Genomic DNA, 137,878 nt, shown 5'->3' on the forward strand with positions numbered 1-137,878 from the left:
AAAAGATAATAGGGATTAAAGAGATACGGTCTTCTGTTTTTTTTATTTTAGGTTCAAAAAGGTCAATAATGAGAGATGAAGATTTTCTAGAACCCCAGGCCTCCAGGAACTTTTTAGTCCAGAGCACTTCTTAATTAAAGTGATAAATCCTTCCTTGGCCTGTCAAGTCAGAGAAAGGAGGGGGAAAACCAGGTCCTGGGAGGGGCTCAGTCCATCTCTCCATCTCTTTTGTAGCTGGGATGGAGTGTCTGGTGTCCCCCAAAGACATGGTCACGTCCTAAGCCCTAGAACCTGCGGAGATGGGACCTTATTTGCAAATAGAGCCTTTGCAGTGTCATCAAGGTAAGATGCGATCCTACAGGAGTAGGGAGGCCCTCGTACAATATGCCTGGTGTCCTTTATAAGAAGAGAGAGAGACAGACACATACCAGGTGGAGACACAAGCTCATAGGGACAAGGCCCCATGATGAAGCAGGCAGAAACTAGACTTACTTGTCTATAAGCCAAGGACTGCCAGTGATGCCAGAAATTGGGGAAAACTAGAATCTGCCTTCTGGCCTCCAGAAACAGGAGGGAAGAAAGGCCTGCTGCTTAGGTCCCCCGAGTTCATGGCACCCACCCGTGTTCCCAGGCTGCCGGCTAATAAGAATGGCTCTCAACTTTGTGAAGGGATGGGTGTTGTAGTACTTTCCCTGCCTCAAGGCATTGGTGAGTGACCAGTTTTTTTTTTTTTTGGTTTTGTCTTGCCTCTTGGCAACCTGAGTCCTATTTGCTCATGGAAGTCCACAGAAAAGAGAACTCAGATATAGATGAGTAATGTCTCCCCAGAAGGCACAGCTATCTTGATACAGTGTTTGTCCCTACCTCCACTGACTTTGCCTTCTTATTTGAGAGAACCTTGTGTATCAGTGAAGCCAGAACTTCTTGCTATTTTCTCTGCTGTTTGCTGCCATTTGCCTTTGGCCTTTTCTGGAAGTATAGCCTCAGGTGGTTGGGAGGGAGCTTAGGAGCCATTTTGCTTGTTTCTTGGCAGTTTCCCTGGCACTGCCAAGTCTACCAAGGTGATGTGCACAGTGGAGGAATAGAAATATGAGGAAATAGGATGCAGGGACTTTGGGCCTGTTTCCACGGGAGTCATTTGTAAATCATGAGTCAGGGTTGCCCTCGTGGCTCTGCTGGTGGGGCAGAGGGGCTGGGCCATGCAGCCTGGCTGTCCCCAGGACAGATGTTCACACAGCTGGCCCCAGCACAGATGTTCAAAGATGCCTTATGTGTGAAGGCATGAATGGTGCAGTGACCCTCGGAGCCAGTGAATGAGGGCAATAATGGGCTTTCTTCTCATGGCTTTGGTTTAAAGAGGAAATCTGTGACGGCAACCCTTGTACACTGCTGGGGGCAATGGAAAAGGGTGCCATGGAGAATGGTCTGGCTGTTCCTCCAAAAAGTAAATAGAAGATTACCATAGGTGGAGAACAGTGTGGAGATTCCTTAAAAAACTGGAAATAGAACTGCCATATGACCCAGCAATCCCACTGCTGGGCATACACACCGAGGAAACCAGAATTGAAAGAGACATGTGTTCATCATGTTCATCACAGCACTGTTTGCAATAGCTAGGACATGGAAGCAACCTAGATATCCATTGGCAGATGAGTGGATAAGAAAGCTGTGGTACATATACACAATGGAATATTACTCAGCTATCAAAAAGAATGCATTTGAATCAGTTCTAATGAGGTGGATGAAACTGGAGCCTATTATACAGAGTGAATGAAGTAAGTCAGAAAGAAAAACACCAATACAGTATATTAACACATATATATGGAATTTAGAAAGATGGTAACAATGACCCTATATGCGAGACAGCAAAAGAGACACAGATGTAAAGAACAGACTTTTGAACTCTGTGGGAGAAGGTGAGGGTGGGATGATTTGAGAGAATAGCACTGAAACATGTGTATTACCATATGTGAAATAGATTGCCAGTCCGGGTTCAATGCATGAGACAGGGCGCTAAGGGCCAGTGCACTGGGATGACCCTGAGAGATGGGATGGGGAGGGAGCTGGGAGGGGGGTTTAGGATGGGGGATACATGTATACCCATGGCTGATTCATGTCAATGTATGGCAAAAACCAGTACAGTATTGTAAAGTAATTAGCCTCCAATTAAATAAATTAACTAAAAAAAAGATTACCATAGGATCCAGCAATTCCACTTCCAGGTATCTACTGAAAAGCAGTGAACACAGGGGCTAAAACACATATGTGTACACCCGTGTTTACAGGTACACGCGGTTCACAGAAATCAAAAGGTAGAAGGAACCCATGTCCATCGATGCATGCCTGGATGAAGAGAACATGGTCCAGCCCCACAATGGAGTGTGATTCAGCCTTAAAAAGACAGCCACTACAACACGGCTGGACCTACAAGGCGTGATGGTCAGTGAGAGAAGCCAGACATAAGGACAGACCCCATATGACTCCATTTGTATGAGATGCCTAGAGTCGTCAGACCCTAGACAAAGAGTAGGATGGGAGGGCACGGGCTGGGGGAGTAGATGTCGGTGTCTAATGGGGACAGAGTTTCCACTGGGGAAGATGGGCAGTTCTGGGGATGGCCGCACACCCACGTGAACGTACTTAATGCCACCAACCTGGACACTTAAAAATGGTCAAGATGCTAAATTTATGTTATTTGTACTTTGCAGCAGTGAAAATAAAAAGACACCATCTACATGTGTACCAGGGTTCTGGCATTTGGGTAGTGTTCCCTACCCCACCCACCTCTGAGGATGCTAGTCTGGACATTCAGGTGAGGCCCTTCCAGGTCAAGACCATTCAAGCCTGACCACACAGAGCAGGTGAGCCGAGCACTCTCCTCCTTCCATTAGGATCAGCAAGGTGGCTGCACCCCCAGGAACCCTGCTGTTCCTGGGGCTCACCCCAGCTTGATGAAGGGGAGAATGTCACCTCTCTAGCTTCAGAGGAGAATTCACCAAATAATAAATCACACACATTACCCAGAGAGAGACTGTAGGAGCCTTGCATTTTTTTTTAATATACAGAAATTTTGGTCTAGTCTTAAAATTAGGATATTCAACTACAGACTTTAAATTATGATGCATCTGTGGTCTTCCTCATTAAGTTATTTTTGTTCATCTTTTTTAACAGGCAGATAAAAATGTAAAACAGATTTAATAACTGAACACAGTTGACCAAGCCATTCCGTATAAGATAATGCTTTAGAGAGAGGGGCTTCCCGGTGAGACAGGGCCCCCTGGTCTGAAGATGCACAGAAACGAGAGCAGCGGTCTGCACCCCACACCCCGTGGAAAGGCACCCGGGGACTAAACGGTCGCCGAGCACAGGAGGCGACTGGATAGCAGCAGTGAGGCTTGCGCTATATGTCAACCATGTGTCCTACCAGTGTGTCTACAACAGAGGATGAAAAGAAGCCCGTGAGCAAAGTGTTCTGCGTGCATCGTCTTCCATTTCAACATTTCCAGTTTGAGTTCTTGTTTAAGAACACACAGACCTGCGACAAATTGAGTTGCCCTGTTTGTTGTTGTTTAAACAAGGACATTGGGGAACAATTTACAAATGGGTAACATTCTCAATGTGCCCTTTGGAAAAAAGGGATGGCTTTAAGTTATCTGTAGCTGGCATTGTGAGTGGGATTTGCCTTTCTAACTGAAATTCCTTGGCCCAAGATATGACTACTCCTGCTCAGGGGTGACATGGTATTATGTTAACAGTGGGGACTTGAGCGTGCTTGGGATGCCACCCATCCAGACATGCACAGACACAGGTGGAGATCAGGCCAGCCCTGGCCAGGGGCTGTGGGATGGGCCCGGGATGGGCGAACCAGCCTTGCCAGCGGTCTAGCTAATGCCTCTCTGCCCCTCAGCTCCCAACTGTTCCCCAGAGGCTCAGCTCCTAGGCCCCAGCTGCAGGCTGTGGCTGGACCCCAACCTCCTCCATGCAAAACGGGAGACAGAAGAAGATTCTGAAGGTAAAAGAACTGCTGCTTTTTTCTGCATTTCCCTCCTGGGATATCATAAATTTGAGAAAATTGAGGGCACGCTGGGTGCTCACACTGCCAGGAGAGATCCCCAAGGGAACTTTCCGGGGAACCCAGGCCCAGCCATCCATGTGGGCTCAGTCAACCACGTGGCAGAGCTGACCTCCTCAGCTTCCCACCTTCGCAATTACAGCCACAGAGATGAGGTACAATTGCCCCCAGGGGCTTGGCATCCCTGAGGTCACCATAGGTGGCTGCAGACCCAAATCCATGCCCTCATGCGTCATAGTTATCCTTGAGCGAGAAGACCAGGGTCAGGAGAGTGCTTTGGTGAGGGGTGACTGAGAATTGATCCCAGTCTCTTTAGGGGCACCTCAGCGACTTCTTGGCATTCTCCAAACCAGAGTGGGAGTCCAGCTGGAGGTGCCAATGGGGGCTGAGGTCTGTGCTGTGGCCGAGTCAGCTCCTCCTGGGTTTGGTCCCTCTCTGCTTTCTTTCTGACTCTGCATTCTGCCCCACCTGCACCTGCAGACCTGGCTCTCCTGGATTGTCCCCAGGAGGTCGGGCACATCCAGGGCCAGGCTTCGTGCTCTTCAAGTTGGAGATGCAGACAAAGAAAACCCACCCACTGGCCAGAATTCAGGACTTAGAGAATCGGAGTTGGAGCCAAAGGAAACCGAAATCAAAACTTCCCCTTCTACCTACTGGAGGGGATCATTCTCAACAATACTTTGGTATTTTCCTTTGAAAGAAAAATTTTGATTTTTTTTTTTTTCTCTATAGGCAGGGGTCTCAAAGTGCAAATGTTCCCAGTGTTCTGATTTTGCCTGCCTTCCTTGACCTTCCTTACTGCTCCCAGGAACTGTGCTGGGAGGATGGGGGATGGAGGGGACTTGTGGGGGAAGAGCAGTGAACGGGGGTCCCAAGCAACCAAAAGGAGATTCTTGTAGTCTAGTTCCCTGAAAAAAAAAAACAAACAAAAAAAACCGACCCTGGCACAATAAATAATGAAATTTCAAAATGAAAATACCGGATAAGAGGAATGGAAATATCATGCCAATAAGCAGTTCCTTATTCTTGAGATATTCATCTGGTCCTCTGTGTGCACACACATGTATATATGCACACACACGGGGCTACGCACACATGCACACACAGACCAACTGCACCCATCCTGGAGAGGGGGTGCTGGGCTGGTGGGCCGCCTGGGTGAGAGCATCCTTCCTGCAGAGTGGCGTTCCCTTGTTGAAACTGTTGATCCAATTGCTCTGCAGTGAGTGCTTCCCCCCACAAAACGACAAGGAGACCTCTGTCCCACCGCACCGCCAGAACAGTGAACATCTGGTGGAATGACAGTGTTCATTTAAAAAAGCTTCCATAGAAAAAAGGGGGGGAGGACACACAACTCTTCTCACTCTCTGATCTCTCCTTCCTCCTCCTTCCCCTCCCAGAATGGATTGGCTTCAGGCAAGGGTGGTCAGGCATCTTCAACAGTCCTCGCGGCCCGTGACCCCACCCATCCGAGTGCGCGTGTGTGCATGGTGCGCGTGCCCAGAGCAGTCCTGCTTAGAGGGACGTCTCCACGCTGTGGAGCGGGCTCCCGGGTCTGGAAGAAAACAGTGACGAGGTAGCTGACTTGGTGCCGCGCGTGGTCAGGTAGACGCCGCTGTCTATGGCATTGTTATTCTGGTTGGGAGAGGGCGGAGGGGGGGCTCGCAGGCGTTCCTCGTTCTCATCCACGTCCGTGTCGTCAATCAGCGGGATGTTGTGGGTGTAGTCATTGATTAGAAACTCGGGCGTCGCCATGAAGTTATGGATGGAGGTCTTGGATTCTGGTTTCTCCAGGCCTTCATAGAGGGAGCTACGGAACGCTTTCACCACCCGAATCTGGAGGGGGACAGGGGGAGGGAAGGGAGGAGAGAGGAAAGAAGGAAGAAGGAAGGAGACCATGAGCGGCGGGCTGGCGCTGCCAGTTGTGCCCACATCCATGGCAGGGGTCACTGCATGACAAACATTTGTCTTTTGGAAGAGAATGGTCGGATTGCTCTGGGTGCGGTTACCTCCCATCACCTGACATGCATGCAGGACAAATGGTAGATATTCTGGAACTCAAGAGCAACGAATGCAGTGGACTGCTGGCTACACGGGAGAGGGGGGGGAGGCAGGGGATTCCAACATGGGAGATGAGAAAGTTGACTGGGAAAAGGGAATGTGATGGGCCCTGGGCTCTCTACTTTCTCCTCCCGAAGAATCTGGAACTTTCTGGCATGAGAAAAGTCTCCAGCCTCTGGGCAAACGGCAAGCCTTTCTTGAGTGGGTCCCCCTCTGGCTTCTCCAGGTCCTCTCCTCTGTCCCCCAGCTCCGATGCCTCAGCGACTGCCCCTCTTTCTGGAAATTTCCATGACACCGCCCCTTTCTGGCCCTCCTACCTCACGTTTCTGTCTCCCTCTCCTCCACTCTTTCTTACTCTGTCCCAGGGTGCCTAGAGTGCTGGCCTGTCCTTGTCCCTCCTCCTCCCTGACCACACTGCCAGGCCGACCTCTTGGCCCTGGCCACAGCCCAGGGCTCATCTGGCTGAAACCAGGGATTGGGGCTCAGGCCCCTGCCAGTCCCCCATCTGGAGGCACCCAAGAAGGAAAATGGCTCCACTTTTGATTTCTACCCACCAAGTCTGTCCTGCTCGGATGCCCAGCATTTGACCAGGTCATCACTTCCTTTCACATTCCCTTTGCAGTGTGCTCCTAACCTGCCCCTCTTGCCTTTCTCACCCTCCTCCTTTTCAGTCTCCAAGACACACAACTTCTTTCAGTCCCTGGAATCTGCCATATTTGCCCCGTTCTCAGGTTCTCTGGCCACCTCACTGGCATCTGCAGGCCTCAGATCAGCACAAGGGTCCCCAGGAAAGAGCTTCCCACAATGCCTTGCTCCCTAGCTACCGCAGCTCCAGCTGCACTCAGGCAGCCTTGAGCCCCACACCCCCTGCAGGCCTAGCCCCTTGACTTCTGCTGGCGGCCCTGCCTTCACGTGCATGCGTGCTGAAATCTCATCGGGTCTACAAAGCCATAGAGCTGCTGCTTCTCTCTGCTCCTTCCTTGGGCCCCCAGCCTGGCTGCCCTCATGCTTCTAGAAGGCAGAATGGATGGGAAACCCTCAGCTGGGCCCCATGCTAACCAACTGGCCCTGTGCTGAGATTCAGAGGCCTGACCCTCCCTATGTGAGTGAATGGACACATGTCAATTCTAAAGCTACTTCCAAGTCCAAGGTGCTAGGGTTGGATTTTCTTGGTTTAGACAAGATATTGGCAACTGTGGCCCAAGAGCTAACTCTGGCCCCCAGCATGGTTTTGTTAACAAAGTCTTAGTGGGGCCACAGCCACACCCATCCCTGTGAGCATTTTGTCTGGCTGTGTTGGAGGGCGGAGACGTGTAGTTTCCACAGTGACTTGGACCACAAGCTAAAAGTACTTGCTCCCTGGTCCTTTATAAGACAACTTCACTGTCCCCTGGTTTTGATCATGAATCCCACTGTTAACAATGAGTCCTTTGCTACCCTCTAGTGTCTGGACACCAGGGTTGGCATTGCTCAGCCAAGCTCAGTGCTCCATGATCAGTTTAAACCAGGAGAACCTCACTGTCAAGTGCCAAAAATTGAGCCACACTGCACCATCAAATTGGAATTTTCTAATTGCATGTCTTAAATCCCGTGAGGATTTTCTTGGAATTTGGCGAAGACCCATCTTCTGGCTGCTAGATGGCCATCATTTGTTGTCGGCTCCTTCATTCCCTAGACTGGTTTCTGAGACAGGGCTGACACCAAAATTGAGTGTCATTCTGACCTTTTTAATGAAAAGGAACAGTTCACTTTTTGTAGCCATGGTAGATGTGGCCTCATCATTTGGAGCTTTTCTGGTGCCAGGACTGTGGGGGAACCACGGGCAGCTTTCAGGCTGCATGGTCGTGCTGGAGGACTTGGTTTGGCTCTCAGCCACACCCCCCAAGCCACAGAAGCTGAAGCAAGTGGCATCCTGCCACCCTCAACCCTGGTGGCCTTCGTGGTAAGTTTACCAGCAGTCATCTGGTGCCCTGGCCACCTCCTTTGCCCTCCCTTGGACCTGGGTTGTGTGATCAGGCCAGGCCTCTGCTCAAACTCACCCACAGCTCTCCCAGTCCACCCTCGCCAGGGCCGTCGTCCTGGCTGTACTCAAAGACTCACCTGAATGCCTGTCACTAGCCTTCTTTGCTGCCTGGTGCCAAAGCCTGGCACAGAGCAGCTGCTCAGTCACCAACACGAGGTGCCAGGACTGCCTGCTCAAACATGTGCCTCTGGCTCAAGTCAACCTGAGTGTGTTTACAGCTGACCATGAGTCAGCTTCCCTCCAGCTTCCGTTTCCCTGTATCCCAATCTTGGGCTCTTAACAAATGGCTTGAGATGGGTCTTACGATGGGATGTTTTCAGGCCACCTGCCACCAAAGGGCACAGCCAACCTCTGGGGCATGGGTTTGGTGGGAACTGGGAAGACAGGACCACCCTGGAGGCCTGGGCTCACACCCGGGGGCCTGAGAATGTCCCCATGGTGGAGTTGGTGCCTCCCTGTGAAAGCCCGGTCACAGCCAAGTGGGTCCAGCACCCTTCCCTAGCTCCTCTCCTGGCCTGGGACTGTCCCAGAGGCTGGGGCAAGGCCCTCAGGTCACCTCTCCATCTCGAGAACCCCAAAAGGATGTCACTGTGCTCAAGGCTGCCAGTGTCACCCACAGCTCACAGACTAAGTTGATGCCATCAACACCCGCTGTACCACAACCACCTGCAGCCAGGACCCACCCTTCCTGGCACCTGCTGCCCCTGCACTTCCTGTGGATGGCTAATAGGCCTCTCGAACTGAAGGAGGTCCTGGAGGGACCCCCCAGCCTTGCCTCTGCCGACCCTGCCCCTTGCCTCGTCTTCCCATCCAGGGGGCAGGGCTCCGGCTGAACCTTGGAGGCACCCAGCACTGCGACCCCAGGACTGAACATCAGCGTGTCTTGCAGCCCCTAGTTCTCAAACCTCTCCCCAGTGGAGCCTTTCCCACCTCCATGGCTGCAGCTGTGTTCCCCGGGGACCACAACCCCCAAGCACAGAGACGCCGGGAGCCAGGCCCTTGGATCTTCCCTGGGTCCCCAGGGGTCTTCCTTGTCCCCATCCCTTTTGTCTGACACTGAGTCGGGCCCTGCCCTCGTGTCTAGCAGGTGAGGACTCCAAACATCCCAGCAGCTGCTGAGGTAGCTCTGGGTCCTACTGTGGTGGCACTCACACCAGTCTGTGCAGTATGGGACACCCCCCACCCCTGAGTCCAGATGACTGTAAGATAATTTAAAGGTGAAAGAAAGACATGAAAAGCACTAGCCAGTGAAGAGGACTCCTAGGTTAGGGCAGGTCTGGCTGGAGCTGGACGCCTTTTTGCAGTTTCTTGCCCCATCTCTCATGAGACCCGTCGCAACCCCCACCTCCTGGCATCTGAGAACTGCCATGTTTTCTCCTTCACTGCCTGGGCGTGCCACCTGGCCATCTCCCTGTCCCTCATCTAGGTTACTCTTTGCCCCTCTCTTGGTGCAGTGGTCCCTCCAGCTGTGGCCACGCAGGGCCCCAGCTTCATTTGGCTCTGTTCTCTTCTGTCCCTTGCTCTCCATGCCAACCCCTGTTTCCAGGCTGGACACCGGGTCATCCAGGCCTTTTCTTCACCCATGTCCATGCATCTCCTGGGTGCTTCTAGCTGTCTGTCTGGTAAGGAGGCCCCATCTCTATGTCCATACTCAGGGCTCTGCCTGCTTCCTTAACTTTACCTCCCACTCCCACGCCTCCTCCCTTGTCTGGCTGTTGCCGCTCTTGACCTCCGCCCTCTCTTGGCATGGAAGCCTGAGCCATGTTTACAAACAAACACAAGTCAGACTGCGTCTTACCCTCCAGTGCTCCAAACCCTTCAGTAGCCCTGTCTCCCTCAAAGGAAAAGTACTGCCAAAGCCTGCCTCGGGCCATTGTCTTCCTCTTCCTCCTTTACTCTCTGCAGCCCCCTGGCTCTTCCTCAAGCGGGACACTCCTGCCTCAGGGCTTTTGCACTGGCTGTTCCCTGTGTCAGGAAGGCTCTTCCCCAGTGAGCCTTGTGGCTCCCCTTCACCTCTTTCTGTGTGTAGCTGCAATCCACCCATCTTCCTCAGCAACCCGGCACCTCTTCTGCCTCCTTTTCTCCCCAGCACGGTTCGCCTTCAAACAACTCACACATCCTATTTATTCTCTGTTTCCTGTCACTGGAACATAAGACCCCTGAGGGCAGGGGGCCCACACATACTGGCACATGTCTCCCATCATAGCTCCCCCAACCAGCACTCTCCACTCGCGTTGCTCAGAACAGTTAGTCTGTGTCCCACAGGGCTATCACACCTGCCCCCTTCCCCCACCCAGACTTTTCTTCCACCAGGTCATCCCGTCAGCCTTGTCTCCTCATTTGGAACTCAGCTCACAATCCACCCTCTAAGAGGCTGTCTCAGACAACCTTTATCCCAAACAGTGCCCCTAAAGTTTCTCTTGTTCTCCTTCCTTTTGTTCTGAGGCTGGTGAGCATCTGCACTGAGCGAAAGCTTACTTCTATATTGTCTGCTGCCTGGGGCCTGCCTTCTCCTCACCCTGAGCTCCTTGAGCAGGGACCAGCTCCTGACCCACAGGACCACTGGAGCCACACGGAGGAGGGGTGCTTGTGTCAGACTCTGCCATGGGGCCATGCTACTGATGAAGAGTTGGGGTCTGAGGAGGCGGGGTTGTGAAGGTCACGGCTGAAAGTAGATGGACTGTGCTTTGGTTTTGAATTTTAATCGCTGGAGTTTGCAATGGAGGTGCTGGTGGTGGCAGGGAAGGGCCATGAAAGCAGACAGGAGGTGAAGGACTGAGGGAACACCTACCCTATTAAAGGAAAAGAAAAGGAGAGAAGAGAAAACTAAAAGGAATGACAACAGTCACAACAGAAACTGGGCCTGATGCCTTCTGTCCTGTGGGATGAACAGGCCCTGGGGGGTTGACATCCTCTCTACCCTCTGCTCCTGTCTCAGCACGAGGCTCACAGAACTCAGAATTTTTCTGGCCAACTCCTGCCCTGTCTTGCTTTACTCCCTGAAAGCCTGTACATGATTGATGGACATGCTTGGCTCTGGACCAACCACTAATCCAGAACTTTCTGTAGGAGGAAGGAAGCTGGCAGCTTCCCTGGCACTGGGGCTTTGGATTTAGAGCAAATTCTGAACACAGCAGCCGGGGAGAGCCATGAGGCCTCCATGAACTTCAGGTTCTCAATTCCCAAACCCTCCCCATAGGCATGAAGGTGAATCATGACTTGAAAGCAACACAAAGACATTTAAGGTGATGGAACCACAGTTGAGGGGACAGAAAGGGGAAGGTTCCCTTTCCTCAACCATGGAATTAGGAGATGTGAAAATGCAAACTCCGGAGTTGGCCCTTTCACTGAGGTACTGAATCCCAAACAAAAGATGGATTTGTGGGTGTTGGCCAATCGAAAATGCTGGTGACTGGTGAGGTTGTGAAGATAACCCCCCATTCTGTGGGCATGTGTGTGTGCCCAGGACTGGGACAGTCCACCCTCAGTGGCTGGCATCAGTACAACATTGCACTCAATTGACCCAGGCATGGAGAGTCTTGGGCTTTTGGGGAGCTTGGCCTTGCCTCTCACCCCAGCCATCTTCAGCTTCAGGATCTCAACTAAGTCTCTTGAGCTGTCTCAGCCCTGGCTTCCAGCCCCTGGAGTTGGCCTGGAAGTGCCTACTGGGAAGGGCTCCAGAGCAGGGCTTCCAGGGTCAGCCTTAGGCTTTCAGCTGGTGTGTGCTTTTGGAATTGCCTGCAAGGTCCTTCCACATGGTAGGGCCCCTGGCTGCATGAAGGCTTGGGCAGGGTTGATACTGCTCCTAGTGTGGAGACAGTGTGCACACTGTCGAAGAGCCAGCTGCAAATGCCAATACACTATTCCCAGAAACCCACAAGGGCAGAGTTGGCTCGAAACCAAGGAATTCCTGAGAAGGAAGCAAACTCCAGCAAATGAGACAGCTTTCACTTGCAAGACTCCTTCCTCCATCTTCCACAGGGCTGCCTTAACTACTGTTCTGTGAGCATGTGAGGACCATGTCTCCCTGCTCTCCAGAAGGGCATGTCCACGGAAGACCCAAGGCCCCACCTAGTGGGGCTTTGCCAAGTTGGATGGAATGTTTTCACATTGCAAAAGCCAATTAAAATAAAACAACTGCCATGATATGTTTCTGGCATGGTTGATCAGAACAAAACCGCCCTGAGGGAGTCCTTCTGGCCACATCTGACCAAACTCACAAGCTGCCCCTGCTACAGTAAACACTGGAGTATGGATGGCTGGACTGATGTGGAACAGGCTTTGGATGTGTGGCTGGGGAGGGCCTGGAGTGTGTCTGTGTGTCCCCCCTCACACCTGGGAGCAGCCACCTGGTACCCTGGGCTTGCTGCTCGTAAGTAAACCTGAGTAAATAGACACTCCCTGTCTGGTTCTACCTTGGGCATCCTGACAGCCAGCATTATTGTGTGAGAGTGTAATCAGGGCAGGAATGGGGGTGACTGACACACTAACAGAGGATAGGATTTCACACCCCTTTCATTTCCAAAAGACTGAAGGTGGTTAGTAAAGGATGGCATTTCCCTAAGCCACTCAGATGGGTGGCCTCAAGGCCAAGCATGGCTGAGGTCCTGTGAAATGAAGTGGCAGGCCAAGAATGAAATGGCTGTGGTGGGGCAGCCACTGAGCCAGGCGGGAGAAATGGCTGAGTGAGCAAGGAGGAGGCAGCCAAGGCCATTGTGGAGCTGGGAGGTCATTCCCTGTGACCAGGAGTGTGGGGACCGAGTTAGGACTCCCGAATCCAGGAGCAGCAAAGACCCGCATGCACATATGGGCATGGGGAGCCCGGTTGGGGAGGGGTCAAAGGTTGACTAGGAAGCGTGGGTGGCTATGAATGTGGGCACGTTCAGCCCCAAGGATCACTGCATCTCTAGCCTCCCCCCAAAATACCCTTTGGAAGGATTCTCCTCCCCTTCAGATTCTGAGGACATTCTCTGGCCACTTCTTCCATTGATATTACATGCTGGGACCTGCATTGGGTGATCTGTGTCATGTTTCATTCTGGCCTTCAGGCTCCTTGTCCATACCCTGAACCGGGCCTTCCACCTAGAGAGCCCGAGGTTCTCCGTAGAAGTGACACTGGGCTGGGACTGGCTGTGGTGCTTAGGACGAGGCGTGGGCTGGCCAGGTGGTGGGCAAGGCGGACAGGAGACTTCCTGAAAGAGCCAGGTTTTCCCGAGGAAACCTTGTGCCCCATGACCACTGGTAAGTTCTGAGAGGGAGAGTGAAGGCCTGGGGCTGTCCTCTGCTCCACCAGGCCTTCCCCTGATTTGCATGATGCGAGTGCCAGGCTTGGTGATTTCTCAGGGTCTTTGAAGCTCAGACTGGGAACCAGTTCAGAGTTCCAAGCCAACCTGCCACGTGGTGATGGTGGGAGGGAAGCAGTTTTGGTGGGCAGTATCTGGAATCTGGGAATGTCACCTGGTCCTCCATCCAGCATCTTCCTTCGCAGAGGGGTCCTTTCCGAGGTGCTGTGCCTTTGAGGCCACCCCTTGTGAATCAGAACATCAGAACCCTCCGCAGGCCGAAGGCACTCATCTCCCAGTGGCACAAGGTGTGGAAGGGACAGCGAACCTTCTTCTGGCCAGGAGCTACTTGGGTCCCTGTCGAGTGGCTCCTACTCTGCACTGCTGGACTCCCAGCAGTGGGAAGGGAGGTGCGGCACGTGGCCGCAGAAAGAAGGCAGGCACTAGGAGCCAACGAAGACACAGGAGAGACACTGCCCCAAGGGAGGAAGCTGGAGGCACCCAGACAGACAGGCAGATGGACAGACAGACAGAAAGCACAGAGAGAGATGGCAAAGGAACACATGGAAGAAGTGGGGCAGGGGGAGGGCAGCAGCTGCCCAGTGGGCCCTGGCCAAGCCTCCTGTCTGTCTTCCTGGGTGGAGTGGTGGCAACTCCCCTGTGGGATGAGGCTGGAGCTTTCCAGCTCACCCATGAGGGCCATCAGCCAGTATTTGTGGCTCAGGTGGGTGTCTCAGTGAGCATTCTAGGTAGCCGGATGTATGTGTGGCCTGTGGGATGGAGAATGCATTTGTGTGTGTGTGCGTTCACGTGTGTGACATTTTCAAAGGGGACAAGGTGACCCCAGTGGGGATCAGTGCAACCCACATCCCTTCCTTAAAGGGCAGAGTGGCCTGAAACGACATCTTAAGCAAGAGGAGGGACACTCTCCACTGGGGACCTCTCACCAGTTCCTAAAAAAAAAAAAGAAGAAAAAGAAGAAGAAAACAAACAAACAAACCAAAAACCAAAAAGAAACTACAAGACAACAGAAAAAAAGGAAAAGAGAAGAAATCAAGGTAAAAGAAAATCCGAGTCTGGTGGGAAAAGCATAGTTAACGACTCTTGTCTGTGGGGAGTGGTGTGTTCTCAGAGTGAGAGCTGCCAGGTCCCACTGGAAGGAAAGGAAAGAGGCTCATACCTGGAGGTTTACTGTTTTGTTTTTGAAAATGTCAAGTTTGTTATGAGAAGTAGGTGACCCTGGGTTGGGGGGCACACATGGTTCCTTGCACTGTCGTTTGGGGGACCATGGGGTAGTGGATTCAATGGTCCAATGGTTTTTCCTTTGCCTTTGTGAAGAAATGTGAGCAAATGTGGAAGTTTCTACCTCTTCAGGTCCGCCCCTGGGTTCCTTTCTAAATGTGATGACATGGCGGGAAGTTTTCAGTGGAACGTATAGCAAGGAATCAATGTCTCCCAACTTCTTGAAGGAAGGAGGACAGAGAGTACGGACCAGATCAGGTTAAGACCTTCCAATCCTGAAGCCTGCTTGGAAAGAGCAAAGATGCATTGGGGACAAATGGAAATGTGGCCGAGGGTGGATCTGGGGCATGAGGAGGGCTCCTGGGGACACCTCTAATGCCTGGTGGCTCAGGTCTACTGCCTTTGGAAACCACCTCAAGGAGAGTTCTGGAAGCTGTTTCTTTAGTCCCCAGTGGGTGGGCTGGGTTCTTCCACTGTGAAAGATGCTGCAAAGGCTTCTCCTTCGAGTCCCGGAGACGGCCCTGAGCCCGCGTGCCAACATCATGCTGCCCCGCAGAACACTGACCAAGTCCCCACCGAGTCCCAACGCCACCAGAATACGGCCCAAGTGAAGAACCATCAGCAAAGGCAGACCAGTTCAAGAAAAGAAAACCAATGACAGAAGGAGCACCAAATGAAAATTAGAAACATAAAATAAAATAAACCAAACAAAGAAAAGAACGAAGGTCCAGCAGTGCCATGGATTCAATACATTTCATAAGAGGCTATGGCTTTGGAGCAACACACCGTCTGGTGGGAAGGACTGAACGGGGCAATAAAGAAAGAACGGAAAAGCCACGGTGCGCGGAGGATGCAAGACTGGAAAAAAAAGAGAAGGAAGAGTTGGAGGCTTTTTCCTCCCTAGAGATGCCATTTATGAGAGAAAAGGGGACTCAAGACTCACTCCCAGCGGCACTGGTGGGATTGGCAGCAGAGAGAATTACGTGAGTAGGGGTAGAAAGATTGGTTACGTCATGGAGCTGGCTGAGGACCGAGGACCGCCGGCGCACAGCACCCTGAAATGAACCGCTTCTCTTGAAGGTACTCACTACCTCCATCTGTGGGAGAGAAAATGAGATAAAGGTTGGCTTGCACTGTGGTCCTGGGGATTGCACGGGGGTGGGGCTAGGTGGGGACAGGGACCACGCTGGGCACATATCGTGACAGCAAAGCCTCATGGGGGTCGCTGTGGTGCTTCCGACGGGACCATGGCTGAGGCCCTTGGCCTCTGCATCATCCATCAAGAGACGATTTGCTGAGTGAATGATTTGGGCTCAGAAGACTTGGGGCACTCGGGGATTAGTGATGGATCGGGTGCACCACAAACGATTTTAGGGAGAGCCATTTGCATTCACGATATGCTCATTGCAAGCCACTCATCAATAAATACCTGTGTCTGGCAATACTTTGTTATCCTAGGTCAGTAGTGCTCAACTTTTTTGCTGCCCCAACACACCTGAAGGATGTGACATGCTCCCATTAGGAACGAGGTCATGGATGGTGGTGACAGCTGCCCTTCCCTGCCCATCCTTACTTACATGGCTCTAACCTGGCATCACTCTGCTTCTGTGGCTCATCCAAGTGACTGAGGGGTACTTAGAGGGAAATCTCAATGGAAGAATGGATTTTACAAGAGGGGGAGGGGTTTCCCCAAAGCCCCCGCTTTATCTTATCAGAACGCCTACCCGCAGAGCCACAGGCAGGGTGGGAGGAAAATGGAGAGCTAGGTCTGGGGAGCAAAGATGGCTTTGGCTTTGGCCCTCACCCTTTAAGCTTCCAGGGAGCCTTTGGGAAAGAAGAGCCATGGGGGTGAACTTGTCAGAGACACAGTGTCTTCAGATTTCCCGACCCTGCCTTTGGCTGGCAGGGGGACTGGGGGTGGAGCAAAGCCAGGTTTGGGTTTCCAGGTAACTGTGGGTGGGTGGGCACTATGAATGTCCTGCTATCAGAAATCTATCTGTCTAGATTCTGGGATGCCAGCCTGCTGTGACGCACTTGGGGTACTTCTTAGGGAATGACCTCTTGGGCGGGCTGTGTGTGTGTGTGTGTGTGTGTGTTTATGGAATTTTTTGGCGTTAGAAAGTGGATCCGATTTCTAGAAAGTGCCTATCTAGAACTATTTCTAGAGAGTTCACTAGATGATGTGATCAGTATGCATTTCTGGAGCCCAGAGCACACTGGCTGCCTGCTCTGGGCACAAGGTCATGGCCCCTGCTCGCAAGCCCCCAGGTGGCTACATGGTAGCCACCAGGGTCAGTGGTGTATCTGACATAGGGCCAGGCTCTAGGAAGAAGGCAGCTTGAGTGCTCGGACTCCCTCCATCCCAACCACAATGAAGATGTCCATCATTTCAACCCTTGGATGCACTGTGAGACAGATGCTTATTGTTGTGTGCCCACTGCTGAGTGCCCATGGGGCTGGCACAGTGCTGAGCGCCCTAGTGCACTGAAGGAAGATGACCCATGTCATGATGTTGCCGTCTCTTTCTATTTCTTCCCTAGGTTGAGATGTTTCTAAGGCTACAGAGATAAATCTGTCTCAAGAGGGGACTCTTACTGTGGAAAAGGCAACAAAGGAAGGAAAAAATGCCTTTCCTGTTTCTGATTGGGCCTCTCTGGGTGGTGTACTGATGGGATGATGGTATCAGTCAAAATACCACATCATTTTCCCCTCACCCCCACCCCATCCCAGAAGCCCCCACACTGGGCCAGGAACAAGGCCCAGTCACTGCTGAAGCTTCTCTTTGGTTTATAATGGAATGCAAAATAGACCATGTCATGAATGCTTTGAAAAGCCCCAAGTCCTTAGTTTTGAGGACTCATTCTGGAATGAGGGTTCCCTGATAGCTCAGCTGGTAAAGAATCCACCAGCAATGTAGGAGACTCCAGTTCAATTCCTGGGTCAGGAAGATGCCCTCGAGAAGGGGTAGGCTATCCACTCCCGTATTCTTGGGCTTCCCTGGTGGCTCAGACAGTAAAGAATCCGCCTGCAATTTGGGAGACCTGGGTTTGATCCCTGGATCAGGAAGATCCCCTGGAGAAGGGAATGGCTACCCACTCCAGTATTCTTGCCTAGAGGATTCCATGGACAGAGGAGCCTGGTGGGCTACAGTCCACAGGGTCGCAAAGAGTCAGACACGACTGAGTGACTAAGCACAGCACTACACGTTCTCAAATGATGTCCTGCCTGGCTGGTGCGCTGCCATGATGGGTGGGCAGCAGGTTAGGAAAGGCCTCCATTTAACAATGTAAAAAGTTGTGGTGGCCTCTGAAATCTTGGGAGCAATTCTGTATTTTGCAAAAGTCAGAAATAGGCTGGCTGCCTAGACAATGGCTCTCTTGGCTAGGGGTATATACAACCTGAGGGACTTTAATTTTCCTGGGCTTTATTTTCTCATTTCAGGTAGGTATTTTGAATAAAAAAGAACTTTTAAAAAGTGAGCTACAGTAACGTTGGTTCAGCATTCTTGAGAAGCGTGGCGGGTTCGATGTGACCAAGTCAAGGGGAGGGAGGCTTGGGTGACCTTAGGTAGGTCCCTTCTCTCTGGGCCCAATTTCCCTGTGTGGAAAGCAGGGGTCAGAAGTGTCAGACTCTGTCTGAGGGGACACAGCTAGCTGGGGCACCAGGGAACTCCACCCAGACACCTTGGATGGGGGCAGGGCGGCTGCCTTCAGCTCATTGATGGGATTGAATAAGCTCTGCCACACAACCTGCCTGGCATGACACCCCAGAGCCGGTCGGGGCCGGGACAGGGTGGGTAGGGGCTCACAGATGAGCAGCAGGAGGCCACAGGGTAGAGCTGGGCAGCTGGTATCAGAGGCTCCTCCCATTCTGGGTACTCGCTGTTATGGCTGGGCCGAAGACATCCTTCTCTGGCCATGCTGGTGCTTGGGATGCCAGGAGGCATGAGCCAGAGGCCGGGAGAAGCCCCTTGGGACCCCAGGGAGCTCCTTCACATGGTGCTCTTTGATGCCCCCTCATCCAGCCCTATAGGATCCCAGGCTCTGGGTGACCCAGGACCCTGCAGCTTTGGAAAGTCCCCCAGGGCATCCTGCCCGCCTCTGATGCCAAGTGGAGGCACAGATGCCCTGAGTGTGTGTGCCCTGGTGGCAGCAGGGTGGACTCTGAGAAGGCTTCACAGGATGAGGAGCTAAGGAGGCCTGGGGCCCAGAGAGCAGCCAGCTTGGAGGCACAGCAGCAGCATGGAGAAGCAGAGAGGAAAGTCTGGAAAGGCAGCAGGGATTCTCGGGGCACAGGGCGCATGGGTTAGGAGAGAGGCTGAGAGCTTCTGGCCGGGGCTGGGGGAGGAGAGAGGGGCGCCTGGAGGCTAGGACCCCAAGGTCTGTGCAGGAGCAGCTGGTGAGCCATGCACACCAGGAGGGAACTGTGGGATGAACCCATGGTGATGGGTGAGTTGCTGCAGGCAGATGCCGGGGAGAGCCGTGGGCTGAGGTCCCCGTCAAGGCCAAGGGGCCCATGGCGGGAAGTTGTCTAAACAGGGGTTGGGCAGTGTTCTTCTCTTCCATGGGTCTCCAGTGGAAGAAGCAGTTGGAGCTGGCTCAGGGCAGTGGGGCTGGGGGTCCGGTACAGAGTGTGGAGAAATGCACAGGAGAAGCAGGGAGTGGTAAGTGTCACAGACTGGCTAGGTTGACAAAGAGCTGCAGGGGTCCAGGGTGGACACAGGAAACCTCAATCCAGGCAGAGACGCAGGTGGTTAGGCCCAGAGGAGGCCGGCGGTGGCTGGACTGCAGATGCATATTCGAAGGGCCATGGCCATGCACCCAAGTGTTCAGGGACACAGGAAGGGGGCCGGGGGCAGCTCCAGGTTCTTGGCTTGTGCAGAAGTGATGGAGCCATCCATCAGCGGTTGGGGGTCTGGGAGGTGGTGGGCTTGGGGTGGTGGGGCCTGTGGTCTGGGCTGAGCAGAGCCCCGGCCCAGGGCTGCTGGGTATCTGGCCAGGAAGAGGAGGAGGTGGTCGCCATCTGGAGGCTGTGCAAGGAGGGCCAGGCCACAGGGAGTGGGAGCCCCCACTCCCCCGCACCCCAGGGCCTATGGGATTTCCAGCAGCTGGCGTCACAGCCAAGAGGCGGGGGCAGACCAAGATCTCAGCAGGGGGCGGGAGTGACAGGCAAGGAAGAGGGAGAGGGGACAGGAAGTTGCCAGGAGAGCAGGGCAGACTGCACTTCCGGAAAGGCGCTGGGAGGCAGCAGGAGGAATGGAGGGACGGCCCAGCTTGGAAGCCAGGAGGACGTCTCGCAGACCTTGGTGAGGACTGATGTCAGGCCATGATGAAATCACCAGGGAGTGCCAGGGAAGGACCCGGAGAAACAGCAAGTATGGAACATTCTGGCAAGAAGGCTGGCCGGGAAGAGGTGGGGGCAGGAAGTGAGGGTGGCTCTGTCAGGCAGGCTCTCATGAAGCCTTCGCAAGTGCCTCCAGGGGTTACCCATCACGACTGTCTGACTTTCTAGAGGACAGCTGCTGATGGCCTGGACCTTGACTGGCACTGACATTTGGAGATTGGGATGAACAGAATGCACTACCTTGGTGGCCAGAGTGTGCTTCCCAATGAAGTCTTTCCCTAGAATTCACAATATAACCCAATAAATGGTGAGCTCATCAAAGGCTACTTGGAGTGGGCATCTGCCTCAGCCTGAGAAGGTCCCTTTCCCGTGACCTGGGACCACCCCCAGGAAATAAAACAAGTCTCAGTAGCTATTTGAATAGCAGGTGGCCTGTGCCCTCGCCTCCCCAAGACACAGCTCTTGGTCACAGCAAACACTCTTAGCTGCCACCTGCACCCACTCTAGGGAGGGCCACTTGGGCTCTGAGGGGGTGTCAGGGAGAGGCCTTCTCGGTGACATTCTGTCCCTGGGCACTGCCAGAAACTGCCCTTGCACTCATGGCGACCAGACCCCAGGGCCACCCTGTGGTCTTGGGCTCACCTCACCCATTCTCTACCTCTGGCTTGCTGGCCCCCATCTCAAGGCAGGAGAGCCGGAGTGGCCGAGACCCCCGGTGGCTTACCTGTGTCTGGATCCGGTTGAGGCCCCGGAACCAGAGGATCTGGCCCCTGCGGAGCTCCCGCTCGGCATGGTCAATCTCTTCTTCTCCTTCAGCCAGCTCCTCGTCAGTCATCTCATCCTTCCCGGGACCATGTCCTGCTTCCTTCAGGCACTTGAGCTGGCTGGTGGGGATGGTGGCGATGACCTGGATTGCCGGAGGTGAGGGACAGCAGGCAGAAGTGACTGTCAGAAGTGGGAGGGCCGCTGGGGCCAGGAAGGGACACACACTGCCCACCTCCTTTGGACCCAGGCCAAGGCCGCTCCCCTCGCCTGCCCTGCACCATGCTCGGCTACTTTCTCAAGGCTTCCTCCCAGTGAGTGGGCAGTGTGCGTGCCCAGAGGAGCAATGCATGTCACCTTTCCACACAGCATGTGACATAAGGGACTCGCCTTACCAGACCAAGGTCTGGCTCTGGCCTGGCTCCTGGGAGGAGACCTCTAGGGCCCTACCTGATGAGTGGGTCTTGGTTTGCCCGGGGCTGAGGGCCAGTGGTCTGTGCCACTGGAAATCATGGCAGCGTGATTTCCGGCAGGGCCCTGGACCTCATATACCAGCTTGACTTCTGGGGCCCAGAGATCAAGAAACTGAGGTGAGCCACATGGGTGCTCCAGGCCTCCAAGAGTGACTCCCCCTCAAGTCCCCAGATGGCACTGCTCAGGGGAACTTCCCTGGTGGTGGTACCTGTGCATGTTGTTACATGTCACTTTTGGGAGAAATCATGCTGCTGGCGGCTCCTGTGGTGGGGACCTGGAAGCCTGTGCCTGCCCCCCTCCTGGATCTGCCCTAAGTAAGCTTGATCTTGGATGTCCAGCCTCTAGACAGTAACATCTGACATTGAAGCTGCTTGGTCTATGATACTTTGATGTGGTGGGCTGAGACACAGGGTAAAGCACATGCTGGTTTCAGCCTCCTACACCAATGTTCTAGAACTCTGGAGAAATGCCCTTAGGGGCCTCTTGTGTTCCCAGGGCCTGATCTGGCCCCTCCTGGCCTCTGCCCAGTCCCATTACCCAGGCCCCTTCTTCCTAATGTAACCTTTGGCACTAGGAACTAGCTTTAGCTGCAGCCACAGAGCCAGAAGTATAAGACTTGCCCTCTGTCAGCTCAGAGGATTTCCTCATTTCCCTTGAGATAGTCTCTTGTCCTCTTGAAGGTTCAGAGAGGTGTTGTGGAGCTTCAAATATATGAGCATCTTCCAAGTTACCCAATTCTAAAGCACGATTTTCAACTCCTACTGTATAAAAGGGAGTGGCAGGTGGTTTTACCAGGGCCTGTCACATCCCAGCCATGGTCGTTTGCATGCTCTCCACTGATGCTTTCACTTGTGGCTTTGCACCTAGGTCATGGCCTGTCCCAGAGGCAAGACAGGAGCCCCTGGGCTGTCTGCACTTACCCAGACAATTGGGAAGGAAGCACAGGGCTGGAAAAGTGGCCGAGGCAGATGCTTACCTGTCCCCAAACCAGTTCCCCAACACCGACAAACAGGCACCAGAGCCACTGCTCCGTGGACAGCGGGGAACAGCTGAAGGGCTTTCCACCGAACTGGACGATGACAATCTGTGGGAGAGGGGTGGGCAGGAGGTGGGTCCAGCCAGCACCTCTAGCCCTCAGGGTACCCCCTGCCTGTGGGCCCAGCTCAGGGAGTCAGAGGGGCTCCTGATTCACCCAGATAGACAGGCCATTCATGGGAGAATTCCTTTCTCCAGGCTCCTTCTTTTCATCTCCCTCTCAGTCAGTGCTGAAAGAAGCTTCCCAGACCAGCTGACCATAGGCCGTGGGTGCCATGCCAGATGGGTTCAGGGCCTTGCTTGTTGCCAGGAGCCTGCTGACCCTGGTGCCCCGGACCATCCTCTTTCCAGCATGCAGGTGTGTCTTGGCCATGCTAGCCAAGTCCCCAGCATCTGTGGACATGGTGTTTGAATGTGCTAGGTGCTGGACACTCCAATGGGCCTCCTGCAGCCTCATCACTGCTCCACGGAAGGTAGCCTCTTCCCAAGGGTGAGCTTTCCAACTCCAGACAAACTGGTCCTGAGCTTGCACTCCAACTCCCTCTGTTCTGGACTCTCACCCTCCAGGTCAGTGTCCTCCTGCCTTAACCACCCAGGGCCAGGTCTTAGACCATGAAGTAGACAGCCCTATACCCCAGAGCCCAGAAATTGTTCTTACCATCAGACCCTCAGCCTGCTCCCCCAACCTCACAGGTCCTGCCTCCATTCCCCACTCTCCCTCTGCCTCCCGAGAAGCCCAGGTGCTTCCCCGGGTGTTCCCGTGGGGTGGCAGGCCTTCCTCTGAAAACTGCAAGAAAAAAACTGTCCTGGCCTATTGGCCTCACTCTGCCTCACATTTTCTATCAGCATGTCCTGGTTTTGAATGCTCAGCACCTCCTGGAGAGCTGCATGACCAGCCTGACACAGGGAGAATTGCCACAGGAAACTTCTGGAGCTAGGGTGGCCTCTTGCCAAGGAATCGAGTGCTAGACATGGGAGTGGCAGATGTGGAGTAACCTGTGAGAAGGTCAGCTCTGGGGAAGATCCACTGAAACCCTCTGGAACTGAACAGGTGAGCCTGGGGCCACGCCAGGGCTTTTGAAGATGAAGATGCTCAGAGGGCTGGGCATCGGGGAATGTGGGTAGGAGGGGCAGAGAAGCCAAGGCTGGTGTGGAGAGTCGGGTGATGGTCCCCTCTCTCCCACCTTTTCCAACAGTGGAGCCGCCCATCCTACCTGGATGGCAAATGTGCCTAGCACGATGGTGCAGAAGATGGGGTTGCTGAAGATGCCGTGGAACACATTGCGCTCGCCGTGGATCTTGCGGGCGTTGATCTCATTGAAGAGCTGCATCATGACGAAGGTGTTGAAGATGATGGTGTAGTGCTCGGAGGGCGGTGAGTGCAGGGGAGCATTCCGTCCACTGTCAATGTCAAAGAAGAGCTCCCCTGCAAGTCCAGGGCCACATGAGGAGAGCCGGACCCAGGTGGGTGATACCTCACATCGGGTGATACAGGGGGAAGTCATGAGTCCCCCAGCCCCCCAGGCTAACCCACATTAGGTCACAGCAAAGGCCGGATCCTGACCAGGGGAGCTGTCACCCAGGACAGGAGTGTCCCCAGGACATGAGTGAAGACATTGAAACCCATTTGCACATCGGCTTGAGCTAGGGAAGGAATGGGAACTGAAGTCTCAGGGCAGGCCTGACCCTCCTCTGCCCTGCCTGTCCTGCCACAAGGACCAACCTTGGCTCAGCCATGAACAGCTTCTGCTCCCAAGATGGCACAGAAAGGTCCCATGAGAATACCCCCAGGGGCTGTCTTTTGGTGCCCCCAAAAGATGTTTTGCGTGACTATTACCCTTGGCCAGCACCATCCCTGCCCTGAGCTTCAAGTCTGCTCCCAGGAATGTGTGCTGAAAGCTGAGCCACTAAGGGTCACCTGACCCATGGAGAGCCCCCTGATGTCAGGCAGAGAAGCCACAAACAGAAGTGACGATCCCACTCCATGTAAATAAAAGAATCACCTAAAAGTTGCTGATGCCAGACACAGAAGAAAACTCCCAGGACAGCAGTGAGGTGAGGGCTGAGGGGTCCTCACTGGAAATCAGATTCCCAAGTGCCTGTCCCTTCCACTGCTACACAGGGCCACCAGAGCCTTTGTGGCCCTGGATTAACCTACCGACGAAAAGTAGGGTGAAGATGATGGTGAGCTGGTAGACGGCATGGCCCAGGATGTTTTTCATCATGGTCCGTGAGATCAGGGGCTTGTCCCGGCCGTATGGCTTCCGTAGCAGCAGCGACTCAGTGGGTGGCTCTGTTGCCAGGGCCAGAGAGGCAAATGTGTCCATGATCAAGTTCACCCACAACATCTGCACGGCTTTGAGAGGAGAGTCCTGTAGAGAGCAGCCAGTCACCCCAACATGGGCCTGGAACCCTCACTGGCACCCCCCACCCCCTGGGAAGAAACTCAGCTAGGGGTCAATGTTACTGGAATTTAATTCAAGTGAAATTGCAACAAATCCAGCTTTCCTGTAACATTCTGACATTTCTATCCCTATGTTTCCTTAAGGTGAGCAGAAAGTTTTCACTGGCTCTCAGATTGCTGCTCTTAAAATGTTGCTAGTCTCCCTTCTTCTCTCACCTGCTGGCATTGATGTAGAAGATGTGGTCCCAATTGTTAGCAGGAGGTTGCCACCCCCTTGTCAGTTGCCCCAGACCATAAAAGAGCATGATGGATGGGTGCTCTCCTGTGCTCCCATGCCCATGGGCCGGGAAGAGGCAGAAACTGCACCGGGCCTTCCTCCTCATCACTTCTGACTTGTTGGTTAAAAATGAGCCTCACAGAAGATAGACACCAAGGACATTCCTATGAAACTTCCAGAACTGACAGATCCATGGAAACAGAAAGCAAATGGGTGGGTGCCAGGGGCAGGGGGAGAGGAGAGTGACGTGTGGCTGCTTAGTGGGTACAGGTATAGGTAACAGTTGCACAAGATGGAGACAGCATCAAAAACCACTGAATTGTACACTTTGGTTCAAACGGCTATTATGGTACAGAAGATGTTATGAAGATTTTATCTCAATTAAAAAATACCTTTGAGAAAAAAATACCTTTGAAAGAGAGACAAATTCTGAATACTCACTAATGGGGAGAATCGGATGACAGAAAAAGGGAAAGAGGCTCCTGCAGAGGTTAACCACAGAGTTCCCAGCAGACCCAGGACAAGACTTGCACACACAAGTCCACAGTGGCCACAGGTGGAAACAACCCAAATGCCCACTGAAGAAAGGATGCAGAAAAGCTAGGTGCTCCATCCATACAATGGAACATCAGTCCACCATCCATAGGAATAAAGTACCTGCTACAACATGAATGGATCTTAAGAATATTGTGCTAAGTGAAGGAGCCAGACACAAATGACCACCTATGATTTGCTTCCATGGAGTTGAAACGTCCAGAACTGGTGGGAGGTGAGTGGGGAATGACTGCTGATGAGGATGGCGCTTCCTTTGAGGTGATGAAAACACAATGGAACTAGACAGAGGGGACGATGGCACAGTGCTGTGAATGTACTTAAAAGTCACTGAATGGTGAATTTTTTGTTAGGTGAATTCTATCTAAATGGAAAAAAAGTCAGCAGCAAAGAAAAACCTGGCATCCTCCACTGAGCCCTGAGGCCAAGGCACACCAGGTGGGAGGGCTGTGGTCACGGAAGGGAGAGCCCTATCACCCACCTGAGTGATGCAGGCGCCCGTGAAGGCCACGATCACGGCCACCACGTTGACCGTCAGTTGGAACTGCAGGAACTTGGAGATGCTGTCGTAGACGTTGCGGCCCCACATGACAGCCTTGACAATGCTGGTGAAGTTGTCGTCCGTCAGGATGATGTCCGAGGCCTCCTTGGCCACGTCCGTCCCTGCAATGCCCTGGGGGGCACACACATACCGTGTCCATAGGCCCCTTCCCCAGTCCTCCTTGCCCACTCCAATCGTGTCCTTGTACTAGAGAAGTTTGGCTCACAAATGAAGGAGACACCACCCCTGCAGTGGCCGCCCCCTGGTTTCCTATCGGGTCCCTGCATAAGGGGCCCCTGGGAGTCCCAGAGTGAGAACATGGCTTCCTAGCCCACACAGGTCAGCACGGTGCTGCCCAGCTGGGTTCCCTCAGTGCCGGGAGCTGGGGCTGGGCCCCCTCTGGATATGGCCCTGGGAAGGACTGCTCTGTGCCCCTGGTGCCTGCACTCTGAGGGCTGCGCCCCTCCTTCGAGGTGGGCTGGGAGAGGCCTTGCTTGGTTTCTGCCTTAGGCAGCTGAGCACAACCTGTTTCATGCCAAGGCCTCCCTGCTCAGCTGTTTTTACAGAAAGAACCAGCTCTATTTCAGCCATGAGAGAGATACACAGAGGAAAAGCTCATGTGGGGACTCGGCTCATCACACTTGGGGCTGAGGTTCACTTGAACTGGACCTGGAGATGGTGAGGCAAGTGCTCAGCAGACAAGTCCCCGTGACCCCCTAGCAATGCAGCCAGTCCCTTGTCACCTTGGGTACCATCACACCAAATACCTTGGCACAAATCACCGGCAGAGGACTGGGTGGTCAGGACATGAGAGAAAGAAATGTCTAGCACTTGGAAACTTGCTTCAATGCTAGCTCTTGGAAACTTGCTTCAATGCTAGCTCCCACATTCCTGCCCAAAGCTTACACATCCTATGTCATGGGGCCCCATCTGGCAAGGTCACCCAGACTGGCACAGCAGGCGGCTTACCATGGCGAAGCCCACATCCGCCTTCTTGAGGGCTGGCCCGTCATTGGTGCCATCTCCTGTCACGGCCACCACCTGCCGTTGCTCACCCGTGTTGCTGTCGATGATCCCTGGAACATAGATTGGGGCAGGGCATGGCTCCTGCCATCTGTGGCCCTGGGTGACCAGCCCAGGGGCCGTGGGAGGCCAGTTGGCTCTGGAAAGCCTTTGAGATTGCCACCAAGCCTACTGCCTCCAACTCTCCATGCACTCCATCACCTTTGGGACCAAGTCTTGCATCTTGATTGGCAGCTGCATCCTGCTTCTCCCACCCTGGTCCCTCACCCAGTGAGATGATACAGGGCAGTGGGATTGGTACAAGGCAGGGGCCTGGCACTGAGTGACTTGGAAAAATGTCTCCTTCTCCTGGGCCCCCATTTGCCCATCTGCTTTGATGAGAGGCTGGCCCCTACTGGCATCTTCCATTGATACTGTGAGTGCAAGAGAGTGGAGGGTTGAGCTCTGGCCACTCAGCCCTTGGAGGGAGTCTCCATTATTATCCCCATTTTCCCAATGAAGAAACTGAGGTTCAGGGAAGACCAGTGACTTCCCCTGAGACAAAATCTCCAGGAGCCATGCGTCCAGAGCTGAGTAGCCCGCTTCGTAGGCAGGGCCCAGAAACCCGATTGGAAGCTCAGTGTTGGGCATCTGGGAACAGACGACCCACAATCGAGGTGACAGCCACACCCCTCCCCTGCATCATGCCACCTGGGCCGGGGGAAAGAGGGGCAATGAGCAAGCCCACTCCATTACCTTTAACCAGAGTATGTTTGTCGGTGGGAGATGATCGTGCCAGGACCCTCAGCTTAGGCCACACCTTGTCCAGACGCTCCTGCTCTATCTGGGAGGGGAAAGCATGTAGATGCTGCAGAGTCTTGGAGGGGCTGAACCGAGGGGCAGGGTGAAGAAAGTGTCAGAACCCTGGACCCGCCGGGGTGCTGATGGGCGGAGAACTACCTCGCCTTTCTCGTTTCGGATCCGACGGTTGAACTCTTTCCCCTCCAGGCACAGGAAGTCCTCCCCAGGCTGGATGATGCCACACTTGGCTGCAATGGCGCGGGCTGTGTTAATGTTGTCCCCCGTCACCATGCGGACTGTGATGCCGGCCCGCTGACATTTGCGGATAGCTTCAGGGACCTGCAAGGGATAAGATGGCTGTCCAGGACAGACGCAGCAGTGTCTGAACTCTACCCTTTCCTCTGTCCAGATCTGCGGTGCCCCTTGTCTCAGCACGGGGCCTGGAGGTGGTGGGGGAAGTGTCCTGACCCACAGGGAGCAGGGTCCCCCCATCCCCTGCCAGGTGCCTCCTTCCTTGTGCCAGTCCTAGGGAGCAGCAACAACTCAGACCCAGGCCCTAACCCCACGAGTAAGGCCGAGAGAAGCCACGGGAACGCTGTTGAGCAGCACCACTGGGGCCATGTCCAGCAAGGTGACTGTAGAAATCACTCAGTTTCCACCAGGGAAATGGAGACCCACAGCAGCTGAGCCAGGTCCAGCCCCATTAGCAGGCTAGCTGGTGGGGTACCGTGTCTGTGAGTTCCAGAAGGACGAGAAAAGAACTTCTGGTCCCAGTTGCCCCATCAGATGGCAGGAGCCATCATGGGCCTCCCCTCTCAGACCTTGATTCACTTGTCTCTGCATCTCTTCTTAGTTTTTTTTTTTTTTTAATAATATAAAACCTAAGACTTTAACAGCTTCCCTGGTGGCTCAGATGGTAAAGAATCTGCCTGAAATGTAGGAGACCCAGGTTTGATCCCTGGGTTGGGAAGATCCCCTAGAGAAGGGAAAAGCTACCCACTCCAGTATTCTGGCCTGGAGAATTCCATGGACTGTATGGTCCAAGGGGTCGCAAAGAGTTGGACATGACTGAGTGACTTTCACTTTCACACCTATATATTCACACACACACATACACACACAGATGGGCTTCCAGGTGGCTCAGTGATAAAGAATCTGCCTGCCAATGCAGGAGATGCAAGAGATGCAGGTTTGATCCCTGAGTCAGGAAGATCCCCTGGAGGAGGAAATGGCAACCCACTCCAGTATTCTTGCCTGGAGAATCCCATGGGCAGAGGAGCCTGGGGGGGGTACAGTTCATGGGGTCACAGAGTCAGCCACAACTGAGTGACTAACACAGGACTAACTTTGGTAAAGAATCTTTCTGTAAGGCGGGAGATGCAGCTTCGATCCCTGGGTGGGGAAGATACCCTGGAGAAGGAAATGGCCACCCACTCCAGTATGCTTGCCTGGAGAATCCCATTGACAGAGGAGCCTGGTGGGCTAGTCTAGAGGGTTGCAAAGAGTCGGAGACAGCTGAGCAATGAATGCTTTCACTTTCAAGACTTTTAGAGCCAAAGGGTTGACATGATTAGGTGTTCTCAGGGGGAAATGGGCCATCGCTGTGGTTCCTCATATCTCCATTTTCCTAACATAAGAGAAGATTCCAGAAAAGACAGAACAAGATATCCCTCTGGTGCTGAGGGGAAAATGGGTTGTAGGGAGAGGAGACCAACTGGGAGGTGGTGCCCTTGTTCCAGAGAGTGGAGACACTCCTGTTTTTTCAATGAGGACGGGCTGGTGAGCCCTGAGATGGCAATGTGGAGGGGAGCCAGGGTGACAGTGCCTGAGGGCCGGGAGGGGACAGGAGTCTCAGAGCTCAGGGAAGTGGATTAGGAGGTGAGACCTAGGCCTGTGACATGTCCAGATGGGGCTCTGGTGCGGGGTGCAGCCTGGGGAGACCCAGCTCCCTGCTGTGTCCACTGGCCCCAGCACAACCCTCTGTGAGCTCCTAGTGGGCACCGCCAGAAGCCTGGGGACAATGTGAGCCTGTGGACAGAGAGTGAGAAAGTGCGCCATGCCCTGGGTGTGGCCTGGAAGCTGGGCCTGGGCACCGGGGACAGAGGGGTGATTGGGGACACACATGTGCGGTGGCTGGGGAAGCATGGGCCAGGGGTGGGGGGCAGGGCATCCATGAGACCCCAGGGCAGGTGGGTGGTAGGTAGGGCCAGGCGGGCTGTGGGGGAGCCCTGGCCTGGGAGGTCGGGGCACTTGCGAGGCTGGGGGCTCCCCCAAGACAGGGGGTGGTGGCTGTGATTTCTGCCATGGAGAGAGTGGGGAAAGGATGGGTACCCAGGGCTATGACAGAGTGACCTTATACATCCTGCCAAGTGGCCTAGAAGCCCAGCCCTGGGGGCGTTGCATCCTGCCCCCTCTGTAATGTGTCTGTCTCCTCGCTCAGCCTCAATTGAGGACCCTTTCTGCTCTTGGGAGCTGCCAGGAGACACCGTCCCTTCCAGCAAGTTCCCTTCTGACTCTGAAGCATCTGGTAGCTGGCTCTCTGCTGCCACCCCGTGGTCATGATGCGCCTGAGCATGCGGAGCTTCAATCCAAGCCTCTGTTTGTCTCTGCGCGGCTGCGGCCCCGCTGGCTCCCTCTCTGGTCTGAAAGGCCCTTGGCCTCCCAGGCAGGTAGCAGGAAGCTCCCCTCCATCTGCAGGTGCCTTCTCCCTCATCGGATGACTGTCCTGCCTCCCTGCTATCCCAGTGGACACAGCCCTGGTCCACTGATGCCCAGTGGCTCCATGTCTGCACGAGCCCCCGCGCCCCTCTGGCATAAATACAGCATGCCTACAGGGGCCAAGTGATCCTCCAGGGGCAGAGACATGCCACTGCCAGGCCATCTTTGGGTTGCAGCTCTCCCAGGCCCACAGACATCCTGACAAGTCTAACAGTGCTATCGGTCTTCCTGCCTGCCTTTGGGACCCAGGGTGTCCTCCTTGGCCACTGCCTGCTGGCTGATCCCCATGGTGGGGTGTAGGGGTCCTGCCTGGCTTCCCTGTCCTGGCTGTGTTGGTGCCACCTGCTGCCTGGCCTCTCATGCAGCCATTCACCAGCCAGAGGCGAGCCATCTTGCCCCCAGGGTCCCTTTACCAAGGCCATTTCTGGTTCTTAAACAAGCACCCCATTACTTTGCCTTGAGGGTTCTCCCCCACTCTGATTCAGCCCACTGGGGCAGCCACTGAGGCTGAGCCTTCATGGTGACCTTCTTGGAAATTTTATCCAGGTTTTTTCTAAGATGAAGACTTTTTTTTTTTTAATGTATCTCTGAGAAGAGCACCAACAGGGAAAGGTTTAGGCCTTGCCCCACCCACATGCTGAGCCTTCATGGTGACCTTCTTGGAAATTTTATCCAGGTTTTTTCTAAGATGAAGACTTTTTTTTTTTTAATGTATCTCTGAGAAGAGCACCAACAGGGAAAGGTTTAGGCCTTGCCCCACCCACATGCTAGCCTCCATCCCGGTCCCCAGACTTGAGCCACCATGGACCTGCCTCTGCAGTTCTGTCTCAGGATGTATGCATACATCTCAGGCATCCAACCTTGTATCAATGACCAGAGCTTCAGTTTGCAATGAATATTTATGTGGGAAATGAAGGGAAACTGGAAGGGCTCCTTGGCCCAGGGGGCTGAGGTGGAGGGGCCGGATGGCCTGGTTATGATGCTGTGGACATGGCCTTGGCCATGGCTCTGGGAATCTGGGAACCTCATCTTCCTCTCTGATAGCTAGGTGGAAAAGTGTAGAGCTGTTGCCGTTGATACTGGGGACAGCAGTGGCGAATGGCTCTGTTCAGAGAGGGAGGCCATTGGTCTAGGCAAGGGCCACATGGCTTTAGGACTCGGCTCGCTGTGTGGACACAGGCCTCCTCTTTGCCTCAAAGTTTCTCCTTGGTCCGGTGAGGGGAAAGGCTCGCTTCCTGGGGCCCGTGGGGTGGCCCTGCCACCCTCAATGGCACCCTCTCACCCTACTCTCCTGGGGAGCTCCTCCCACTGCCCACCTTCTCTGGGCCCACTCCAGGGCCAGCCTAGTAGGCTCTCTTCCTCCAAGATGGAGTTTCCCATCTTGAAGGACCCACACCTCTACCCATTGCTCTTCCTCTCTAGGCCCTGATTAGCTTCTGCCCTGTTGGTGTGTTTCCTGTTCAAGAAAGCTCTGAGTGAAGTCATCTCCAAGCACTGGCTCCCTGCGCCATTCCACAGGACCTGCTCAGCTCAGGGTGGGACATGCCACCCGCCCTCTTGCTCCAGCCAACACGTTTCCCATGGTTTCACCTCCCTGCCTGGCCCTTTCCTTTGCAGGCTCCTCCCACCATCTGCTCGGCTATCCTCATGATCCTAAGTTATGTAAAGTCACTTCTGGACAATGTCCCTCTGGCTAGGACCTTTGCTCTGAGCTTTCCACCTAACCACCTCTCCCTAGGGATGTCCGGAACCCCACTTGGCCCCAGTCAAAGCCTCGATTGAGAACTGTCTTCCTCTCTCCCAGTGCTCCCCAAGTATTATGTACCCAGTTCTCTGAACCAGAGCCCAGTCACCTGTCCCTCGCTCCTCCCTCCCCTCCTCCTCATCCCCTCTGGTCCATCACTTCTGCTGGCCTTGGCAGCCATCAGGGTTCTACCTGCTGTCCTCTCTCCCCTGGCAGAGGCAGTACCTGAGACAGGCATGGATGCCAAGCCAGAGGGGACCTTCCAGAGGGCAGCACAGAGCCTCCTGAAGGGCTCCAGGGCCAGAGGACAAGGGGGCTCCAGGGTGCCTGGGAGGTCTGACCTGGGCCATGGCAGCCACGCCCCTGAGGCTCTGCCATCGTCCACCCTCCTCACTTGGTCCAACTCTGGCCAACTGCTGTGTGTTCTACCTAGAAAGCCTGGCAGGGAGGGGTGTGATGGCTAGGAGGGCAGGAGGAAGGGGCAATCCCCTCCTTGCATTTGTGTCCCAAGGCCGAGGCCCTGTGCAGACAAGGATGGCTCCCCCAGCCATCCTGACAAGCTACCTCGGGCCGCACGGGGTCCTCGATGCCCACAACGGCTATGCAGGTGAGGTCGCCCACCACCTCGTTTTCGTTGTCCCAGTCAGGCTCCTGGGCAGCGGTGAAGTCCCGGTAGGCAATGCAAATGGTACGGAGCCCATCGCAGGCCATCGGCTCAATGATCTTCTTCACCATGTCATCCCGGTCCCGAGGGCGAAAGCTGCGGAGTTCCCCATTGCTGTTCAAGATGTTGGTGCACCTGGGGCGGACGGAGCAGAAGCCAGTATGAGACAGTGTAGAGGGTTTCTCCAGGGTGGGTGGTGCTCTGTTGCTGCAGGGGCTTAAAAGACCCCCCACCTTGTTCTCCCCAGAACCTCAAAATGTGATCTTATTTGAAAAGAGGCTTGTTGTCAATTTAGGATGAGGTCATCCTGGATGAGTGTGGGCCTTCAATCCAATGCCTGCTGTCCTTATAAAAAGAGGAGAGGCCACATAGAGACACAGACACAGGGACAAGGCTGTTTGATGATGGAGGCAGAGACTGGAGAGATGCAGCCACAAGCCGAGGAAGACCAAGGAGACACACCAGGGAGCATCCTACCCTGGAGGTCTTCCGGGGAATGTGACCCCGCCCACACCTTGACTGAGGACTTCCGGTTCTGGCACCAGGTTTATGGTACTCTGTTTCCCTGGGAGCCAGGAGCTCAGACACTTGCACAGCACATCTCTGCACACTTGATGGGACCTGGCGGCAGGGGCGGGGGTGTGTTACTCTTGCCCTGTTGAGCTTTGGGGCAAGAGGGGGGATGTGAGCAAAAACCCAAGGCCCCAGAAGGGCTGGGACGGGGAGGGCTGACGGGATTTGGGTGCAGAAAAGGAAGGAAAAAGGAAACCTGAGCTCCAGGGGCCAGCATGGCCATTGGACAAGTGGAGGCTCCAAGAAGACTGGTGAGGAAGGAAAAAAATGTTGGTTATGGAGGTTCTGCTCAGGCCTTTGTCCTGAAGGCTCCGGAAGGTGGCGGGGGCGGGGGGATGGAGGGGTGAGCACTGAGGTACAATTAGGTCAAGTCTTAGGAGGTGGCTTCTCTGGAGAAGGCAGCTGAGGAGCCAGGTGGGTGGAGGAGGGTGCTTGAAGGCCACAGAGGTCAAGGCCAAGGGAAGGTGTGAATGCTGAGGGGTTGGGGGGGCAGGGCACTTGGCAGGGCACTGCCTCAGTCTTTCTAACAGCTCTGTTGAGATCTAATTCACACAGCACATGACTCACCCGTGCAATGGCTCCTAGTATATTCATAGTTGTGCTGCTATTACTACTATCACCTTGAGAACATCACTAACCTCTAAAAGGAACCCAGCAGAAGCGACAAAAGGAGAGATAAATTGGACTTCCCAATTGAAAGATATTTGTGTGTCCAAGGACAAATCAAGATAAAGAACAAGAAACCTATCAAGGGAGTGAAAAGACAGCAGCCCACAGAATGGGAGGAAATGCTTAGAAATCAGATACGTGTTAAGAATCTAATATTCAGAACATACAGAAAACTCTCACCGCTCAACAATAAAATGACAAAGAATTCAGATCCAAGATGGGTAAGGGCTGGAATAGACATTCCTCCAAAGGAGCTAAACAAATGACCAATAAGCGCATGAAAAGGCACCAATATCCCTAGTCATCAGCAAAATGCAGATCAAAACCACCGTGCGATCCCGACAGCTATAGCTATAGCAGCAACAATAATCAGGTAATAACGGTGAGGATGAGAAGCTAGAACCCTTAGGCACTGCTAATGGGAAGGTAAAGTGGGACAGCTCCTGAGGAAAACTGTTTGGCATTCATCAAAAGATGAAACACGGAGTTACCAGTTTTGCTCCCAGGAATATACCCAAGAGAGCTGAAAATATGTGTTCAAGCAGAAACTCTATGCGAGCCTTCAAAGTGGCACGACTCACGGTAGCGAAAAGGTGGAAACAACTCAACGGTCTGCCAGTGGGAAAACTGGATAAGTAGAAGGTGGTTCATCCATGCAATGGAATGTTATTCCATCGCAGAAAGGGATGAAGCACTGATAAGGGCTGCAATTCAGATAAACCTTGCAAACCACACTCCGTGAAAGAAGCCAGGTACAAAATGACACATCGTGTATGATCCCTTCATATGAAATGTCCATAATAGGTAAATTCACAAACAAGAAAGAAGATGTTGTTGGTTATTTGTTTGGTTGTTTAGTCACTAAGTCATGTCCGACTCTTGTGACCCCATGGACTGTAGCCCACCAGGTTCCTCTGTCCATGGGATTTTCCAGGCAAGAATACTGGAGTGGATTGCCATTTCCTTCTCCAGGGGATCTTCTCGACCCAGGAATCGAACCCGAGTCTCTTGCAAGAACTGGGGGGATGGGGTTAGGCATGGGGTTTCCTTTGGGGTGATCAACTTGTTCTGGGACTGAATGCACTTTAAAGTGATTTAAAGGGCCAGTTTCAGGCTACTGTCTATTGCAATAGGAAAACCAGAAACGCCATAGCCTTTGGCTAGCCCCAGTCCCATCCACTCACTTTTTCAGCAGGATCTCTGAGGCGCCCTTGCTGAAGAGGCGGAAGCCGCCGTCAGGCGTGCGGATGACTGTGCTCATGGACTTGCGGACCGAGTTGAAGGTGTACACTTTATAAAGCTTATCTTCAGGAATCCGCTCCCGCACCGGCTGGAAGTCCCGCTTGAGGTCCAGGACGAAGCCAAGCAGAGCGCACTCCGTCTTGTTGCCCACTTGGCGCGGGAGGGCGCCTTCCTTCTCTGGAGGCTGTGAGGTGAGGAGAACCAATGTGGCCCTGGGGGCCCCAAGTCTACCCACCTTACTGTCCTTGGACCCCAGGCCAGCCTTGGCCTCCAGCGTGGACTAGATGGGCAGCTTTCCCACCATTCTCTGGGCTGTGAAGGGCTTCCAGAACCTGTAGGTCCTGCCCAGGTTCCACAGATGAGGAGGGAGCCCAGCACCCCAGAAATGATTGTGGCCCTGCCCAAAAGAGTCCTTAAGGGAGCCTAGCCAGCCCCTGGCAACAGCCCACCCCACAGCCACGCCTTGCTGCCCCTGCCTGGGCCCACCCGCCGCTGGCTCCCAGCTCACTAGTATTTTGGTGGTGTAGGCACTGTTGATGGAGATGGCGTGGACCAGGAGGTCGAGGATCTTGGGGGTCAGGGCACTGGGGGCTGGAACCTCTTTGTAGTGGGTGTCCCCGAGGTAGGACTGCACCACGGTCATGCGGTTGGTGGTGAGTGTGCCCGTCTTGTCGGAGCAGATGGCCGTGGCATTGCCCATGGTCTCGCAGGCATCCAGGTGGCGGACCAGGTTGTTGTCCCTCATCATTTTCTGTAAAGGGCACAGATGGAGGCTTGGGTAGCCAGCTGTTCTGGGGGAGGGGGTTGGCCCAGGGCGTGGGGGAGCAAGAAGCACAGCTCAGATGGGCCAGGATGATGCCCCTGCCCAGTGCCCCCTCTCAGGCAGGCCCTGTGGGTTCTCTACCCACCACAATCTCTGCCTTCCTCCCCTGTGTCCCAAGGGTCATCCTTCCTCTTCTCTCCCATCTCAACTCCCTGCCCCCTGGGACCCTGCCCTCATCTGGCAGATGCTGGCTTGTCGTGCCCCCATGCTCAGGAGGCCGGGTTGGGCAAGGATGTCCAAACCCAGCTCTGTGTCCCTGCTCGCCACCCACCCCGTTCTGCCCCTGAGCGATCCCAAACTTTATCCGGTCCTCGCTTGTTCAAGCTACTTAAGGGCTTTGCGCCTCGAGTCCTGGTTCTGTATCCTGGTACCATGGGACTCGTATCCATGGTGTGTTGATTTTATTACCTTGACGGAGTAAGCTAAGGAGATGGTGACAGCAAGAGGCAGGCCCTCCGGGACAGCCACAACCAGCACGGTGACACCGATGATGAAGAACTTGACAAAGTACTGCACATAGACAGGCGTGCACTCCGCCAGCCATGCCCGGCCATCTATGACGAAGGTCTCGATCACGAAGTAGAGGACCAGGATGATAACAGTGATGGCGGACATCACCAGCCCTGCCATAGGCAGTGGAGGTAGGAAGGGAGAGCAAGACGGAAAAGATAAGGGATGCTGCAGCCTGTCCCTGGATTCTTGGAGGGTCACAGTCCATCCTCACCAGAAGGGGCAGAAGCGGGCCCTGAAGGCCATCACGTGTCCCTGGCTGGTCCCCTGGCTGATTGGCCCATGGTCCCCATCACTTTTCCCTTGCCCACTTGTTCTCCTTGGCCCAGCCTCAAGCCCAGGAGCCCAGCATCCTCCCTGCCCACCAGGTGGCCCCCTGGGCCACCCCGTCGACAGCCCCCACCTGCTTTCCCAATCTGCACGGCCAGTTTGGTGAGCTTTCCCTGTAGGACCGACTTCTCCTTCTTGGGCACGTTGGCTTTCTTCTTTTCCCGCTCCTCCATCTCCCCACCCTCTGCACTCTTCAGGGGCTGCATTTCCATGGCAACGGCCCCATCCTGCTTCTTTGCTGTGCAAAAGAGAAGCCCGAAGCCAAGGTTAGAACCTGCCTGCTGGGGTGATGGCTGCAAGCGGGGCTTTCACAGGGCAAGCAATGGCACGCCAGCCCTCCTCTCTCATCAGCCCAGGCCCTCCTGAAGCGGGCGCTGTCCAGGGCAGGACCGAGATGCTCCTCTAGGGGCCTCACAGGGGAAGAGAAGATAGACAGAAGCACTGCTAACTGGGGCGTGCACACAGCATGGCCAGTCCTGTGACGCCCCAAATCTCAATATCTGAGAGCAGAGACCTGGGGTCCATGGAATATTCCAGAACCCAGAGCTGACTCTGGCACACTGGCGTCTAAGCCATGTCCCTACTCCCCTCAGGGAGGCCCAAGAATCCCCGTACTGTCCTCCCCTGCTCTTGGCTCAGGCCTTTGCTCCTCTCCACTAGCTGTCTGCCCACCTCCTCTCTGGAACTAGCAGTTCTGTCACAGCGCCCCTGGTGCACCCTAACTTAGTGGTGCTGTTTCTCACCACCCTTTATGGTCCCTCCACCACCCGGAGTGGGCACCCAACACTGACACTCATCCTCGTCTCCACTCAATGGGCTCTCAGTGACTCTGCACGCCTCCTGCCACCTTGTGGGGTCAGCCAATCCCTGTGGCCTCATCTCCTAGCCCTTTGGCTGCAGCCTCAGGGGACACTCAACATCCCACCTAGCTGGACCACTCTGGCCTCTGCCCCCAATGCAGTCTGCCACTCCCCGTCCCAGCCTGGGGCTCTGGCCATTGGACTATCCTCCAGTCCCAAGTGCCCTCCCAACCGCCAGCAGCCTCTGAACTCTTTGTCTGCCTCATCTGAGATGGCAGCAGGCCTCAAAGCCTCAGCAGAAAGGCCATTGAGCTGGGAACCCACTGGCCCCACGAGGTCTTGAGTGAGTCCCCCTTCTGGAGCGTCAGATACCTCACCAGGATACAGGCTCACGGGCCATCTTTGTGCACTCCTGGTGGGGTCTGCTGACTGTCCACTCGCCCCACTCACCTGGCCTCCAGGTCCTGCCCCTGCAGCCGAGGCAGGCGGCCCCCCCACCCCGTCTGGCACCCTCTGCCACCCATCCTGAGTGCAGAGAGCCCATTACCTTTGGTCTGGCTACTCTCCATCGCCCCATCCTGCTGCTTGCCTACAACGGAGAGGAACGACAGACACGGAGACTTGAGAACACCACGTGGCCCTGGTAACACACATGCACACAGGACAGCGGGGCACAAGACACTGCAGCCAGTGTGTGTCGGAGGAGGGGCAGGCGGTGAACCCGCGGGCCAGAACCAGCACAAGGGGCTTGCCTGGATCGGCGGTCCCCAACCTTCCTAGCCCTGGGGACTGCTTTCATGGAAGACAACGGCTCACGTCCTGCTGTGCAGCCCAGGTCCTACATGGAGCAGTATCCATCCGGGGCTCGGAGGGTTGCGGTTCCCTGGCCTAGATGGTTCCTAAGCCCGGTGGCCTAGAGATCAGCTTTCTACTCAGCACGGCCATGGAGAGAGAGGAGTTGGCCAGGGTCAGGACACCCACAGCACTGGAGGGAGCATCAGGGCTGGACCCCAGGTGGATCTGTGCAGGGGTCTTTCGCTTATGTGCTTTGCTACCATAAAGCCTGCAGCTGGCTGCGAGGAATGGTGGCAGTGACCGGCTTCCCTGTGCCAATGTAAACGGTGCCAGCCATGCCTCTGGTTTGCAAGGTTGGCAAGGACTGTCCCGCTGGGAGGGCTCAGGAGAGCCAGCAGGTGAGGGGATTCAGGCTTGGGAGTTCGGGTTCTGCACCCCAGCTTCTCTTGCTTCACCTGCACTCAGGAGAGCTCTCCAGAAGACACACATGGACAGCCCCATATCCAAAGACCACTGACCCTGGGCAGGAAGGCTCGTGTGGGCTGGCTCATCAGCCCCCATGGAATAGCTCATGGTCATTGGAGATCCTGGGATGCAGACTGGAGGAAACATAGCTCCCAGGTGGTGGGGTGTGGTTTGGGGGGTTCTAGGCAAGCAGGAGAGGACCCCTCCCCACCCCCATGGGGGGTTGGTTGGGCCCCGTGGGGGCGTTCAGAAGCGAAGGGGTGGGTGACAATCCGGCATGAGGAAGGTGTGTTGCCCTGTGATTGGGGGAGCCTTCTGGGGGAGGGAGGGAGGTTTGAGAGGAGCACAGCCAGAAGACGAGGGCTAGACCTGGCCTGCAGAGGGGGCAGGAGCCAAGGGAGGGGAGGAGGAGGAAGGACAAGTCAGCCCAAAGTGGACCACGAGGAGTCAAGCCAGAAGGCAAGAAACAGCCTTTAGTGGTCAGGGAGTGCTGAGCCCCGCAGGCAGGATGGATCTCAGTGGAGGTGAGGAGAGAGTGAGATCCCACCTTCCAGTCTCCAGTGTGCAGTAGTGGGTGCAACGCCCCCTCCCAGAGCCTGGCCAGGTTGGCCTCCCCTCGGGGCTCCCTTCCTCTAGAAAGCCAGGTGCTGGGGATACCTCCTACCTGACATAGCAAGCAGGGGACAGGAGCTGGGGCTGCAGGGACCCAGGGGACTGGAGGTCAAAGGTAAGGGGCCTAGGACTGAGGCCTTCAGGCCTCTGACATTGAAGGGACCTAGCATGAGGGGAGGAGCCTGGGAAGGAACGTAGAGTGGGGGCGACCTGCCAAGTAATCATCAGGATGTCACTGGAGGGTCACTGGGGACTCCAGTCCAGCCTAGGGGAGGTCTGGGGCCCGCCTACCCACCCACTGGTCCTCCTGGGGGCCCCAGGGTGCTGACTGTGCAGAGACACTGGACTGAGCCCTGCGGGGAGGAGAGCCCACAAAGGGAACCCAGGCCCAGGCTGCCAGGACCTGGGGCCCTGGTAAGCCTCTAGGCAACAGCAGCTCACCTATCTCCTCCAAGGAACACAGTGGCCCAAGGAGGGGGACATGAGGATGTCTTTCCTTACATTGACCCGTCCCCGTGTTCCTGGGTTGGCAGACTGATCCCACCTGCACTCAAAGCTCAGTGGCTTTGATTGACTGGGGTGGAGCTGGTGACTGGTGACCTGTTGCCCCTGTCCACAGGACCCTGGCTGCAGGTGTCTGGCACACAGTCCCCCCGTACCAGTGTGTGTCTTTGTACTTCTAGTGGGTCCAGGGGGCTTCACAGCGAGGTGGGGTGCACATGGAGCAAACACCATTCCTCACCTGCTTTGTCACAGGAGTGGCCTGAGGGGAGACCCAGGTCAGGGCAAGGTGAATTGTGAGCAGATGTTGTGAGGACTGCAGGGGGCAACTGCCATGTCTGGGGCTCAGGATGGTAGCAAGGGGAGGCAGCTGGGTAGCCATGTGCCAGGGTGGATACAGAGCTGGGATCTCTGAAGACATCTGTACCTCGACAGTGCTTTCCCTTGGGGTGAAGGCCCTGGCCCCCTCTCAGCTTCCCCTGCCATGATGGCCTTTAGAGAGGCCTTCCTACTTGGGAACCCTCCACCTCGGCTGTGTTTCCCTAGCTGTCATCATGGCCTGGACCCTCAACACCTCACCATGGGGGCTGAACACCCCCCCAGGATGGCCCCGAAGCTCTCTCCCAAGCCAGGGTGGCTGGTCTCTGCCCTCCAACTCCCTTCCTACTCAAGCAGAACCCTCCCCACACCCTGGTACACCTGCACCCGGGCACACATGCCCCAAAGCCTTCAGGGCACAGCCATCCAAAGGAAACTGCCTTGCACAAGATTTGGGGCCCCAAACTGCTGGATCTGGGGGAAAGACCTCAGAAAAGGGGCCTCCAAAAGGAATTCCAGGAGAGAGGGTATGGGTTCCCACCCGCTGAGGGCTGGTTCTCATCAGTGCTAGAGCAGGGATGGGTTGAGCGAGGGACCACCAGCAGGCAGGCTCAGAAGAGAGAGCAGGCTTCATACAATGGTTAGTGCTGCATTACCTTTCTTATCCTTCTTCTCTTCCTCCTCTCCACCAGCTCCAAGCAAGGTAAAGATGATGCCCGTCTGGGAGTTCACACCCACAGCCGTCACCACCATTCTTCCAGAACCTTCCATGACATGAGTGCCTGGCACAACAACACAGAGAGGCTGAGACAGACACCTGTACCACGGGGCTGGGAGGTACGCTCAGCACCTCCAGGTCTTGTCCCAGGACCAAGAGCCCTGCTTCCCCCGGGGCTCACCTGACAGCAGCATGGGGTCCTTGTCTGTTGACTTGCGCACATGGTCCGACTCGCCCGTCAGGGAGCTCTCATCGATCTTGAGGTCGTTGCCCTGGATGAGCACGCCGTCGGCAGGCAGCAGGTCTCCTAAGGCCGGCCAGGCAGCCAGAACCACAGACCGTCCATGCGTCTGGGCAGCCTTCCTCCGCACTGCCTCCCGCCACTCCCAGAGGATGTCCCTTTGGGCCTGGGTAGCCACCCATCCCCAGTCCTGTCGTCCAGCTGCCAGGGAACCGGGCCCACAGAAGCACCCAGCCGGGTGCGCTGGAGGGGCTGCCCTGGGCGCACTCACCATACTTGACCTGGGCGATGTCCCCCACCACAAGCGCAGCCACGGGCACCTGGAGGAGCTGCCCGTTGCGGATGACGGTGAACTTCTGCTCCTGCTCTATGCGACTCTGCAGGCCTCGGAACTGCTTCTCTTTGCTCCAGTCGTTGAAGGCCGTGACCAGAACCACGCAGATGACAGACAGCAGGATGGCGGCCCCCTCGATCCAGCCCGCCTCGGCTTCCCCTTCGTCTTCCGCCCCAGCCGACACGTTCCCACAGGCTGCGCCCACCCGAGGACAGAAGGGAAGGACGGAGGCGGCAGATGAATTCCTTCACTGGCTCCTTCCTGCTGCCGGTACCTCTTGGGACCCCCTCCTGCCCTCCCCTCGGTGGTGCAGCCCTCGGCCCGCTGTGCGCCTCCACGCCCCGTCCCTCCGCGTCCGCCCCGCCCCTCCATGCCCCGCCCCAACACCCCCGCCCCCTGCGCCCCTCCCCTCCACTCCCCTTCACGCCCCGCCCCGCCCCTCACCTTCGCTCTCCTCCCCCGGAGGTGCATAGAATGAGAGGCCCAGGGATACGATGGCGGCCACCTCCAGGATGATTAGGGTCACATCCTGCAGGGCCTCCCACACCAGCTGTAGGAAGGTCTTGGGCTGCTTGGGGGGGATGAAGTTCTGCCCGTAGATCTGCCTGCGCTTCTCCAGGTCGTTGGCATTGTCAGCCAGGCCTGCGCAATGCGGGGACACAGAGCAGAGGCACAGAAGGAGACGATGGCAAAGGCCAGCGCCCCCCCCCTTCCCTTCTCCGCATCCGCCCTCCTCCCCCTCTAGACTGAAAACTCCCAGGAAGCGGAACCACACTGGCCGAGCGCCTGGAGCCCTTCTGCAAAGCCTGGGGGGGCACATAGGGGGCGCAGGCAGCATCTCCAGCTGCCTGGATGGCACAGGTGTACGAGCACGCGATAGTGAGGAGTCCCCAGCACGAGGAAGGGCTGGACCACCCTCCCACATGCCTGGGTGGGGCCAGGAGCTAACACCTCCCTCTGCATCCTCACAAGCTAATGTGTGTGGGGTGGCAGGGAGGGAACGTGGGGTGCAAAATCCACACCCACAAAGGGGCTGGTCCCAGGCACTCATTTCAGAATCTGTGGCCTGACTTCTCATTCTGGGGACAACCCACTTCCTACCCAGGTCAGCACCAAGGCCTCTGGGTCTCTGCTTTCACAGGGTGAGTCTCCTCAAGCCCATACCTGAAGGCAGCGAAAGCTTTCACGTGGGACTGGCATTCAGGTCGCTGCCTCCCAAGGCCAGACATCTGCTTGGCCATCTTCCCCAGGGGCAGACTCAGTGCTCTGGTCCCACCCTTGGCCTTTGGGCTTCAGCTTCCTTCCGGGCCCTTCCACAGGACCCCTCCACCCCAAAGCTTTCTGGCTTTTCGGTGCCCCCAAGTGTCTGGCCCCACACTGACACCTCATGGACTCCGTGGCTTGCAGTTGCCAGCCCTGAGGAGCTACAACTCCCAAGGCCTCCAGTGTGGAGGGGCGGCGGTCGGGGTGGGGCAACCGGAAGGGCTGGGGTCCCAGCCCATGGGGTGCTCCTTGTGGCAAGATGCGGTCCTAGATGACTTAAGAACATGAAGGTGCTGAGGGTGGCATAGAGGAGTCCGAAAGAAGGAGGGTGGGTGTGTGCTGGGTAGGGAAAGGTGGTTTCTGGGGAGGGGATGATGGAGCCCCTAAGGGTGGAAGGACCAACAAGAAAACACCCTCTGAGCTAGGCTGTGACTGCACACTGTCTCTCCAACCCAGCAGCAGCCACAGCTGTCTCTGCCCTTCTCCGCTGGCTTCACTGTGCCTGGGCCCAGCCGTGGGTCAAGTTTTTGGAGGCTGTGGTCTCCCACTGGGAGAAACTGAGAACCTCAGCTCCTAAGGGCCCAGGGACCCAGCTGAGGGCTTGTGTCCCACTCCCCTGACCTACAGAAGATATGAAAAGTGGGCTTACTACTCAGAAGGTTCTTGAACCCTGAATCTCCCAGACACCCAGAGTCTCCACTACCCCCACTCTGGGAAAGGGCGCTGACTTGGAGCCACCAAGAACCACAGAGGCCCAACCCACCATCTAGAGAGCCCCTGGGCCCCTGTCACGCCTCAAGAATCTGCACGCTGCCTGCCCAGCCCCATCTGCCCAGCCGGGCCCTCAGGGCCCCTTTCCCAGGAGTTTCCTCTCTCCCTCCCTTGGCCTGTCCGTTGGCCTTGGTTTGCCCTTGATGCTGCCGCAATGCTTCTCTCTCCCTTGCCCGACAGCAGCCCGAGGGCCTTGGCCTTCCTGTTGGCGCTGGGGTCTGGAGAAGTGCTCATGGGGGTGACCCAAGACAGCCAGCAGCCCCTCCAGTTCCGAGCACACACTGGTCCAGCCCAGGTCCAGGCTGCAGGGGCAGTGGCCGGCGGTTGGCATGGACACAGATGGGCACCCTGCCCGGACCAGAGGCCAGATGCCATCAGAATTGGATTAGGACCACATCGTGCGGCTCTCCGCTCATCTGCCCCTCCTTTCCATGAGTGTCAGTGGAGGCCAGCCAGGAGAAGGGCCACTCACCCTAGCCTGGCCTAGGCTCCCAGCTTCTGGAATTCTCTTGGATGCACTTACTGCTGGGAGGAAACCCAAAGTCCCCTCCTCCAATATAGCATGCACCTGCCTGGCCTGCTGCACCCCCCACCTTGCCAGGGGGTGTGCGGGGGCCCTGGGGCTCAGCTAAGCTGTACCCCGCCACCCCCCATCCTGGAGCTCAGGTCACTGTGTCTGAACGGCAGTGGGAGCATCTAGGTGGGCCAGGACCTGCGCCTTCTTCCAGATGCAGAGTGGGCTGGCTGGCTCCCTCTGCCATGGCTGGGCCACCCACCTGGGTACCTGCTCTTCTCTAGGCCTGCCCCTCCACCGGGTGAGCGCCAGAGCCGCTGTGGCAGAATCGGGCATGTTCCCAGGGGCCTTGACATTTTAAATATTTAACAAGGCCTGACAGGCAGAGGAAGGAGCTGCCAGCTGAAGCCCATCTGCTTCCTTTCATCTGGGAGAGGCCAGAGCCCTGGTGGCTAAATGGCCCTCTACCCCAGGCCTTCCCCCAGCCCCAAGTTGGGGGTGGGGGGACGGGTCAGGAGGAGGGGAGGATAGAGATCCTCTGGCTCTGAGCCAAGCCATCTGCCCCTGATCGATCACACACCCGCACCAGGCTGGGGCCCTTGAGAGCACAATGCAGGAGGGACCCAGGCGGGCCCTTGGTGCTCCTGACCTGGCCAGGTGGGTGTGCTCTCACCTGGCCTCAGGCCCACCTCCTCTGCGGGGAGCAGGGGCACATCTCTACCCCCTGTTGCAGCCCTGGTGTCACCTGCAGACAGATGGAGCCAGGGAGCAGGAGACAAGGGCAGCAGCCAGGGCACTGGTGTGCCAGCCAAGACAGGGCTGACGGGATCCATCTGCACTGGCTGGGGACTGTCCTGGCACCGGCCTGGGGTAGCCCCAGTAGCCCTGCCAGGGAGGTGGCAGCTAGGCCAGAAATGCTCCAGCTGGTGGAATCCGGGGCCAAGCCTGGCTCCCCCCAGGGGGTCCTGGTCTCCCAGCAGACCCATAAGGCCTCCACGCCCAGAACCTTCTGGAGGACACAGAAGGGGGACAGCGTGTGGGGAACACTTGGTCAAGGGCCACCCTGCTCATCTCTTGCTGAGGTTTCAGTTTATGGCCCATCCTGCCAGCATGTGCCATTCAGTGCCAGCTTCCTACCTTACTCAGCTTGGGTACTCCATTGCTATTTCATCCAGAGAAGAGGTGCGAGTGGGAACCGCTGGTGATGGAGGCAGGGGGACAGGGGGGAAGGTTGCCCCATGCAGAGCATCTCCTGCTCTAGGGGAAAATGGTTGCCCAGGGAGGGCACAAGGGCACAATCGTGGTCATGGTTTAGTGAAGAGTGCCTCTGGGAAGCAGCTGCAAGCCCGGTCTGCTCTGGGGCTATGGAGCCTCTTCAGAGAGGAGTGTGGGGAGGTAATGACCCTGCACCACTGGCATACCCACTCTGCTGGCAGACTTACCCTCGGTGGGTGAGGTCTTCAGCCTCCTGCAGAGCCCGCCCACATCCCCGTAGGCCTCCTGGACTTTCTGCAGTGCCTCAGCCCCCCGGAGTTCCATGAGGGAGCGCAGCTCGGCCAGCGTGCACCCGAAGCCGCCTGCATGTGGGGCCTCCCGCTGCTGCTGAGGTTTGGGGTGGAACTCAATGGAACTGTTGGCCACGTCGCCCATCCTGCCTGTGGCACGGGAGGGGGTGGTGTTCTCACAGGTGCAGCCTCCGTCTGGGGCAGGCAGACCCCCGAGGTTCCAGCACCGGGGTGAGGTGTAGCCGGGGCGGCCAAGTGCAGACACCTGGGGAGAAGGAGGTGAGAAGCGCAGTTGAGACGAAACCAAGGTCCCCTCTCTGTACTGTTCTTTGCAAATGTGCACTCAGGTCGAGCCACAACTCACTGGGTGCAAAATTCCCCCACCCCCCACCACCCCCAGGCCACGCCAGGGCCCCTCATGCCCAGCAGGCCTGCCTGCCAGGTCACCTCTCAGTCCTGCCCACCACAAGCACACAAGCTGGCAGGGCTTGCCACTGGGGGCAGGAGGCAGTGTGAGAGCCTCCTGGTGGGGACCTGCTGTCAGCAGCAATAGGCAACCTGGGACATGGGGGCTCTCGCTGCCCCCCAAGTCCACATGGGCCCCCACACTGGAGCAGGTGCGACATGTTGGGATGGAACGAACAGTGGGTGGTCCTGCCCCGGCATAGATGCTCCATCACATTCCCTCCCTTGCCTGATTTAAGACTCGCCCTGCGTGGCAGGCATGCTGTAAGTCCCTGGCGGCAGTGGTCTTCGGGGGGGGGGGGGGCCCTACGGTTCAAGGTTTCAGGCCTGCGGGGGTCCAGGGAACAGGGCAAGCCACGGTCAGAGCCAGCTGGGCGCTAGGTCAGGGCTTAGTGCACAGGTGTTTCTGCTGCCCTGGGGGCACCTGGGGTCCAGGGCTAGGAAGGGAGAGGGTGGGGTGAACAGGGGAAAAGGAGGGGAGAGGGCCAGAGGGAAGAGGAAGGAGGCAGGGAGGGAGGGAGTGGAAGGGGAGGGTGGAGGAGAAAGCGGAAAGCAGCCACAGGTCACGGGTGACTTCTCTGTTGCCCTGCCCCACAACACAGCACCACCCCGTCCCCCACACCCTCCAAATGGCAAAATGAGGAGCTGGAATCTCGCCCAAATTAACAGCAGCTGGCTAAGTCCTGGGCCACCCACCTTCCTCCTCCATGGAGCATCCTGAAACTTGCCCGAGGAACTCTGGTAACCCTGGCTGCCCTGTCCACAGCCCTCACTGGGTCTGGTGGCACAGACCACGGGGGCCTCTGGGCTGCCGGGTCCTGGGTCCCGAGCTTCTCCAGCTAGTCTCTCCCCTCCTCTCATCCCGGATGGCAGCCTGCACGGAGTGGCAGCATCACCAAGGCCACGCATTAAGCTCCTGGAACTGAACAAGTCTCAGTGCATGTGGCCTTGGCCTTCACACCAGTGCAGACGCCTCCTGGCAATGTGGCTCAGTTGGGCTGGATCCCTCACCTTTGGGGAAGCTCCCGGCTCACAAGGATCCTCTTGGAAGCAGCTCTTGGCTACCCACCCAGGTTTCTGATCTAGAACTGCCCATGGAAACACAATGGCCTGGAGGCGTGCGGCCTCTGATCTCAGGAGAGCTGTGGCTGCTCTCAGAGGCCGGCCAATGCCAGGAGCAGGGACGTGCCCCAGTCCTCAGGGGCTGAGACCAAGTCTCTGGGAAACAAGGTTCATTTCCTTCATTGCCCACCGGCCCAAGGGGGCTCAGAACACAGAGGGGCTCTTGGTTCCTCTGGACACTGAGGCAGTCCCTGCCACAGAGGTGTAGCCTGAGAGGCATCTCAGCCAATGGCCATCTAAAGTGAGCCAGGTTGTCAAAGTTTGGGCACCTAAGTGTTAACTCTCTAGACAGTTTCTGCACGAAGCAGCCTTCCCTGCCGGAAGACGTGGGAACAAGATGGCAGACTCGCGAATGCATGGTCCTCTCTGGCTCCCACGCATCTCCCCACTGCCTGTCCCTCTTGTTCGCCATCTGACCGAGCTTTCCTGAGCACCTACTCTGTGCCCGTGCTGGCCATCCCTGCTGGCTATGGAGGGGTGGGCAGGACTGAACAGGTTCTTGCACTCTCTGGCCAGGAGGTGGGTACCTAGCGGGTCCCGCTGCTGAGACACGTGGCCATAACAGCTTTGGAGTGTTGGGGGGGCACAGTTTCAGCTGGGGGCCGGGATGGAGGAGTGAGCCATTCTTTTTGGAGGGAAGAGTGTTCTGAGACCAGGAAGGAGGCAGGTAATGGGACAGGGTCCCGGACAGGAAAGCGGGCTGCTGACCCCATGGGACCAAGAGTGGCAGAGGCCACCACCAAGCAGAGGGCTGCTGGCTGATGATGGATGATAGGGGAGGGAGGCAGGAGATGAGGGCTGGGGCTGCAGGAGAGGGGGGAGTGGGGACCCCAGGGTGCGCCTGGAGCTCAGGGGACTTGAAGGAAGTGAGACTTCCAGGCATTAGTCTGGGGCCAGGTGGGCTTCTTCCGGGATGCTCTGTGAAGGCGCTACCCACCCAGGCAGGCACGGCAGGAATCCCCCTCCCATTTGTCACTTGGGCAGGTGAAGGGGCAGAGACACAGGGATACCTGGGTCTCCTGCTTCTGACTGCAGGCTCTTTCTGGAAGCGCTGAGGCTGAGATGGCAGCTTCTGACTGTCAGTAACACTCCCGAGTCCTCTGCAGATGCCCCGAACTGTCACCCCCCCCCTCCCCAGCTTCCTTCTCCACGTTCACTTAGGTGCTGCCAGTGCTGGGATACCTGTTTGCCCTGCTTTCTCTACCTTGAGCTCTGTGTCCGTGCTTCGGCACTCCCAGTAGGGAGCACCCTGGATGAAACTGACCAAGTTGGGCTCAGTTGCCCCAGCCCCTTGCCTGTTGGTTGCTGGAGGGGAGAGGGGAGTCTCGTCCATCCGCGGAGGCCCCAACTTCGGCTTTGATCAGCCCTGGGCCCACGGACAGGGCACCAATGCCCTCAGGAGTCCGATCCCGGGGCTCAGACAGGCAGCTTGATCTGGGGGTCCTATGAGTTCGGGAGGCTGGGGGGCATCCAGCAAATATGTGAGTCACTTGTCCCTGAGCAGAGTCCCCAGCTCTGGCCGGCACTCATCCCAGGCTGTGATGTCCTTGGCAGTCAGGCCACTGGCCTGCATTCCAAGATCTTGTGAGTTCGACCCCGGGGTCCCAAGGACAAGCTAGGTGACTTCGTGCCCCCCCCCCTCACCGAGCCACCTCCCCAGTGCTTTGTTCTAAAAGGGAAGCTAGGTGAACAATCTGTTCCTTTTATCATTTTGGCCTCTACACTCACTCAGACAAGACTTAAGGCACCCAAGCCCGCCCACATGAGTCAGGTGGGCTCATCCAGGTGAAGGTTGCACCCTTCTAGGGCACAGCACCCTCCCTCCTGGCCCTGACAACCAGGGTTCACCCAAGGGTGCCTTTATCCTCCTCCATTAAGCAACAGCAGTTGCCCAGACCCAGCCACACTGGAGCTCTGAGCTGCTCCTTACTGTCATTGCTGTGGCCTTACTGGCTCCAAAGTGACTCCTGGTAAGGGGACCAGGCAGAGATTTGAGGCCTGGCCTTCTTCGAGGGCACAGAGCTCTCCTAGCCCCTCGCCACGGTCCCTTGGCTGGATTTGCCATTGCTCCATGCTGCAGCTTGGCCTCCTGCCTGCAGCTGTGGAACAATCCCTGGTCCTCAGCGCCTGCCAGGCAGGCCCCAGAGGTCTCCCCATCTACTACCCCACAGGTCTCACTCCAGCTGGGTGACTGGTCACTACGCGGCCTCGTTCAGAAGTTGTCAGTCTGTGCCTCCAAGCTGCACTGCCCAGAAAGCATGCCCCAGCATCAGTCCTCCTAGCCCTCCCTTTTGCACATTTCTTCAAAGGCCCCCTCAGCTCCTGTCCTGTGCTGGTTGGTCAGCTCCATCCCATAGCCCAGTCAGCACACCGTCCTGTCCCCAACTCCCCTGAAGGCCTCTGATGAACCTGAGTGGCAATTCACATGGATGGTTCTCCACACAGTTCTGCCCAAACTGACTGCTGCTGAGTCTAGAATCCCAACGGCCAAATCCTTATTTCACTGTGTGCCAGGGTGCCAACCCGAGAGTGGGTCTGTCCTGTGCTTGGGTCATCATCCCTTTGAGACACGTGGTTGTTGAGTGGGTGGGGAGCCCACTTTGTGGTGGGCCGTGGCTGCGGACGGGGACCTAGACAAGTGAGTGAGTGGAGGCCTGAGTGGTCTGAGAGAAGCCAGGGGCCCATCCTGGCCCACCATCCCCCAGGAGGTGGGATGCAGGGATGATAAGTTGACCCCCCAAGTTGGAGAGTATGCTCTTGAGAATGTTCCTCTTCATCAACTCCACAGGCTACCAGGTACAGGAGTCATCAGTAAGATCAAGACCAAAGAGCATATCCTTTGGTTTCCCTGTAAGCCTGGGGGATGGCCTCCCTCCGCCTGAAAGAAAGGACAGCAGTCATCCTGAAATGGCCAAGAGCAGAAGTGATCAGGCCTATCAGGGCTGCAGGCCTGACAGAGACTTTCTGGCCTGGGCTGGCTGCCTAGAACGGTTTGTAGGCACCAAAAGGGCAGGGAACATACCATTTCTGTACACTTCCATCTCTCAAACCTTAATTGGCTTAATTGAATTGTAAACCTCCATGGAGGGGGAACTCAGACTTTCTGGCCTTTGCTCCATCCTGGCCCAAACTGGCCAGCACTGGTGGGGTGGCAGGAGCCGACCTGCTAGGGGCTTCCTGACCTACCTCCCCCGGTTGTGTGACTTTCAACAGGCTGCTACCCGGGGGGTGGGGGGAGGTTGCGTGGGGCACGGCCGGAGATTGCTCAAGTTCATGCTTGGATTTTCCGATGCCTCTTGCCCCTGGGCCCTGTGACTCATGCCCACCCAACCAGAAACCCAGGAGTCTTCTCCACCTTGCACCGGCCCTCCCTGGCCACCGCTGACCGGCTTTGTGAGCTGTCCCAGCACCTGTGACTTAATCTGCCTGGGTCCCCCACTTCGCCTCCTGTGAACCCCCTCCTCCCGGGGCCCTGAGCAGCTAGGAGCTTTCTGAATGAGATGGTGCTTCTCTTCCCAAGCCCCGGCTCCAGAGGTTTCCCTCACTGCCTCTTCACAGACACCCCATGAGGGCGAAGAGATGCCTTCGCTCCATTTCAGAGAAGGCAAAACTGAGGCTCAGACCTCCAGGCCTCACCTTCCATGTCCCCAAAGGGAGGGTCAGACGACCCTGGGCTGCCAGGAGAGATAGCCCTTCCGATTCCCCAGTGCCTTCGAGGAGGAGATGAGGGGTGGAGGACATCTGCGCCCACAGGGCTGACCGGGCAGCCCTGTAATTGGCACCACCCTGTAATTGGCACCACCACCTCCCTGGGGTGGACAGATCATGGCCGGTGGCCCTGGGCTAGAAGTCCCTGGGTCCTCCTGGCAGTAAGCTCGGGCTGAGAACACCCCAGCCAGGGAGCAGAACCCCCACGGTAGAGTCTCCAGTCCCATCTGAGTCCCATCCAAGTCCCATCTGAGGCAGAGTCCCAGGGCACCAGATGCCACCTGACGCCCACCCCGTGCGTGCCCTCCCGGCCGACCCAATTGCGCGGGGACCAGGGGGCTGAGCATCCAGACTCGCCATGGGGATTTCTTGAAATAACAATCCCCTCCTCTCGCTACATCCAGGCACCTGGAACCTGTAGATGGGCTTGGGGCCTGGAGCCCTTGTAGACTCAGGGAAGCGGGTGTCCTCCCCTCGTCCGGCCTGGGAGATCCCCGTAATCCCAGGCAGGTGGGCTGGGGAGCCCAGCAGCCCCTCCCCCTTGACTTCACCCACGCCACCCCTCCCACCCAGACCCTTGCCCTCCTGCTGGCCCTACACCCTCCCTTCTGCATGATGCACCTTGGTGACCACTGGGGCAGGGGAAAGGAGGGATCCAAGGACCAGGCCTGCTTTCAGCCAGGGAGGGAGGGAGGGAGGCTGGGGGGGAAGGCGCTGAGGCAGAGAACAGCCTCATTAATATTTCAGAGGCACCATCACTGCAGCTCCTGGGCCCTCACAGCTCCGACACTTGTGCTAGTGGAGGGAGGAGGATGGGATAAAAGAAGGAACTAAAACAGAGAAAACAGATTTAAAGGGACAGCCCAGCTCCCCCACCCCACCTCCATGCCTTCCCTCCCCCCCGCACCTTGTTCCTGGTACAATCTGTGCACCTGCCAAGTGGCTCTCCCAGGGAAGAGCTTTGGGCAAAAGCAATAACAGCAGAAAAGGGTCAATCCTCTCCCTAAACCCGCTCCTGTCTCCACCCACGTGGGGCTGCTCCTTTCGCGCTGTGACCAGGACACCCAGGCTGCCACAGGGACAGACTCAAAGGACTGTGTGAGGTCAACCGAACCACAGATGCACGGTCTCTGGACATTGGAGGTCCCCACTGAGCACAGTCCACTCCAGAAGGATTCTAGAACCCGAAGAAACACAAGTCTGGATTCCTAGAGGTGGCAGGGACCAGGCTCTCCCTGATTCAGCTCTTGCCCTTGGGTGGGTCTCAAAAATGTAGACATACAATTACCATAGGATCCAGCAATCCTACTTGAAGGCGATCTCCCCAACAGATGGGAAGGCAGGGACTTGAAGTGATACTCGTCGCCCTGTGTTCACAGCAGCCTTATTCGCAATAAGTAAAACATTTAAAACCACCCAAGACTCCATCGATGCATGCCTGGATGTAGAGAATGTGGTCCAGCCCCACAATGGAGTGTGATTCAGCCTTCAAAAGACACCTGCTACAACACGGCTGAACCGACAAGGTGTGATGGTCAGTGAGAGAGGCCAGACACAATGACAGATCCCGTATGACTCCACTGGTATGAAGTGCCTAGAGTCGTCAGACCCTAGACTGAGAGGAGGATGGGGAGGGGGCATGAGCTGGGGGAGGGGGAGTTAGAGTCTAATGGGGCAGAGTTTCCATTGGGGAAGATGGACCGTTCTGGGGATGGCCGCACACCCACGTGAATGTACTTAATGCAGCCAACCTGGACAGTTAAAAATGGTCAAGATGCTAAATTGGAAGTTCTGTGTGCTTTCCCACAATTAAGAAACCTAAGAGGCCACGTGGCCCCTTTGCTCTGTATCCAGATTAGCTTCCTGTGGTGCCCCAGGCCATACAGTCATCACAGAATTTCCACTGCCTTGATAGGTAGATCAGCTGACCATTCGGCCCACGTGAATGTTAACTTCCTGGAGCAGCACCTGCCTGCACAGAAACCTAAGCAGACCTTTCTGCACCCCAACCCTGTGGCCTCAGGGGCTTTCAGCACCACCCATAGCCTGCCTCAGCTGGGTGGCTGCCTCAATACATGGCAGAGAAGCAGATGAGCTGAGAGGCCAGGCTTGCTGGCAGACACTGCCACCACTCTTGTCCCCTTCTGGAAAGCCGTGTGGCCCCCAGGGCCTCTGTGGGTGCCCCTTCTCTCCTTGGTGCGCATGTGCACTTCCTCAGAGGTGCTGATCCCATCCTGTCCTCCGAAGGAACCAGAAGGTGGTGTGGCCAGAGCAGACAATCCAGCCTTAGGAGCTGCTCACGAATCCCCAGGAGCTCGTGGCAGAGACTCGCTAGACTTTCCCTGATTTCTATTCCCGTCTTCCCACGTCGTATTTTAATCTCTAGCTAGGAGTCTAGTCATCCAGCTAACGACTATCCTCCCCCAACTCCAGTGTGGCTACGGAGGACCATGTGACTAGATCCTGGCCAATGCGAGCAAAAGGGACATGGAACTGCGTTACTCCCGGGCAGCACTAAGGGTTCTCAGCACATGGGACAGAGCCAACTTCAGGGTTGTGTCCTTAAAGAGAAGGATGTGTTCTCCCCTGCCCCTCTCCTCCTTCCTGCCGGCTGGAATGCTGATGTGAAGACTGGAGCAGAGGCAGTTATCTTGCTCCATCTGGCATGTGGAATCCATATGTCAAGGATGGCAATGCCATGCAAGAAAGCCAGATCCCTGATGGCCAAGTAACCCAAAGTTGCCTCCTTAGACTTTTATGCACAGAAGAAATCCTCTCTCCCTTTCACTTTTATGTCCATTAAGCTGGGTCTCTGTTACAGAGCTTAAACCTCTCTCCTGGGTAATTCAGGTGTATAGGGAGGTAATATGCCTGCCTTCCCTCCCTGACCAAAGTCAGCCCTGGTTCTCAGAGAGCCAGGAGGCCTCCCTGAAGTTTCCATGACCTGCTAACCTGTGACATTTCCATGGGTTCCCTGGAACATGGGGTGGTTCCGAACTGGGCTCCCTCTCATCTGTGTCATTTGATATTGTCCTAGAAGTTCTAGGCAAAGGAGAAGACAGAACCAGCAGAGTACCAGAGAGAGAGACACAGACAAGCCATCAGGTCATAGGCAATACTGAGCACCCTTCTGTGTCGTGGCAGAATTCCACATTCCCTCTGTGCCCCAAGCCTCGAAGGCGGGAAGAGTCATTATCCCCACGTTAGGACTAAGCTGCTGAGGCACAGAGAGGTTAAAGAACTCACTCAAGATCACACAGCCAGGGACTTCCCCTGGTGCTCCAGTGACTGGGACTCTGCACTCTCAAGGCAGGAGGCCCAGGTTCTGTCCCTGGTTGGGGAACTGGGAGGTCACATGCCGAAACTGCAGCTCCTACATGTCTTGGCGAGGATCAAGGACCCTGCAGGTTGCAACGAAAGTCTGCTGCAGTCAATAAATCATTCTTAAAACAGAAGAGGATCACACAGCCAGCAATGGGCAGAGGCCAATGTGGACTCAAGTAGTCTGATTCTGGAGAACTCTACATTGCTCATCTGCCAAGTGACGGCCCAGAGAGGCCCAGAAAAGCAATGAACACATGGTTCAAACCAATTAAAAGAGTTCACCAAAGTGACCAGACAGGAAATCTATTTCCATATACCTCAGAGATTGGGGGTGCCAGGGCTAGAGTGAGGCCCAGCACAAATCTCTCAACCTCTCTTGGTCTCCACTTTGGAATCAGGGAAAGGTGCCCTTGTTCCTCCTGGTGGCATTGCTGTGAACTCTGCTGTGAACTCACCACCACCACACACTGTCCCCCTAGGAAGGGCCCCAGAGCCCCGTTTCCCTGGAGGGTTTTCTCAAGCCCAGCAGCCACACCTGTAGACCAGAATTCATGGGTCAGGACCAGGCTCCACCAGGGAGGCCAGCCCATTCTGCTTGGCCAGGGGCTGACCCCTGGAGGGGCCTTTCACATCCTCCCCTGTTTCTGGGGCCATCCTCAAGCCAACCCAGGCCCCAAATCCCTCCTGTGGACCACAAGGGGCCTGGAGAGGAAATGAGTCCCTAGGATGCTTCTGGGGGGAAGTCCACACTCCTACATGGGTGGCCTCACATCGCCGGGTACCCCTCCATCCCGACGGAAGCAGGAAGCCCTTTTACTTACTGGGGCCTTGCAGCGTTATGGGGGTCATGACTCTACCCTGGGGGTGGGGGGACGGTAGTTTGTTTTCTGCCAGGGAAGGCGACAGCGTGAACGAGCAGGAGCGGAGAAGCCCACAGGCAGGAAGCATAGTGACACTAATTATCCAATTACGGCCGCTGTGCCAGGAGAGCGCTGCATTGCAGCAGGGAGCCCGGGCCAGTGGCCCCGCCCCCGCATGCCAGGCTGCCACACTCTGCCCTCCTGCTTTACCCTGTGAGCGGGTGGCAGCCACTGAGGTCCTGGGCCTGTTCCGCAGAGCGGGGCCTGGCTGACGGTCTCAGGAATAGTGGGCTTCAGGGGGGGACCCAGAAGCACTCGGGCCTGGCCCCTGGGGCATGCCTCTGGCCCCCTGGGGGGCAGAGAACACACGCGTGGGGCTTGTGGAGCCCTGACCTCCAGGCTTTCATCGCCAAGAACACGTGGATAGAATGAGGGGCCCTCAATCCTGATCCCCACCCCACCAAAAAAAAAAAAAAAAAAAAAAAAAAAAAAATCTCCCTGGCTCTGTCCATGGTACCACAGTGCCCACCCCTGCCAGCTTCCAATCCCCGGAGCCAGCTCCAAGCCACTGGAAGCAGCCAAGTCCTAAGCAGGTAATTAAGGAAATTACAGACAGCTGGAGGCCATGGGATGCTGCAGGCCCAGGGGGACTAGATAAGGAGACTGTCAGGACACATGCTTCCTCCTAGGGACAGCCTCCGTGGGGACCCCATTATGGGTCCTCATGGGGAAGGGTCTGCTTTCTGTCTCCCCTTGGGAAGGCGGGCTTGGAAGGACTCTTCAAGTTAAGGTCAGGGGCTGGGGGACCGTCAGGGAAGAATCCCCACTTCCCCTTGGCCAACAGAAGAATCCATAAGGCCAGGCTGCAGATGGGGGACCTGAGATGCGTGGGCTAAGTTGGGCCCCACCTAGGGGGTCTCTGAGTGATGGCAAAGCAGGTCTCTTTGGGTCCCTCATAGGACCCAGCTTGCCCAGAGGTTGGAGGTAGGTTTAATGGCCAGGAGAAAGAAGTGATGCGGATCATTACTATACAGGGACCCTGGGCATAGGCCACACCAAGTATGTAGCAAAGACCTTGGTCGTGGGCACCCCACTGGGATGGGTGAATGGCAAGGATGCTAGGTGGGGCAGAGGAGACGCATTCAGACTGAATGTGGGAGTCCAGTCCAGCTGACCTTCTGTGACCCACACACGAAAAGCTAGCACGCTGGAGTGCTTGGGCCACGTTTCCAGGCTGACCTGCTGCCAAGAGCACGGACAGAGGAGGAGAGAGTGGCCGGTAGTGCCACCCTGGAGGACAGCTCAGAAGCTGCGGCCCAGGGAGGGGCATCTGCATAACTCCCAGGCTCTGCTCCAGCATCCTTACCAACCCCAGCTGGCAGCCATGGCAGGATCTGAAGGTCACCAGAGCATCAGATGGCAGGGGCCTGGCTGCCATCTGAATCATGGACCCTATGCCCTCCTGGTTCCTGAAAGCTATCTCTGATGGAGGACCCTGCACACAAATGCAGAAGCCTCTCCAGTGAAGCCCTGCAGCCCCAGGGGGGTGCTCGGGAGGGAGTAGGGGGTCATGCAGAGCCAGGAGGGCCCCCATTACAACAATACAGGGTCCGAGTGCCCCCCACTGGACTGATCATGGCCCACTAAGGCCGAGAGCCAGGAAGGGGCTGGTGGATGGTGGGGGATGAATTGGTGGGACAGGTCTGGCACCCCCTGCAATCAGATGACAGTGCCACCTCCTGCTCAGAAGAGGGATGCCGGGGGCCCTGACCAAGCCGCTCCCTTCCTACCCAGAGCTGCAGCCACGTGGGCCTCTCCAGGGGCTGCCAGGGCCAGGGTCCCAGGCAGCAGACCCCAGCCAGTCCTTGCCCTCCAGCCCTGTGGTTGGATGCGGGTGCTGTGGGCACCCTAGCTCTGCTGTGCTCCCCATGACTGAGAAGGGGAGCACACCCAGGGCCCTCCCACCAGGTCCTGGGAGGAAGGGCCTAGTCAGCGGCTCAGGAGGGAGGGGTCAGGTAGGGTGGGGGGGCCCCCAGGACAGCTGGAACCCCAGCACCAAGGGGCCTGGACTCCCGGCCCCAGCTCACGAGCCTCCCTCCCAGGCCCCTGGCTCCAAACTAACACAGACACTGCCCAGGCTCTTCTAGCAGGAACAGAGCTAAGGCCCAGGGCTGGGGAGTGGAAAGGTCCCCCTGGGCCCACCTGGCAGCTGGACGCCTGAATGAGGCAGGGAAGCAGGTGACCCAACTGAGGGCACTGAGCGTTCGCGGTTGGGCTGGTTCCACCACCACAAGCTGCCCAACGGTCATCTCGCAGAGGCTCGGCCTGGAGCCCACCGCCGCCGGCCTCACCCCTGGGGGGTCCAGGGTGGGTGTCAGCACGCAGCTGTGCCAGGATGCTCAACGCCCCATGGTCTTGGGCTGGAGGACATGCCCAGGCCCCTAGGGAAGAAGGGCCCATGGTAGCTGGGTGGCATCCACCTGCGTTCAGGGCCAGCCTGAGTTCAGACCCGCGACTCCAAAGGGAGCCAGGAGGACCAGAGCCCCAGGCTCTGAGGTCCCCTGTGGCCAGGATGGAGGTGGCCGGCAGTGACGCCTGTGTTTCCCGGCCCCTTGCTTGGTGGCCAGCTTTGTCTTCCCGCTTCTTAATCAGCAGGGTCTCGTGACCCTGGGCGGTCTGGCCATCCTCACTGTAGGCCTTTGCTTCTGATCATGCTCTCCCACCCTCCCCTGCCTCCCCTGTGTCCCTCTGTGAGGAAAACCCAGTGTCTGAGGAGAGCCAGACTCCAGCCAAGTCTGCGGGGAAGCATCCTTGTTCCAGAGGCTAAAGAGACCCAGACAACAAGAGCTTGATTCGAGGGACTGGACAAGCAGCTCTAAAGGTCAAGGGACAAAGAGGCAAGCAAGAAGAGCAAAGGAGTTTTGCTTTCAGATAACTGACGTGGGACCTGCAGGTCAGGTATCAAAGGATACAGGGTGTGGGCAGACGACCCAGGGACAGGCCCTACCAGACGTCAAGATCACACATTAGCCAGGGAACAAATGTTTTAATAAAAGAAATGGGAATGATGGCTTACCACTTGGGAACCTCACCTTGTACTATTCCCCAACACGCTTTTTTTTTTTTTTATTAAACTGGATTTGGCAAATTCCAGCCTCAAAGCCAAATCTGGCTGTGAAGTGTTTTTGTGAATAAAGTTTTATTGGTACACAGCCACAGTCAGGACAGAGACATTGTGATTTGCAAGGTGGAAAATATTTACTCTCTGACTCTTCGAAGAAAAAGTTTGCTGACCCCTGGATGAAAGAATTAGACATCTTAAAAATGCAGCCACACATACGCTCACTCACACACACACAATGTGTGTGTGTGTGTGTTAGTCACTCAGTTGTGTCCAACTCTTTGCGACCCCATGGACTGTAGCCCACCAGGCTTCTCTGTCCATGGAATTCTCCAGGCAAGGATACTGAAGTGGTTTGCCATTTCCTCCTCCACACACACACACAGATAGGGCCAACTCAGATAGCTCTGGACAGTTCTCAAGTTTCTGTAAGGGATTCTGTAAGCCTAGAAGCAATGGAAGGTATCACACACACAAAATTGTGAGACAGAAATCGTTCACCTTTTGCATGAAAACATGAAAAGGCAAAGAACAAAGGGGATTTAAAACTATTTGCAACCAGGATGCTAAACTGTCTGTATCTTTCACGGATCAAGTTTACCCAGAACCGCAAGAAGAAACACTTGGTCCTTCATAAATAAAGGTGAGGAAGAAATAAATCACTCAGCAAGAAGAGAGACAATCAATAAACATGGAAAAATGCTCACCCTCGGGAATAATTCAAGACAGAAACTGAAGTAGATATTTTGAACCTAGATATTTATGCCAGGTTGTTTGATTATAAAACTTGACATTGGCAAGGCTGCCCTGAGCCAGCCCTTCAGATGCCCAGAAAAGCCCTTTGGAGCAGAATTTGGCAGAACGAGCTTCCGTCTGGGCACTCTCTCCTTGGGACAGAGGGAGTCACCTGCTGAGATGCTCAGCAGAGCCACACGGAGGATAGTGAAATGAATCCGACCGCCTGAATCTCCACAAATAGCCAAATAATTAAGCGAATTACAATCTCCTGAGAGAATATTATTCAGCCATTAAAATTTGTAATTACAGCCCTGAGGAGCATCCTGATACATCCTGGGTGCTTGAGAAATTGCTATCAAATGAGTGAACCATCATGTGTCATTCCTTCAAGTACTTTATTTGTGCGATAAGTACTGACTGCTTTCATAATCTTAAAAAAATTAAACCATATCCATTTTGAAAAAAAATCATTTAGAAAGGAATTGCATTAATAAAAAAAATGCTTGTGTGAAGTAAAAAATAGATTCCACAATGGTGCCCACGGTATAATTACAATAATGTGAAAATAAATAGACCATGCAAAGAAAATGGCGCAGAAATGGGTCCAATGAAATGGGAAACACTGGCTGGCATTTTGGTGATAGGATGGGGAGGGCTGTTTCTACATCTTCTACTTCTCAGCATTGCATGAATTTTCTGGTAAGAGCATGCATGTTAAGAGCATTATTTTAAACTGAAAGGCGTAAGTGTTATTAAAAAAAAAAAAAACCCACCCAAGAGCCTCCCCCATCTGCAGAGCTGTCCAGATGCCTTCAGCATGCCCAGTGAGAGATCCTGAGCCCAGGGCAGGAGACAGATCCAGTTTGCCCAGTTCTGTGGATGCATCTGGGCTTGCCCTTGGTAAGTATGGGAATAGACTCAGGGTCCCCATGAGGGTCAGTCTGCACTGGCTCTAAAGTGGCATGGGGTGACACAACATCCTGGACTGATGGAAATGTTCTGTGTGTGACTTCTGAGCACTTGAAACATGATGTGTGGCCAAGGCCTGGAATTTTCAACTACAGTTTTCATCCACTTGCACTTGTGGCTAGTGGCTACTACACTGAACCTTGGCCGCTATAGGAAGCACATTTCTCATCTGAAGACAATGGTTCGCCTTTACTGAGGAGCCACCTACAGAACATCAAGTCAGGCTCAGGACCACATTATGTAAGGCGATTCCCAACGATACTGACCACAGTACCCACTTCACATGACTCTGATGTGGACTTGAGTTGCCCTGGACTTGGGACTCAGTAGAAACCTCTTGCTCTGCCCCCCAGCTGCACTGGTCCCCCTCGTCCTGTGGTTCTGGGCGTTGGTTCTGCTACCTCCTAGCCACGTGACCTTGGCCACATCCCCTTCCCAAACTTGGGCAGTCTGATGATCCCCAGCCCCAACTCCTCTGGCAGGGAGCCTCTTTCCTCTGTCCTGGGGATGTCTGGGCTCAGATCCTGCTCTCCAAGCGGCGCTCCCAGGCCCACTTCCAGCACCTCCCACCCAACAGAAGGTGCACAGGCAGGGGAGGGCTTTGCAACCAGGCACTGCTTGGCCTGTCTTCTTGCAGCTTAACCAGGGCAGGGCAGGGAGAAACAGCCAGCAGTTGGGGTACCAGCTAAAGAACTGGCCTTCTGGGGAAGCATGGGGGTGAGACAGCATCTGTGCAGTGCAAGGGTCTGCTTGCTGTTCCCAGTAAAGTAATCACCGAGCCTGGCCCCCTGAGCCCATCTCACAGGCGGCACGCCCTGGGTCAGACTGAACCGTCTGCCTTCGCTGCTACAGCCTGGGTCTCCATGCATCAGCAGACACCTACCCACTTTTGTAGAGGTGCCCTAGAGGGGTCCCAGGAAATAACACTGAAGGATAGATAGTCCCCCCAACTTGTTCTGGACTCGTATAACCCCACAGTTCGTCCATTTCCCTCAGGGGGTAGCTGGGGGCCCAGCTACTGGGTCATTCTGCAGACTCAGTGAGGTGTGAGGTGTAGGGTCTTCCCAGGACTGGAAGCGCCCTTGACCTGAATAGGCTCATGCATCCAACGCTCCATTTTGCTGAGTTCCACCCAGACTCCTAGAGGCGATGGAACCAGTGGCGACACGCACAAACCAGACTCGAGAGTCTGACTGGCCTGCCTTCCAATCCAGCTTCGAGCACCTTCTCCTGGCTGTGTGACCTTAGACAACTTGCTTAACTTAATTCTGGGCCTCACTGGCCTCATCTGCAAAACGGGGACAGCAACAGTTGCTGCTTCATTTGGTTGTTTCACTGAAGTGAGAGAATGTCTGGGAAGCCCTGACCACCATGTCTGGCACAAATTATCATCACTGTCAGGGCTGACATTAGTTGACGTGCTGGTGACCTCTGACAGAGACAGCAGCCATCAGTTAAATACATACAGCCTCAGTTTACAAACCGAAGGGAGTGCAGCAGGCAAAGTCCACATGTATGCTGACAACTCTGTAAGGTGGTAGGAGGAAGCTGGGCTTGGCTTTGCCCAGCTGGGAGAGTCCCAGCTGGAGTTGAGCTCTCAAAGTCCCCAGGAGCCCAGGACCCTCTGATCTCACCCACCAAGGAGGCGAGGGTATCTCTCTAAAAGCCACACTGGAGGAGGGGCAGAGAGGCTGTCGCTGACCCCAGCACCCTTCGCTGCCTCCTTGTGCACCAGGAGAAGCTGCTCTGGACTGGACGGAGAGCGCACACTGAGTCACGGCTGGCCTCCCCATGCTCCCAAATGATTCAGTCTCTGAAGCTCCAGCTCTGAAGCTTGAAATGTCAGCGGAGTTCACCAAGGCCCACCCCCGGGCTCCCCGGGCCTGCAGCGGGAAGAGACTTAGCCAAGGTCACAAAGACCAGCAGGCCCAGAGCTGGCACCAAAGCGGGGTGCTTCTGGCCACCTTCTTTGTCCCCTTGGGGCCTGCTGCAAAGTCCCCGCCTGCCAGCTGCCAGCGCTCTTAGCCTCTGGGTCTTCTTTCCCCAGAGGACTGGTTTCCCTTCTGGCTCTGCACAAAGCCCCCTCCCACGCCACCCCGGTTCCATCTGCCTGTGTTACTCCCCCAGCCCCCAACTTTTGTGCCAGAGATGCCTGCCCCTTCACTCAGACCACCTGGTGGCGCTAGGCATGGACCAGGTTGGTCTGATACAGACTGCCTGTGTCCTTGGCCCTCCTCCTTGAGGCTAGCAGCAGGGACAATCCATGCCCTCAGATCACAGCTGCCCATCCCCCTCTGAACGACTTGCTCTCCAGGGACTGGCTCCACCCTCAGACCCTCTGCTGAGCCTCAACTGAGACCCTCAGGGGCCTGGGCAGCTCCCCTCAACCCTTCCCTCCGTGGGCCAGAGCAGGCCTGGGCTTCCCACTGCCCAGGTCTGCACCCCAGTTCCCCTCTCAGGAGCCACGTGGCCTTGGCCTCCCTGGCTGGGAAAGGGGGTGATGGCAACAGTGGCAATGCTCCTTGAGACTCAGCTGGAGAGTCTAGATACCCTATGAGAACCATGCCAGGACCTCTGGAGCTGCTCCCCCACCAGCCACCTGCCCATCCAGGCAAATGCAAGCCCTAGTCCCTTCCCCTCTTCAGGTCTCAATTATCCTGTCGGGAAAATGGGGACAAGAATGCGGGCCTGGCCTCCCTCCCTGGGTGATTCTGCAGATTCTGTGAGGTCAAGGTCGAAAACGTGCCATGCAGAAACCCATGCCCACTCTGAGTCAGACCTCCTGTGCTGGGCACCCGAGCACTCTGTGTAGATGACTACCCAGTCCCTGCCTGAAGACACTCACCGACAAGTGAGGGGTGACACCAGTGGGTTGAGAGAGGACAGAGCTGGGGGGCAAAGGAGGGGGCTGCCTCCCAGGCTGGCACTCAACTCCTTGGGGCAGCCAAGGGAGATCAGAATGATTAGGGTCAGGCTAGACCTGACCCCATGGCTGGCAGGGATGCGCCTGAGGTTGGGGGCCCAACAGGCTCAGCTTTGATTCACCAAGTGGACCCACTCCCCCGCCCTAGATCTGAGGAGTGTCAAGTGCTGGATTCGGGGGCTGTGGCCCTGCCCTGTACTTTCACGGAATATCTCCACAGTCTCTCCCAGCCCCTCACCAGACCCCCGCCCTGGGCTCCCCAAGGCTGCCTCTGGTCCTGCCAGCCCCATGCAGGGCCCCCACCCATCCCCAGTTGACCAGGCCGCTAAGCCCTAAAGGGGCCAGTGGCAGGAAGGAGACCAGGTCTGCCAGAGTGCAAAGAGGAGACCCAGGGCTCCCAGCCTCAGGGGGATGTGCCACACCAGTGCTCCAAATGCCAGAATCCGAAACCCCAGAGAATGCGGCAGGACCCCAGAGGGAGAAGCCATCTGGCCAAGGTCACCCAGGTGAGGGGGGGGGAGGACGGCGGTGCACCGAGCGATGGAAGAGTTAGCCAAGTGTGGCCGGGGCTGCTTGCCCTTTGGCATTGCCCTGGCCGGCGGCAGGGTCAGCCCAGCAGCTGTGTGGGTGTGCGGGGGTGGGGGGACAGTGTAGGAGCGTGTGAGGGTTTCTCAGACTGTGGGTCCGGGAAGGATGATATAGTGTGAGGGCGCGGGGTGCGGGGGTGCCTAGAGGCTCCGAGAAGGTGCGTGTGCACGCCACAGCTCCAGCCGAGGCCCGGCGCCCCGTCTCGGGCTGTGCGCCCCCCTCCCTTTCCTGGACCCGCCCGCAGCCCCCCGGCGGTCTTTCTCCCCAGATGCAGATGCGCGTGCGCGCAGGATGCGGGGCGCCGGGCGCAGGTTGCGGGGCGCTGCCCGCCCTCTCGACCGCCCAGGGCCCCCAGGGGTGACGCTCGGCCGCGGTGCCGCAAGGACACGCAGGCCAGACGCAGGGCACAGGTGGCTCGGGGCGGGGATCTGGGTCCCCCCACCTGCAGGTCGGGCCACCTGCCGGGCCGCCCGCTCCGCCTGCGCCCGCGCCCACCCCGGTGGCGGCCGCGCGTCTAAGGCACCACTTACCCGGTCATGGGCACGGCCGCTCCCGCGGCCTCGGTTCAGGCGGGCGCTGTCTCTAGTCTCTGCGGGCTGGCGGCCCGGCGGGCCACGATCGGCTGCGGGGACCGCAAGGCCCGGGCACGGGGCGGCCTGGCCGGCGGCGCGGGCACAACCCTCCGCGGCTGCCGAAGGCTGCGGCCGAGTGCTCCCCACGCTCTGCACCGGCAGCGGCAGCGGCAGGCGACGCGGCGCGCTCGGCTCCAGCCGCAGCTCTAAGCGCGGAGGGAGGGAGGAGGGAGGGAGCGGGAGGGGGGAGGAGAACGGAGGGAGGAGGGAGCCGGCGCGGGGGGCGGCGCGCGGCTCGGGGGCCGCGGGGCGCGAGCCATGGGACTCCGGGGCTCCGCGCCCATTGTGCGCCCAGGACGCGCGGGGGTGCCTGCCCTTCTCGGTTTGGCAGTGACCCCCAGAGGGCGGCGGCCGAGGATGGGGGTGGGCGCAGGCTGGTACTGGGGGACCCTGGCACCCGGGAGCTCAGAGAAAGGGCGTCGAGAGCGGCAGGCTGCCTCTCCCTCTCCAGGGCACCGCCCGGAGTCTGTCTCCTTGACAGTCAAATGGGGCGTGAAGCTGAGTTGTTGATTTGTAATGTGGGGGTCTTTGCTCTTCTCCGGCACCCGACTCCCACCCCGCGGCTTCAGAGGTGTTGGTAATTCTCAGGAAATCTAAACAGTTTTCCGGGAGGGTGGCCAGAGCTTGGGACAGGGTCTCAAAGTCAATGACCCCAAAGGTTATCACACAAACACCATCATACAGGACCCAGGGCGATCCTGCACACAGGTGAACACCCAGAGGCAGACACAGAAGAGCACACCTTACGGACACGTGGAAACACACACACAGACCAAACTCTAGTGTGGAGAAGACCCCCCCCCCCCAATCCCCATCACCACCGTATGGCCAAATGCACATAGGGACATCTGGAGACAGACTCAAGCATGTGCCCATGGCCACCCAGTGGCCAGGTGGGAGCTGGCCAGCCCTGCCCCTGGTCCTTAAAGCTCCAAGCTGCCCAACCCCAGGGGCAGTCAGTGCCTCCACACCCCTATTGGGCCTTTGCCACCATCTGTGAGCAGTGAGCAGAGTGCCACGGGGTGGGGGTGGCATGGGATGGGGGCTGAGTGTGTGGAAGACAAGTGCCAGGCCCCAGTAGGCATCACCACCCCCGAGCAGGCAGGGAGACAAGGCCCAGACACAGCCGCTAATTCTTTCTTGCCTCAGACAAACAGGGTCCCAGGGTATCCTGTGTGCCAGGCCCAGGCTGGGCACCAGGGGTGTGGCTGGGACCCTGACACAGGGAGCTGGTGGGCAGAGCTTGAACTCAAGGCATGGCACTTGGGGTAAAGGCCACAGGAGACGTAAGATGGTACTGGGAGCTCGGAGAAGAGGTGCCAGGGTGGCAGGACCTAAAAGCCACAAGGGCACTGCAGGAGGTCTTCCCCAGGTCAGGGGACAGTCCCACCTTGTCACAGTCTGTCCCTTCTGCAAGAAGCCCTTGAGATCTGGTACATTTCAGACATTCCAAGTAGGTTCACACGTGCACACCCACACACACACACACCCACTCTGACTTACACATGCTGACATACATCCTCTTGCATCAGACACACTCATACATGATGACATTGTCACACGTGCTGACACACACATGGTGACACACGCACGCTCACACACGCTGCCACTCACATATGCTGATGCACTCACAGACAGTGACACATATGCTCCCGCATGCTGATATTCCTACATGCTCACTCAGAACACACGCACACTTATGCATGCACATTCACACCAAAGCTCACCCATGGTCACAGCCTCACACATGCACACTTACCAGTGCTCAGTCACAATTCCTCATAGCCACACTTACTGCCTCACAGGGCTCACTCATACTCACTCACCCACACGCACACATGCTGTTATTCTCACACCTTTACCCTCTCATCTCCAATTATTCAGTCACATACTCGCGCACAATTGTATGCACTCAGTTATTCACACACACACACACACACACACACACACTCAGAGCACTTGGGGCTCTTCTTCCCTGGTGTGGATGCCTGGGTCAGGCTTGCGCCCCATCACCCTTCTCAATGAAAACCCAGCTTGACCACCAGCTCCGGGTACAAGTGGGTGCCCCCAGGGCCCAGACGCAGGGGTGGCCAGGACAACCAGGCAGAGAAGACCCCAGGCTGCAGGGGCCATACCATTTCGAGCTGTGGGCCCTACCTGTTGTGATAACGTGTGTGTCCTTTTAAGAGGGAGGCAGGAGTGAATTTTTGTAGCCCTCCTGATACCCTGATTTTGGACTCCTGCGTTCAGGAACACGAGACTTGATCTGTATTTGAAGCCCCTGTGTGGTCTTTTGTCGAGGTGGTGGCCCCGGGCAGCTTGTACCAGCCCTGACCTGGCAGCCCCTGCTGGGTCCCTTCAGTGCTGGAGCTACCCGGGCCCTCTGGGGTGGCAGGGGCCCTGTGTCACCCCTGACGATGACACTCTGCTCCAGGGGTTTGGCCTTCACCTCTTCCAGAAAACCCTGTCCTCCTGAGACTGGAGGCCATGGAGGTGGGGCCAACAATGGATGAATATCCCCTCCAGGTTCTCAGAGTGGGGCCCCTCCACCCCTTGGGCCCTTCAGGAGGGGCTGTCACTTTCGGTGCCCTGGCTCTCGCCCTCAGACACCTGGCTGACTGCCCCTCGGACAAGCCCCAACTTGTCTAAACCTCAGCGGTGGATTGAGCTTAGGCTCCAGCTGGGCCCGGCCACATCCAGAAGGCACCTGACCTGCCAGGAGGGCTGGGAAATATCCCCTGCCCCAGCCCTGGGTCACTCAGGCAGCCCCTTGGTGGCCTCTCCATTCACGGGACTGCCCGCCCCCAGTGAGCTGCTGCCATGACTTTCATTGCCCTGTGTGTGTGTGTGTGTGTGTGTGTGTGTGTCTGTGTGTGTGCCAGCCCCAGCTCACTCTCAGGGTCAGACCCCTCCTGCAAGTCACACCTGCATGCCCAGAGCTCCCCAGGGGGCCCCAAGCTGCCCCCTGCGCCCTCTCCAGCTCTCACCCCGTGTCCAGTCTGTACCCAAGGGCAGGCTGGACCCGGTCCAACTCAAGGTTGGCTGGACCTGGTCCCTCCCCCCTCTTTCCCTGGGGGTTACTGTGGCTTTGGAACTGGACTCCCCTCCACCCATCCATCACTCCCCACCCCAGCTCAAGCCCAGTATCCCAGCCTTCTGTACGTGGCGGGCTGTGGGCTGGCAGAGATGCGGCCTTAGGCTTTTTTCAAAGGCCGGTCACTCTCCACTTTTGCTTTCTTCTTGCTATCATCTCAGACCTTGCCATTCACCCCGTAGCTGATTGACACTAAGTGGACTGTTGGTCTTGGACCTGGGGCTCTGGCTACGGAGACCTCCCTTCCAACTGGTCTCCGAACCTGCAGTGGGGAGGTGGGATGGTGGGGTTGCCTGGGTGGTCCCCTGGGTCCCTGAGAGCCACACTCTGGTCCTGCCTGTGGGGTGTTGTCGCCTCTCATGCAGGGTGACCCACTGGGCCCATGGGCCACATTCCCAGGAACCCTACCCCAGGGGTTGGCTCTATGCTTCCCAGCATTATGACACGGGTCCCACTGGCTTGTCAAGGCACCCATGTCCCCGAGGGAGACGGAGGCAGGGAGGGAAGGAAGGGCAGGGCAGCCAGGAGAGAAGACAGGCATCCACGATCTCCAGTGGGGGCGGAGGGTACTGAGTTGAACCTGTGCCCCAGGATCTGGTGCCCTGAGCTCCCGCCAGTGAGGGGACTTGATCGAGGCCCTGACTCCTGGCTCCCGGCCACTGCCCTTGCCCCAAGCCTGCCCAGCTCAGCAGAGATCGCCAGGGCCGTGGAACACATGGCCCAGAATAGTGCTATGATGCCGATGAGTGGCATTTTATCGCGGGGCCAACCACATTGAACAGCACCTCCCGTCCCCCAAAGGAAAAGCCCTCTTCTTGAAGGGCCTAAGGGGTGGAAGGGCCCCACTCTGAGAACCTGGGGGGGTGCAGTATTCATCCATTGCTGGCCCCCACCTCCGTGGGCTCCAGCCTCAGGAGGGAAGGGCTTTCAGGAAGAGGCGAAGGCAGTTCCATGCCAGACCCCTGGGGCAGAGCATCATCGCCAGGGGTGACACAGGGCCCCTGCCACCCCAGAGGGCCCGGGCAGCTCCAGCACTGAAGGGACCCAGCACGGGCTGCCAGGTCAGGGCTGGTATGAACTGCCTGGGGCCACCACCTTGACAAAAGACCACACGGGGCCTTCAAACACAGATCCAGGCTCTCGTGTTCCGTCGGTGGCCCATGGCTGCTCAGGGAAGCCCTGGCTCCCATGGCCCAGTGCCCAGGACCCTGGTGCGGGACGAGGGCAGAGCCGTCAGGCTGGAGGTAGCCTGCCTCCTGCTTAGCCCGACGGGCTTGCCACCCAAGGGGCATTTCTCTGAGGACTGTCCTCCCTTCGTCCTCTCTAGGGCAGATCTGTGTCCCCCGGCTTCACCAGCTGTGTCCGCGATCCTTCCTAGCAAGCCTGAGCCTGCGTGCTACGACCTGGGCATGGCTCTGCTGGCATACAGGGGGACCTACTGGGTGGACGCGCTGCTGGGAGCCTAGGCCAAGCCAGCACAGGTGAGTGTACATGGCACTGGATCCTGTCCCCATGAGGCCTGAACCTCCTAGGAGTGCGCCCCCTGGTGCTCACATGGGTGTGGCACACGGCTCTGCCCACAGCCGACATCCCATACCATTCTGAGCCCCCAGACTCCAAGACCAGCTCCCTCTGGTGGTCTGCAGCCAGCTCTGCTTCAGGGATAGCCCAGGCGACAGAAGGTAGGGCTAGAAGGGAGGGAAAGGGGGCAGCCTGGGGCCTTCTGCCTGGTTTCCCGGGTCCTCTAGGTCCAGCCTCCAACCTGAGGATGCTCAGGACCCTTCCTTGAAGGCAGGGAAAACAGCGAGTAGGCAACCCAAGGCTGGGCATGGGCACACAGAGGCAGAACCTGGGAGCCAGCCGCAGTAGCCCAGTGTGGCTCCCCCTTCTGCTGGGTCCCCAGGCACCCTGAGAGGTGGCACACACACAGCCTTATTGCACAGTGTTTCTTTAATTGAAAGACAACAATCGACCTCAGAAGCAGCCCCTCCTCAAGCTGGGTGTGATGGTTTGAAACCCCCACCAGACCAGAGGCCAGAAGGCAAGGGGAGGGGAGACTGAGCCATCATGGGGGGAAGATGGACAGTGAGAAGTGTGATGGGAACTCCAGTGGGACAGACCCTCAGCGTCTGGCTGAGCCCAGGGCTCCACTCTTGGCTGTGGAGGAGAGGGTGCAGCACCTCCCTGTCTGCTGGGTTCCAGAAGGATCACCCAGGCTTTGGGTGAGCCTGGGCAGAGTAGGAGGGCAGCTGTCCCCCACTCCTGCCTGCCTGGGTAAGGGCTGGGCAGAGCCCAGAGGAACAGAAAGCAGACCTAGCCCAAGTATGTCAGAAACGAGGGTGGGGGGGACAGACAGAGAGAGCTGGACAAGACTGGTCCAGGGGCCAGGAGACCCAGGAGGCTGCCCTGGGGGGCCATGAACTTGCAGAAGGATGGCAGGGGGCTGAGGAGGACAAAGGTAGCCGGCTGGGCTGAGGAGTGATGTGAGTCTGGCAGGTGGGGTGGGCTTAGTGGGGTCTCCATCCTTGATCCCCCCAGACCCAAGGACCGTTTTCCTTGGACTGGAGCCTCAGATCATTTGCTTTTGGGGTGAATGGGAAGAAAGCTTGGTGGGGGGGCGCCTCTGAATGGGTATGATGTGGGTGGGCAGGGGCAGCTCTGAAGCCACGGGGCATGTGATGGGGCCCAGGCATCATGCCCCACCTGCACACTTGGGAGCCAGTGTGGGGGTGTCAAGGGGCCGTGAGTGGAGGGTGGGGGTCGAAGGCAGGGCTTGGCTCCCTTGCTTTGCTGCCCCTTCAGGACACGTGCCATGCACCCCAAGAGACCCTTCCCAGGCCACCACCACAGCGGCTGCCACAGCCTCTACTTTTTATAGTTGCCAAACTGGATGGCCAGGCGGTCAGTGACGCAGCGAAAGGTGGCCGGCTGCACCTCCCAGTAGGGCACAGGGTTGTTGAAGAGGCTGATGCCGTTGTAGTAGGCCCGCTTGACCCCGAAGCCCACCGGGCAGAAGTCGTTGACGCCCACTTTGGTGATGTTGTTGGTGTGCAGATAGACCACCTGGGGACAGAGAGGTGTGGCTCAGGGCAGCAGGCCCCTTTGCCCCTGCCCCTAACCCTGTTCCAGAGTCGGCCCCACTTGGGGAGCCCAAGCAGCGGGCAGAACCCATAAGGCTGGTGCCCTCCATGCCAGCTGAGTCCTGCCCAGCCGCCTCAGGGGTTCATGTGCTGCATCCATACGACCCTTTGAGGGCCTGGAGGTGATTCTTCCATTGTCTGGAGGAGTACAACCAGGCTTGCGTATGGCTGTCAGGTGGCTGTTGAGCAGTGTTCAGGCACTGGTGTGTGACTGGGTGCTGGGATGGGGGGTTAGTGGGGTGGGTGTGAATGGGGCTGTTGATGTGGGAAGGATGCCACCCTGGGTTCACACAGTCCCTGGCCTTCCTCTGGGTTCCCTGGACTGAGGGTCTCCTCCTCCTCCCAGTTCTCAGGAGCTCTTGCCTCCCCCCCCGAACTCCTTGAAGGCTCTCTCTATGGGACTGTAGGGTGGGGGGCGTGGACTGTCTGATGGGGTGGGGTGGAGGGGTGCAGCATGGAGGGCTGCAACAGTGCCTTCTAGAGGTGGCAGGATATGGCCGCCAGAGGGCACTGCCGCTGTAAGTTGGCAATCCCCTTGCAGGGCAGGGTGATGGACTCGCCCCGACTGGACAGCCTGCAAGAATGGCCAGTCTCCTGGCATGTAGGCAGAGACTGAGGTCCAGAGCAGGCCCGAAGAAGACCTTGAGAGGACCCCTTGATCCCCTCATCAAGCCACTTCCTGCCCAGACTGTTCCCCAAGCCCCTGGGCCTGTGGCACCTTTGTGGGGTCCCACCCACCCAAGAAACTCCAATACTTTGGCCACCTGATGCGAAGAGCTGACTCATTTGAAAAGACCCTGATGCTGGGAAAGATTGAGGGCAGGAGAAGGGGATGACAGAGGATGAGATGGTTGGATGGCATCACCCACTCAATGGACATGAGTTTGAGTAAACTCTGGGAGTTGCTGAAGGACAGGGAAGCTGGTATGTTGTGGTCCATGTGGTTGCAAAGAGTCTGACACGACTGAGAGACTGAACTGAACTGAACTGAACCCACCCGAGAGACCTTGAGCTCAAGTATCTACCAGGCTGGCTCTGGCGCATCCTGCCACCTCGCCACCCCTGTACCCAGCCTCCTCGCTGTCCCCAGTGTGGTCCCTACTCTGCCCTTTCGCTTTCTCATCACCTTTCCAGATGAGGAGCTGGAGTCACCAGCCAGAGCACACATCTGACCAGCTGCACAGCGAGGTCCCGTTCTGCTCCGCGATGGGTCCGAGCACTGACAGCTAGGGTCTCAGCAGCTGCCCTGGGAACATCGGCTGCCCCCTCCCCTTGCCGTGTGTTAGAAAAACCTGGCTCTCACCTGGAGGAGCTTGAGGTCTGGAAGACCAGCCGGTACCCTGGACAGCTTGTTGTTGTCCAAGTGCAGCTCCCGCAGCGTGGGCAGAAAACTCAGGCTCCCGTTCTCAATCATGCGGATCTGGTTGTGGCCCAGGCCCAGCCTGGGAAGGGATAGATGAATAAAAGACGATGTAATGGGGTCTGTGGGCCACAGGGCACTGGGCAGACTCAGGGCCCCCTGAGACACCCCCCTCCCCAGCCTACCTGTACAACTTGGAGTAGCGGAGCAGATCTTCTAGCTCAATTGCCTGGATTTTGTTGTGGTCCAGGTGGAGTTCATTGAGGGTCTCGGGGAGGTCTGCCAGGAAAAAAGGATCCTCTGAGTTGAATCCAGGAGGGAAGACTGTGGGGTGGGGGAGGGCTGGTCCTGAGTGTGTGTGTGTGTGTGTGTGTGCACGATTTCACTCCTGATGGAGCAGAGAGCCAAACTCTGCCCCAGGATGGGAGAGGGGCGACCAAAGCCCTCCCCAAGTACACTGGGTGGTGGCTCCAGATGGCTCCGGGCTCCTTACCTGTGCCCCCCACCTGTGCCCCCCAAAATGTGGGAAAGAAGGGCTACCTCCCTACCTTTGGGGATGCCAGTGAGCTTGGCCTCGGAGATGCGAAGGTAGTTGAGCTTCAGGCCATCAAAGGCTCCAGGTTCAAAGCCACTGTTCTCCAGGGGGTTCCCACCCATCTCTAGGAGAGAGGCTCTCTCAGCCCTGAAGCCAAGGCTAAGCATCTGTCCCCATACCCTTGGGGCCTGTTGCTTCCTAAGGGGCCCCCACTAAGCACCCGCTCCCCCATCTCCCCCTGAAAGCAGTGCCACTAATTTACTGGATGAGCTGCAAACTCCTTGCTGTTGAACACCATGAACTACCAAGGGCCCTGGGCTTGGCATGGGCCCTCGGGGACAAGGGGAGCCAGCCCAGCTTCTCCCACCTGGCCCCTGGCTGGCAGGCTGTGCCACCTCTATACTTGTCCTTTCCTTATGGGCCTGGGTTTCTCTTCACCTGGCCTTGGCAGCTCTGGGGTGTGACCCTAGGCAAGCCTCCAGAACGTTCTGTGAGGCCAGCTGGCTTGTCCATGGCACCTGGCTGCTCCGGCGGGCAGAGACCCCCTCCTTGACCCTCCCCCTTCCCTGTCCACCCTCACCACAACCTCAGGACCACCTGAGGACCACCACAGGGCGGGCCTGACTCACCAATGCAGTTCATATTGCGAAGCCCACTGAACACGCCCTTGGGCACCTTGCGGATGCGGTTGTCATGGATGCGGAGCTCCACCAGGGAGCTGGGCAGGTTGGGAGGGATCTCCACCAGGTGGTTCTTGGAGATGTAGAGCTTCTGCAGCTTCCGCAGGGGACTGAAGGCCTTCTCGTGGATCTTGGAGATCTTGTTGTTTACGAGGACCAAGGCCTGAGGTGGCACAGAAGGCCTCAGTTCCCCGCCTGCCTGCCTGCCTTCTCCTCTCCCCTCTTGCTTGCCCCTGAGGTAGTGATTCACATTGTCGGGGCTTCACAGATGCTGGAGCCCCAGCTCAGCTTCCAGGAGATCTACCTCTGTTCATGGGCAGAGTGCAGAGCGGGAGCCGGCACTCAGGTCCAGCAAGGTCGCTGCAGCTCGTGCCCTGGTTACCCTACCTGCACCCTGGTTGCGATGCAACCTTTCCTTTCTGAGTTGCTGGGAGGAGCCAATAAGATGCAAAGGTAACAGTCAACAGAGAGAATTGGGCTGGGTGATCCTGTCCTTCCCTGGTGGCTCAGAGGGGAAAGAGTCTGCTTGCAATGTGGGGAGACCCGGGTTTGATCTCTGGGTGGGGAAGATCTGCTGGAGAAGGAAATGGCCACCCACTCCAGTGCCCCTGCCTGGAAAATCCCATGGATGGAGGAGCCTGGTAGGCTACAGGCCATGGGGTCGCAAAGAGTCAGACACGACTGAGCAACTTCACTTTCCTTTTATCTTGTCCTGACATTGCACATGTGCCCATGACCCTGGGTGCTCCCGCCACAGCTGCCTCCTAACCTCTCTCAGGACTCCCTGGGTCCCCAGTCTTCTCTCACATTGCACAAGTGCGTGCCCACACCCATCGGGACCCCACCCCTCCACACGCCCACCGGGCTGCAGGCCTGCTGCCTCTTCCCAGACCCTTGGAAGAGCCAGGGTAGGCTTACGTAGAGGTGCTGGAGGCCTTTGAAATCATCTTTTCGGAGCTCAGAGATGTCATTGTTCTGCAGGTCCAGCAGGGTGGTGTCGGGCGAGATCTCCTTGGGCACAGCCTTCAGACCTGGGGGCCGGCGCAGCAGTCAGCAGTGTGAGCCAAGGCCACGGCCACAGCCCCAGCCCCAAAGGGGCGCACATGTGGACCCTCACGTGGGGACTCCGTGGCCGCAAATGGGTGCAGCTCCAAGGCCAGGGTTGGACACTCTTTTCCCTCCCCACATTCTTTCAAGCAGACCCAGGGACACCCTCCCACAGTGAAATCAAGATCCCTGGGCTGGATCCGGATCACCCCCTGCCCACCCTCAGGCTTCCACATCCATCCACCACAGACTGACCCAGGTCGGAGCACTGAACAACCCGCAGATGGCAGTGGCAGCCAAAAGGGCACATGGCGCTGTAGGTGGGTGGGAGGGAGTCCAGGTCTGGGATGCCCGAGGTTGTTTCTGCACCAGAAGCTTCCTCATCATTCAGCATGGGCAGCCCATCGTCCAGAGTGAAGTCCCAGAAGGCTTTTTGCTCAAAGGGCAGGGCCTGGCTCAGGGCCAGCAGGGCCGCAAGAGGCCACAGGGGCCACATGGTGGGCGTGCCTGCAAAGCCAGGGTGAGGAGGGGCCATCAGAGGAGCCCAGCCGATGCCCATGCCCAGGGGGCTGGGGTTCTGTGTGTGTGCTGTCCTCATGTCTGTCACACCTCCCCAGGGCAGCCAGACCCTGGGCTGGAGTGGCCAGGAGGGAGGTGTGGGTGGGCAGGAGGCCCTGGGCAGGGTAGGGGCATGGCTGGCTTCCTTCTGTCCTGCTCTGTTTCCAGGCAGGACTTGGCCACCGTGGGCCATGCCCTGTCTTTCCAGTTAGGGAGTCTGCACCCCTCCAATGCACAAGCACACACACACACACATGCATTGCCCCCCTCCCCGCACAGGACACTGAGTGAGCCTCAGCCTGTGTGTGGGGGGATCGGGGAGGTTAGTGGAGGTGGCGGAGAGGGAAACCCAGTCCTCTGCCACCACAGATCTTGAAGAGTTAAGATTGAAAGATAACCACGGGGGCCAGGGCCAATCCTTTCCTGCCTGAGCCCCCTTTGCAGCGCACCCACGTTTTTCTCAGAAAGTCAAGAGACCAAGGCACCAGGGTGGGCATGCTGGGCAGAGCTGGGCTAGCCCTGGAGCAAAGCAGAAGAGGGGGCATCCTCTCAGCCCATGTATGGAATGCCAGAGATCGAGGGGGAACCCTGATGTCCCCCCACATCCTTGCTGCTACTGGGGGGCCTTGGCTTCCTCCTCTGGCCCACGAAGCCTTCCCCTGCCTTCTATCCACGGCCTGCCCCCTTGGAAAGGCCACTGGAGGGGAACAGGCTACTGCCAGGGTGGCGGGCAGGGTCAGGCTTGTCTGGAGTCCCCCAGGCCAGGAAGCAGGCTGAGGGTGGGAGTGGGGGGAAAGCCGTCCTGCCCGAGCCTGCCCCTGGTGCCCACATCTGCCTGCCTTCTCCTCCTCCAGCAGAGGCTGCCCCCATCCACACGGGCTCCTCTAGCAGAAAATCTTGTCCCTGAAGAGGATGCCCCCTCACCCAGATTTCCTGAGCAAGCCCCAGCCTCATTTTCCCAAGTGTGACACAGGGATACACGTGCCCGCCTTGCTTGTTTCCCAAGCACAGGGTGTCTGGGGTTGCCCCATGTGCGGACCTCAGCCCTACCCCACAGAGGCCCTCACTTGGGGCCCATCTTGGCCAGGGGAGGGGTTCTTTGGGGCTTCAGAGGGGTTGGGGTGAGCCCCCCCGAGCCTGAGGCCTGGTTGCAAAGTGGGGAGAAGCCCTGGGCAGGCCCAGTGGATGTGGGGCTGGGCTGGTGGCCTGGGGGGCTGCTGCCTTGGAGCCCTGCCACCCTCAGGCGGTGGGAGGGCCTGTGGCCACTTGCCGACCTGTTGGCACAACAGCTCTGCCCTCTGGGGTTCCCATTGATTGCCATCTGGCCACCCTCTCTCGCACCTCTCTGGCCCCTCAGAGCTGGTCATGTGACCTGTCCTGGCTCCTACCTTTGCAGCAGCTGGGGCGGGCAGTGCGCTTGGCAGACAGATGCTGGAGGTGGGGGGCGGAGTCCCCAGGTGGGGGTTCAGTGGCCTTAGCGTCAGAGTCAGCCCCAGAGCGCCCCCAGCAGGCCGGCAACCCTCATGAGTGTGCAGCCCCCACTGATAGACTCAGAAAAGCCGCCTTGCCTCCCAGGTCACACAGCAAAGTGAGGGTCCCTCCTGGTTGGGGGAGCCCCTGGCCTTCCTGGCTCCTTTGGGCCTTGAGCGCCCGTGGTCACACTCAAGGTCCCACCAGCCCTATGCTGGTCCCATAGGACTGGGGGAGTCTCCACCCCACCCCACCCCCAGCCCCGAGGGTCTTGGCACAGAGTGGGGAGAAGACCCTGGGTTTGCCTACCTGGACCACTAGTCCCTTTTCCTTCCCACAGGTTTTCAAAGCACAGGGCAAGGTAGGGTGGGCCCAGGCTTCCCAGGCACGGCTGGACACCCAAAGTTGAGAAGAGGAAGTGAAGGGGAGGATGAAGGCAGGAGGGCAAGATGGAGCAGGAGGCGGAGGAGACTGCTCCCCCTTCCCCTGGCACCCCTCCCAAAGCCGCTACCTCACAGGGGGAATGAGTCAGGGCTGGAACACCCCACTGGAGCCTTGGGAGGCTCTGGGATCCACCATCCACCTGGACGGCTGGGGTGGGGTGGTCCGGCCAGGCCTGGGGAACCGGGGAGGCCTGGGGGCCTCCACAGGGAGCCTTGGCCTGGGTTTGGGCCCTCCACATGGAGTTCCCAGGCAGAACTAGCCACTGAGGCTCTACGTGGGCTCCTGGGACCCTCCCTGGGGGTGCAGGGTGGGGAAGGGCGGGCCCCATTGGAAGCTTAGTCTGAGGGAGAGGGAGGCTGAGGTCTTGAAGGCCCCCAGAGCCCTCAGGGCAGAGGACAAGGTTTGGCTGGTTCTCCCTGGCTCCTGGCCAGGCCCAGGCAGTGGGCAGGCTGGCGGGCTTTCCGCCACAGCCCTCCTTTCCCCACAGAGAACTGGCAAGAGACTCAGCGCCCAGAACTGTGCAGAGGGGAGAGGGGCCGGTTGCATACCAAGCCTGCCAGAGACCACGAAAGACACCCCCGGGCCTCAGGGCCAAAAGGAGCCAGGGAGGGGCCTGGAGGGGGCGCCCAGGACTGAAGTTCCATCTGATGGAAGAGAAAATGGAGACCTAGAGAAAAGAACCCACCTCAGGTGATGCCAGGCCCTCAGGTTTTCACTATGGACACAGAGGGTGAGAACCATGGCTGGTCCCCCCAGCCTAGCCAGGCCTCTGGGCCTCAGTTTCCCTTCATTGGCTTCCCTGGGCGTGTCCCAGAGGACTTCAGGTGGCCTTGGGCCTCATCAGGGGGTTCTCTGAGCTCAACGAGCTCCACCTCCTCAGAGCAACAGAAAGAAGTGGTGATGGCGGTGAGGCCTCAGGCCAGGCGCCCACAGGTGGGAGTGAGGACCGCCCCCCCCCAACATGGCTCTCCTTGTCTGGCCCTCTGAAAGGCTGCGCAGTCCTCTGACTGGGATGGCTCCAGGTCCCAGAAAAACAAGACGCACTGGCAGCCACTGAGAACACGGAGGGGCCATGCCAGGCATTCACACCAGGCCAAGGGTGGCAGGAGCGGGCCCTGAGGTCTGGCAGGCCCTGGGAACTCGCTTACAGATGTGTGGCCCACAGCTGCCAAGTCACAGATGCCGGACGCCTAAGCCCAGTGCCTGGCTCCACCGAGCAACCCTACCTGAACTCGGACACACGTGCCATCTTCCACTCAGCCCTGCTGGTGCGCACTTTTCTGTCCGCTTCCCCCCCAGAATCCAACCCATCATCCCCTGCACCCTCCAGCTCTAGTCTCCCCTTAGGTGGCACCCAGACAGAGGGCACGGGTGCTATCCCTGGGTCTTCCTGAAGCTGATGTGTGTGTGCGCATGTGGGGATGACTGTGTGAGGGGCTGGTGGCTGCAGTGGGGGTTGGGGTGAGCCCTGCCCTGCTTGTGTCTACACCCCAGCCACCCCTGAACCCACCGCTGTGGCCTCAACACGCCTTCCAGCTCTGAGGGAAGCGGGCATCCAAGTGTGGCTGGCCAGGACGGCTCCTTCCTGTTGGGTCCTGTGCCCCCGCAGCCTTCAGGCACAGACTCGACCTGGATGTGGGTGTCAGAGACCCACAAGGAGCCAGCCCATCTGCTGCAAGGAGCTGGCCCTGGGCCAGTGGCTGGTGCTACCCAGGCCAGACCTCTCTCCCCACAGCCCTGAAGACACCCATCACACCCCCCATCCTGCTGGGAAACCTCTGGAAGGCGGAAAGGTCTAAGGGCTGGCCTTCCACCGTGCCAGGAGTCAGGCAGGAAATGAGCCAGGTCACCTGGTCTTTCCGCCCCAGAGCTTTCCTTCTCCTGCTCGCTGAAGAAAGCCCAAGGGAGAGTGAGGGTGCTGTCACTTCCCAGGGGTGCAACAGGAGGCCCAAATGATTTCCTAACTCAGCCTTCCCCAGGGCCAGCAGGAAGTGCTGTCTCTCCCATTGCCTCTCCACGACTCAGGCTGGAGGTGACGCTGATGGAAAACAGGGCTCTGTCTTGTGGGTCTGGAGGCCCCAGGCTTGCATCACGCAGCTTCTGGAAACATAGCATCTCTCGGGCCGGCACCATCAATAGTTCCCCTCGGCCCGTGGGGACAGATGGCCCTGCCCCGCCTCCAGCTGCAGGGAAGTGGCCTGGGAAAGCCATCACGCCACCCTGGCCTGGAGGGTCCCCCAAGCCTTCAGGTCCCAGCAGGCGCCGGACCCCACAGGGAGATGTTCTCAGCCCGGCTTCCAGAACCTGAGGCCCTTGGCTGCCTTGCTCCCTTGTGGGACTGGGGGCTTGGCTTGGGGTGGAGGTCACCCTCTGCAGCCAGCCTAGGTCTTGCTGGACCTGTGACTTTCAGCCCCTCCCAGGGCTCCCCCTCCGTGTGGTGGGGTAGCCTGTAAACCCCTAGGACCACCATCAAGGCCAAACTGGAACTGAGACTGTGAGAGGTTGGAGGTGGCACCCAGCTCCCCAGCTGTCCCTGTCTCCGGAGACAGGGCTCCCAGAGCCAGTCTCCCTCTGCCCTCTGTCTGGCTCCTTCAGGTCCCAGTTTTGTTGCCCAAATCTGTGATCCTTTGGAAACTCTGGCCTCTGACTGCTGCATCCCTTTTGGGCTATCTGATTCTCCTAGAGGCTGCTGGTGGGCAAGATGTGGCGGCAGGTTCACTGTTGCATGCAGCCTGGGACCTCTCCCAGCCCACTGCCCCGTGTCCTGCAGCTCTGCTCCGTGCTGCAGTTTCTGCTGACTTGGGCCTTCACGCCATGGACCAGGAGAGCTAGGTGTGAGCTGGCTGGGTGGAGCCCCAAGGCCCCTGAACCCCGAGATTGGATGTGTTACCCAGGGAAAGGAAGCGGGGAGTCGTCAGAGTCCCCAGCACCTTTGGTGGGCTTGGGATGTCAGAGATCCCAGCCCACCAAGGAGCACAAACTGGGCTGCTGAGAGGGTAGGGGACAAGCCAAAGAGGGCTGAACTGTGGCTGGTGCTCCAAGAGCCTGGGCAGGGGCCCAGAGGGAATGAAGGAAGCCCTGGGGGACCCTGGGGCTGACGACTCCAGGTGTGGGAGGGCTTTCACCCCAGGACCTCTTATCTAGAAGGTTCATCTTACCACAGCCCCAGTGAGCAAGACTAAGCAGACCCCTTCCCCATTCCCCCTCAGGCCATCTCCCACTGGCTTCCTTGAAGATGGGATTCACCAAGAAGGTTTTGTGCATGATCGAAGTTTGGGTGGGCCCAGTACATGAGCAGAGAGGACAGAGGGGATGGGAGGGCACTGTCTGGCCCGAGAACCAGCCAACAGGAGGAGGGTGGAGCTGGCAGGATCCTGTGTGCCTGCCTTCAGGAGCCCATGCCCATCCCCCTTCCTCCCCTGCGGCTCATAGCAGGGGGCCCCAGGAGGCTCACTGTCACCCTCCAGCCCCTCGAGTGGAGCTAAACCCTTGGGCTGGTGTGTCCCGTCCCACCAGCAGGGTAGAGAGGCTCAGGGAGGGGTGCCCAGCTCAAGGCAGGGACCGAGATCTCCCACCCTGGGGTAACTGATGAGGACGATTGGGAGGCTGTTGTGGTGGGCGTGGGAAGACCTTTTCTAACAATCTAGGGTGTTAGCACATGGGCAAGGAAGGGGAGGGCCCACATATGCCAGCCAAAGGACCAACAGCTCAGTGGCCTAGCAGGTGGAGCTTTGGAGACCCTGGAATGGGGCTGGGGCCCTGCCTGGGGGCAGGGGGCACACGCCAGACAGTGCCTGGCCCTACGGACACTTTAGGCGTTGGGCTGTGCCTGCTGTTCACGTGCTCCTGGGTGGCCCTGGGGGCCAGCCACTGTCCCAGGCTATGTCCCAGGTGACCAAGGACAAATGACCACTGGACGGGCCTGTCTCCTTGGGGTTTCTCCAGGGCTGGCTGTGGGTGGCTCTGGGAAGCAGGCTCATGACTGATTCCTCCTCTGGGACTTGACGCCAATGCTGGAAGGGACCCTCTGCAGTCCTGAGTGACTACAGAGTATCCCTAAAGAGAGGAGATGCTTTCTTGTCTTTTGAATACCCGCTCTGCTCCAGTCCTTCCCCGTTCACCCTTCTGTGATGAGCCAGGGCCATTGATGGGACTGGGGAGAAATTCAGGCCAAGGCTTGTATGTCACCCTGCACAACGGTGAGAGGGCTAGCACCCCACGTTTCTGGGCCCCTAAAATCAACTGGCAAAGAAGTGCCGCCAGACCTGTGGTTGAAGGGGCTGGGCCTCAGACTCCCCATCAACACAGTGAGGCCCCTGCTCCAGGGCAGGGCATTAAAAGCAATAGGCTGGTTAATGCCTTCTGTGACCTGGGTCCTCGGAACCTGAAGGTGGGCCAGTGGGTGAGTCAGCCAGGGTGGCAGGGCTGCCACTCAGCTGCTGGCTACATGGTGATGGGAGCCCTCCCTGATGCCAGCCTCTTTCCACGGCCTTGCCCCTGTGGTTGCAAGACAGCCATGTGCCTTCCTCTCGATGCGCCTATGGCAGCTGGTCATGGGGCATTCCGCACAAAAGCACCTCTGCCCAACCACCAGGGTGCAGATGGCATAAGTGTTTGCAGGCAGCCAGGAGGCGCTCACTTGTGCACACACAGGGGCAGCGACGTGTTATCTCTCCTCATGAACCCGAGAGCCTGGATGCACATTCCAGAGCATCTACAGCTTCTCTCAATCCCAACCAGTCCCCACAGGGTGGCCGGCCAGGAGGGGAGTGGGCACAGAAGCAGGAGACCTCAGGGCACGGGACTGGCCACATTGGCGACCTGAGTGGCCCTTAAGAAGCTTCAACTGTGAGAGCAATCTCCCAGGCCTGAGCGAGGTCTGCTCTGTGCCCCCCACCAGCACCCTGCCTCAGAGGACCCTGGGCTTTCTGCTCCACCAAGCAGAGCCAGCTCAGGAAGCTCTTGCCAACCCATGCCTAGGTCCCAGACCCATCCACAGAATGGTGAGGTGGGGCTCCCACCCCCCTAGTCTTCCAGGGCACTCTGCTGGATTCCTTGGCAGGTCCCTTGGCATGCCAGCCATTTTGGGAGCTTGCTAGTACACGGGCCGGGGGTTCGGCCGCCTCCCACACCAATCTGCACACCCTGCAGTTGACCATAAGCTATCATGATCAACACTCAAGTGTCTCTAATGGCTCCCTGGATGCTATGGGGTCAATAGCCAGGGTCTGTCAGTCAGAAGCCCTGACCCCTGGCCCCAGCTCTGCCCCTGACTGGCTGGGCCACTGTTGGCAGTTTCCTGCCCCTCTCTGGGCCTCTGTTGCCCCCTCTGTGCAATGGATGGGGTAGGGGGTCCTGTGGGACCAGCTCTGGAGGGCAACCCTGTTGGTGCCATTTGGTTTCAGATCTGAGATGCTCTCTCCATTCTAGAGGTGCCCCAGGTACCTGCGGGGTGTGGCCTTTGGGGAACAGAGCACCTAGCCTGGGATCTCTTGAACCCCACCCCTCCCTAAAGGTGCCCATCCTGGAATGATGATGTCCTCGAATTGACCCATGGAGCCCTCTGGGGCCCTGGGCCAAGCCGGCCTGGCTAACATGGCACAGTGGCCTGGGCTTCCTTCTGCACTCTGCTTTGGAGCCTCAGTTCAAGGAGGTTCTGGGGACAGAGAAGCCTGAGCCACTCAGGCAGCCCCACCCAGGCCCCCCACCCCCCACCCTCAGCCACGGCTCTGTGGACCCATGCCTCACCCAGGAGGAGGTGAACGCAGAACATTCGCCTGCGAGTAAGCGAGGAATATCTGGGCAGGGTGCCTGGGGCGTGCCTGGGAAACCAAGTCTCCGAGCCCATGCCGTGGTCTAGCCCCAGGCCCTGGGGATCGCTCCCCAGCACTGAGTTCAGGCTGGCGCCCGCAGGTCTATGCTAACCAGGAGCCGGAGCCAGGCCAGCGGTGGGGGTGCAGGGCATACCTGGGACTTGATGATGTTCTGGGGTGGCCTCCAAGAGGCAGAAGCCCAGGGGGATGTGGAGTGTGAAGCAGGGCTGAGCAAGGGGAGAGGGAAGGGGATGGAGAAGATGCCTGGAGGACCCAGGGGGGAAAAGAGGCCTAGACGGGACCGGGACCAAGGAGGGGCTGCAGAGTGGCCATGAAGGGGCATGCTGGGAGCCTGCAGCCGGGGGCCGTGGGAATCTGCAAGCAGCCTTGGGGGCGGGGGGTGGGAGACGGCGGTGAGGGGGCCGCGGGGGCAGGGGTAGGGACGAGGAGGGTGAGTTTGGGGGGTGCAGGGTCGGGGCATCTGGAGGATGAGACAGCGGGGCAAGGGTGGTTCCAGGCCAGCTGTAGGAATGGTGGGGGACAGGATGGGGCTTGTGGGGGTGGGGGCCTTACCTGAGGAGGGCAAGCGGTGGGCACGCGCTGGCTGGTGGGCAGCCTGAGGAATCGGCCAGTCCCTGTGTCTGTGTGTTGGGTCGTCTGAGAGCAGCTGCTCACTCCTGGGCAGTTCGGGGAGAGAGGGAGAGAGGGAGAGGGAGGCGGAGGGAGGGAGGCTAAAGGCTGGGCGGGCGGGCAGACCGACGGGGAGGGGACGGCGGCGGGGAGGGGGCGGGGAGGGAGGGAGAGAGGGAGGGAGGAAGGGAAGGAGGGGGCAGGCTTCCAGGCCCCCCTGGCAGCTTCAAAGGGAGTAATTTTCTTGTAGACGGCTAGGCTAGCTACACCCCTCCCCCTTAAGCCCCCCCACCCCGAGGACGACGCCCCCAACTCCAAGGCCACGACCCCCTACTCCCCACCCCGGGGGGTGCACACTCTCTCACTCAGACAAGGCCCTTTGGCGTCTCCGGGCCAACGACGACGCAGCCTCAGAGATTCAAACTTTCCACCGTCCTGATGGGGACACTGAGGCCCAACAAGGGGGGCTGGAGCTGGCTAGCTGGCCGGTGCTCGGCCTGGCAGAGGAAGGCGAGAGGGCAGAAAAGGAAGGGGGATAAGGGGGTGGTGGCCTCCTGGTGCTACTCCAGCGAGGGGCCCCTGGAATCCTGTCCTGAGCCTTCCCAGAACAAACGTGTGGCAGCCGCAGTCTGGGGAGGAGGTGGTTGTTTGGGATCAGGGAGGGAGTCGTGGTGGATTGCTGGAAGGGCTGGATCCACTTCCCAGCCCACTCCAGCCTTTTTGTCCCCATGACCTCAGAATGGGGTTCAGCTGGGAACTGGCAGGGGGCAGTACAAATTCTGGAGGTCCTCCTCCCCGGCTTGCCTCCCCCGAGCTGAGGCTCGCAGAAGCTGATTCAGAGAGGTGGAGCCGGCCAGTCATCCTTCTTGCTCCATCTGAGCAGGTCCCCCAGGGTGCAGGAACCGTGGTAAGGGTGGCCACTTCCTCAGCGCTGAGGCTGGTGCTGGCCACTTCTTGGGGTAACCGGGTCAGCCCACCAAATGTCCCAGAAAGAGGCTGTCAGCAGCCTTGACACCCACGCCATCCCTGGTAGCTCAGCCACTTCCTGAGAGACAAGCCCACCCCTCCTCCCCGTCCCGTGGGGTCCCAATTCCTCCCCCTCACCTTGGCCCTTTTTGCCCAGCTTCGGCCTCAGGGAACCTCCTGCAAGAGCAGCTTTGGGGAGACAGAGGTGAGGGTTTAGATGGGACGAGAAACTGAGGCAAGGAGCGCCGCTGAGATCTGCAAAGGAGAATGGGGAAAGAAATGAAAGCCGGACAGAACTCCAGTGGGCCCAAAGGAGGAAAAAAAAGAAAAAACTCAAACAGGCAGGGGCCGAGGGCAGGTCAGGGAGAGGCAGCGCCAATGAAAGGAGAAGGGGGGTGGTGAGGCCTCAGGGTCCCGCCCACCCAGCAAGCAGGTAGGTTCTAAAAAGTTCTACCAGGGCAGTGGCTGGGCCCAGATCCCTTTTCTTTGTGGAAGCATCCATTCAGGCATGGCCAGTTGGACCTGGGACACAGCCTTGACAAAGCTGTGGTGGCTCCCTCTTGTCCCTGTGGGTGAGGTAGTCACACTTGGTTGGAAGCATGTGCCCTTCCAGACATGGGGGTTGGTTTTGCTTATTTGTTTGTTTTTTTTTTTCTCCTGTTTATTGGTGACATATTCAAATATCTCTGGCAGCAGAAGGACTCATACCATGAAGCCTGGGTCACCTCACGGAGCAGCAACCCTCATTCACAGCTGGGAAGGAGGAGAAAGAGGGTCCAAAACACATACAAGACCTTGTGCTCACATTGCGTGAGCCTGCAGGAAATGTCTAGAATCGGCACATGCACAGGGACAAAAAGTAGATTCGTGGTTTCTTAGGGGGGCATGACGGATAGAGTGGTGATAGCCAAAGGTATAAATTTTCTTTAAGACTTGATGAAAATGTTGTAAAATTGACTATGATGATGTTGGACCCTCTGTGAAGATATTAGACAAAAACCACTGTACACATTAAATAGGTGAATTAATTGTATGCTATAGATCCTTTCCAAAACATATTATGGAAAAATCTAGACAAGCTTTTTGGTCGATGCAATATAGCTCCATAAAGTTATTGAAACATTTTTTAAATGAAAAAAAAAGAAAAGGGCGCAAGGCATGCCTACTGCCCAAGGAGCCAAGTTGTTTACTGAGTAAGGTCCCACCTGGCCTGGTGCCCCTAGCCGCCCTCTGTGGAGCCTTGCACTGCTCTGGGGACTCTGTGGCCGGGCTCGCAGCTCTGTGAGGAGGGGACTGGGTCAGGCCATGGCCACACACAGCGCCAGAGGCACTCAGGAAGGCTTCCTGGAGGAGAGGACTTAGAGCAGACAAGTAGAGAAGAGGGACATTGTTGGCAGAAGGAAGACCATAGGGGAGCAGGAAGGCAGTTAGGTGGGAAACCTTAGTGGTGGGCCAGGGAGGCTCCTGGAGGGAACTTGGGACAGCAGTGAGGCGACACCCTGCACCTTGGAGTTCTTCCCCGCAGCTGGAGGTGCATCTGGGACAATATGTCCGTAAATACGGTTCTTGCGCCTGGAAGGCTTTTCTGTCTGTGGTTTGCAGTCTGCAATAAGCCATAACTGCACGCCCGGCCCAAGGCCCATTGAGTCACTGGGCCTGGCCCTCTAATTTGGGGGCCACTCCCAGACCAGCCAGGCTGCACCTCGGTCCTGGGCCTCCCCCGCTCCCTCCCTCTCCTCTGTAGCCGAGGAACAACGAGGACCCCAGTCGAAGCAGCCACTGAGCACAGCACATCCCACTGGCCAGCGGAGCTGTGGCCTCCTGGCCTCTGGCCTCCTGGGGCTGGGAGGAGGCAGCAGGAGGCAGGGGAGGGCAGGCATGGGGGCAAGGCAGGAAGGAAGAGCAGGCATTTCCTGAGGCCCCGGGGCCCTTGGAGGAGGCTGATGCACAGCTGTCTTAGCTCCACAAGAACCAGTGCAGACAGGGCTGGCTGAGGGACTGGAGGTGGGGGCGGGAGGACTGGGAGGCAGAGGCCGGCCTCTGCCAGCAGGAGCCCAGGGGTGACTAACGCCCTTTCCCAGCATTCTCTGCACCTCTGGGACATCACTGTACAGGCTCCCAAAGCCCTAGTCTGGACACTAGCCCCAAGGGGCTAAAGAGGACTGGGTGATCCTTCCAGCAGCCCCCTGCCCCTCAGCCAGGATACCTTAGCAGCCTCCACTTGTTAGAAGGTCCTTCTGCCAGGAGTCAAGAACACAGCCCGCTCAAGCTGCCTTTGCTGCATGTTCCTCAAGGGCAGAGCCTGGTAGCCTGGGAGGTGGCCCAGTGGGCCGGGCTCCCAGAGGCTCAGAGAGCGCCTGCCCCAGCCTGAGCGCCAGCCCACCCAGATGCTCGCTCCCATCCTGTGTGCTTCTAGGGCCTGGAGAGATTAGCCTGGCCCTGACCTTCAGGGGCCCTCTGCCAGCCCCCTTTCAGGGCCTTCCTGGCCTCCCTGCCCTGCTGTGTCTGGCTGGTGCTCCCTTCTCTCTGCCTCTGCTAATCACTCCCCTTCTCTGTTCTTCTGGGCTCCCCAGTCCTTTTTCAGGTCTCTCTTCTGCATCTCTGTCACTTCCCTGGGCACTGAGTCAGTCAGCCTCAACTTCCACTGATCTCCCTCACCCACCTGGAGCTCACTGGATGGGGCACAGTGAGGACTTCTGGGAGGAGGGGGCACAGGGAGGACTTCTAGGAGGAGGGGGGCAGGGAGGACTTCTGGGAGGAGGTGGCTCCCAGCGGTGTCCTGCGGCTGCCTTCTAGCCCCTCCTTGGAGTGCTCCCATGGGTTCTTGCACAGCCAGCCCAGTAGGGGGCATCACCCACAGGAGCCCCATTGCCAGGCAGGGACCTGTCACACACATACATTAGGGTCACTTCCTGAACACGCCACCCTGCCTAGAACTCAGCCAAGATCTTGGAGAGGGCCCTCAAGGCTTCTAGGCACTGCAGCCCCTGCACCCAAGCCGACACCCCCAAGTTCACAGCCTTGCCTGCCGTCACTCTCAGCCTTCTGGTTTTATCCACTCCCCTCATCCGCACTGCCCAAATCTCTGCACCCTCATGGGCTGGGCAGGGGCAGGGCAGGGGCCAGGCCCACAGTAACTAGGAGCAGTCCCTCCCACCTCATTGGTTCCTTGGCATTCCGGAGGCCCCAGGGCCACAGGTATAACTTGCCCAGGGGACCCTCTGGATGCCTGGGGCCAGTCCCACTCCTTAGAGTGGGCCAAACCTCTGCTTTCTGGAAGGTTCCCAGCGCTGATGCCCGAGGTGTGGTCGGTGAAAGCTGGCAGTCTCTATGCCAGAGCTTTTTTTGACCTTCCCTTGAGGACATAATCACACAGCAGCTCTGTGTCCCAGGCCACCAGGGCTGTAATTTCAGGGCTCGAAGGGGGCTCCGTGGGGGCCTGGCCCACATCTAGCTATCTTTGGAGAGGCACGCTCTGGGTGTGGCTAGAGGAAGCAGCTGGACAGGGGACTGTGCCACAGGGCTGCATCTGTGGCCGCCTGCAAAGCCAGGAGACCCCAGAAGGCCATGAAACAGGGTGGGGGGGCATGGTCCTCCCTTGGTGGACACCAGCCCCCAGGAGTGGGCCCTGGATCTGCCTGCTGCCCTGGGGCCAGCAGGCTCCGGTGGGGGTTGTAGCCGAGAGCAGGTGCAGGGCTGGGGGCCAGGCAGCCAGCCTTACTGGACTGGCCCTGTGTGCCCACCATGGTGCCACTGCTCACAGGTCAGGGTCGGGGGAGGCACAGGCCTGGGGGGGGCAGCATGCCTGCCACATCCTTTGCCCTCCTCACTCTCTAATGCCCCTTCCTCAGCCTGTCTTTCTCCAAGACCAGCACGTGGGTTTATGAGACAGGAGGAATGCTTGGAACCTGCTGGGGGAAGCCCCTCGAAGGACTGGGTAGCTGGCCCTCGGGTTGGAGCCCTGGGGAGGAGGAAGAGGTGGCTGGAAGAACGTTGGTGGGCAGGACTCTGGGATTGTGCGTGGGGTGGGGCCCTTGAGGTTCTTGGAAGGAGTGCCCCCCAGTTCCCTGTCCCCCTTCTCTGCTCCTAGTGGCCATTAGCCTCTGTGACTCGCTCCTGATTCCCACTGTCCCCACTGGTCTCATCCTTAGTCGTACTCCTACCGTCGGAGGACCTCTGCCGCCTTGGTCCAGGGACTGATGAACGCCTTGCTTTTCGCCACCTGAAAGTAGTCACCCCTACCCTGTCATCACCACCATCACCGTGATGACCATGAGGAACCCTCTGATGCCCAGTGTATCTGGGTTACTCACTGGGCCACACCCACTGCTGGGCACCACCGCCAGCAGGCACCAGTGAGCAGAGGGTGCAGGGTGGGCTTGGTCCTGCCACCAAGTCTTGGCCGCACTGTGCTTGCTCCCCTGGCTCGGGGTCTATCTGGGGTTCTCACTCTCCTCGGGGTCGTGCCACCACGGGCACCACTCTGATAGGACTGAAGGCCCTGACATCCTAGCCCTCTTGGGGAGTTGCCTGAGCTGAACAGAGGGTCTTTGCCCCAGTCACCCCTCCTTTGCTGGGAAGGCCTACCTAATGATGACAGGGGATATAAAAGTCCTGTGCCCTGTTCCAGCTCCCGACCAGCTTGGATCCAGGGCACCTGTGCGCCTTGGCTTGTCTTGCATTGTCGGTCACATGCCAGCTTCTCCCTGGGCCCACTCTTATCCTCTCCTCCCCTCAAGAGCCTCCGAGGAGACTTCCTCACACCTCTCCTCGCCTCTGAGTCGGCTTCTGGGGAGCTCAATGGTGGATACCCACTCGGGGCTGAGGAGGGTCATGGAAGGATTGCCCAGCCCCTGCTGGGTTCAGTCCACCTGACAGAAGCCCCAAGGGCCAAGTGTTCTCTGTGTGAAGTGGAATTAGTTCAGAGGGTCTGCTCAGTAGGGAGGTAAGAGCAGTTGGGGGTGGGGGTTGCCCAGCCTGAACTTCCTGTGCCTGTCGGGGGCCAGAACTCTGAGTCTGGGGAGGGGACTCGGGGCTGACTGAACAAGCTGAAGGGGCTGGGGGTGGGGGCAGGCAGCCAGACTGGGGAGGAGGGGTTGTGAGAGCTGGGAAAGCAACAGGGGGCCTCCCCACAGGGCCAGCGCCTCAAGGGCTACTGACCTCTGACCCAGTCCAAACAGGAAGTGCCATATCTGTGGGCCCAGGCCCAAGAGGAGAAGGAATGCAAGGATGAGTCCAAAGCAAACACTCCGCCAGCTTCCCAGGCCTCTCCCCGCCCCCTGCCAGAGTCTGGCCTTTTCTCTGCTTAGAACTCAGGGCTGAGGCATGCGGGGGCTGACTACAGAGTGGGACCGACGCAGGACTCCCAGCTCCCAGGCCCAGACCCCAGGCCAAGGCACTGGCAGGGCAAGGTCTTGACAGTGGGCACTTCTTCCTTCAGCAGCTGTGCTGCATCCTCAGTGCCTGTCATGTGCTCTCTCTCTGGCCGCCATATTGCCATGAGCTCCCCACGCCCCGGGGCAGGGGCTGTGAACTGTTCCAGTGACCTCCAACTGGCTCTCAGCACAGTTGAAGGGCCCGGTGGGGCTGAGCGCTCATAGCTAGCTGCTGTCTCCCCCACCAGGCGGACAGTCACCACCTCTTGTGTGTGTCCACTCCCAGGACAGGGATGCTTCCTGGAAAAGAGGGTAGTGATGCTTCCCTGAACAGTGGAGGTAAGCCGGGCCTCTAGATGGCTTTGGGCCAAGCTGCAAGGGGACGTCAGGACCCTGGCCAGGGTGGGTGGGGGTCGGGGGGCTCTTGGAGAAGATTCTAGAATCAGGCCCTCTTAACCTCCTGCTGATGAAGCCATGTCCAGGATGTGGGCTCTGAGGGCTCCATGTACCCTGGAGTGCCAGCATGTACAGGCTGCCGAGATCCAGGAGGGAAGGAGGGAGGCCGGTGGAGGTGAATGGGCTTGAATGAGATACATCTATTATGTTTAAGTCCAAACGAGCACCGTACCAGGCTGGGCCATCTACTGAGTGAAGGGGCCTTGATAGTCAATGGGACATGGGCACATCTGAAGCAGCAGGGTCTTCTAGAACTTTCTCCCAGTGGCGCATCAATCCATCGGAGCTGGGCCTAGGCTCCTGCCACCTCCAGTCCCCCCAGAGAAGGGGGTGGAGAAGGCTGGCAGTGGGGCTAGGCAGACTCCCCCTCCTTTTGCTGGGGCTCGAGGACCACGCTATGGTAGGCCCGGATGCAGGAGAAGGCAGTGGGTGGGATGCGGCGCCGGTCAATAAGGTTGTTCTCCAGGTGCGTGGAGATGAGGTTGGAGTCCTGGGCCACACGTGTGTCACAGATGGAATTCAGGGGTACGTGTCTGTGGAGGAGGGGTTGCAGGAGGAGCCGAGACCCCAGAAAGGAGAGTCAGGCATCAGGCGAGAGGAGAGAAAGCGTGGCACCACAGTGGATGGTGGGGACACCGAGGCACAGACACCAGGTCCAGGGTGGAGGGTCACCTGGCCACTCGGGGCTCCCAACCTCTCCCGCCCTCCCCCAGCCCAGATTCTTCTGCCAGCCACTGGGCACAGCCTCCAGTCACAGCGATCAAGATGGGCCCATGGAGGCAGGGAAGAATGCCCCCACAGTGCTGCCGCCAGCCTCTGGGGCCCCTGGCTGATGAGCCCACAGGCCAGAACATCTGGCCAGCCTGCCAGGTGGGGTCTCTGGGTCTCAGCAGAGCTGCCAGACTGGAGGTGGGGACAGGCCGGGGCGGGGTGGGGTGAGGGAACAGCAGGATGTGGCCCTACCTGATCTTGTTGTGGCTCAGACGTAGCACCTGCAGTGCCCGGAGGCCCAGGAGACCCTTTGGGATGGCCTGCAGCTGGTTGTGGTCCAGGAGCAGCTCGGCCAGGGAGGCCTGCAGGCCCAGGAAGGACACGCTGTGGATGCCATCCTCGCGCAGGCTGTTGTGGGCCAGGTGCAGGGACTCCAGGCCGGGCTTCATGTGCGCAAACACGTAGCCGGGGATGCGCTCGATGCGGTTGTGGTGCAGCATCAGGTGGCGGAGGCCCCGGGGCAGGAAGGAGGGCACGTGCACCAGCCGGTTGTAGGACAGGTCGAGGGCCTCCAGCTTCCTAGGGGTGCAGTAGGGGAGTTATAGTCGGGGCCCCTGGTCCACGCCCCAGAGGAGGGTGGGGATTTGCTTCAAGATGGCAGCCACCACCAAGGCTTCCAACGGCTGGGGATGGCCAGGCCCTGTCTGGCTTGTGTGCCCTCTGTCCATGGAGGCTGGGAAAGGGTCTGCGGGGTCCTCCCTTGCTCACCGCACAGCTAGCGAGGCTGGCCCTCGGGGTGGAGATGGAAGATCCGCTCCCTTTCCTCTCTCTCCCTCCTAAGCCCGAGCAGAGGGGCCAGTGGTCTGGGCCAAGAGCTATCTCCCTGGTGGTCCCCATGCTGCACTTTCTTGACCTCTTGGCCCTACCTAGGCTGAAGGCAAGCTGAAGACTGATGGGGAGGGAAACCAGGAGCGCAGGGTGATGATGCTTCTAGAACAGATTGGGGCAAGGCAAGTGGTTCCTCTCACTGATATCCCCCCTCCCCCAGCCCCTGTGGTTGGGGTCAGCTCTTTGGCCTTGGGGTGGATGCCATCCTCTGTCCAAAGCAGGTGGGTCTCTGGTGCCTCCCAGGCCTGCCGAGCCAGCAGCCCCCTCTCCATCTACCAGCCGGAGAAAAATTGGCCGGCGCCGGCCTAGGCTTGACTGGCCGCCAGCCCCCTGCCCAGGCCCCGCAGCGGGAGTGGAACACGGCTGGGCGGCCCCTCCCTAGGCTGCTGTCTGCTTTCCTTTGCCCCCTTGGCAAGAGGGGGAGAGGAAAAAGGAATAATTAAACCCAAACGTCCTGGTAACTTTTTCCTGGAACACGAGGGCGCAGGGCGGGAGGCTCTGGTCCCTGGAATGGCGGTCTGGACTCTCAACCCCTCCTTCACCCTACCCCTGCTCTGCCTCAGTTGTCTTCAAACCCCAAGGATTGTCCCTTTCCAGCCCTTTGGCCAGTCCTGGGGTCACATCCTGACTCCTTAGGCAGTGCCTGTAAGGGCCTTGTCTGCCTCCTAGCCCCTCCTGCCGGTGACCTGACTCAGCCATCCAAATGAGATCATGGGGACTCATCCTGGACCCTTCTTCCTATAGTGGGGTGACTAGTGCCCCCCAAAGATATGGCTGCCCAGAACCCGTGTATGTGACCTGATTTGGCAGAAAGGTCTTTGTAGATGTGAGTGAGTGAAGGATCTTGGGATGACATCATCCTGCTTTAGGATGGGCAGGAAATGCAATGGGAGGTGGTCTTAGAAGAGGAGAGACACAGTCACAGAGGGGAAGCCAGGTGAAAAATGCAGAGGCTGCAGTGATGCGGCCACAAGCCAAGTGGCACCTGGAGCCCCCAGAAACTGGAAGAGGCAGAAGAGATCCTACCCTGGAGGGAACATGGCCCTGCCACACCTTGATTTTGGATCTCTGACCTCCACAACTGTGAGAACAGAGCTCTGTTGTTTTAAGCTGCCCTCTTTGTGGTACTTTGTTATGGCTGCCCCAGGAAGGTCACAGGCCTTTTTCCTGTGGCTGCCATTTCTTCCATGCCCCTTCCTGCCCTCGTTGCTTCCTAGCTAAACCCAGCATGGGGACAGCTTGCAGCACCTAGACTGCCCTCCCTCTGGGCACAGGCAGAGGAGGGATTTTGTGGACTTGGGAGTTCTGTCGGGTGGGAGGGCCAGAGAGAAATCTTGGAGAAGCAGGTGGTGACTGAGGGCCAGGCCACCCTGAACCCTGGGCAGGGATGCAGGTGACCCAGGTGACCCACCAGGCCCCGTGAAGTCTCTCTGCCTTCCCTCCTAACTCTCTGCTTCCTTTGTGAGTGTCCTCTATCTTTGTGCCCATGGGGGCAGAGCTTGGGCGGTGCCAGGGGGACCGCAGTACTCACGGAAGATCGATCCAAGCACGGGGTGCCAGTCGGTCCTCCTGGAGCCGGTTGTTGCTGAGAACCAGAACACTGAGGCTGCAGCTGTGGTTCAGTGTGCCCTCTCTCACCTCCTCGATGATGTTTGTGCCCAAGTGCAGCTCCTAGGGCCAGGGTTCAGGGTAAGCATTCGACCCACCAGTCAGTGGTGGCCTAGCTCAGCTCCTTGCCCCCTTCCACTAGGCCCCACTGTCTCTGCCCCTCTCAGGGCTGTGGCCAACTGTGCGAAAGATCCCAGTTGACACCTGCAAGCTGTACCATGACTCTTCAGAGTCCTGCAAGACACAGGCTCAGAGAGCATTGCCAAGCACCAGGGATCGTGCGGCCCAGAGAGGGCATGAGCCTTGTTCAGGGACACCTGGCAGGTCCACGATGGTCCTTGAGGTTCAATTTTGGGCTCCAGGAAGGTTTCGTCGGGCTGAGGAAAGGCCCTTTGGTGCTGAGGCCTTGTGGGTTTAGCATCAAAATTGTCCCCACAGGCAGCTGGCCCAGCTGTTGTGGGCAGACACTCCAGTCTTTTGGCCACAGCTCACCCTTGTGACTCAGTTGGTAAAGAATCAACCTGCAATGTTGGAGACCTGGGTTCAATCCCTGGGTTGGGAAGATCCCCTGGAGAAGAAAAAGGCTACCCACTCCAGTATTCTGGCCTGGAGAATTCCATGGACTGTATAGTCCATGGGGTTGCAAAGAGTCAGACACGACTGAGTGACTCTCACTTTCAGGGATTCCCTGGTGGCTCAGATAATAAAGCATCTTCCCGCAATGCAGCAGACCCGGGTTCGATCCCTGGGTCAGGAAGATCCCCTGGAGAAGGAAATGGCAACCCACTCCAGTACTCTTTGCCTAGAAAATTCCATGGATGGAGGAGCCTGGTGGACTACAGTCCCTGGGGTCACAAAGAGTCAGACAACTGAGTGACTTCACTTCACTTTGCCTCTCGTGGCCTCGGGGCTCATAGTCACCTGCAGGGAGGCTGGCAGGCCGGGCGGGATGGTTCGAAGCTGGTTCCGGTCCAGCCTCAGGTACAGCAGGCTGCGCAAGGGCTGGAAGGCCAGGGGGGAGATGTTTCCGTCATGTAGCCGGTTCCCTTCTACCTCCAGTGTCAGCAGCTGGCTGAGACCTGTGGTGGCAGGCCGAGGGGGCAGGTGAGCTGACTGCCAAGCTCAGAAGGCCGGCTGGGAGCTGCCCACCTTAGCTCCAGAGACCCCCCACCCCTGGTCCTTGAGGCCAGGGCCACCTTTCTAGGTTGGTGCTCCCTGTCTGCCCCCCAGAAGGCTGCCTTGGGTGGAGCCTCCTCTCGCCCCCTCCCCCTGGGGCCTGTTCGCACCCCGGAAGCTGCTGTGCTCCAGGCCCTGAAGATGGTTGTCATTGAGTTTGAGCTCCTGCAACGAGGCGGGCAAGGTTGGCACTGTGGACAGTGAGTTCCCATCCAGGTTCAGCCGCTTCAGCCGTGTCAGATTCTAGGAGGTTGGAGAAGACCAAGCTGGAGACTGGGGTGCCGCTGGCTGGGGCTGGGCCTTCCCGGTGTGGCCTTGGGCTCGCCCTGCCCACAGACACCCTGGTTGGGTTGCATCATGGCTTCCTGGTTCCCTCTTGGACCAGGCTTGTCTGGCGGTTTCTAGAACTCTCCTCAGGTTCTCCCAAGAGTGCTGGTCCCTTGGGGGACCTCAGGATCTGTGTTGGCCTCCATGCTCCCAGCTATGGACCATGTCACTCTACATCACTGATGCCCCTGGCACTGATCCCCCAGGAGACCAGGATGAGGGGCTGCTGTGTACCTTGAAGGCGTGGGGGTGCAGGCCAAGGGCATCCAGCTTATTCTTGCTCAAGTCGAGCCACTCCAGATTAGGTAGTCCCAGGAACGTGTGGGCTGGGATCTTGGCAATTTCGTTCTCTGTGCACACACAGGGCAGCCATTTTCCCGGCCCCTCCAACCCCCTCCCCTCTGCCAATCCGTACCTCCTCCACACAGGCCAGAGGCCGCAGTGACAGACTCCTTGAAGGAGCTGGGTCTTCTGATTGACCTGGTCAGAGCCTCTTAGGTCAGAGGGGCAGGAGTCGTCCCCAGGCGTGGCGGGGAGGCAGCCACGGGGACCAAAGACCAACTGCGGCAAACACCCAGGTGTATGTCCTTCTACCCCTGCCATGGGAGTGGGTGTGAGAAAGTGGGGCCACCCACCTGCTAGGTAAAGCGTGGTCAGGCCGGGGTCCGACAGGACAGGGACATGTTTCATCTTGACGTTGCTGCAGGCAATGGCCGCCTGGGCCAGGAGGCAGGAGGCTGGCAGGGAAGGCATGACCCACTCTGGAGTGCCTGGGCCTATAGGCCCAGGGCTCTGCCCTCGCCTGCTTCCAGGTCTTTTCCGCCCATAACCTGTGGTCCCCGAGGTGTTGCTGCCCCCTTCACCTTGGCTATGATCCTTCTTCTCATGCCAGTCTGCTGTCCTGGGTTGCTGGGGGGCCCCTGGAGGATGAGAGATGAGGCTCTAGCCTGCTCACATAGCAACGGGGGCCTGCTGAGGAACAGGGTCTTTCCCAGGGCTCCCCAGACCTGCTGGTGACTCAGCCAGCTGTACCAGAAAAACAGGCCACTGGGCCTCCTGCTCTCGGCACCAAGGGCAAAGACCCAAACTAGGGCCCTGAGGCTGGGGTAGAAGATCTGCCTTGGCAGGGTTGCCCTCCTGCCTTGCAGATGGAGGCACTCAGCTTGGGCACCCTGAGAGTGGGTGGGGGTCTCAGTGGGTGGGAGTGTCAGTGCAATTGGGCTATGCGTCCGAAGTCAGTCTTTACCTTTGGGGTACCTCTTGGGCTTTGGGCCCTTTTTCTTGGCTTCCCGGTCTCTGACCTACCTACCCTGGCCCTTCTTGGCAGCCATGGCACCCTCTTGGGCTCGGGGGGTCCTTGCTGCCCCAGGCCTTGTTGTACCTGTGGCCTGGGGGTGGACCTGTACGGTGCCGGCCCCATGGTTGTGGCCCTGTTTGTGCTCCCAGGCTGCTGGCTGTGTCGACTTCCTCTGGGTCAGCCCGGGTCTGGAGAGAACCTTCCAGCGAGGGGCTGTGGTCCAGGTAGGGGCTCTGGGGGCCCCCTCCTTGGAGGCAGGCCGCAGCCATGGCCTGTCCAGCTGCCCGTCATCAGGCCTGTCTGGGCTCCCGTTCCTGAGCATGGGTCGCACTTGACCTGCAGAAGGAGCCAGTGTGGGGTGGGGTGGCTGGGACCCCTGCGTGCCTGGGAGGCAGCACCTCCTTCCCAAGGAGGGAGATCAGCCATTGGCCTGCCTGCTTCTCTCCTGTATTTGCCCAGGTCTCACTTCTGCCTTTTTCTTCTCTCCTTAGGAGCTCTTGGCCTTCTGTCACTAACCCAAAGCCACCAAGTGTCAGAGATTCCCTGATCTCCATCTCACACTTTCACGGTGCCAGAGTGGAGGATCCTGAATAGGAGAGAGGTTCTCAATGTGATAAGCAGGCTGTGTCACCCTGCCTGCTTCTCAGAACTCCCAGGGATCCTTCAGGGACAAGGCACCAGCTGGTCCTTGGCTCATGACTGTGGGCCCAGGAGACCTTTAGTTGCCCTATTCAGAGAGGCAGGGCCTGCTCCTGTGTCTCCAGTTCCCTGTGGCTTCTTCCTGGGCAGGGAAAGGCAGGGACCCCCTCTGGGAAGATGAAGGGTTGCTGCCACATGGCATAGTTTGCTCCTGGAGGTGGAGGCCCCAGTGCCTACTGGGAAGGAGGTGTTGAGGGTGAGGAGAGCCTACAGGCCACTCTGAGGGGCTGTCAGCCATTGAAAAATGGGGATAATAGTCTCCCACCCCAGACCTCCCCTCCACTGCATGGTGCATGCTGAATCACTCAGTCGTGTCCAACTCTGTGTGACCCCATGCACTCTAGCCCACCAGGCTCCTCTATCCATAGAATTCTCCAGGCAAGAATACTGGAGTGGGTTGCCATGCCCTTCTCCAGGGGGATCTTCCCCACCCAGGAATCAAACCCAGGTCTCCTGCATTGCAGGTGGATTCTTTACTGCTGAGTCACTTGGGGAAGCCCCTCACTGCATGGTAGCCCCTCCTCAACCAGCACTGACCATGAGCCTGTCCTGCAAGTCCTGCTGTCTGCAGTGGGTTAAGGCACTGGGTCCCCTCACGGGCCCCTCCCATTCCACCCCTGGGCCTGGGCGGGGCCTCCACTTTCAGCCTCCTGCGCTTCTCTCAGTCCCCTTGGTAGGCATTAAGGCAGCCAACTGTACTCTCCAACCAGCAAATCTGGGTCCATTCTTCCAGATCCAGCTGCAGCAGCCTCTCTTGGTGAGGGGGTGTCTTCTCTTCCCTGTCCCCACCATGGGCAATCAGCACAAGGGCCTCTCAGAGTCCATCATGCCCCCTTGCCCTCCAGGAACAAGTTCCCTGAAGCTCATGGGACCCTCATGGCCCTGAATGGAACACTCATGGTGGGTTATGAGGTGGGCAGCTTCAGGGTGAATCTGCTTGCTCTCCCTCTGTGCCAGCCCTGGAGGTGGCGGGTCCCAGTAGTGGGGGAGAGTGCCATCCTGCCAGCCACCCTGCTAGTGCCACTTACTCACCGTCCGGGGGCCCAGATGCGCTGGGTGGTGGTGGCTGCAGGGTGGGCATCCCTGTGGGGGTTGGCTGGGCCCCAGGCCCTTTTGGGCCCAGGACTTGCTTGGCCAAGGCCCCTCCAGGGCAGCACCCCACCCAGAGAGCCAGGACAGGGAGCAGCACCCTCTTCATGGCCACCGGGGCTGGTGAAAGAGATGAAAGGCTGGAAAGGATGGAACACCAGTGGAGTGGCAGGCGACAGTCCGGCTCCCAGAGCTACAGTGCTTCGAGCCTCCCCTACCTGGCCCGGCCCCCCTCCAGGAAGGCTGCCCCCCAATAAACGCCTCCCCAGGCCTGGCCCCCAGCTTCCCGCAAAGTCCACTGCTCTCATCTGAGGAGAAAGAGAGATTGATTTTTTTTTCTTGGACCTGAGTGCTCTCGCTCCTTTTCCGAGAAGCCTGCGTTCATTCTCCACTGGCCCTGACCCAGTGGCCCCCGTGAATAGGGCTTCTGTCTCTGCACACAGGGGGACCTGTGAGGCCCACCACAGATGGGGCTGCCCACCTCGGGCTGCCAGATCCTACCTCAGCGGCTGGGAAAAGAGAGGGTCTGGGCCTTGAGAGCCAGCAGCACACCCCAGGGCTTCCAAGGTCCTTGGGAGCCAGGGCAGGTTCCTGGGGCACCGAACCATGGTGGCTCCAGCCCCTCTGTCGCAGTTGCTGATGCCGAGGCCTCCCAATTCCAGGGAAGACAGAACACGTGGGCAGAGCTGGGATGGGGTCCCAGTGCCCCCCACCTCTGGGCAGCTCCCTTTCCTCCAGGCCTCCACCTCCTCCTCTGTGAAATGGAGAGCGGGTATACATACACCCTGCAGGCCACCCCCTCCCATGCCCTCACCCCTACATGGGAGTGTGTGTGGACCAGGGCAGCCAGGTTCTTCGGGAATCCTTGGTCTGGGGTGACCTGGCAGCCGTCTGGGTGAGGCCATCTCACAGGTCCTCACAGACTTCTTGGCTAACAGTTTCCAGGTCCCACTGGGACTGCTGACATCAGGCAGATGGGTCCCTCTGGGTCGGGATGGGGTCTGAGAGTAGGGGCAAAGAAGGGGTGTCTTGACCACAGGCTCCCTGGCCCGCCCTCAGAGGGCCCCAGCTCCAGGCCCAGCTGTGGCAGCAGGCGGGGGCTGGCAAAGTGGCCAGATCTCACCACATGGCTCTTTGGGGCCAGCCTTGAGGAAGCTTTTCCTACAACTCTGTCCAGCATTGACTTATGTTTGGAAGCGATCTTAAAAAATGAGTTAATTGTGGGCAAGGCTTGGGTGGAGGGGAGAGGGGGAGGGGGTGAGGAACAGGGCCAGGAGGCTTGTGGAGGAGTGTCCCGTAGCCATCTGGGGCTCAAGGTATCTGTCAGGGGTCAGGGAGGAATGTGTGAGACCTAGGATGGGGCGGGGGGCACAGATTTCCCCCCACAAGCGAGTCTTCCTTTGTGCCTGGGGAGCAGTCTGAGTCCCGAGTGCCAGATGTGGTGAGGACACAGCAGTCACTGCCTTCCCAGAGCCCTTGGGCCACCTAACAGTTGCACATGAGCCACACAGGGTCCCCCGTCCTATCTGGGACTCTGGGTTAAGAAGTGAATTTGGGACCATGAGACAGAGACAGTCTAGGGATTGTGATCAAGCGCCCTGGGAACCAAGGATGAAGCCACCATCTGCTTGTGTGCTTGTAGGTGACACAGGATATCCTGGGCTAATGTTTTGCTAAAGCTGGGGGAGGGGGAGAATGTAGGCACAGGAAGCCAGGGTTTGCCCAGGGATCCTGGACCATTGAGCCCAATCCCGCCCTGCTCAGTACAGAGAAGGAACCGAGAGGGGGTAGGGTTGGCCCAAGTCTGATGCCAGAGACTGGGTCTCCTGCCTCCCGATCTGGGCATTGCTTGAGGACGTGGTAGGACCCAGCCTGAGATGGGCCCCTGGAGACGGACGGACTGGTGGGAGCCCCGGCTCTGACCCTCCCCCTGCCTGGGGATGGATTCTGGAATCCTGGCCCCCAACCCATTTCCCCTGTTTGCGCCGCTCCCCAGGCGCTGACTAAACATCCTGCCATCTGGTTCCCATTAGCTGGGCTGGAGGTGGGGGAAGCCTGCTCCCAGGTTTCTCTGGCACAGTGGCCTGGAGGAGGGAGGCCTAAGCTCCTACCCACCTAGGCAGGAAGGGGCGAGGCCTGGAGCACTCTCAGCCCCCCAGGTCCCATGGAGTCCTGTCCTCACTGCCCTTCTCCCACCGGGGGCTCACTGGCCACCTGGCTACCTACTCTGTCCAGTATCGAGGCGTCTGGCCGTCGTGGGGACCTTGTAGCCACCCTCACAGAGCACAGCCTGAACACAGAGCTTGCTCGTGGACTGGGCTGAGACAGGCAGGGCCCCAGGCCAACACTAACCCTGAGCCTGGTGTCTGGATTTTCCAGGAACCAGAGATGTAGCCTGAGGGTTGCTGGAAGGGTTTTGGGCTCCCAGCTCTGCCCGGACGGCTCAGCCATGTGATGTCAGGAGGAAGCCTCCCTGTTCAGGGCCTCGGTCTCCCCATTTTGTTGTGACAAATATGGTCTCTTTAGAAAGTTCTAGAATCTGAGAACTGGAAGGGTTTTGGGCTCCCAGCTCTGCCCAGACGGCTCAGCCATGTGATGTCAGGAGGAAGCTTCCCTGCTCAGGGTCTCGGTCTCCCTATTTCATTGTGGTGGATATGGTCTCTTTAGAAAGTTCTAGAGTCTGAGAACAGGCAGGGCCCTATAGAAACTGGATGAGATGATCAAAATTGCTTCTGGCTGCACAGTCTCAAGGTTCTGAGGACTAGGAAGGGAGTCTTGCTCCTTCTCCTCCAGTTCTTCCCTTCCACGTGGTCCACTGTCTACATGCAATTATCCCCCAAGAACACCCATACCCTCATGAGCCAGGACTCACTCAAATTGGCAGCCTAGAGGATGCCCTTCGTCCCTCAAGCCTCTTTAGAACTGCACAGCGGAAAGCTCCTGTCCTGTCAAGGGAGGATTGGAGAATAGATCTTTGCTCACAGAACATTCCCGAGCCCCTGTGGTGGGCCAGACACCATGCCTGGCACGGTGTGTGGTACAGTGGTGAACCACATGGCCAGCTTTCCTGTGCTCACAAAGTGTGCTGTCTAGTGGGGTGTGTGAGGACCCCATCAGAAGGAAAGGGGCTGGCCACGGTGACTGTAGGAAGAAACACTTTCGACAGGATGAGGACTGTGAGAAACTGATGTTTGGGCTGAGATGTGAGTGAAAAGGAGATATCCATGCAAAAAGGGCTCCAGTAAGGAACCCCCCGAGGAGGATGGACAGCAGTGCGAAGGCCCTGAGGCAGAAAAGGCTTTGGCCCACTTTGAGAACCAGCAAGGAGACCAGTGTGGTGGAGCAGGCTGAGTGAGGGGTGAGGCTGGGGAAGGGTTGCAGGGCTAGCTAGCTTGATAATGCATCAAAATGTGGCCAGTGGACTTTGCCTTTGACCTTGAAGGAAGCAGGGAACTGCTGTGGATTTCTGAGCAGAGGAGTTACATGTGATCTGACTTTTTAAAAAAAATGTTATTGAAGTATAGTTGAATTACAATGTTGTGTTAATGTCTGCTGTACAGCAAAATGAACAGTTATACATACACACACGCACGCACACACACACACACACACGCACACACACACACACACATATACATATATATAGTTTTTCTTTTTCATATTCTTTTCCATTATGGCCTATCACAGGATATCGAATATAGTTCCCTGTGCTATATAGTACAGAGAAGGAAATGGCAACCCACTCCAGTATTCTTGCCTGGAGAATCCCAGGGACAGAGGAGCCTGGTGGGCTGCCATCTATGAGGTCACACAGAGTTGGACACGACTGAGTGACTTAGTAGCAGCAGTAGCTATACTGTACAATCTTATTGTTTATCCATCCTATATATAACAGTTTGCAGCTACTAATCCCAAACTCTCAATCCTTCCCTCTCCCTCCCACCTCCCCCTTGGGCAACCACAAGTCTGTTCTCTATGTCTGTGAGTCTGTTTATATTTCAGAGATAGGTTCATTTGTTTCGTATTTTAGATTCTGCATATAAGTGATATCATATGGTATTTGTCTTTCTCTTTCTGACTTATTTCACTTAGTATGAAAATCTTTAGGGCCATGCGTGTTTGCAAATCCATGTTGCTGCAAAGAATTTCATTCTTTTTAATGACTGAGTTTTATATATATATATATGTATGTATGTATACATAACTCAGCCATTAAAAAGAATGAAATTATACACATATACATACACATGTATGTGTATACAAACATATATACATATACATGTATATATACATATATGTATGTATATACTATATATACATATATAGTACATATATGTATATATGCATATACATACACATATATGCATATACATATATGTATTTACAATATACACACATATATACATACATATATACACATATATGTATATATATGTATGTATATACAATATATATATATATATATATATATATACTGCATCTCTTTTATTCATTCATCTGTCAATGGACATTTAGGTTGTTTCCATATCTTGGCTATTGTGAACAGTGCTGCTATGAATATAGGGGTTGAATTAGAGTCTTATCTGGGTATATGCCCAGGAGTGGGATTGCTGGATCATATGGCAACTCTGTTTTTAGTTTTTTTGAGGAACTTCCATACTGTTTTCCCTTGTGGTTGCACCAATTTACTTTCCCACCAACAATGGGGGGGGGGGTCCCTTTTCTCCACACTCTCTCCAGCATTTATTATTTATAGATATCTTAATGATGGCCATTCTGACTGGTGTGAGTTGGTACCTCATTGTAGTTTGGATTTGCATTTGTCTAATAATTAGCAACTTGGAGCATCTTTCCATGTGCCTATTGCCCATCTGTATGTCTTCTTTGGAGATTTCTCAATTTAAGGCTTCTGCCAAGTTTTTGATTGTGCTGTTTATATTTTTGTTATTGAATTATATGAGCTTCTGTATATTTAGGAAAGTAAGCCCTTGGGCACATCATTTGCAAATATTTTCTCCCAGTTCATAGGTTGTGATCTGACTCATATTGTAAAAGGATACTTTGGACAGCAGGGTGGAGCACAGACTTGTTGAGGGCACAAGGGCAGAAGGAGGGAGCCAGTGTGGAGGCAGCTGCACCCTCCACTGGAGAGGTCTTTGAGTCTAGCCCAGGGTGGAGGGGGCTAGTGGGAAAAGTTGGTGGAGCCAGAACAGTGAAGGCCGAGTGAGCCCGGGGCACAAACTTGGGAGGCCAGCTCCTGACGTGTCAAGTGTAAAGTGGGTGATCAGACAGCCAAGTTGTCAAATCTGTAAGGCAGTTCTGTGTATGCATCTGGAGCTCAGGGCCAAGGTCTGGGCTACAAGTCCTGCCTTCCCACTGCCTGTCATTAGATGAGTTCATTGAGCCCCTACTATGCACCAGGCCTTCTGCCAGGACTCAGGGAAGAATAGTGGCTCTGCAGCCAAAGACACACTCCTGGAGTGACACCCAGAGCAAGCAGACAGGCCTGATCTTGTGCCTTCCACAATGTGTCCCAGTAACATCAAAGCTTATCTGTGCATGTGTGCGCAGGTGTGTGTGTGGGCATCTATCATATATAAACAAAGGTACAGTGGCCTTTTCCCTCTTCAAACTTTGAGAAGAAAAAAGGCAAACTTTCCATACCCTCTTCCTGTTGCCAGCCGTTTATTCCCTGAAGAAAACCCATCTTGTTTTAATGCCATGAAAACCCCAGAGGATCTGGTCCCAATTAAACAACTTTTCTTGCAGATGCTTTTATGAGAACTAAATACATCAGAGGTCCAGATTCCTGCGTCGTCCTTCCTTCCTTGAGAACTGGTGTTCCTGAGCAAGCAAGTCACAGAGGGACAGTGAGAGAGAGAAGAGAGGCACATAGACAGACAGACTAAAGGAAAGACAGAAGGGAGGAAAAGGGAACACAGAATTCGGATGATGGCTGGGGATGCAGTGATGGGTAGTAAGAAGCACTGGCAGTCAGGGGAGAGGACCGTGGACATCCTCTGGACTGTAGGCATCCCTGGGGAAGGTGCCAGTGGAAGGTGTGCTGGAGGGGGGTGGAAAGCAGCAAGCGTGGCTTGGGGACAAAAAGGTCCCAGGTGGCCCATGTGGCTGAGTCGAGGGATCAAGGTTAGGGGCAAGTGGGGCCACTCTCCCAGCCTCCTTCCCGTCTGAAATTCCAGATGGTTCTTGCAAATAATGTGGGCCCTGCTTGACTCCCCATGGAAGCTGCCCCTGCCCCTCCAGGTGGGCATCGAGGGGCCCCAAGAGGCTAGCGTGGGCCTGGGGGCGAACAAGCTGGAACGTGAGGTCGAGCCTCCCCCCCAGCCCCCACCTCCCCGGCCCTCCGGAGTGGGCACGTTCACGTTCCAGTCCTGGCGCCCACGTCTCCAACTCCAGACGCATGTGACTCAGCCCCGCCGGACTTGCCAAGCTGTCTAGACCCAAGTGTTTCCCCGTGGAGGGGGCCGTCCCGCCCGCCACTTCCTCAGCCGCCGCCCCAGGGTTGGGGGCGGGGCGCTGTGGCGCCCCAACGCACGTGCAAGCGCGCGTCCCCGCCTCGCCTGAGCCGCGTGCGCGCGCCCCTGTCCCATCAGCCTTCGGGGGGCGCCAGGCGCGTGCGCGGAATCCCCAGAGACCCGCCCCTACCCCAGAGCGAAAGGGCGCGAGCGCGGGGCGTCCCAAAGCCCGCGAAGGCCCGGCTCACTCCATTGGAGCCCACCACCTCCCCGCGTGGCTCCCTCGGGGGAGGGCCTGGGAGCGCACTTGTGGGGACAACCCCGCCCATGCACCCTGGCTTCCTCCCGCACCTCCAAGCGGACCGGCGGGCCCTCGCAGGCCCTGGGGGTGGGGCCCTAAAGCAGGAGTTTCGCTGCCTTGCCTGGGTGTCCCAGGAGCAGAGAGCCAGGGGCTCTCTCAAGCCCCTCTCAAGGGCTGGCTCTCCAGTTGCCCCTGCCTTGCCCCCCGCCCCGTCCCTGTTCCAGCGTAGGTTTCAGAAGGGACAGAAAGAGGAGGCCAAGGTCCCAGGGAAACTGCTTCATCCTCTTGCGCCAGCAGACACGCTCAGTGTGGACACAGGCTGAGAATGAGAACGTTCCTGATGGTTTTCATCAGGCAGCTGCTAGGCTGACATTCTTAGCCAGCCAGGGCTAGGACCAGAGACCCCAAGACTCCCCCAAGCCTCCCCTCCAGGCAGGCCCATGTCTGTCAGGCCCATAGACACAGCTCTGGGGTCCTCCAGGCTTATGCCACTCCAGTGCGTGGCCAGGCCAGTCCCCAGAGCCTCTGGGTGGGTGAATGGCAGCCCCCCCTGCCCCCCCGCCCCCCCCCCCCCCCCCGCCAAAGGAAAGCTGGTGTCATTCTTGTTCCCAGAACCCTTCTGGTCTGTTGCTGATGACAAAGTTTGGGGTCCCTGCAGCCTTGAGGCTCTTCCCAATCTCATTGGTAAGTGTCCCATGTTCATGTCCTCTACCCCTCCTCCCATCCGTGTGAAGATGGTTTGTTTTGGAGTGGGCTTCTGGCTGGCACAGATGGTGTGGGCTGGCTGCAAGCCCTGGGCACCTGGGTGGATGGGTGACCAACAGTCCAGCCTGCTGGCTCAGTCTGGAGCAGATGAGAGAGGTCCAGGAAGAGGGCAGGCAGGAAAGACAGAGGGGGGAGACAGCCCTCTCACTTTGCCTCTCCTGGAGAACCTTGAACTCAGACCTTCCTCAGCCTGGCCTCATCACCCTGTGTCATTTCTCCCCCAGATCCAATGCCAGGCCCAGCCACTTACTTCTACAGAGTGCCTCAACCCATAAGTAATGAAATTTTTCGCCTGAAATCTCTCTCTCTCACACACATACAGACACACACACACAGACATGTGCCCTTTTCTCAGGAGCCTGCATTTGGTACTCACCAGAGGATGTGGTGAGGAGTCCTTTGATCTCATTTTCTTACTGGGGAATCTCAGGGGTATGGGGAGTGGGGCACTGGAGGGATCCTCCATCCCTCAAAAGCTCCCCTTTCTTGGAACAAGGCCTTCAGTCTGTCTCAGAGGCAGCTGAAGCAAATCTTCCTTCTCTTCCTTGTGTGTGTGCGTTAGTCTGTGTCCAAGTCTTTGCGACAACTCTTTGTGACCCCATGGACTGTAGCCCGCCAGGCTTCTCTGTCCATGGAATTCTCCAGGCAAGGATACTGGAGTGGATTGCCGTTACCTTCTCCAGAGGAGATTTCCCTGGTGGCTCAGTTGGTAAAGTGTCTGCCTACAATGTGGGAGACCCGGGTTCGATCCCTGGGTTGGGAAGATCCCCTGGAGAAGGAAATGGCAACCCACTCCAGTACTCTTGCCTGGAAAATCCCATGGACGGAGGAGCCTGATTGGCTACAGTTCATGGGGTCACAAAGAGTTGGACATGACTGAGCGACTTCACTCACTCACTCTCCAGAGGAACTTCCCAACCTAAGGATTGAACCCTCACAGGCAGATTCTTTACCATTTGAGCTACAGGGAAGTCTCTTCCTTACTGGAGAGGTAAACCTTGAACTTCTGCTTTCTTTGATTGGCTGTTGGGGGTGGGGACCTGGTTCAGATTCCCCCAGCACCCTGGGGTCTGCTGCTAATGGCAGCTGCAACTTTGGGGCCAAGATGCTCTCGGAGCCCTTCCTCTCACCCGATGCCCTGTACAGCTCCTGCCAGCAGCCCACTGCTCCAGGGCAGGGAGGCCATGGGGTGAAGCCATCTGGTTGACTATACATTTCGTACCCAAGGCACAAGGCCAGGTGCGTCACGTGGCTGGCTGCCTCAGCCACCACTGCTCGCTGCCAGCCCATCCCTGACACAGTGAGGCCAGTACCTGTCAACTGGTCTCATTTTCCAGCCTCTTTTCCAAGCACTGACACGTGGCCAAGTTTCCCCCATGATCAGGAGTTTGGTTCAGTGCTCAGGTCTGTGCAGGGCCCTGCGGTCTCTGCTGACATCTGTGCCCCCCACGCCCAGCCCCATCCCCTCTCAGGCGGACATTATCCTTCAGCTCTTGACCTGCCCAGGCCTCCTGCACAGAAGCCATGAGCTCTGGGCAGGCATGCCCCCTAACAGAGTTGTCCACATCCTCCCTGCCTCCCTGAGCTTGCATACCTCCAAGACAGAGAGCTCCCTCCCTTTTCCCAGGGAGCCAAGCTAGTGTTTTTGACAGTGCCCTCTGAGAGAAGTGCTTCCTTGTATTGAATTTGAGTCCACATTTCCAGAGGCGTCTACCACTCTGCAGTCCTTTCTACCCCACCCAGAGAGGCCCAGTAGTCTCTGTTCCCATCACAGTCTCCAGTCTTTCCTGTGGATGAGGCTTGGGAGGCACCATGATTCGGGGGTGGTGTGGGAGGGGAAGCTGAGGCCTGCTGCTGTCATCTCTATGAGCTGAGGGCTGGCCAGTGGGCTCTCCATGCAGGGGACGGACCTGAATGACCCTTTGAGATGGTCTTCTCCCATCAAGGCCCTGACAATCCCACCACATCCCATCCTGTGCCATAGACAGAGCTGTTGAATCAGGGAAGGGCTGTTTAAACTACTGGCTCCATAGAGCTGGGTGGAGAAGGGGAATTTTCTTCCAGAATACACAGAGGCTGGTTTCTTCTTGATCTTCAGGAGCAGAGGATATGGAGAGGGTGGGGAGGCTACCACACTGCCATAGTTTCTCCCGCCAAATTCCCTAATCCTAGGAAAGATCCACAGAAATACCCACAAGAATTTGGACGTCTGAGCTAGGGCTGTGATGGAAATGAAATTTTTTAAAAAGAAAGAAAAACAAAAACAGAAAAAGAGGGGGGAAAAAGGTTAAAAAAAATCCCAAAGCCCCCTACAGCCTTCAGCGGTAAGAAGTGCCCAAGGTAGCAGCCACATTGGAGGGGGAAGGGATTTTACAGTGCTTTTGCAAATCTCTGGGTCCCCGGGTCCAGGCTGGGGCATCCTTCAGCTCAAGTTTAGAGGCTCTGTGTTCTCAGAATAGCTTGGAATTCCAAACCATTCACTAGGGAATCAGGCCCTGCTCCACAAGGCCAGGCTGGGGTCCCTTCCTCTTAGCCCAGACTCCTGCCCATCCCTTCCTTCCAGAACATGGCTGAGCCCTCTCCTGTCACTCAGAGGACTGAAGTCGCCTTCGGCCAGGTCCCTAGGTCTCCTGCCCTCTAGCCCTGCCCCCTGATGCCACCCTCCAGGAGATGGCAGGATGGGGCACTGAGCAGGGACAGACTCTGGAGACAATCAAGGAGAGCTGGCAGCAGCTCCTTGCTGCTGGTTTCCCACTCTCTGAGCATCAGCCACCCTCCAGCTCCTTCCTACCTCATCTGATCAGCAGGTCCCTGGGATGCGGGCGTTAACTGAGCTGGGGGTTTTGGAGGTGTGGCAGAGGACAGGCTGACAAATGTCATTTCAGACTCATTGATTTTGAGGGGCCTGAGAGGTGCAAAGACATTTCTAAGTGGCCAGGGCAGGAAGGAGACACAGAACCTTCCAGAAGGTCAAAGACAGACTGGAGGAGGGGTAGGTGAAAGGAGCATAATACTAGTAAACATGTACATAGTGCTTTTCACATGCCAGGTATTGCCCTGGGTATTTTATATAAAATTTTACCTCATTCCGCCCTCATAGCAACCCAGTGAAGTAAGTGCTCTCAGTATCCACATTAGGTGCGTGCAAGGAAGCGCAAAGAGGTTAGGTAACCTGCCCAAAGACACACAGCTTGGGCCAGATTCGAATTCACGAAACCTCTTTCTAACTACGCTGTGAGTGTGGGTAAACGGAGACAGAGACCGGCGCTGGGACGTGGGACGCTGAAGTCCCAGTTCTGTCCCGTCACCCAGGTTCCCCCGCGGTTTCTCCGCGGGAAGAGGGCAGGAGCGCCCTCTTCTGGAGGATGTTCTTCCTGCTGCGTCCTCCGCCCCGGGCCGGCGGGCTGGAGCCTAGTGCGTGAGCCTGGAACCAAGTGCCAGCCCCGGCTCCTCCCTCTTTCCTCGAGGTCAGCCTCCTGGGCGGAGCCACTGCCCAATGGGAAGGCACGGTGGAGGAGGGGGCGGGATGCGTCTCTGCGCAATGCCCCGGCTGTGGCGCAGGCAGGTAGGCGGGAGGGACACTAGGCTCGCGATTGATTGGTAACTGGGCCGGCCAGTCAGTCGGGGGCGTGGGCAGGGCGCAGCCTCGAGCGGGAAACATGGCAGAGTTGGGTCCTGGCGGTGGCGGCGGTGGCGGTGGCGGCGGCGGCGGTGGCGGCGGCGGCGGCGGCGGCTACAAGGGTGGGAGTGACGATAGCTCGTTCCAGGCGGCTGTAGAGGTCTTCGCGAAGCTGAAGGTGCCCTGAGGCCCCGGGAGCTGCCCCGGGGCGGAGGGGTCTGGGTGGCGGGGCTGCAGAAGTCGGCGGCGCCTCGCAAGGCCCGGATCGCCGCTGCTGGGGGGAGGCTCGTAGGCCGTCCGTCTCCGCTCCCTGGGCGGCCCTAGGCTTTCACTTTGCTGTCTCCGTGGCCCGTGCCTGGGAGTTCAGGCGCCTGAACTTTTGTCCCGCGGATGCTTTAAGGCCTGGCGTGCGGAAGGAGTGCAGGGGCGGGTGGCGGGGGTATGGGGCCACGGATCCTGGCTTCTAGGAGGAGGTCGCAGGGTCTGGTGGAGACAGATGGGCGGAGTGCATGCCTCCCGCTTTGAGTTTTCTTCAGCAAATGCCGGTGACAGCGGTGGTGAAGACGCCTTCCCCGCGAGGTCAGGCGGCAGCCCCGGGGCTGCGACCAGCTCTCCCCTCATTCCCTCTCCTTTCCCCTCCTCGACACCTCTCCCCTCGCCTGCCCCCTCCCCCCAATCCGTGATCGGCCCCGTGGGCCCTCTCCAGGTTCCCTTTGCTCTACGGCCAATATCGGACTCTCACCATAACCCCTAGTTGCTACCAAGTCAAACTACCGCTTCTGCCTCGAGGGGGCCTCCAAAAAAGACACAAAGTGGTGGGCACCTGGAGCTGCAGATGAAGGGGACTGAACTCTGGGGGTGATCAAGACCACTACCCGTGGTCCGGGGCCGGGGATCTGTGTCACCTGCCTGGTGGCTGCTTGGTGGCCGGGAACGTGCGTGAATGGAGGTGCACTGAGAGCGTGATTACTGCTGTGCGTTTCAACCTTTCACTGATGTTGCCTTTCTAAAACTTCCTGGCTTTCCCTTTCTTGTTTAGGACCTCAATTGCCCCTTCCTTGACGGTCTTTATATCACAGAACCAAAGACCATTCAGGAACTGCTGTGTAGCCCCTCGAAGTACCGCTTGGAAATCTTGGAGTGGATATGCACACGGTAACAACCTGCTTTCTTCCTCCCCCACTCTTGGGGTACACAGACACCACTCAACCCACAGGGGAAGATGGGGTTTCTTCTTTATATGAGAAAGTGCCCACCGTCTCTAGTCACTATGAGAGCAGCTGCTTAAATAAGAAGTGAGGTCGTGCTCGGATCTGGGGAGAAAGTGTCCTGGAGAGTGCTTCAGCTTGTTTCTTCACAGCTGTGCTATAGCTGAGCTTGGCTTCTGAGCGTTTTTCTGGCTGTAACTACTACTTACAGAGCTGGCAGAGATCTGGGAAATGATGTATTTCAGACCTTTCATTTTCATACTGAGAAGCTGAGGTTCAGGGTGGAGTCGAGAACTATCTGGGGTCTTACTATTGAGGAGTGGCAAGCCAGGGCCAAGACCCCATTTCCCAATCCTTTGGGTCATGGTACCATTTCTCAGACACTGATGGGTGTCCCCAAGGAACTGGGGGTGCAGAAGGCTCAGGTACCAATCCAGTGCCTTCCTACCAGCGGCTCCCAGTGCTCTGGAGAGCCAGACAGGACAGCAGGCCAAGACAAAGCCAACAGGCTGAGGGCTCTGGCAGGGGTGTGCTCAAGAGGCTATGGGTGTCCAGGGTAAAGACAGGCATGTTTTGCCCTGGGACCTGGAGATTTTCTTTAAAAGGAGACAGGATATATGAGCCAGGTCTTTGTAGGCTGTATAGGATCCTGTATGTGTGCCACGCAGGGACCTGGGCAGACTTGGCTTCCCTTGCACGGTGCCAGGCACACACAAACACACACACACAGCTGCACCATGTGTCCAGCCACTAGCCCCAGGTCACAGTATGGTGTTGCACATACTTGAGATGTGCTCTAGGGTCTGAAGTGACAAGTGGGCACACAGACACATGCTCACTGGGACACCTCAGACACTGATAGGTGTCTCCAAGGAACTGGGGGTGCAGAAGGCTCAGGCACCAATCCCAGTGTTGGGCACACCTCTGTTGTCTGAGTGCTGGGATGTTGGCATGGAGGAGGTCGCATTTGATCTGGGAAGGAACAGGTCATGGCGGACACTGGTTTCCATAGGAGCGGGGAATCAAGGTGTGGGAGAGAGAACCAGGCAGCAGTGGCTTGAATGGCAGAAAGAACCTGGGACCAGGGGAGTGACATGTGAATTTGGCATTTTTGGTAGGGTCACTTGGGAGTTCTGTGTTGGATGGGTTTAGAGGGGAGAGGCTAGAGGCAGGGAAAAGACTGGAGCGTGGCTTGGAATGGCAGTGGCTCACGTGACAAGCACTGTTGGTCCTGGAAGGACTAGTGCCTGGTCCAGGAACCTGGGATAGAAGTGAGGATGGCCTGGGTTAGTTTGGAGATCTTGAACACAGGAGGGGGGCCAAAGTCAGGCCTTAGAGAGGCTTTTGTGGGAGGGAGCTCAAAGTTGCCTGGCCCAGGTGGAAACTGGGGACCAGGTCCCTCTGCTGGTCAGAGGGGCAATGGATGAGTCTGGCTGCGGCCCTCAGATGCTTTTAGTGCATTTTTAAATACAAGAAACAATCTTTTTAAGAAGCAACCAGGGAATGTCCAATTGATTTTTATGATCCCAAGCTGGCAGAAGTGCTGTAGGCCTCTCGATGGCCAAAAAGGATTTCACAGAGTCCAGTTTCTTCCAATTTCCTCTTGGCTTCTTTGTACATGGCTTCACCATTTCAGCCTCGTTTAGGGCCACATATTCACCTTCCTCTGGGTGGAACCTGGGAACTGCATGCAGCATTGACTGGGGGGTGGGTTTGAGCATGGTGGTCTTGGTGGCTCATATGCCAAGCTGGCCTTTAGCATGGGCAAGGCAGAGCCACAGGGCCCCTGGATCGCTGAGTTCAACTCTCGTGGGTTTCCTTGGTGCCTGAGGAGCTTTACTTGCTTTCGAGGCCTTGAGCACTGTTAGTTTTTGCCCTGCTCCCTGCTGCTTCAGGAAAAGCAACTTTAATGAAAGTCCTTTCTGAGTGAGGTCACTTAGGCTTTTGGGGATTTATTCTTGAGTGTGTTGAAGTGGTTTGCTGTGGTTCAGCCTAATGGATCAGTGAGGGCTCCTGGCTCTCTGGTGCTTTGTGAGTGGGAATGTTGCCTGGCAACCAGGCCCAGGGCCAGCCTCCCAGCTTTTCACATGGTGGCACTTCCCTTTCCCACCCCTTCTGGCCCAGCCCTCTTTGACAGAAGGAATGGGTGCCTTAATGAGTAATTTAAGACAGGTGGCACAGCTGAGGCTGTTGTCCTGTCTCCCTCTTCCCTGCAGTCCTGTGATGGGGGTGTCAGGGTGGCCCCCACTTGCTCCCAGCCCCCCCACCCCGGCCCCAGCCTGGTTGGGGCAGATATGGCCACAGGGAAAGAACAGTGAGCCTTTTCCACTGAACACCTGCACTGTCCTCTCCCACCATCATGATGAGATAGTCAGCAGGTCCCCAGGGTGAGGCCTGGGCCCCAACCCTGCTAGAGCTGGGCGGGTTCCTGGCCCCAGTTATCCTGGGGCTCCCTGGCTAGCAGCTGGAGCGCCCTTCACATGGCCTGACTGCTGCGCCAGGCCTGGACCTTGGAGCTGGGGTTGCTATGCTCAGACTGTGCCCCCTCACAGAGGAGACCCAGTGGGAGACTTGGGCTGTGTGTCGCTTGTGATGCCTGCTGGTCTATGTCTGGAAATGGTTCTGCCCATCAGCTTGGCATCTTCTTTTTAAAAATTAATTTAGTTATTTTAATTGGAGGCTAATTGCTTTACAATATTGGAGTGGTTTTTGCCATACATTGACATGAATCAGCCACGGGTGTACATCCTGAATCCCCATCCTGAACCCCCCTCCCACCTCCCTCCCCATCTCATCCCTCAGGGTCTTTGAGTCCCCTGTCTCATGCATCGAACTTGGATCTATTTCACATATGGTAATAGACATGTTTCAGTGGTATTCTCTCAAATTATCCCACCCTTCATCTTGGCATCTTAAGGCAAGATGCTTACCAATGGCCACTCTCCTGTTTATCTGTGCAGTATTGTTAAGGCTAGGGCTCCACCAGGCCAAGGGGACAGGTGGGATGGCTGTCTCCCCACCTGGGAGGCTGGTACTGTGATCCCAGAGCCCACCATGCTAGGAGCCCTCAAATGGCTCAGAGCTGTGACCTTGGGTAGCATCATTGCCTGTTGACTTACGTTAGTTTAAGAACAGAAAATGCCCCTCTGTTGAAAGAGATAGGCATGGGCCCTTACTAATGGTGGATCAGTCTGTGACAAGAGGCTGTGGTCATTCATTCATTAATGCTCACCAGCCGCCTTTTCAGTGCTGGCTGCTGTGTTTGTTAGGGCCTAGAAGTACACAACAGAAAGTTGGCTCCTGGCCTTGGTGAGCCCAAAGTCTGGGAGGTGAGAGCCCAGCAGAAGGACTGCATCCAGGACCTGCAGTGGTGGAGGGATGCCAGTGTGGCTATAGGCGGGTCCAGCCTTCCCACGGCTTCCCTGGGGTGGTGAATGTCAGCCAGCGGTGGGCTTCACCGGATCAGCTGGAGCCAACTTGGTGTGCTTGGCTTGGGTGGGAAGAAAGCCCTGCAGGTGGAGAAGGGCAGTCAGCCACATGCAAGGAGAGGGACCCAGGCCCGGCCTGTGAGGATGCCAGACCAGGGAGGTCCTTTTCGCACATTCTCCAAACAGACCTGCACCATGATTGCAAGCAAAGCCAGTCCCTGGGTTCCTCCTGGAAAGGTGTCAGAGCTCTGAGGAATTCAGTTTTCTTTCCGCTTGGGCAGTCCTTTCATGTTTTTATTGTGAGAATTTTAATGTCAGTACTCAAATTCATGTTTCCGAGGTGAACTTTCAGAAATAGTTTGGTTTTGTGTTTCGCTGATAATTTATGGAGTTGAAATCACATAAGATTATCTATTTTAAAGTGAGTTTTCCAGTGCCATTTAGCACCTGGATATGAAGATTCCCTTTTGAGAGCATCTGTAAGGAGAGGTGTGAGGGCCCCCTGCAGTCCACTCATGCCTGACTGCTTTTGCTCTTTGCCTGCAGGGTCTGTCCCTCCTGGCTCGACAGGTTCAGCTTGCTGAAGGGGGCGTCAGCCGAAGTGAAGATCCAAGGTGGGTCTCCTCCGTTACGGGAGTTTGGTGTTGAACGGTGGATTCTGGCCGTTCTGACCTGGTGCGTGGCCTCCTTAGTAGATTGGTGGATTGTCCAGTGGACTGGTGTTTTCAGTGGATGTCCCCAGAGCCTGCTGGGATCCGCCCTCCCTTGTGCCTGTGAAGGAGACCCTGCCAGCCCATCCACTAGGGTGCTGGGGGGCAGAGACAGCCATTCTTGCTGATGCCACCAGTGATTAGGCCACGTTGTGCTTAGGTGTGTGTGCATGCCTATGACATGAGGCATTCCTGGGCAGGTCTGTGTGGGGGCTTATCTCGGAACTGCTTCTTTTCAATCCATTTTTGGCAGAAACTGTCCTTAAGCCAGCAACGAGCACTAGGTTAAAGGGAGCAAATTGCAGTCCTGAAGGCGCTGGCTAGCTCTTCACCCACACAGCAGTGTTTCCGAAGGTCCATCCTTCTGCGAGTCTGTGTTTGCCCCACCCCCGCCCCAGGGTGGGTGAGCTGGATCCCAGATTCCTGATCCGTGCCCCTGCTGGCCCTGCCACATTAGTTATCTGAGGCCTGTCCCAAGGCTCACATGGGTTGTGTCTCGGAGCCTGTCGAGGCCGGGCCAGCCTGGTCATCGGGTCACAAGTGAATCCTTGAACATGCACGCACAGGTACCTACCATGGTGTTACCATTCCCAGCCTGTTTCCTCTTTAGTAACGTGTGGGTGAGCAGCTCAGCCTGGCCCACCCTGTGGGGGGGGGGTCCCTGGGTGGCATAGCAGGTGGTAGATGTGAGCACTTGAGGAAGAGTGTAATTGGGAGAAACTGTGACACGCAGAGTGGGGATCACAAGTCACCCGTTCACATTTAAGGAGCACCCGCTCCACACCCAGCACTACTCTTGTGGAGCTTGCTTGCTAGCTAGGAGACAGGTGATACACAGGAGGTGGCGACATTTCTCAGTGTATCAGATGCTGAGAAGCACCATAAACAAAGGCAGGTGAAGGCAGGGTGGTGCTCGGGTGGGCTGGGAGAAGGGTGGCACTGTTGACATAAGATGGCTGGGGAAGGCCTCCCTTTTAAATAACAAGAGTCATGTGGGAAGGAAGGAAGTGAGGCAGGCAGATCTCAGGAAGAATAGTGTTTAGGGCGAGAGAAAAACAAGCACCAAGGCAGGGGTTAGGAACAGCTAGGAGGCCAGGGTGGCTGCGGTAGAGGGCAGAGCAAGGGGCCAGGGCTCGGGCGAGGTCCAAGGGGCGACAGGGCCAGACCAGGCCAGGCCTGGTAGACTGCAGAAGGACGCAGGCCTGTATTCCAAGGAGAGCCATATAATCCTGACTTTGGGCTTATGTGCTGTGCTGAGATGGGTGTGGGGCACTGGAAGAGGGGAACGCCACCCAGATCCTGGATTTCTAGTGAAGGGACTGTTTGCTGGACTTGATGAGACTCAGATGTAGGCATTTGCAGGGATTTGGGGTCAGGGGCTGCAGGGCTGGATGGGATGTAGAGCTTGCACTGGCCCCCAGCTTTGTGGCTCCAAGTTGTGGCCTACCATCTGGTTCTTCGGAGAACGCCCAGGATTCCCTGGAAGACTCGGCTGAGGATTCCTTGCACCACATAGGGCCTCAGTTTCCTAATCTGTGAAATGGAAGAGTAGCCACCTGCTAGGGCTGCCTGCAAGAGGAAGGGGTGTGATGGCGTGAAGGGCCTGGATGAAACTGAGAAATGTGAGATGGTTCCTTGTGCTGTGGCTTGCCGAGGTCTCTGAAAGGGTGGCATGCGGCATCTTTGGAAGGTGCCCTGGCCTCTGTGGGCTCCCCGGGCAGCTGGCAGGCTTCTGTTGGAAGCCAGCGTTGCCTGTATGGAAGAGCATTGAATGCAACCTCTCATCGCAGGTAAGGAACCTAGCCCCCAGAGAAGGGCAGTGACCAGGTGTAGGTCACACAGCAGGAGGCCATGCTGGCACCCCAGGGTGTCCGCCACCTGCTTCCTTGTTGACCTCCTTTAGCAGGGAACCCCTTGGCACTTGGCCAGGGTGCCTGGCGTCCCCCTGTTTGGGTGACTGTCTGCAGTAACTGGACCCTTGTGTTCCAGCAGAGATGGTGAAACTGGGCCATGAACTGATGTTGTGTGGGCTGGATGACCAGGAGCTCCTGAAGGTAAGAGAGAGCCCCCTGTCCTTGTGGGCTGGGGGCCTCCATGATGCTGGGGTGATTCTGGGAAGGCTCCTTCCCTAGGAGCCAGCATCCTAAGCCCCTGGGGCAGGAACCCATAGGATTCCTTTGGGTGGATCCCTGCCATTCCTAGGATGAGGTGAGGGGCTGGTTGAAGCAGTTGAGGAGGCGCTTTGGCTTATGTGCCAGTAACTGTCATCCCCCTCCTCCCCAAGATAGCAGGTCCTTGTCATATGCCATCTCCCCGGGAAGGTGACAAAACAGCTCTCTCAAGGTTACTCTGTAACAGAGCCTGGCCTCTTGAACCCAACCTTCTGGCTTCTGAGCCCATGTATTTTCCTCCATGTGTTGCCTACCATGGGTTTCCATACAAAGGCAGCCACCCTTAAACCTACTCTGAAACCCTGCCACCTCCCCTTAAAATTTAAGAAGCATATTTGAAATAATTATTTCCATGTTTTGGCTCTTAGAAATAATGATGCTCCGACTGTGCCTTATACATTTTTGACAGAAGACATGTTTCTGGTTCTCTTCAGTATATATGAATATCTAGGAGTGGAATTACCTAACTTTCAGAATTCTTTGAATATGTTAAACTTTTCGAGGAACCCCAAAGTGTTTTCCAAAGTGTCTGTAACCATTTCACATTCTCACCAGCATTGTGTGAGGGTTCCAGTTTCTCAGGTCATCACCAACACTTGTTATTGTTCATCATTTTGACATGAGCCATCCTGGTGGGTGTGAAGGGCTATCTCATTGTGTTTTTTTTTTTTCTCATTGTGGTTTTGATTTGCATTTCCCTGATGACTAATGGTGTTGAACATCTTTTCATGTGCCTATTAGCCATTTGTGTATCTTCTTTGGAGTAATGTCTCTATTCAGTTCTTTTGCCCACTTTTTAATTGGGTTGTCTTTTTATTTTTGAGATGTAAGAATTTTTTATATATTCTGGATACAAGTCACATCAGATATTTGATTTATAAATATGTGCTCCCATTCTGTGGATTGTCTTTTCACTTTCTAGATGTGTCCTTTGGAGTACAAAATTTTTGAGTTTTGTTGAAAAACAGTTTTGTATTTTTAGCTCTTATATTTAGATCTTTGACCCATTTTGAGTTAGTTTTATGTATGGCTATAAGGTGTGTATCCAACTTCATTCTTTTGTGTGTGGCTGTCCAGTTTTTCCAGTTAATCAACCATTTGTTGAAAAGACCATTCTTCCTCATTGGACTGTTTGGGCATCTTTGTTGAAAATCGATGAATGTAAAAGTGAGGCTTTATTTCTGGATTCTCCAATTCTATTCCATTGATCCTTATGCCTGTCCTTATGCCAGTAGCAGAATGCCTTGATGACTGTAGCTTTGCAGTAAATTGTGAACAAGTCAGTCCTCCAACTTTGTTTGCTCTTTTTCGGATTGTTTTGACTTTTAGGGGTACCTCGAATTTCCATATGAATTTTAGAATCAGTTTGTCAGTTTGTGCAAAACTGAGCTTTTGATGGAGATTATGTTGAATCTGTAGATCACTTTGGCGAGTATTACCATTACCTCTAATAAGACTTTCTATCCTTAAACATGGGCTGTTGTTCCATGTAGTTCGGTTTTCTTAAATTTCTCTTGGAGATGTTTTGTAGTTTTCAGTGTACAGGCTGTGAGGAGTGGCTTACCCTTTCCTGAGCTGGTGGGGCTCCTGGAGCTGGTCTGCTGCAGATGGGCTGGTGGGCAGCCCAGGCCGCCAGTCAAGGCTTTGTAAGATCCTGAGTGACACTTGGTCTCACGTTTCTGCCCAGGCTTTCCTCCATCTAGACAGTGTCCCACGCCCCATCTCCTACTTGCAGGGTGCCCTTCAGGTGTATCATTCTGGCTTGGTGTTGTTTGGGGCCCGTTGGGAGAAGGAGGCGACACGAGGTAGTGATGCCCCCAGTGGCAGGCCAGGGGGCATGGAGGTAGAGATGCCAGGAGCTTGCAGAGGCACTGGCCCCGTCCCTGTGGCTACGCAGGTGGGAGCCAGGCTCGCAGGGAGTGCCAGGCAGCTGCAACCATGATGCTTGTGGACGGGAACTGAGCTGCAAACAAGACAGCAGAATGTGACCCTGTATCCCAGTCTGCTGCCTCCCCGGGGCTGCCTGGGCCCCCTTGGCCCTCCCCTTCTCGGCCCACTCTAAACGCTGTTGCTCACAGGGCTCTCGGAGCAGGCTGTGTTTACAGCCCACATTCACACAAGCTCTCCCAGATTGAATTTGCATCACAGGGCTTGGTCTCGGGCCTCTTCCCCTTTCCGGAAGGAGTTGAGCTCTCGATCGGACCACTCCTGGCTGGGCATCCCAGCTGCTTTTGGGGCGGAGGGTGACTCAGCTGCTCTCAGGGACTCTGGCTGTAAGGCTTGGCTGCATGCCGCCTATGGGGGAACGAGTCCCCGTTGGCCACAAATTAGTGGGTGTGACGTGGCCACATCCACTGCCTGTCTTGTTGTGCTGGGTGCCCTGAACCTGTCCATGAACCTGCCAGGTGGAAGCCTGGGGGGGCTACTGGCTCATTGGGGCAGCAGGGGGCCCCTGGCACATTGGGCTAGTGAGTGCATGTGCCCTTCCCTGCCCAGGGCCGGGCCTGCGCCCAGAAGCAGCTGCACTTCATGGACCAACTGCTGGACGTGGTCCGCAGCCTGAGTGTCGGCGACTCCAGCTGCCCCAGGTAAAGCTTGGCACAGGCCCTGCCCGAATCAGCCGCCGGGCACCCTTGCTCCTCCAAGCCCCCTGGACACATCTTCCCAGCAGGAACCCCGCCATGCTCCATCCCAGGGGAACGCAGGCTCACCCCACCGAGGATGGATACCTGGGCTGTCCCTGCAGGTGGGCGGGCTCTCAGAGACCAGAGGAGATGCCTTCTCCTGGCCCCTTCGCTGGTCTTGGCTGGTCTCTGGCATTGACAGCGTGGCCCTGGGGCTGCCTTTGCAGCTTGGAGGAGCGCTTTGAGGACACCAGGGAGAAGACCGAGGGGCTGCTGGGGGAGCTCTTCTCCAGCCCTTGCCTGCAGATGCTCCTGAGACCTGAGTGTGAACCATGGCCCGTGGACGTGCAGCCGCTTCTCGACAAGCAGAGCAACAACAGGCAGGAGTAGGTGGCCTGTTGGCTGGGATGGGAAGCCTCCCGTGTGTGGTCCACAGGTGCCCCGGTGCCTGTGATGGCACCAGGCAGAAGTGACCCCTTGTTTCCCTGCAGGGCCAGCCCCTTGGTCAAGTCAGAGGAGGAGAAGGTGGCAGAACTGGCCCGGCAGCTGCAGGAAAGTGCCTCAAAGCTTCAGGCACTCCAGGTAGAGGTGAGGTGCCAGCCGCAAGGGGGTTGCAGGGGGCCCCCGCCGGATGTCCTGAAGCCTCAGACAGCTCTGTCTCTTCGACGAGCATGTTGGGAGGCCTGAGTGAGGTGGCACATGTGCTGAATGGCCCAGCTTCTAGAATGTGATGGCCGGAGAGGGGAGGCTTTTCCAGGAGTGGAAAGGACCAGCTTTGGAGGGGAGCCCTGTGCCAGGCCTGGCACCCTGGGCTTTTCCTGGGCTTTCTCCTGCGGCCCTCCCTGCAGCCCCAGACTTGTCCTCATTGCCACTAAGGTCCTCAGGAGGACGTTGAGGTCCCTGCAAGCCTCCGGTCTTCTGTTTGTCTCCCGGTTTCTGGAAGCATGGAGTGGCCAGTAGACCCCCACCTCTCCAAGGGGCTTAGGGCCCTGCCTGGTGCCCCGTGGCAGGCGGGATAGCCTCCACCCCTGACTTCGCAGTGCTTTGCACAGCAAGGAGCTGCTGTGGGCAGCGCCCACGCAAGCACCCTGGACCAGAAGCTGCGCCTGGTCACCTCTGACTTCCATCAGCTCGTCGTGGCTTTCCTGCAAGTCTACGATGGTGAGCTGGGCGAGTACTGCCAACGCCCAGGCCCCTACCTCCATCCATGTGGCCCCATCGTCCAGGCCGTGTACCAGACCCTGATGTCGTGCAGCCAAGTAAGCATTGCCCTTCCCCCGGCCCTTCCCAGCGGCCACTGTACCCCCAGCGAGGCACCCGAGGGTGGGGACCGGCTGAGCTCCAGGCTCCAGGCCTCAGGCTGAAACTTAAAGGCAGGTTGGGGCTATAGAGGGGAGGAGGGGTGCTGGGGATGTCCCTCCATGGGCCCCCCTGCCCTTCATGAGGGTGCCAACCAAGCCACAACTTCAGGCGCAGAAGAGGTATGTGCACTGTCTGTGCTGGGCCCCAGCTGACCGTGGGAGACTCTCGTCCCAGCCTACAGCTTCTGTCCTGGTGTTGGCCTCAGCCTGTCTGCACAAGAGGCTCAAGCAGGTGTTCATCCTCACGTGGTCCAGAGCGGTGCCATACAGACAGACGGATGCTTGCCCGTCTGGGCCCTTGACCGAGTTCGGACACACAGGAAAAGGCGACCTCACATGGCTGAGCTGATGGCCTCAGGATTGATTCCGATCCCTGGAACCCAGACTGCTAGCTTTGGTTATGATTATGTGCACACTTGCCACACGTGACACTCTGCCATCGACTCAGGGCTCCCATGGCACTGGCCTTGGTGTTCTCACAAGAAAGCTCCCAGACTTCTGAATCTCTGACCAGCTTGTTCTTTGCTAGTCTACCAACAGGCTGAGTTAGGGCACAGTCCTCGCCCATCAGAAAGGCCCTTTGACCTTGAGACACTGACTTTTGCATTGTCCATCTGTCCCCTCAACCCTGGCTTTGTGTGGCCCCAGTGTGGGGTGGGATCTGTGATAGTGTGGTGTCCCTGCAGGGCCAGGAGGAATGGAGTTACGCTGGGGAGCTCTGGTGGGTGACTGTCCTTGCAGCTGGAGGCAGGTGTTCAGTGTCCACTGGGGCAGGGAGCAGGAGACACCTCCTGTGGGTCAGACCACTAGCATTCAAGCCTACATGTCCCCACCCTCTGTTCCTCCATCCCAGCTATTGAAGGCAGCTGTGGAAGTCACTAGCACCTCGGCGAAAGCCATGCAGATGGCGAACCAGCAGCAGGACGAGCAGATATGTTGGGGTAACAACAGCTCTGTCATGAGTCTAGGTATGTGGTCACCCCTTGCTGTGTCCGTGGCCACTGAATTGGTGGTCGGGGCCATCTTAGGGCACCTCGGCCTGCATTTGGGGACTGGTCCCTTCCTGTTCTCTTCTTTTTCTGATGCTTAAGGTTTTCCTTCCCTTAAAAAATGCTTTTGACAGATCAGAAAAGAAAACCATGAATGGTGGAAAATGGGGATTCTCTAAAGCCGTGCAGAGGGAAACTAAAAGCACTGCCTAGCGCAGTGGCCCAGAAGCGGTCAGTGTTCATGTTTTGGTCTGTTTCCCTCTATTCTGTTTCCTCTCATCACTTTTTTAAATTAATTTATTTATTTTAATTGGAGGCTAATTATTTTACAATATTGTAGTGGTTTTTGCCATACATTGACATGAATCAGCCATAGGTGTACACCTCTCATCATTTTTTATTTTTTGTATAAGTTGAATCTAATCACATCATGCTACACTATTATATTCTTTCCCTTGGACCTCATTTTAAGCATTGACCCAGGTTCTCAAAGTCATAATTCCAATCGTCAGATGCTTCCTTTCAGACATGAGCTAAAATTTGCTTAACGTTTTCTGTTACTGAGCCTGTAGGTCACTTTCGATTATTTATTGTTATACTGTTCCAGCATTTGCAATACTGACAAATGGGAATAATTCAAGGTTTTATTCTTGGATAATGCTTGGGTAGATACTGGTTATATGTATATTGTGGGACAGTATTTGTTGTTTCAAAATTTGGTTACAATGACATGAGGAAATGCATATAATGTTAAAAGGAAAATGCAGGTTAAAAGTGAAATACACAGTATGATCTTACTTTTCTAAAAGGAAAAAATGCAGAGGAATCCATTATAGGAGTTGAGCTACCACGTGGATGTTGATTTTCTCTGTGTCAGAGTCAGAGGTGATTTAGATCGTTTGTTATTCAGTCGCTAAGTTATGTCAACCCCATGGACTGCAGCATGCTGGACTTCTGTATCTTTCACCATCTCCCAGAACTTGCTCAAACTCTTATCCATTGAGTTGATGATGCCATCCAAGCATCTGATCATCTGTAACCCCCTTGTCCTCCTGCCTTCAATCTTTCCCAGCATCAGGGTCTTTTCTAATGAGTTGACTCTTTGCATCAGGTAGCAAAAGTATGGGAGCTTCAGCATCAGTCCTTCTAATGAGTATTTCCTTTAGGATGAACTGGTTGGATCTCCTTGCAGTCCAAGGGATTCTCAAGAGTCTTCCCCAACATGGTTCAAAATCATCAATTCTTCAGTGCTCAGCTTTCTCTATAGTCCAACTCTCACATCCATACATGACTACTGGAAAAACCATAGCTTTGACTAGACAGACCTTTGTCAGCAAAGTAATGTCTCTGCTTTTTAATATGCTGTCTAGGTTGGTCATAGGTTTTCTTCCAAGGAGCAAGCATTTTTAACTTTATGGCTACAGTCACTATCTGCAGTGATTTTGGAGCCCGGTATAAGCTTGTCAAGAAAGTAAATTCTGTCACAGTTCCCATTGTTTCCCCATCTATTTGCCATGAAGTGATGGGACCAGATGCCATTATCTTAGTTTTTTTGAATGTTGAGTTCTAAGCTAACTTTTTCACTCTCCTCTTTCACTTTCATCGAGAGGCTCTTTAGTTCTTCTTATCTTTCTGCCATAAGGGTGGTGTCATCTGCATATCTGAGGTTATTGATATTTCTCCCAGCAATCTTGATTCTAGCTTGTGCTTTATCCAGCCCGGCATTTCGCATGATGTACTCTGCATATAAGTTAAATAAGCAGGGTGACAGTATACAATCTTGACATACTCCTTTCCCAGTTTGGAACCAGTCTGTTTTTCCATGTCTGGTTCTAACTGTTGCTTCTTGACCTGCATACAGATTTCTCAGGAGGCAGGTATGGTGGTCTAGTAGTCTCATCTCTTGAAGAATTCTCCAGTTTGTTGTGATCGTTTAGTTTGTTTCCTGTTTCTTTATCCTGTTCTGCAGCCTTCACATATTCTGCAGTGAACATGTATCACTAAGGGAATTTCCCTGTGATTGTCAACCTTTAAGAAAGGTTGCAGTGAACTCGTTTCAACAGTTGAGGTTCCACACGGGGGTGAGGTTCTGTCGTCGTGGCGGTGAGGCCAGCTCCTCCCGTTTGTGGGGCTAGCTTTGTTGTTTCCCACCTTCCTGCTATTGGGTAAGGTCAAAATTGTGTCTGCATTTAATTTTAAACTTTGTTTCTGAGTAAGTTTTTTCTTCTTGTGAAAAATACACTCAGAGAAGGTTTTTCATTGTTGTTGTTTTTTGTTATAAGAAAAAAGCAGCCTTTTGGGAGAAGTCTTAACTCAGGGTTAGTCAAGTGAAAAGCTGCCTCTGTCCCCTGGGCTGTGGCAAACCCCCTTCAGTCCATTGCCACTGACTTTAAAGCAGATAGTTGTGTACCACAGACCAGGCTAAGAGATGGAACATGCCTCACACAAGAGCGACTCCATCAGCCGCTTCCTGCCTGAAGCTGAGCGCTGGCCTGGCTTGGTGAGGATTCTCTCCCAGTGCCTACACCTCCCAAGTAGGGTCTGTGATCACTCACGTTCATTGACATGTAATGGAGGCCCTGGTGTAGTCTCTTCCGTCTTCCGTTCTCAGATTTGTCTTGCCCTTTGGCTCTTTTTGACAGTCTTGGTGTGGCGTCACTTTTGAGTTTCTCCCATTTGGAGTTGTGTGAGCTACTTGGGCATGTAGCTTCATGGTTTTCCTCCACACTCAGCCAGATGGCTGACGATGTTTCCTTCCTCCGCACCTCTGTTGGTCCTGCCTTAAGGTCAAGCAAAGTCATGGGCTCAGGGCCTTTGCAGGTCTCTCCCAGACGCGCTCGCGGCCCCAGGCATGCATGTGGACTTCCACATTCCCAGGACTCTTGCAGCTCTTCAGAGCCCTCGTGGGCCTCTCCTGCCCTATTGTCTCTTTCTGCACTTGATGCTTTGTCTGTGTTTGCCCCAACCCTTTTCCACCACCAGAGGCAGTGGTCATTCAGAGAAGAGAACTTTCCAACCAACTTGAATGAACATACTCAGCATCTTGTCCACACATACTGAGGAAACTGGGAAGACCCAGCAAGGAGAAATACAAGCAGACACTCTTAGGGGTTAAACATGGTTGTCACAGTGTTCAGAACAACCCATGAGAGAGTTAGGCAGATCTTGAGTAGAAAACATCTCGAGACTCAAGAGACAAGGGGCAGATATACAAACAAGGGCAAAGAAAAACAGCACAGAGATGGGCTGAGATCTCTGACTCTGAGAAAGGAAGGAAGGAGGAGGGAGGCGGTTGCAGAGTTGACAGCTGAGTCCAGACCAGAGGGAGCCCCAGGACGCACTCCAGACCCAGCCTCCCATAATCCACAGTAGCAGGGATACAGTGTCGGGGGCCCAGGCTTCCAGAGACAGCACAGCTTGGCCAAACCCTGAACCAAGAGAAGGCCATGTAGCACCGAGGGCCTGGGACAGAGGGGCGACATGTGAGCTGAGAATACGCCTGGATCTGGGGGAGCCCAGGAGCAGGGCTGGGGCATCTAGAGATTGGGAGAATCTGAGGACTTGGTAAAGGGAAATGACACCCCCGAATCCTATCTGTATGTAGGAGAAATGTGAGTGCCCTCAGAGGGAGTGGCAGTGGTGAGTGGGAAGGCTCGTTGGGACCAGGCCTGTCTCCTCTCTGTGAGATGCCTGCCCAGCCATCACCCTGAGGCCTACCCCGTGATGCCCAAGCTTTGCACTCACCCTTGGGATGGGCAGGACTTAACACCACTTGCCAACCTTGTGGGAGGGCAGAGGATGGGCTGGGGAGGTGAGCTCCTAGATGAGCTGAAGGAAGGACTGATCAAAATCCATACAGCATCCAAATCATGAACCTCCCTGGCTCCTGGGCTTTGCGGAGAGTGGCAGGGAGGGACCCGGCCAAGCCAGTGAACCCCAGCCTGGGGGCTCTGCCTGGGGCCCCCAGGGGCTTCCATCGGAGCTCACCAGGCCCTGGCCCCGTCGGGGGCTCCTGGCTTAACCCGTTGCTGGGTGCCTGGGGCCCGAGGACAGCTGGACTGACTAACCTTGCTATTTGCCGTTCTCTTTCTTTGGCAGCCACCAAAATAGAAGAGCTAACCCAGCAATATAAGACCTTCAGCGACTGTCTGCACAAAGGCCCACAGTAGCCTGTGAGCAGGGAGCTCTACCCCGAAGAGCCAGGCAGCAGCAGTCAGCCCCCTTGCTGCCTCTAGCTGCTCAGCACCTTCAGCTCTTTGGTGGGGGGTGGGGTGGGGTGGGGTGGGGAGTGAAGGGAAGGTAACGTGGGGATGGTGGGGGGTGGAGGTGGGGTGGGGTGGGGCGGGTTTGGATGGTGTGAGCTGGGGAGAAAAGAAAGCCCAGGTTTTAAGAAGTTGCCTGCAGCCTACTTTTTTGCTTCTGTGGCTCTGCCTGACTGCCTCCCTGCCCATCCTGCCTGCCCCATGTTCCATTACCTGTTAAGACTGGCGGTGTCTTGTCACGACTCCTGGCTGAATGCAACCATGGCCTCCACCAGGCCCTGATCCGCTGCTTCCTACCCCCAACCCTGGGCTGGCCTTCGGGGTGCTGGCACCCACTGCATCTGGGGTGTGGCCAGTGGGGACGTGTGCTTCCTTCTCCTGCTTCCCCAGGCCACCCAGCACTGACCTGGGGAATTCTTGTTGGTGGCCTGACTGGTTGGCCAGGAAGCGGCTGTCGGGGCTTTCCAGGGCCACCCAGTATCTGCCTGAGCTGTGTCACAGCTACCTCCCTCCTGCAAGCCCAGGGACAGGCACACCTGGTGGGGTCCCCTGCCCCCCTCAGCTCAGGATCAGGCTGAAGGGCGCTGGGGGAGGCCCCCCCCCACCCCATCTAAGCATTTGGTTGCCAGTCTCACTTGCATCTTCGTTTCCCTGATTGCCCTGTGGCTGTTCCAGATCAGGAAGCTCCAGGGAGCTGGTCCCCTGCCATTGGCAGAGGTGGGAGCACAGGCAGACCCCTGGGCACTGTGGTCCAGGTTCCTTGACAGCTTTACAGCCCAGGAGACTGAAGGGCCCACTGCGGGCAGGCTGCCCCTGGCTCTTAACTGCCTCCCTGCACCCCAGTGGGAGACTGTGCTTGTGAGCACCCACTGCCGGAGGCTGGCACGACTTGCCCAGGGATGAGGTCCTGGGGATGGTGCCATCCGCTCTCCTGGAGTAGGGAGGGCCTTTTCTCTTACCTCCTATGTTGACTGTGCCCTTCACCCTGGCCCAAGCCACATGGGCTGGGCAGGACCCGGAGCCTCTGGCTCTCATGGCACTCGGTGGAGGGCTGCTCCCACCTGCCACACCTCCCTTTGCTCCTTCCCTGGTAGCCTCTGCTCCAGGCCCCTGAGATACTCTAGAGGAAGAGGAGCTCCCCCCCTATAGTGGGAGAGCCACTGCCCTGGTGCACCCCAACTGCTGTCAGTGGGGCCACACTGTGGTCTGTCTTCCTAGCCCACTTTAGTTGTCTCTGGTGACAGAGCTGTGCCCTGGAGATACTCCTGTGGGAGGGTGCCAGCCCAGGGCTGGGTATTGAACCCAAGGCATCAGGCCCGGCTGCTGCCGCCAGCCCTGATCAGTCGTGGAGGCAGGGCAGAGGGCTTGGGTTTCCTCTTCACACCTGTGACACACCTGTGACACGTTCTTCCAGCCCAGGCTGCACTCCACCTGTGGGGAGCCCGCCTGCGGCCCAGGAGCCAGCTTTTCGGCCTGTAAAAACATGGGGCGTGTGTCCCAGCAGCTGTGAGCAAGTGAGGGGGTGGCAAGCCGGCAGCACAGGTCCTGTGGCCTCGGATCTCCTCCCTACCCAACAGGCGGCTGGGGGCGGGCCACAGCCACAGATTAAAGGCCGCCCAGAGCAGCCTGTGTGAGGTATCCAGTAGCCCAAGAACCCGGCCAGCAGCTGCTGCAGGTAAGCCAGCGTGGCCAGCTGCTGGGGCCCGGAAGCAGAACGGGGGGCAGATTGGGTCAGATCCGGATTGGATCCACCTGTGTGCTGGGAGGAGGCCAAGCCAGGGAGGCTGGGAATTCCCAGGAGAGCTGTCTTGGGTGCCTGCTTGCCTGCTTTCCAGCAGCTGATCCCAGGGTCACATTTGTTGGGCACTGGTCCTGAGGCTGCTGGCCACAGTGTGTTGGTGATGGTGCCATCCTAGGCTGCAGTCCCTGGTGACATGGGCCTGGCACACTGCCTGTCCATGTCCTTCGGGTCCAGAGGCAGAGGCCCTAGGCCAGGGTCTGGGCATATCAGACCTGCCTTTTGCTGTTTACTAGACGGTAGCAGTGGGCATGGTCAGGGAGGGTCTGAGGGCCACCATGGAGGGTGTGACAAGACCCCAGGAGGCCTCATCCTGGACAGAAGTAACAGATCCCAGTCGCTGGATCCCAGTTCAGAAGGCCCCATAGCAGTCTCTCTGGACCTGGGTCTTAGAAATGGCTCCTAGAGCCTAAAGGCTCATGAGGTAGCCAGAAGGGAAGTCAGAAGGGTCAGAACCTTGGCCACGGGCAAAGCTGTGGCTGGCCGAGGCCAGGCATCCCCATCTCTTTGGCCCCTGTGTCTTCTGCCTCTTATTTCGGCAGCTGTAGGCTTCCCCGTTCTGTGAAAACCATCACCATGTCCAAGGGACCTCGGGCCAAGACCTTTGTCTTTCTGGACCTGGAAGCCACCGGCCTCCCCAGCGTGGACCCTGAGATTGCTGAGCTCTCCCTGTTTGCAGTCCACCGGTCCTCCCTGGAGAACCCCGAGCATGATGAGTCTGGGACCCCCCGCCCACCCCGGGTCATGGACAAGCTCACACTGTGCATGAGCCCGGAGCGCCCCTTCACCGCCAAGGCGAGTGAGATTACTGGCCTGAGCTGCGAGGGCCTGGCCAGGTGCGGGAAGGCTGGGTTTGACGGCACCGTGGTGCGGACACTGCAGGCCTTCCTGAGCCGCCAGGAGGGCCCCGTGTGCCTGGTGGCCCACAACGGCTTCGATTACGACTTCCCCCTGCTCTGCATGGAGCTGCAGCGCCTGGGTGCTGATCTGCCCCAGGACACCATCTGCCTGGACACGCTTGCGGCACTGCGGGGCCTGGACCGTGCCCACAGCCACGGCACTCGGGCCCAGGGCGGTAAGAGCTACAGCCTGGGCAGCCTCTTCCGCCGCTACTTCCAGGCGGAGCCGAATGCGGCCCACTCTGCTGAGGGTGATGTGCACACCCTGCTTATGGTCTTCCTGCACCGCGCTGCCGAGCTGCTCACCTGGGCTGACGAACAGGCCCTCAGCTGGGCCCACGTGGAGCCCATGTACATGCCACCTGATGACCTGAGGCTCGAGGCCTGAGCCAGGGGCTCGGTGATGCTGCTGCCCAAGGCAATGAGGCCTCAGTCCCTGCAGCAGGGCAGCACCAGCATCTGCACCATTCAGCTGGGCCCAGACACCTGCCAGGCTTTACCCCGTTCTGGTCCAACCAGCCTCACAGCCCTAAAGCCTTCTCCTGGCCTCTTCCCTGGCCTGGGCGCCAGGGAAGTTGGTTGTTGCTGGCACCCACCTGTCACCCCGTCTTTCAATAAACATTAACGACTGCTCACCAGCTGGCTTTCAGTTCCCCTCCTCCCCACACCCTGCCCAGAGGGGCCAGGCAGGGAGCAAGGCTCAGGGCAGGAGCCAAGCCCCCCCCACCTGCCCTCCAGGGCAGCCCCCTGTGGCCTCTCTGCGGTGAGTCTGCTGGGTGAGACCTCCGTGCTCAGAGCCTGGTCCAAAGGGTTGACAGGCTGGGGCTGTGGACCTCAAGCCATGGGCCTCTGCCCTGGCTGGTCTCCTCCCGCGGCTTTGATTATCATCCCCCCAGAGACCCCCAAAAATCAGTGAGCAGGACCAAAGTAACCTCTGTGGGGCCTGAAAGTGTATTGGCAAAGCCCCACTGCCTCCTTCCCAGAGCCCTGTCCCTTCTCTTGAGTGGACAGCAGGGTGAAATCGGGAGGTGGGTACACAGAGCGCCGAGCGGAGTGGGGTGGGGGCCACTGGTGCGGGAGGAGGGCCGGAGATGCACACATTGAGCGTGCAGGGAGGGTACCGTCGGGACTCCAGCTGTGCTGCATAGGTGCTTAGTGAGGGAGACAGCTTGGAAGGAGTCTGTGCTGGGCCCCGCGAGGCTGAGAAGAGCCGGGAGTCATCTCAGGGCAGAGGGCACCTTCTCAGCCGTTGGCTTGGTGGGGGCGTCGGCTGGCCCACCTGCCACTGGGGCCCTGCTGGTGGCACCAAAGGATGAGGCAGGGTAGGGGCGGGATGTCCAGGAGACAGAGCAGGTGAGAAGGGGCGGGAAGGTGGGGCAACCATGCCCAGGAGTGACTCACATGAGCCACGCTTCAAGCCTTTAGCCAGCTGGGCCATCCCGAAACACAAAAGTAGGTCAGAGTGGTTGGGGCCACGGCGGTGGGGCAGAGTGGCAGATGGAAGAGGCCAGGAACCTGGCAGTGGCTGCCTCAGGCCAGCCTCACTCCCCAGCTAGGGTCTGGATGGACCCTGACAGTACTGGGGAGCCACACAGCGCTGTAAGCAGAGGAGAGGAAAAGTCGACTTCTGTTTTTACAACACCTCTCAGGCTGTGCTGTGGGAAAGACCTGAGGGTAACAGTCTGGGAGGGTGGTCCACATCCTGCCACCTGCCCTGGGGAGAACACCCACCTGGGAGAGGGCCAGGGCAGGGCCTTGGTCCAGGAGCTAGTGGCAGGCAGAGCTGAGTGTTGGGGTTGCCTAGAACCCCCCAGATCCCTGGTGTCCAGGCACAGCTGGGTCCCTTTATCTCATTAGCCAGGCTCTGGGCCACCTACTCACCAACTCACTAAGTCGGTGAGGAAAACAGGGCCCCCTCCAGGCCACAGTGGGTGGATCAATGGCCTTTTGTGAGCCCGAGTGCTTCTCCCTACCCAGTGCCAGCTTGCCGGGCCTTATAGTAGCTGGGGCACAGGTGCCCTCCCTGAGCCCATGCTCAGACTGGCCAGGCGATGCTGTGTACCTGCTGCATGGAGCAGACAGGCTGGGGCATGTCCCCTTGTGTCTGAAAGCTGTGATGTGCTGATCCACAGTGACAAGTAAATGTAAGCCTATTTGTGTGTGTGTGTGTGTGTGTGTGCACCTCTGTGTTGGGGGAGTGTATATATTTCTCTATGTCTGTCTATTTATGCACACAGACACAGACATGTAAATTTATTATAAATTTTACTGTTATAAAATATGTAAACACACAATGTACAAATAAATCTACCATATATATACAATAAAACACATGATACACTATTTCTCAATTCCATATGACCCATTGATTCTCACCAAAATCTCTTCAGTTGACTTGCCAAACTTTTGGATGGGTACCTGACCCATGGTTGCAACTGAGGGCTGACTGTGGTTCCCACATAAACGTTGGTTGATATTTCTACTGATCTTACCAAGACAAAAGCGAAACAGCAAAGGTGTGTGTTGGAACCTCATGTGTTCATTGGTGACATGAACAAAATCTCTGCTGAACTGGATAGTAGTTTTTGATATTGGAAGTTTTTTTTTTCTTTTTGTTAGTCACAGTGTAATTACTACAGACTCAAGTCTACACATGGAGAAGGAAGGCACTGGTGACCCACTCCAGTACTCTTGCCTGGAAAATCCCATGGACGGAGGAGCCTGATAGGCTGCAGTCCATGGGGTCGCTAAGAGTCGGACACGACTGAGCAACTTCACTTTCATTTTTCACTTTCATGCATTGGAGAAGGAAATGGCAACCCACTCCATTGTTCTTGCCTGGAGAATCCCAGGGACAGGGGAGCCTGGTGGGCTGCCGTCTGTGGGGTCACACAGAGTCGGACATGACTGACGCGACTCAGCAGCAGCAGCAAGTCTACACAATCAACCGAACAATAACCAGTCTAGCCCTGGTTTGCAGGCAGTGCTGATTCCTGTGGGGTAAATATTCCCACCAGGCCAAACTGTTGTAAAAACACAGCTACCCACATGATGTCATTGAACGTGTGGTTCAGAAGAGATCCTGGGTGGTGCACTGTGCCAAGGTACCGGGGTGAAATAAGACATGATGTGTTTGGAGTATCTCCTTTGTTTCTTTAATACAATTTAAGTGGAAGTTTATACAATTGAATTTTTTAAATAATCGTGTTTGACAATCAACTCTCAAAATTCCTGAACTTTACAAAATGTGTTTATGTCTTTATTTGGCTGTGCCGGGTCTTTGTTGCGGCATGTGGGATTTGTAGGTGCGGCATGTAGGATCTAGTTTCCTAGCCAGGGATTGAACCTGGGCCTCCTGCATTGGGAGTGAGGAGTCCTTAGCCCCTGGACCACCAGGGAAGTACCCTGAACTTCTAACATCCACTAGAATGGCTACAACACAGACCGACCATCCTGAGTGTCGACAAGGACGGGGAAGAACTGGGAGGCTCAGGCACCACTGGTGGGAGTGGGAGATGGGACAGACACTTTGTAAAGCAGTTTGGCCACATGTTAAAATATTAAACACTCACCTACCATAATGACCTGATGATTCCACTCCTGAGTATCTATTTACCCAAGAGAAATGAATGCGTGTGCACACACAAAGACTCGCACACCTCTGCTTGTGGCAGCTCTAGTCATTACTGCCCCAGGTTCCTGGGCTGGTGAGTGGTTGCAGAGACTGTGTGCATCCACAGGGCTGAACTCGGGACTCACAGCAACCATGCTGAGCAGCAGGGCCAGACCTGAAGAACCAATTCCACCGCTCCAACTCACCCTGGCCGGCCACCTGCCCCTCGTCAAAAAGTGTCAGTCGCCCAGAGGGATCGGGTAGAGAGGGAGGTGGGAGGGGGGATCGGGATGGGGAATACATGTAACTCCATGGCTGATTCATGTCAATGTATGACAAAACCCACTACAATGTTGTAAAGTGATTAGCCTCCAACTAATAAAAATAAATGAAAAAAAAAAAGTGTCGGTCGCTCCCAAGCCACGTCCATGTCTGCCAGTGCGGATGCAGCTGTGATCAGGAGCATGCCTGATTGAAAACAGAACTATCCATGCAGCAGGACGAGGAGAAGAGGACAGAAGACTGGAGCAGCGGGCTGGGGATGTCTTTCGGTGGAGTCCACAGGCTATGGGGCACCATGTGCATAGGACTTCAGCTTGTATCTTTACGAATCCCATCTTTCTGTCTTCTTTTTGGCTCAGTTTTTGTTCTTTTTTTCCCCCTAATTTCTTAAGAGGAATACTAACCTCCTTTGTCAGCTTTCATCTTGAATCAGTAAGGCACTCAAAGTCTGCAATTTTGCCCTGAATGAGATTTTCCTGTGTCTTGTACGTTTGTCACTAAACATTCCTCTTTGCTTTGCGTTGGGAGATGCTTTCAAATTTCACTTTTCATTTCCTCACCCATCTACTGCTTGCATAGTAGAGTTTGTCTTGGTTTCCAAGTTGTTGAGACTGTGGTCATTTTTTATATGTGTATGTTGAATTGTACTGGATAGTGCTCTGAAGATATATTGCTTAAGATTTTGGGGTGGGGGCTTTATTAGCTTTCTAGGGCAGGGCAGTTTTAACAAAGTACCACAAATTGAAATGTCCCGTTTTTATAAAGGCCCAGTCCTGTTGGAGTAGGACCCACCCTATTGACCTCATCTGTACTTGACCATCTCTGTGAATCCTGGTCTCCATAAAAAAAGGTCATGTGCTAAAGTTCTGGGGGTTAAGACTCTTAACAGAATTCAACCAATAATAGAGGTCAAATGCATGCAACATTTAAAATGCCCAACAGACTGAAAAAAATTAATGTCCTTCAGAGATGTGTGCTTTTCACTATTTCTCTAGAATCTAGTTTGATAATTGCACTATTGAATTTCTCCTTTTTTTTTTTTTGTCCACTAGATCAGCCCAACCCTGTGATACTGTATTAAAATACTCCATTATCATTGTATTTTGCTGATATCATTCCACCTGTCTAGTAGGTTTTCTCTGAGCACTTAGTTGCTGTGTATTCATATGACTTTATGACTGTAGCAGTCAGGGTGCTTCTGAAAAACAGGACAAGTTGGAGAGCTCTAGATAGGTGTACATATGGAATCGGCTTATGTAGTTCTGGGGGCTGGCAACTCTGAAGTCTGCAGAATAAGTCATTGGGCCAGAGACTCAGGGAGGAGTAGCAGCTTGGTCCAAAGGCCATTTGGAGGCAGAATCCCTTCCTCTTACGATGACCTTGGTGTTTTTGTCATCAAGCTTTCAGCTGATTGCATGCAGCCCACCCAAATTATGTAGACTGACATGCTTTGCTCAGTTGCTAACTGTATTTCCCTGTTAATCTCATCTCAAAAATCCCTTCACAGTGACATCTAGACAGATGCTTGACTGAACACCGGGAACCCTAGCCTAGCCAACTTGACACAGAAACCTGCCGGCACAATGACTGCTCCACAGCCTTGTTCTATGTGCTTTACCTTGTCTGTGGAGATGGATCCACATGGTTTGCAAAGTGACCACCCACCACTGATTCCTTCTTCTCCTCTTCTTTCCTGAGGCTTCTGCCCAGTGTGCTGGGTAGACAGTTTCTGGGTCCTCATTCTTCTTCCCCTGCTGGGTGAGTGGCTGTGGCTGGGACAGGACCCCCTGGCCTGCGTATGGCCCCAGATTCCAGCTTTCAGAGTTGTCTGCCATCTCAGTAAACAAGCAATTATGCCAGTGATCAAGCCATCAGCCACTGCAGCTGCCCCAGTACTCTGTATCCTGAGAGGAATTCAGGATGGAGAAAAATAGGATACTGATCCTAGATAGCTAATGTGTGTATCAAGGGAATGATATCACTGAACCCAGACCCTTGAATCTCACCCCCCACATAGAAAAGCGTGAAATTCATTAACTTGCAATGTCTGGTTTTTGTGACTAGCAGAAATTTTTTGGTGTTTGACTACCATTTTGTTGTTTTGAAGCAAAACCTGGCTCCTCCTTGACCTCTCTGGAACAGTTTCTCAGAGCTCTCTGAAAGGCTTTGTCCTGGACTATAGTCCTCAGTAATGCCCCCAAATACAACATAATTCTCAACTTTTAGGTTTTGCTTTTTTTCAGTCAACAATCCATTTCTGTTGTCGCTGGTTCCTTATATTCAGAAGCTTCTAAGAGGTTTTTCTGGGATTTCAGGAATGTTCAATAGGCAATGCCCTGGTTTGTGGTAATCAATCTGGTTTCGAACTTGGGGAGCCCACCCACTGCATAGATGAATCATCATAGTCCCAGGGAGGCCAGGAGGGAAGGGTGGGCCTCAGGCCTCAGATCCATGTCCTCCCACTTTAGGCTCCCTGCCCCTGGACCCTGCCCACCCAGAGTCCTCTCCACAAAAGTGGCAATGAAAGCAAACAACTTTACTCCTCAGTTCAGTTCAGTTGCTCAGTCATGTCCGACTCTTTGCGACTCTATGGACTGCAGCACGCCAAGCTTCCCTGTCCATCACCAACTCCCAGAGCTTGCTCAAACTCATGTCCATCGAGTCAGTGATGCCATCCAACTATCTCATCCTCTGTTGTCCCCTTCTCCTCTTGCTTTCAATCTTTCCTAGCATCAGGGTCTTTTCCAATGAGTCAGTTCTTCACATCAGGTGGCCAAAGTATTGGAGTTTTAGCTTTAGCATCAGTCCTTCCAATGTATATTCAGGACTGATTTCCTTTAGGATGGACTGGTTGGATCTCCTTGAAGTCTAAGGGACTCTCAAGTCTTCTCCAACACCTCAGTTCAAAAGCATCCATTCTTTGGCGCTCAACTTTCTTTATAGTCCAACTCTCACATCCATACATGACTGCTGGAAAAACCATAGCTTTGACTAGATGGACCTTTGTTGACAAAGTAATGTCTCTGCTTTTCAATATGCTGTCTAGGTTGGTCATAGGTTTCCTTGCAAGGAGCAAGCATCTTTTAATTTCATGGCTGCAGTCACCATCTGCAGTGATTTTGGAACCCCCCCAGAATAAACCCTGTCACTGTTTTCATTGTTTCCCCATTACAAAGCCAGAAGGAATCCTCAGTCTTTTAAGTCAGGCAGTCCTTTCCAAGATCACCCATCCTAGCTCACAGCAAGTTCTCCTGGTGATCTGGGTGGCCCTCTGTGCTGGGAACTGCCTTTAACCTCAGGACCAGAAAGCTTTCTTTCTGCCTGGAGGGGCGCGAGGGTAACTTCCTGGAGATTTTGCATTTCAAAGAGGTGACTCCAGGGCCCTTAAGAAGAGCCTTCCTGAGCTGTAAGACTGGCAGGAGGCAGGCCAGCTCCAGGGTTCACAAAGGGGAGGTGGATCTCCGTAGTGCTCTCAAGAAAGGGAGGGCAGAAAAGTTTCCTTCCAGCAGCTTGGCTGAGGCTTTCCCACAGTCTTTCCACCGCAAATCTCAGCTTGCAGGCCTCCCACAGCCCTGCCCACCGCCCTCAGGCTGCCTCATGGCTTCCCAGCTACTGCCCCACACGACTTGCCTCTTTGGGGACACTCGGGTGTCTCATGAGTTGCATGGACTCTGCTCATGGGGCCGCTCTCTGCTGGATGAAGGGCTCAGCACATGACCTCCCAAAGGCCCACCCACAGGGGATTGTCCTGTCTCTGGCTGGCTTCCCTGCCATTTCTCTGCCTTGACCACCAATCTGGGCACAACCAGGGCTCAGGGGGAAAGGGAGTGCTCTGGGCAATGTCAGCTGGTAGGCTTTCCCAAGGCAACATGGTGCGTCTTTAGAAAGGCCTAGCTCGGTTGTCACCCGCAGTGGTCATCGGACCCCAACAGTATTGGCAGAAGCCTGGAGTGGGGTTGGGGGCCTGGCCCGTAACCAGGTGAGGAAGAGCCTGTGGGGAGGGCGGGCACAAGGAGTGGGCAGCCAGCCCCGCAGAAGGCTGGCCAGTGACCGTGGCAGGTGAGAGGCTACACGGGGTCAGGGAGCTGTATAACCTTCCATTTAACTTGGATTAAAAAAACAAACAAAGAAAAGTGAAAGTGAAGTCGCTCAATCATGTCCAACTCTGCGACACCATGGACTGTAGTATACAAGGCTCCTCCATCCATGGAATTTTCCAGGCAGGAGTACTGGAATGGGTTGCCACTTCCTTCTCCAAAAAACAAAGGAGATACTGAAAACTCATCATGTCTTATTTCACCCCTGCCCCCTTGGAGCCTGTCACCTGCCTGCCAGGGCACATCAGGTTGAGAAGCTGGAAATCCTGCTCGCGCAGAGTGAGCAATAAATTGTTGACTTTTCCTCTACATGTGCTTACCCTGGAGGTGGTGAGAGGTATCCAGCAGTTGGGAGAGACCCTTGTCTCTTGGTGATGTGTGTGGACTTTGCCAAGGGGAAGAGCCTGGGGGCTGGGCCCTGCCCCTACCCACCCTGTTCCCCAACTCTGTGACCAGCAGAGTGTACCTCACAGGGCGGCCTGTTTCCTTCTCTGTAAAATGGACACAGTACAGTTGTGCCAAGAGGATGGATTGAACCCAGGGCAGGGCACATATCAGCTGGGTGGTGAGTGTCAGTGACGATCCAGCTCCTGCTCCTTGGAACCCTGCCCTAGAAGCTTGGCATGTTTGAGATTCTCATTATGGCCTCTGAGCCCTACCCGCTGCCCCTGCCCACTGCCCTCATACCTCCCCCAGCTCCCTGGGTTCCACAATGTTCCTGACTGGGCTCCACGAGGACCTCGATATGCCAATTCTTAGACTCAGTGGATGTGACCTTATTTGGAGAAAGGGTCTCTGCAGATATAATTATATGACAAATGTTGAGATGAGGTCATGCTGGATGAGCCGGGGGGTCTCAAATCCAATGACAGGTGTCTAGCAGATGGACCTGAAAAAAACTAGATATCTAAATAGAAAAAAATGAATCATGAATTGACCTCACACCATACACAAAGTTAATGAAATGGATCATAGACCTAAATGTAAAAGCTAAGACTATGCAACTTCTATAAGAAAAGTGTGTCAAGGCTGTGTATTGTCACCCTGATTATTTAACTTATATGCAGAGTACATCATGTGAAATGCTGGGCTGGATGAAGCACAAGTTGGTATCAAGACTGCCAGGAGAAATAAAAATAGCCTCAGATATGCATATGTCACCACCCTAATGGCAGAATGCAAAAAGGAACTAAAGAAAGAGCCTCTTGAGTAAAGTGAAAGAAGAGAGTGAAAAAGCTGACTTAAAACTCAACATTCAAAAAACTAAGATCATGACATCTGGTCCCAACACTTCATGGTAAATAGATGGGGAAAAAATGGAAATAGTGACAGACTTTATCTTCTTGGGCTTCAAGATCACTTCAGAGGGTGACTGCAACCATGAAATTAAAAAAACACTTACTCCTTGGAAGAAAAGCTATGACAAACTTAGGCAGTGTATTAAAAAGCAGAGACATTACTTTACTGACAAAGGTCCATAT

General features: G+C 56.5%; 5 protein-coding genes and 1 non-coding gene across 7 annotated transcripts; 2 read left to right on the top strand and 4 right to left on the bottom strand.

Moving 5' to 3' along the window:
- Positions 1-5,323: 5,323 nt before the first annotated feature.
- Positions 5,324-46,126, bottom strand: ATP2B3 (ATPase plasma membrane Ca2+ transporting 3). Of its 2 annotated transcripts, none has more exons than XM_061136563.1 (21): positions 45,919-46,126; positions 42,373-42,570; positions 41,866-42,123; positions 41,535-41,660; positions 41,292-41,417; positions 38,492-38,533; positions 37,218-37,382; positions 36,713-36,927; positions 35,990-36,232; positions 35,424-35,665; positions 32,898-33,132; positions 28,031-28,210; positions 27,827-27,914; positions 27,038-27,144; positions 26,009-26,200; positions 24,453-24,666; positions 23,509-23,720; positions 22,236-22,343; positions 20,748-20,930; positions 15,691-15,777; positions 5,324-5,908 (listed from the first exon to the last, which is right to left on the bottom strand). In XM_061136563.1, the coding sequence occupies exons 1-21, from the start codon at positions 46,124-46,126 to the stop codon at positions 5,588-5,590; spliced, it is 3,750 nt and encodes a 1,249-aa protein (XP_060992546.1). In that variant the 3' UTR covers positions 5,324-5,587. The 2 variants fall into 2 exon arrangements, with proteins under 2 accessions (XP_060992546.1, XP_060992547.1); XM_061136564.1 differs by having other exon boundaries at positions 15,664-15,777.
- Positions 46,127-69,457: 23,331 nt separating this feature from the next.
- Positions 69,458-83,300, bottom strand: BGN (biglycan). Its single transcript, XM_061136300.1, has 8 exons — positions 83,146-83,300; positions 74,543-74,794; positions 74,159-74,271; positions 73,190-73,403; positions 72,574-72,684; positions 72,211-72,304; positions 71,969-72,107; positions 69,458-70,588 (listed from the first exon to the last, which is right to left on the bottom strand). The coding sequence occupies exons 2-8, from the start codon at positions 74,781-74,783 to the stop codon at positions 70,391-70,393; spliced, it is 1,110 nt and encodes a 369-aa protein (XP_060992283.1). The 5' UTR covers positions 74,784-74,794; positions 83,146-83,300; the 3' UTR covers positions 69,458-70,390.
- Positions 83,301-90,351: 7,051 nt separating this feature from the next.
- LOC133052167 (extracellular matrix protein 2-like) lies at positions 90,352-97,903 on the bottom strand. Its single transcript, XM_061136935.1, has 9 exons — positions 97,738-97,903; positions 96,019-96,342; positions 95,345-95,485; positions 94,944-95,059; positions 94,493-94,625; positions 94,128-94,285; positions 93,130-93,269; positions 90,963-91,289; positions 90,352-90,532 (listed from the first exon to the last, which is right to left on the bottom strand). Exons 1-9 carry the CDS (start codon positions 97,901-97,903, stop codon positions 90,352-90,354), a joined length of 1,686 nt encoding a protein of 561 aa, XP_060992918.1.
- Positions 97,904-108,995: 11,092 nt separating this feature from the next.
- Positions 108,996-125,712, top strand: HAUS7 (HAUS augmin like complex subunit 7). The gene is made up of 10 exons (XM_061136936.1): positions 108,996-109,133; positions 109,995-110,110; positions 114,138-114,205; positions 116,291-116,355; positions 118,969-119,060; positions 119,324-119,482; positions 119,588-119,684; positions 120,137-120,355; positions 121,311-121,425; positions 125,545-125,712. The coding sequence occupies exons 1-10, from the start codon at positions 108,996-108,998 to the stop codon at positions 125,613-125,615; spliced, it is 1,140 nt and encodes a 379-aa protein (XP_060992919.1). The 3' UTR covers positions 125,616-125,712.
- Positions 125,713-125,785: 73 nt separating this feature from the next.
- TREX2 (three prime repair exonuclease 2) lies at positions 125,786-129,040 on the top strand. The gene is made up of 2 exons (XM_061136352.1): positions 125,786-127,383; positions 128,049-129,040. Exon 2 carries the CDS (start codon positions 128,083-128,085, stop codon positions 128,791-128,793), a length of 711 nt encoding a protein of 236 aa, XP_060992335.1. The 5' UTR covers positions 125,786-127,383; positions 128,049-128,082; the 3' UTR covers positions 128,794-129,040.
- Positions 129,041-131,730: 2,690 nt separating this feature from the next.
- Positions 131,731-131,804, bottom strand: TRNAG-CCC (transfer RNA glycine (anticodon CCC)). The gene has a single exon. It is a non-coding gene; the product is annotated as a tRNA-Gly (tRNA).
- Between the last annotated feature and the right edge of the window lie 6,074 nt (positions 131,805-137,878).

The sequence above is a fragment of the Dama dama genome, chromosome X (genome assembly GCF_033118175.1).
Source record: "Dama dama isolate Ldn47 chromosome X, ASM3311817v1, whole genome shotgun sequence".
Classification (NCBI taxonomy): Eukaryota; Metazoa; Chordata; class Mammalia; order Artiodactyla; family Cervidae; genus Dama; species Dama dama.

Excerpts from the sequence above, each read along its gene's own strand:
- ATP2B3 (XM_061136564.1), bottom strand. The coding sequence starts at position 46,126 with ATGGGCGACGTGGCCAACAGTTCCATTGAGTTCCACCCCAAACCTCAG. Across the intron at positions 38,534-41,291 it reads AGAGAAGAAGGATAAGAAAG|GCAAGCAGCAGGATGGGGCG; the intron begins GTAATGCAGCAC and ends TCTCCGTTGTAG. Across the intron at positions 5,909-15,663 it reads ATCTTTCTACCCCTACTCAC|ATTCGGGTGGTGAAAGCGTT; the intron begins GTAATTCTCTCT and ends GTCCCCCTCCAG.
- BGN (XM_061136300.1), bottom strand. The coding sequence starts at position 74,783 with ATGTGGCCCCTGTGGCCTCTTGCGGCCCTGCTGGCCCTGAGCCAGGCC. Across the intron at positions 74,272-74,542 it reads TGTTCAGTGCTCCGACCTGG|GTCTGAAGGCTGTGCCCAAG; the intron begins GTCAGTCTGTGG and ends GCCGGCCCCCAG. Across the intron at positions 72,305-72,573 it reads GCTCACTGGCATCCCCAAAG|ACCTCCCCGAGACCCTCAAT; the intron begins GTAGGGAGGTAG and ends TTTTCCTGGCAG.
- LOC133052167 (XM_061136935.1), bottom strand. The coding sequence starts at position 97,903 with ATGAAGAGGGTGCTGCTCCCTGTCCTGGCTCTCTGGGTGGGGTGCTGC. Across the intron at positions 95,486-96,018 it reads GGCTGCCAAGAAGGGCCAGG|GCCCAGGCACTCCAGAGTGG; the intron begins GTAGGTAGGTCA and ends CTGGGCCTATAG. Across the intron at positions 95,060-95,344 it reads GACCACGCTTTACCTAGCAG|AGAACGAAATTGCCAAGATC; the intron begins GTGGGTGGCCCC and ends GTGTGTGCACAG.
- HAUS7 (XM_061136936.1), top strand. The coding sequence starts at position 108,996 with ATGGCAGAGTTGGGTCCTGGCGGTGGCGGCGGTGGCGGTGGCGGCGGC. Across the intron at positions 114,206-116,290 it reads AGCCGAAGTGAAGATCCAAG|CAGAGATGGTGAAACTGGGC; the intron begins GTGGGTCTCCTC and ends CTTGTGTTCCAG. Across the intron at positions 119,061-119,323 it reads GGCGACTCCAGCTGCCCCAG|CTTGGAGGAGCGCTTTGAGG; the intron begins GTAAAGCTTGGC and ends CTGCCTTTGCAG.
- TREX2 (XM_061136352.1), top strand. The coding sequence starts at position 128,083 with ATGTCCAAGGGACCTCGGGCCAAGACCTTTGTCTTTCTGGACCTGGAA.